This window comes from Mauremys mutica, chromosome 6, assembly GCF_020497125.1.
Source record: "Mauremys mutica isolate MM-2020 ecotype Southern chromosome 6, ASM2049712v1, whole genome shotgun sequence".
NCBI lineage: Eukaryota > Metazoa > Chordata > Testudines > Geoemydidae > Mauremys > Mauremys mutica.
The window spans coordinates 131,844,041-131,986,371 of NC_059077.1; the positions used below are offsets into that span (position 1 = coordinate 131,844,041).

Consider the following 142,331-nt stretch of genomic DNA (forward strand, 5'->3'; position numbering starts at 1 on the left):
TGGCAGAAAGGTAAATGCTGAGATAGAGCAGCAGACCTGCGCTCCACCGGATGGCCTGATGCGCGGGTGGGAGGGAGCTCGCCTGCCACCCGTCCCCGACCACCAGGCCAGAGCTCTTGACCCAGTTGACCCGGGCGGAGGAGGCCACCGAGAACAGGGTTTGGCAAGCCTCCACGCGCGCCAAGTCGCCCGGGTCCTGGACCACGAGGAGCACATCGTCGGCGTATGCCGAGGCTAGCCTCTGTAGCGGGGTGGACCCCCTCTCCTGCCCTGAAGGGTTAAAAACAGCCCTGGGAAGGGGCTGTGGCTGGAGAAAGCAGCTTTTAGGCTGGGCGGATTGGGGGAAGTGGCTGCAGCTGGGGCCATGCCCCAAACAGAGTAGCTGGCCCCATAAAGGCAGAGAAGCCAGGGGCAGACATGAGTCTCTCGCTGCATTCAGAGAGAGAAGGGCCTGGCTCCAGGGAGCTAGAGACAGGGTACCTGAGTGAAGCAGGGCTGGGGAAAGGCAGAGGCGCTGGGGAGCTCTAGCCTGGAAAGCCCCAGGCTGCGGCCTAGCAGAAGGCCAAGGGGTACTGGGGGTTGCAGAGGGTAGGCAGAGGCAGCAGGTCCAAACCCTCCTTGCCAGTGATGAGTGGCTGATCCTGCAGTCGGCCCCAGGACGCAGGGGGCTAGATGATGACTGGCAGTAGCCTTATTCTGAGGAAGGTGAGGATAGTGGGTGGGGGTTCCCTGGGGAGAGGAGACCCTAAGACTGAGGGGTTACTACCAAGGGGCAGCACCCCAGGTAAAAGGGCACCGGGTCCTGGGAGGGACATGGGGCCAGAGGACAGGCGGATCACCGGCCTGCAGAGGGCGCCCAGGATGCTGGAATGAGCTAATTCCCAGAAGTCACCAGCAGGAGGTGCTGCAGGGGTGAGTCTGCACATCTGCAGCCTCCCCTGAGGAGGGGGCTCCACCGGCCACCCAGGCCCATTTCTGACCGTGGGTGCGACTAGTCTGGGGCTGACCCAGCCAGGAGCGTGGCTGGGGGGGAGCGAGGGGAGTGGCCATTCCCGAGCACATTATCCAAAAGTGGTGCCTTGGGCGCTGACTCATGGGTGCTCTGGAGCTGGAGCACCCACAGAGAAAACGTGGTGTAGCTCCCAGGCCCAGCTCACCTCCGCTCTGCCTCCTCCCCGAATGCTCCACCCCGATTCTCCCCCGCTCCTGCGAATCAGCTGTTTGCGTGGGAAGCCTGGAAGGGCTGAGAAGCAAGCAGCGCCTTCACGCTCAGGCCCAGGGAGGTGGAGACAGAGCAGAGGTGAGCTGGGGCAGGGGGGCCACTCATGCTGCAGCAGGTAATGGGGGGGGACCACCCCCCGCCCCAGCTCACCTACACCTCCCTGGGCCTGAGCGCGGAGCCGCTGCTTGCTTCTCTGCCCTCTCAGGCTTCCCGCATGAACAGCTGATTCGCAGGAAGCATGGGGCTGCGAGCTCGGCCTGACCCCGTGCTCCAGGCGCTGTGTGGCAACCATGTGGCCCGGCTCCAGTGGAGCCTCACAGCTGTAGCATCTCCAGGCAGCGCAGTAGGGGGTGCAGAGGGTGTTGGATAGAGAGCAGGGGAGTTTGGGGGGTGGATAGAGGTTGGGGCAGTCAGAGGGCAGGGAACGGGGGGGTTGAATGGAGGCAGGGGTCCCGGGGGAGCAGTCAAGAAGGAGGGGGGGGTTGGATGGGGCAGTGGGAGGCACTCAGGGGCAGGGGTTCCAGGGGCGGTCAGGGGATAGGGAGAAGGGGTGGTTGGATGGGGCAGGGATCCTGGGGGGCCATCAGGAATGAGAGGAAAGGTTGGATGGGGTGGCAGGGGGCAGTCAAGGGACAGGGAAGGGGGATGGATGGGGCAGGGGTCCTGGGGGGGGGCAGGCCACAACACCCTTGTGGGGTGAGGAGGGAACTGGTTAAGATTTTGGCAGCTCATCACTGGTCAGAGCTGGGGGTGGCTGTTAGGAGTTGGGGGAGGGGGGTGGAGATGTTCCCCATGTACTAAGCAGAGAAGTGAACTGCACATTGTACCCTGGTCAATAGAAAGCGCTTTAAACATGCTTATAGATTAATCAGTAATAAGTTACCAGGACCACTTGGTGTTCCCCCCCAATATTTTTTAAGGAACTCAAATGTGAAATTCAATTCAGTGTTACTAATGGTGGTACGTCATCTATCCCTGAAACAAGCCTCTGTTCCACATGATTGGAAGGTAGCTAATGTAACGCTGATTTCTAAAAAAGGTTTACTGGCCAGGATCACTTCTGGCACTTAACTTCAGCACTGGGCAAGTTGTACCATTAAGTGGATACATAATTAGTTAAACAACTGAAAACAAAGAGTAACTATTAATGGAACAGGAGTACTTGTGGCACCTTAAAGACTAACAAATTTATTTTAGCATGAGCTTTCGTGAGCTGCAGCTCACTTCTTCGGATGCATAGAATGGAACACACAGACAGGGGATATTTATACATACAGAGAACATGAAAAGGTGGAAGTATGCATACCAACAGGCAGAGTCTAATCAATTGAGATGAGCAATCATCAGCAGGAGGAAAAAAAACTTTTTGAAGTGATAATTAAGATACCCATAGAAGGTGTGAGGAGAACTTAACATAGGGAAATAGATTCAATTAGTGTAATGACCCAACCATTCCCAGTCTCTGTTTCGGCCAGAGTTAATTGTATCTAATTTGCATATTAATTCAAGTTCAGCAGTTTCTCTTTGGAGTCTGTTTTTGAAGTTTTTTTGTTGCAAAATTGCCACCTTCAAGTCTGTCACTGAGTGGTTAGAGAGGTTGAAGTGTTCTCCCACTGGTTTTTGAATGTTATGATTCCTGATGTCAGATTTGTGTCCATTTATTCTTTTGCGTAGAGACTGTCCGGTTTGGCCAATGTACATGGCAGAGGGGCATTGCTGGCACATGATGGCATATATCACATTGGTAGATGTGCAGGTGTACGAGCTCCTGATGGCGTGTCTGATGTGATTAGGTCCTATGATGGTGTCACTTGAATGGATATGTGGACAGAGCTGGCATCGGGCTTTGTTGCAAGGATAGGTTCCTGGGTTAGTGTTTATGTTGTATGGTGTGCGGTTGCTGGAATAATGTCGGATTGGAGGTGTAAGGAGATGCCTGGACTTGACATGACTCACAGCCATTTCCTGTATGGACTTAGCATACCCTGAAGACACCTTGTATGCTCAACCACCTAAGTTGGAAACAAACTATAGGAGAATTTGGCATTGGCTTAGATCAGGGGTCTCAAACACACGGCCCACGGGCTATTTCCTGTGGCCCCCACCATAGGTGCCAACTGCACCGGCAGCCAAGCTCCCCTCACTCCCTGACCCCCCAAGCGCGCCGTGTCCCCACTCCTCTGCCTACCTCCCAGTGCTTCCCACCGTCAAATAGCTGTTTGGCAGAATTTAGGACTATCCAGGGGGGAAGGGGCGAGGATGCGGCGCGCTCAGGGGAGGAGGTGGAGGAGAGGCGGGGCCAGGGCCAGGATTTGGGAAAGGGGTTGCAATAGGGGCAGGGAGGGGGGTGGAGTTGGGGCGTGGACTTTGGGGAATGGGGGTGGGGAAGGGGTGGGAAGAGGCGGGCCAGGGGCAGGGCCTCATGGAAGGGGTGGAGTGGGGACAAGGACGGGTGCAGAGAAGGGGGCTTTAACCAAAGTAATTCTAAAAGTAACTGTGTGTTTTGTCGTTTGCATGAGGTGCATCTCTGAGTGTTTGTGTTTTATTAAAACCCCTCTTTGCATTACAGGTGTTAAAAAGTTAATACATTGACTTTTAATAGCACACGATGTTACTCTTCATGTTTTTCATTTTTGACTATACTTTTGTATCGTTGTATGAAAAGGTTTCAGTGATACAGCCCTCGGGCCAATGTACTAGTCCTCATGTGGTGCGCGTGGTGATTTGAGTCTGAGATCCCTGATTTAGACAGAGAGAGAAGTATTAGCTGCAGCGTTACTAACAGGGATAGATACAGTAAAATCACAGATTCACTGGAATGGAAAGGATTATGACAAGCTAACCTTGAGTGTCTGCAAGTTTCTTACTGGGAGCCTGTGTGAGCTTTTGTTAAAGGTTGCTTTTGCTGCTGAGTAGAAATTATAAGGTTTTCCTGTTGCTAGAGAAATTGTTTTAGCCCATTAGGGGTTATGATTGGTTAGATGTAGGGCATAGTGTGAAGGTATTATAAGAAGAACTCTCATTTTAACTATATAATGAGGGTTAGAAAACAAGCTCATTGGAACTTAACTCAGGGATACAGCTCAAGACCAGAACTGCTAGGGTTTTTAACCCTTGCATGACCAGACTGTGGAGAAGCCAGAGCCCCAGGTGACACAACACTGACTGGCCATTAGGAGATGTCTGTCTGCTTTATTGGGAGTGGTGAATGTTAGATGTTTGGTGTGTGCATTCTACTAATCGTTGATTGCTAATAAATACATCACACTCCATATGCTTATGAATGTGAATATAACATAACTGGAATATGCCTTATGCAAAAGGTCTCTTGTAATGTATCATTGAAAAAGTTAAATGTGCTGAATTTGATTTTCCTGTTTGTATGCATATATCATTCTTATATCTAAAGTTAGAAATATAAGATACAAACTTGTATCACTGATGTAAACATATTAAGTGGAAGCCATTAAGGGTGCTCCAGAAACAATGAGTTGTGAATGGCCCTGTTTACCTGCAAGCCTTCCTGTGTACTGTGGGCTAACCCAGGAAGAATGGAGGCTGGGGTCTTAGAGACATGTGACCCTGTCACCTGATACTGAAATTCCTCTTGAAGTTGGTACCTTTCCAGAGGGGGGTGGGATTTCAAACAAAGGTTTCCCACTTTAGGGAAGTTCTATATAAAGTGGGGGAAGCAAACAATAAGAATCTTAAACTGGCTTAAGAGATGGCCTCCCCCCCCCCCCCACATAAAGATACCTGCAAGCACCTGGAAACAAAAGGACTGTAACCACAGAGGTGTGTGAGAACAGGCTGGACTCAGGTCACAGAAAGGATCTGACAGGATGATTTTATCTGAAGTAACAACTTGGGTGAGAAGTTAACATTTGTAACTGATTTCTTAGTATCATCAGCTTAGCCTTGCGTGTTTTGTTTTATTTTGCTTTGTGACTTACTTTGTTCTGTCTGTTATTACTTGAAACCACTTAAATCCTACTTTTTATACTTAATAAAATCACTTTTGTTTAATAATAAGCTCAGAGTAAGTAATTGGTACCTGGGGAGCTGTGCATCTCTCTCTACTGGTGATATAGAGCGCAGACATTTTATGAATTTACCCTGTATAAGCTTCATACAGAGTAAAATGGATTTATTTGGGGTTCAAGCTTCCAGAAAGGTTGCACTGGGCGCTGGGAAAGTCCCGGTAACTGAGAAGCCCCTGGGCTGAGTGAATCTCAGGTTCTGTGAACTGCAGAGGGGTATGGCCCAATCTCTGGAGCTGACTGGACCGTCTGGCTCAGCACGACAGGAGTGGAGGGGCACCTGTTCCGGCTGGAGGGTTGTTCTCAGTGGTACCCCAGTGCATCGAGTGACAGTCTCCAAGGGGGTCTCTGTGACTGAACCCGTCACAAATCCATGTACATGGTTAAGAATGTCCACTGTGTGATAAAGGCTCTTCCACTGGAAAAAGGTCCTGTTAACCGCTAGAGGGTCATTGCACCCAGAGGGGGAGGAGAGAGCTCTAAATTATGAGGGCAAAAGAGGAGGTCTTAACAGGGCCACTGGTGGGGGGGGGGGGGGGAGCAAGATGGCCGAGGCCCTGGGCCCCGCAGGGTCCCTGTGAGCCCTGGACGAGAATCCCTTCCCTGGCAAGAGCACATGGGGGAAACTAAGGCACACACAGTATACATATGCAACGTTAGAAAAATGCTCCACTTCAGGTTGCCTAGAGAGGCTGTGGAATCCCCGTCATTGGAGGCTTTTAAGAACAGGTTGGACAAACACCTGTCAGGGATGGTCTAGGTTTACTTGGTGCTGCCCGAGATCACGGGCGGGACTTGATGACCTCTTGAGGTCCCTTCTAGCCCAGCATTTCTATGGCTCTGTGAATGGTGAAAAACCTGTTTACTCACCCGGCGGTGGTCCGGGTCTTTGGCCGCTCCGGGTCTTCGACGGCATTTCGGCAGCGGGTCCTTCAGTGCTGCCGAAGACGCGGAGCGAGTGAAGGACCTGCTGCCGCCACTGCAGGCTCCCCTGCTTTGCCCCAGGCCCCCTGAATACTCTGGGTGGCCCTGGGTCTTAAGTAGGGTTCCACAGGGATCTGTTCTGGGTCCTGTGTTTAACATCTTTATTAACGACCTGGTTGTAGGTATAGAAAGCATACTTATCAATGCTGCAGATGACACAAGTTGCTGGGGGTTGGGGGTGGGAGGAGGTAGCCAATACTTTGGAAGATAGACCTACAATTCAGAAGGATCTTGATAAACTGGAGAACTGTGCAACAGACAACAAAATGAAATTCAATAAAGACAAATGTGAGGTGCGCCGCATAGGGAAGAAAAACCAAATGCATAAATACAGAATGAGGAAAACTGGCTTGGCAGCAGCACTGCTGACAAGGATCTGGGAGTTGTGGTGGGTGTGTATTTGTTATTGGAAAGGCTTGAATCATAAAAGATAGAGTGTTCAGGTGTACTAAATGTTTCTTTCAAACTCTGATACTTATGGTAAATAAACCACAAAAGGCTGAAAAAGTTTTGAATATGTTTATCTACTATATGCAGATATGCCTACAATAATTGTATTTGATAAAACTCATACAAAACTTTAAAAATACTTTCAGGCAACAGTTTTATGCTAATATTTGCATGTATTTGACATTTTTCTAAATACTTTCTCAAAGTTTCAGATAAATTACATCTTTCTTAGAGGTTATTTTAGGCTGTACAAGGATTTGGTTTTATTTTTCATTTAATGCACTAAAATATAAACAATATAGGCCCTGGGTATATTTCACAGCAGTGTATGTGTTCATTGAACAGGGGCACTTGTGGTGTGAAAAATGTTTCTCTTGATTCTGGACCGTGACTATATCTGGACCAAGAAATTTGGACCTTGACAAAAAATAATTAACTACCCCTGCATTAAGGGCTGCTATGAAGAGGATGGTGATCAATTGTTCTCCAATTGCACTGATAGTAGGAGAAGGGGGAATTTAGGTTAGACATTAGGAAAAACTTTCTAGCTATAAGGACAGTTCACTGTGGAACAGGTTGTCACAGACTCTCAGGCCAGTGCTCTCTTGGCTCCATATGGTCCCTGGAAGGAACCGCCCTTTAGAGTACTGACCCTACGTAAGGTCACACTCTTTGCTCGGGGTTTAAGCTGTAGGCTTCTCCTCCACCTCCCAGTACTGCACATCTAAGCCTCCAGCAGGCCTGCCTCGCTCTAGCCTGCAGTGATTCTCAGCCAGTGCAACACAGAAGTGTTTATTGTACGTCTGGAGCACAGCACAAGACGTTCTCAGGGGCGTCCATCTGGGTCTGTCCCCGTCCAGGTGGGCTCAGGCCGCTCTTTGTTCCCAGCCCAGAAGTGACTCCTCCTTTCTGCGGCCCACCCTGTGTCACCTCCAAGGCCCCACCTCCATCCTTTGTCTTCTTTCCTAGGCAAAGACTCTCTCTTCAGCTCTTTGTTCTCTCTGCTGCCCAAAACTGGCTGGCTCCAAGTTGGGATGGGCCTTTGGGTCATCAGTCGCTAAGTTACAAAGTGTTCAGGCCACGGTCTGGGGTTCAGGCTGCTGGACTGGGTCACACCTCGTTCCCTGCAACAATAGACGCCCCCTCCCACCTTGGCTAGACATGCAGCACATGGGGAAAACTAAGGCATACACAGTATATATATGCAATGTTAGAAAAATGCTCCACTTCAGGTTGCCTAGAGAGGCTGTGGAATCCCCATCACTGGAGGCTTTTAAGAACAGGTTGGACAAACACCTGTCAGGGATGGTCTAGGTTTACTTGGTGCTGCCCGAGATCATGGGCGGGACTTGATGACCTCTTGAGGTCCCTTCTAGCCCACCATTTCTATGGCTCTGTGAATGGTGAAAAGGACAGAGGCACTTATAAACTAATTGCAGACACTTATTCCTGTCCAACAGATGTCCTCAGCTGATGATGGCAACAGCGCTACCAGCTGTGAGTATACAAGGGCATTTACCATCTTATAATCATGAAATTCTACAGAAAAAAAATACATCCCCCACCATATAAACACAAGCAGTTACTGCTCACATATCTAGCATATGGTACAGGGTGTGCAAACAGCACAGCACAGAGCACTGAGTGCACACACTAAAGATAGCAAATATTAAACTCTTACTAAAGGGGTTTTTATCCATTAAATTTTTGGAAATTATTTTCTGCAAATAAAACATGATTACAGAAAACTATTACATCTGCAAAGTAAAAAGTGGTCCAGTGAGCAGAGAGATGAGCCTAGAAATCCCACGCAGGACGCTCCAAGTGCCAGGCAAAAGCTAGGGAGAGGTTGGTTGGTTCTTCTAGGGAGACAGAGCAGAGCTCATCAATCTTCCTCTCTGGGATCCCCTCAGGTTGTGGCACAGACTCCAACAGGCTCTGTTAAGCTGCAGAAATTAAACACAGGCAATGTTTATTAAGGGGAACCTGTCATAATGTTTTGCAATGACAGTGCACACTGCTGTGGTACGGTCACCCGAGTGGCTGCAGTGTTCAGTGGACAAAATCTCTAACCCTGCTGACAAAGTTTTCACCCAAGTCTGTTCCTGGAGCCTAAGGCCTGGTCTACACTACGATTTTAGCAGCGTTACCTCAATTTAACTCTGCACCCGTCCACACGATGAAGCCCTTTTTTTCGACTTAAACGGCTCTTAAAATCGATTTCTTTACTCTACCCCCGACAAGGGGATTAGCGCTGAAATCGGCCTTGCCGGGTCGAATTTGGGGTAGTGTGGACGCAATTCGATGGTATTGACCTCTGGGAGCTATCCCAGAGTGCTCCATTGTGACCGCTCTGGACAGCGCTCTCAACTCAGATGCACTGGCCAGGTAGACAGGAAAAGTCCCGCAAACTTTTGATTTTCATTTCCTGTTTGGCCAGCGTGGCAAGCTCATCAGCAGAGGTGACCATGGAGTCCCAGAATTGCAAAAGAGCTCCAGCATGGACCAAACGGGAGGTATGGGATCTGATCGCTGTATGGGGAGATGAATCCGTGCTAGCTGAACTCCGTTCCAGTAAACGAAATGCCAAAACATTTGAAAACATCTCCAAGGGCATGAAGGACAGAGGCTATAAGAGGGACTCGCATCAGTGCCACATGAAAATTAAGGAGCTCAGGCAAGCCTACCAAAAAAACAGAGGCAAACGGCCGCTCTGGGTCAAAGCCCCAAACATGCCACTTCTATGATGAGCTGCATGCCATTCTAGGGGGTGCAGCTACCAGTACCCCAACCCTGTGCTTTGACTCCGTCAATGGAGTAGGACACAACATGGAAGCGGGTTTTGGGGACGAGGAAGATGAGGAGGAGGAGGTTGAAGATAGCTCACAGCAAGGAAGTGGAAAAACTGGTTTCCCCAACAGCCAGGATCTGTTTCTCACCCTGGGCTTGGAGCCAGTAACCCCTAAACCCACCCAAGGCGGGCTCCCGGACCCTGAAGGCAGAGAAGGGACCTCTTATGAGTGTACCTTTGTAAATATTAGACATGGTTTAAAAGCAAGCATGTTTAATGATTAATTTGCCCTGGCATTCGCAGCCAGTACAGCTACTGGAAAAGTCTGTTAACGTGTCTGGGGATGAAGTGGAAATCCTCCAGGGACATCTCCATAAAGCTCTCCTGGATGTACTTCCAAATTCTTTGCAAAAGGTTTCTAGGGAGGGCAGCCTTATTCTGTCCTACCACTTTACCACGCCAGGACAGTAGCATGTAGTCGAGAATCATTGCAGAACAAAGTATTGCAGCATATGGTCCCAGTGTTTGCTGGCATTCAAACAACATCTGTTCTTTATCTCTCTGTGTTATCCTCAGGAGAGTGATATCGTTCATGTTGAAATAGGGTGGTTTTATTAAGCGGACATTCAGAGGTGCCTGTTCCTGCTCGGCTGTTTGTCTGTGGCTGAACAGAAATGTTCCCCGCCGTTAGGATGAATTCAAACTGGAACAGGTTCAGAGACGGGCTACTAGGATGATTCGAAGAATGGAAAACCTGTCTTATGAAAGGAGACTCAAAGAGCTTGGCTTGTTTAGCCTAACCAAAAGAAGGTTGAGGGGGGATATGATGGCTCTTTATAAATATATCAGAGGGATTAATATCAGGGAGGGAGAGGAATTATTTAAGCTTAGTACCAATGTGGACACAAGAACAAATGGATTTAAACTGGACACTAGGAAGTTTAGACTTGAAATTAGATGAAGGTTTCTAACCATTAGAGGAATGAAGTTCTGGAACAGCCTTCCAAGGGGAGTAGTGGGGGCAAAAGACATATCTGGCTTTAAGACTAAGCTTGATAAGTATATAGAGGGGATGGTATGATGGGATAGCCTAATTTTGGCAATTAATTTAGCAATTGATCTTTGATTATCAACAGGTAAATATGCCCAGTGGTCGGTCTGTGATGGGATGTTAGATGGGATGGGATCTGAGTTACTACAGAGAATTCTTTCCTGGGTGCTGGCTGGTGAGTCTTGCCCACATGCTCAGGGTTTAACTGATTGCCATATTTGGGATCGGGAAGGAATTTTCCTCCAGGGCAGATTGGCAGAGGCCCTGGAGGTTTTTCGCCTTCCTCTGCAGCATGGGGCCCGGGTCACTTGCTGGAGGATTCTCTGCAGCTTGAGATCTTCAAACCGCAATTTGGGGACTTCAATAGCTCAGACACAGGTTAGGGGTTTGTTACAGGAGTGGGTGGGAGAGATTCTGTGGCCTGCATTGTGCAGGAGGTCAGACTAGATGATCATAATGGTCCCTTCTGACCTTAAAGTCTATGAGTCAGCCCCGCAGTGGGGCAAGGAGGTGAAGCCATCATCCCAGAGAATTGAGGGGGGGAAGGGGAGGGTTAGTTGGGTTTGTGCTGCACGTTAACCCGGAAACCACAGCCCCTCCTTTTAAACTGCCAACCCATGTTAAACGGCCAACCCAACGGCTGCTTGGTATGGGAAATGAGGACGCTGCTCTTTGAAACCATTCCCACATGTTATGAAGGTTAAAGAAGCCAAAAGACTGTGGCTTACCATGGCTGCCTGCAAGCCGAATTCTGTTGCCTGGCCCTGCATGAGTGATCTCTCACACCAAACCAGCAGACCCTTCCTCAATAAGAGGCAAAATGCGACCTTGTAATGAAAGCACACATGCTATGTAATGTTAACAGCAAGGTTTACCGTGAAAGAATGTACCCATTGTTCTATAAAATGTGTCTTTTTAACTACCACGCTCCCTTTTTTTCCCTCCACCAGCTGTAAATGTTTCTCCTTCCCAGAGGCTAGCGAAGATTAGAAGGCAAAAAAAAACCACACTCGGGATGAAATGTTCTCTGAGCTCATGCTGTCCTCCCACACTGATAGAGCACAGCAGAATGCATGGAGGCAGACAATGTCAGAGTGCAGGAAAGCACAATATGAACACAAGGAGAGGTGGCGGGCTGAAGAGAGTAAGTGGTGGGTTGAAGATGATTGGTGGCATCAGCTTGCTAACAGAAGGCAGGAGTCAATGCTCAGGCTGCTGGAAGATCAAACTCATATGCTCCAGCGTATGGTTGAGCTGCAGGAAAGGCAGCAGGAGCACAGACCGCCGCTACAACCCCTGTGTAACCAACAGCCCTTCTCCCCAAGTTCCATAGCCTCCTCACCCAGATGCCCAAGAACGCGGTGGGGGGGCCTCCGGCCACCCAGCCACTCCACCCCAGAGGATTGCCCAAGCAACAGAAGGCTGGCATTCAATAAGTTTTAAAGTTTTTAAGTTTTAAAGTGCAGCGTGGCCTTGTCCTTCCTTCCTCCTCCCCCACCCCTCCCAGGCTACCTTGGCAGTTATCCCCCTATTTGTGTGATGAATTAATAAAGAATGCAAGAATGTGAAGCAACAATGACTTTATTGCCTCTGCAAGCGCTGATGGAAGGGAGGAGGGGAGGGTGGTTAGCTTACAGGGAAGTAGAGTGAACCCGGGGGGGGGGGGTTTCCATCAAGGAGAAAAACAGAACTTTCACAGTGTAGCCTGGCCAGTCTGAAACTGGTTTTCGAAGCTTCTCTAATGCGCACCGTAACCTCCTGTACTCTTCTACCACGCTGGTGTCTGGCTGTGCGTAATCAGCGGCCAGGCGATTTGCCTCAGCCTCCCACCCTGCCATAAACGTCTCCCCCTTACTCTCACAGATATTGTGGAGCACACAGCAAGCAGTAATAACAATGGGAATATTGGTTTGGCAGAGGTCTATCCAAGTCAGTAAACTGCGCCAGCGAGCTTTTAAATGTCCAAATGCACATTCTACTACCATTCTGCACTTGCTCAGCCTATAGTTGAACAGCTCCTGACTACTGTCCAGGCTGCCTGTGTATGGCTTCATGAGCCATGGCATTAAGGGGTAGGCTGGGTCCCCAAGGATAACTATACGCATTTCAACATCCCCAATGGTTATTTTCTGGTCTGGGAAAAAGTCCCTCCCTGCAGCTTTTGAAACAGACCAGAGTTCCTGAAGATGCGAGCGTCATGTACCTTTCCCGGCCATCCCACGTTGATGTTGGTGAAACATCCCTTGTGATCCACCAGGGCTTGCAGCACCATTGAAAAGTACCCTTTCGATGTATGTACTCGCTGGCTTGGTGCTCCGGTCCCAAGATAGGGATATGGGTACCGTCTATCGCCCCACCACAGTAAGGGAATCCCATTGCAGCAAAGCCATCCACTATGACCTGCGCATTTCCCAGAGTCATTACCCTTGATAGCAGCAGCTCTTTGATTGCGTTGGCTACCTGGATCACAGCAGCCCCCTCAGTAGATTTGCCCACTCCAAACTGATGCCCAACTGACCAGTAACTGTCTGGCGTTGCAAGCTTCCAGAGGGCTGTCGCCACTCGCTTCTGAACTATGAAGGCTGCTCTCATCTTGGTAGTCTGGCGCTTCAGGGCAGGGGAAAGCAAGTCACAAAGTTCCGTGAAAGTGCCCTTACGCATGCGAAAGTTTCACAGCCACTGTGAATCGTCCCACACCTGCAACACTATGCGGTACCACCAGTCTGTGCTTGTTTCCTGGGCCCAGAATCGGCATTCCACAGCATGAACCTGCCCCATTAATACCATGATGTGCACATTGCCGGGGCCCGTACTTTGTGAGAAGTCTATGTCCATGTCCTCATCACTCTCGTCACCGCGCTGCTGTCGCCTCCTCACCTGGTTTTGCTTTTGCAGGTTCTGGTTCTGCATATACTGCAGGATATTTACAGTGCGTGGTGTTTACAGTGCTTATAACTGCCGCAGTGATCTGAGCGGGCTCCATGTTCCCAGTGCTATGGTGTCTGCGCTGAAAAAAGGCGTGAAACGATTGTCTGATGTTGCGCTGACGGAGGGAGGGGCAACCGACGACATGGCTTACACGGAATTAAAATCAACAAAGGGGGTGGCTTTGCATCAAGAAGAAACACAAACAACTGTCACACAGAATGGCCCCTTCAAGGATTGAACTCAAAACGCTGGGTTTAGCAGGCCGTTTATTTCATGGAGGGAGGGAGGAGCAAATGAATACAAATCAAATTTGGTCTATTTCTTGTTCTGATGCACTCCATCTATCTTATACATCTTAGGCTGGCATCAGACGATGCAGTACAACTGCTAGCCATCATCATCTCCTGGGTGCTTGCCAGAAGACGGTGCAGTATGACTGCTGGCAGAACTGAGTCTCCAGGAGACAAAACTTAAAAAGAGAATGACCTGGCTGAGTCACTCCCATGTCTGCCCAGGAGCCCCTGACCGACCTCACCAAGGTCGGCTAAAAGAGCACCCAGGAGTACGACGACGATGGCTACCAGTCGTAATGCACCTTCTGCTGCCAAAAGGCAATGAGCTGCTGCTGTGTAGCAATGCAGTCCCAGTTCTGTCAGCACCCAGGAGACATACAGTGACGGTGAGCTGAGCGGGCTCCATGCTTGCCGTGGTATGGCGTCTGCACAGGTAACCCAGGAAAAAAGGCGCGAAACAATTGTCTGCTGTTGCTTTCACGGAAGGAGGGAGAGGGGGGCCTGATGACATGTACCCAGAACCACCCGTGACACTGTTTTTGCCCCAAGAGGCATTGGGATCTCAACCCAGAATTCCAATGGGCAGTGGAGACTGCGGGAACTGTGGGATAGCTACCCGCAGTGCAACGCTCCGGAAGTCGATGCTAGCCTCGGTACTGTGGACACAGTCCGCCGACTTAATACACTTAGAACATTTTGTGTGGGGACACACACAATCGACTGTATAAAAATTATTGCTAAAAAACTGACTTCTATAAATTTGACCAAATTTCGTAGTGTAGACATACCCTAAAATGCTGGGCTCAATCCCTTCTGCTTCCTCCATACAGTTTCACTGGAGACTGTTCTCTGAAGCAACTGGATTTATCATTACAAACCTCAACCAATGCTGTCTCAGCAGCCACAGAGAAATCCCTCTCACTAGAGTCTTTCACACCTAAATTAATCTCAGAGAAAACAAGGGGGATTTGGCTGCAAACCTGTTCCTGCCCCCCCAGTGTGAATAAAAGGGAAATAAGGGATCCAGAACATCCCTGTTCTGCTCCTTGGGGCTGGTTTGCTAGAGGGGATGGTCCAGTGAGACTCAGGGTCCAATGACTTGGACGAGGTGTCTCTCTCCAGAGGCCAGAGTCAGAGCAGTGAACCCCTAGGCTAGAGCCCCCCCTCACTTACCCTTGGCAGCCACGTCAGAGCCACTAGATCCCTGGTCATTTGCTGTGCAGAGGAGGAGGAGAAGAGAGAGTATATTAGCATCTCTCACAAGGCAGGTTTCAGCGTAGTTGGCAGATACGGGGACTCTTAGCCCAAGGGAACAGTCATCACCTTACTCTTCCCTAGCAGTGAGATGGTTGGTGCACAGATCAGACTACAGTGCAGCTGCCCTGGATTTCCATTATTCACATGCTAAAAACGTTACCATTGTAGGGGGTCAGCACTGCTTTGTGCTTCTCACGCCTCTTCAGAATGGGAGCACCGAATACTCAACATTCAACGGCTAGCAAAGTAGGAGATGCTGGGCTAAGGATAGATAAGAATGGCCGTACTGAGTCAGACAGAAGGTCCATCTAGCTCTGTACCCTGTCTTCTGACAATGGCCAGTGCCAGGTGGCTCAGAGGGAATGAACAGAACAGGTAATCATCAAACTATCCCTGCCCATCCTGGCTAATAGCCATTGATTGACCTTTCCTCCATGAATTTATCTTGTTCTTTTTTTAACCGTTATAGTCATTGCCTTCACAACATCCTCTAGCAAGGAGTTCCACAGATACCCCTGCTAAACAACCTCAACTCTGCCCCCTTCAGTCTGTGCCCAGAGGGGTCCTTCAAGCACACCATAGACGTCACCCTCACCCTGAGTGCCCTCTAAGCTGTGTGGTCACTCAGCCACCCAGGAGTGAATCAAATGCCGCACATTTAACTAGCAGAGCCGCGTATGGTGGCATGTGTTCAGGTGTCCCTCCCCCAGCTGCTCTGCAGTCACATTGCTCCTTCCCTTTGTCTTGGGGCCCCTGGCCAGCTGCTCCAGGGACCCTCCTCCTGGCTGTGCAGAGCGGGGAGGAGGGGGTGGCGCTGATGTCAGGGTTTCTCCCTCCCATATGCCCCATCTCTGCAGTGCAGGGGTGAGGGGAACAGAGCCCAGGAGCTGGAGAGCTCAGCTGCTACGGTCTGAGCCTTCTGGTGTGAGTGCCTTAAAGAGACAGCGCACGGTCTCATAGACTTCCCCAGCAGCCAGCACATATGCACATGATCTCTCTCTGTCTCTCTCTCACACACACACACACACACGCCTGGCTTTATCATGAGGTGAACTGAGGCAGCCACCTAAGCTGCCAGACTGGGGGAGGGGAAGGGGGCGCCACGAGGACCCAGAGTGTAGAAAATTGTGTCTGCTGCTGGTCATATGTATTCTCTCTGCGCGAGATGCACAGAGATGGTGGAGTGCTGTGCTGGAGGAAGGAGGGCACAAGAGACATAACAGGCAGGCAGGAGAAAAGGTGAGAGGGAATGACAGAAAGCAGCAGGAGCTGCAGGGAGAGAGAGGAGGAGGCGCCTCTTATGTACCTCTCTAGCACCCCCAGGAGCCTGGACTGATTCACACCAGCTTGTCAGGGAACTTCCGGTTTCCTGCTGCTTCCCTGAACCCACTTGAGGAGAACAGACAGTCAACTGAAGTAGTAGGAGCCAGTTAGGCCCTTAAGATGCTGATATCTTCCCTCACTCAGGCCCTGCTACCAGCCTGCTTATTTGTCCCCTTCAAGTGAGTGTTGAGAGCCACTCTAGCTGGCACAGAACAGCAGTCATGAGTGAAAGAAGAAAACGCCCCTCTGGAGCAGCATTCAGAAAAAGAAAGAAAGCAAAGGAAGCTTTTCTATCTAAGCAGGAAGGAGCTCTCCTGAGATACACAGACACAAATGTTCACGCTGAGCCTTCCGGCCCCAATGAGGATGTGAGTGGTGAGGAGATGCCTGATCTTCCAGTTAGTCAGAGTGCAGGTGACCTGGCAGCTACTGCAGCATCCATATCGCCATCTCAAATGGATGTAACCAAGCACATTCCTGAAGAAACGTGCAGATCAGAGAAGAGTGTGGTGGAGGCGCAAGAAACAGCTGCTGCTGAGTTTAGTTCCTTAAGTCTAGATGAGCCAGGACTGTGGACCCACTTGAGCAGTAGTTTGAAGGACTTCCTTGTACTGTATGGGCCACAGCAAGTGAAACTTCATGTTTCCCAAAGACAATGAAAACAGAAGTTTCCATCCTGGCATGAAATCCCCAATGGTGACAAAGTGGAGAGGCCATGGCTTAGGTACTCAAAACCCCAGAATGCTGCATACTGTTTTTGTAGCAAACTCTTCCAGTCTAATGTCCCAGACACACTGGGTTCTACAGGAACAAAGGACTGGAAAAATCTGGCTAGAAATCTGGCATGCCATGAGAAGGCAGCAAATCACCAGAGAGCATTGCATAGGAGGAAAGAGCTTGAGATGAGACTAAGGTTAAAGCCACCATAGATGATCAGCATGAAGAGAAGATTGCATCAGAGTCTCTTTACTGGCAAAATGTTCCTAAAAGACTCATTGCCATTGTGAGAATGCTTGCTACCCAAAACCTAGCACTGCGTGGCACTTCAGATCAGCTGCATGTGCCAAACAATAGAAACTTCCTTAAAACTGCGGAGCTGATGACGGAGTTTGATGCTGTACTCCAGGAGCATCTAAGAAGAGTCACCACCCACGAAATGTACGCACACCACGACCTTGGAAAAACAATTCAAAATGAGATCATACAGTTACTGGCAACAAAAGTCAAACAGAAGATTGTGGCAGATCTGAAGTCAGCAAGATATTACTCTATTATTCTGGACTGCACACCTGACATCAGCCATATGGAAAAAATGACTTTAATGGTGCATTTTGTAACAACAACAGAACCTAGTGAAAATGTCCCTGCAATGGTGACTGTCAGAGAGCATTTTCTAGAATGTATTGACATTGATGATACTACAGGAGCTAGTATGATAAATGTGCTTCTTAAAAAGCTGGAAGATACAGGAATTGCGATAGCTGACATGAGAGGTCAGGGCTATGATAATGGTGCCAACATGAGAGGAAAGACCAGAGGAGTGCAGACACGGATCCGAGAGTTAAACCCTCCGGCTTTATTTGTCCCATGCAGGTCTCATTCAATGAACTTGGTGGTCAGTGATGCAGCATAAACTTCTAGTGAGGCTGCTGAATTTTTTAATGTAATTCAAAGCATCCATGTATTTTTCTCTGCATCAACTCATCAATGGCAAATTTTGAAGCAACATCTGGGAACATCCTTTCTGACACTGAAACCACTGAGTGCCACACGATGGGAAAGTCGAGCGTAGGCGATAAAGCCTATCAAACACCAAACTGGGAAGATAGATGATGCCATAGTTGCCATTATGGAGGATAATGCTATGACAGGAACTGTTCATGGGAGAACAGTGGCAGAGGGAAATGGAATCACCAGAAACATACATAACTTCAAATTTCTGTGTGGCTTAGTGTTGTGGCATGACGTACCGTTTGAAATAAATGTTGTAAGCAAGAAACTTCAAGGTGTTGCCCTTGATATATCTGGAGCAATGGAACAACTGGACAAAGCAAAGTCATACCTACAGTCTTAACAGTCAGATGAGGGATTTCAAAACATTCTGAAGAGTGCACAGTAGCTGGCAGAGGAACTTCACACTGAAGCTATTTTCCCACCCATTCAAGAATACAAGAGTCACCGAAGAAGACATTTTGATTACGAGGCACGGAATAAGCCCATAAGAGACCCCAAACAACAATTCAAAGTTGAATTCTTTAACCAGATGCTAGATTGTGCAATACAGTCAGTTGAAGAACGTTTTATGCAGCTCAAGGACCACAGCAGTATATTTGGGATATTGTATGATATTCCAAAACTCCTCACTATACCTGAAGAAGACCTACACTAGCAATGCAGGGCACTAGAGACACATGATGACATGCACAATATTGATCCGAGTGATTTAGGTGATGAACTGAAAGCCCTTTCAAGATACATTTCAGTAGGATCAACTCCAAAGGCTGTTCTGGAATATATGTGCACAAATAAGATGACCACCCTCTTTCCAAATGCTTTTCTTGCTCTGCGCATATTTCTAACCCTTCCTGTAACAGTTGCCAGTGGAGAACGCAGCTTCTCCAAGCTGAAGTTAATAAAAACACATCTACGCTCCACAATGACACAGGAGAGGCTGGTTGGCCTTGCAACCATCTCAATAGAGCATGAGGTGACTCAGACTGTGAACCTGCAGGAAGCAGTTCAAATCTTTGCAACCAAGGAGGCATGGAAAGCACCACTTTGATTATTCAAACAGCTAAAAATGCCAGTGTTTACTATGCAGACAAGAAAAGTTACATTTGCTGTTCAGGCGTGTGAAAGTTACGTGTTACTTAAAAATTCTGAACAAGGCATTTTAAGTTGTTAGTTCTCCTTTATTGGGGTGGGTAGCAGAGCAGTACCATGAGAGGAGTAAAACAGGAAGAAGGCAGAATTGAGACCTTTCAAAGTTTTGGCCCAAGTGAGGGGGCATCATTTGAACTCCCTGCCTGTTGTGGGGCTGGCCCTGCACACACACACACACACACACACACACACACACACACACTTTCGCTCTCTCTCACGCACTTTATTTTTCACACTCACCTCCAACACATACTTGTGTTGTTCTTGTTGTTATTTCTTGGTACTTCCTGCAATGCACAGATATTCTCTGTAATTTTATTCTTTCCAAGTGCTGCTATTTTAGTCTTTTGACTGGTTTGTGCAGTTAAAAAAATATTTCTCTTATGCTTAAGTTTAATTCTTTGAGTAGTGAGTTCTAAGATGCCTAACCTGTCCTGGCTGGAGTAATTATCCCTATGGTAACTTAAAAAAAAAAAATTAAATCTAGGTTTTGTGTGTCTACTGGTGGGGCGCATCCTCAAATTACCTTGATATCGGCGCACATAGCAAAATTCTTTCCACACAGGGATTGAAAAAGTTAGAGGGAACAGTCCCCCTGCCAATCAAGATCAGTTAAATTCTTGCCTTAATCAACGGTGCTGCACAGAGCAGTGTGGACGGTATGAAGAGGAATGCTGATCTGGGGTGGTGCTGGGCACACAGACAAGGGCAAGTTTGGTTTGGCCTGGTGCTGTTCTACTTCCTGTTCCTATTCCCAGACCTACTGGGGCAGAGTTCGAGTTGCGTGGGAAGCATCACAATTGGGACCCTACCAAATTCACGATCCATTTTGGTCAATTTCACAGTCATAAGATTTAAAAAACTGTAAATTTCATTATTCAGATACTAAAATCTGATATTTCATGGTATTGTAACCCAAGTTCCCTCTAAGCTGCGCAGCAGACTATAAAGGGCCGCGCAGCAGGGGGCTGGAGAGGACAGAGGCAGGTGGTGGGGTGGAACTGGGGAGGGGAGTAAGTTGGGGGCATACAGCGATGCTGTGGGCCCCTCTCCCAGCCCTGGAGCTCCCATGCTGCTGGTGGGGAGAGGGGGCCCCCTCCCCCAGAGCTCGCTGCTGCCAGCAAGGAGAGGACTGCGGGGAGTCCTCTGGTCCCAACCCCAGGGCAGACGGCCTGTACCCCAAATCCCTCATCCCCAGACCCACACCAGAGCCCGCAGCCCCTGTACCCCCAGCCACTGGGTATCATTTTATAAAATTGCTGTACACAAAAATCCCAATATTGAAAATTAATTCCCTGAACCTGCAAACACTTGAACAGATACATAACTTTACTCACAGAAACAGTCCCGTTGTTTAAAGTTAAGTAAGCATTTGCAGCATCAGGGACTCAGTGTATTTTTATTAAGAACTTGTCATGTAGTGGCATAAAAAAGACGGTTACTCACCGTTATAACTGTTGTTCTTAGAGATGTGTTGCTCATATCCATTCCAGTTAGGTGTGCGCGCGCCGCGTGCACGCTCGTCGGAAGATTTTTACCCTAGCAACACTCAGTGGGTTGGCTGGGCGCCCCCTGGAGTGGCGCCACCATGGCCCCTGATATATACCCCAGCCGACCCACCCACTCCTCAGTTCCTTCTTGCCGGCTACTCCGACAGTGGGGAAGGAGGGTGGGTTTGGAATGGATATGAGCAACACATCTCGAAGAACAACAGTTACAACGGTGAGTAACCGTCTTTTCTTCTTCGAGTGATTGCTCATATCCATTCCAGTTAGGTGATTCCCAAGCCTTACCTAGGCGGTGGGGTCGGAGAAAGACATGGCGGAATGCAAAACCGCCGAGCCAAAGGCCGTGTCATCTCTAGACTGTTGGACGAGAGCATAGTGCGAAGCAAACACGTGGACCGATGACCAGGTCGCTGCATGGCATATCTCCTGGATCGGTATGTGCACCAGGAACGCAGCTGAGGAAGCCTGAGCCCTGGTAGAATGGGCAGTGAGATGGCCCGCGGGGACATGGGCCAAGTCATAGCATGTACGTATGCACGCCGTTAGCCAAGAGGAGATCCTCTGTGCTGAGACGGGGAGGCCTTTCATACGGTCCGCCACTGCCACAAAAAGCTGGGGGGATTTACGGAAGGGCCTTGTACGGTCAATATAAAATGCAAGCGCCCTGTGAACATCTAAGGAGTGTAACCACTGCTCCCGCGGGGAGGAATGAGGTTTAGGGAAGAAAACTGGGAGGAAGATGTCCTGATTCGTATGAAAGGCCGAAACCACCTTAGGGAGAAAAGCGGGATGTGGCCGCAACTGAACTTTGTCCTTATGAAAGACAGCGTAAGGGGTGTCTACAGTGAGTGCTCTAAGTTCGGAGACCCGCCTGGCCAAAGTAATGGCCACCAGAAAAACGTCTTCCATGATAGGTACAGCAGAGAGCAGGTTGCCAGCGGCTCGAAGGGGGGATCCATAAAAGCTTGTTTAACACGAGGTTGAGGTCCCAGGTGGGGGCAGGACGACGAACTTGAGGGTAGAGGCGTTCCAGCCCCTTCCTAAACCTGGCGACCACCGGGTGAGAGAACACAGAGTGACCAGCCTCTCCAGGATGGAAAGCAGATATGGCCGCCAAGTGAACTTTCAGGGAGGATACGGCAAGGCCCTGCTGCTTAAGCTGCCAGATGTAGTCCAGAATGACTGGAATGGGGGCCCCTGCGCCGCGGAGAGGCCGAAGGGAAGGACCGCAAATTGGAAATGCCCATGGTCCGCTACAAAGCGGAGGTATCTCCTGTGTGGAGGAAATATGGCTATATGAAAGTAAGCGCCCTTCATGTCGAGGGCAGCATACCAGTCTCCGGGATCCAAGGACGGGATAATGGTCCCTAGGGAGACCATCCGGAATTTTAACTTTATCAGGAATTGTTGAGGCCGCGTAGGTCTAGGATAGGCCTGAGACCCCCTTTCGACTCGGGGATCAGGAAGTAACGGGAGTAAAACCCTTTGCCCCATTCCTCCCTGGGCACCTCCTCTATCGCTCCGATGGTGAGAAGCGTCTGGACCTCTTGCAAGAGGATTTGCTCGTGAGAGGGGTCCCTGAAGAGGGACTGGGAGGGAGGGCAGTAAGGCGGGGTTGAAGCAAATTGGAGGTGATATCCTTGCTTCACGGTGTGCAGGACCCAGATGTCCGAAGTCAGGTGGGACCACGCCGGGAAAAAATAAGAGGCGGTCGGAGAAGGGAGGTGAAGGATCCCGAATGGAAAGTGGCATGCTGTCCTCGGGCGCGCCTTCAAAAGGACGACTTCGGGCCCGGCTGCGGTTTGGAGGAGCCGCGGTTTTGACTGGTTTGAGGACCTGAATAGCGCCTGCGGCCGCCACGCCCTCAGCGTCTGCCGAAATCTTGTCTCTGTCTAGGACAGAGTACGGACGGAAGGGCTGGGGGCGGTAAGTGCGCCGCTGGGTCACAGGGGTATGCATGCCCAGGTTCCGCATAGTGACCCTATTGTCCTTCAAATTCTGGAGTCTGGTGTCAGTCTTCTCCGAGAATAAGCCCTTGCCCTCGAAGGGCAAGTCCTGAATGGTATATTGAAGCTCAGGCGGAAGGCTGGAAGCCTGCAGCCAGGAGATGCGCCTCATGGCGATACCGGACGCCAAGGTTCTGGCTGCAGAGTCCGCCGCGTCTAGGGAGGCCTGCAGGGAGGTCCTGGCCACCTTTTTCCCTCCCTCGAGGAAGGCCTTGAACTCCTGGCGGGAGTCTGGGGGAAGCAACTCCCGGAATTTGCTCATCTCCGCCCAGGTGTTATAATTGTAACGACTCAGCAGAGCTTGCTGATTCGCTACTCTTAGCTGCAAGGCACCCGCCGAATACACCTTGCGGCCCAGAAGGTCCATCCTTCTGGCTTCTTTGGATTTTGGAACAGGGGCCTGCTGTCCATGGCGCTCCTTTTCATTGACGGACTGAACCACCAGGGAAGAAGGAGGAGGAGGCATATACAGGTACTTGTACCCCCGGGATGGTACCATATATTTACACTCGACTCCCTTCGCCGTCGGCGGAATGGAGGCCGGCGAATGCCACAATGTGTCTGCCTTGGCCTGAACAGTTTTAATAAAGGGCAGAGCCATCTGTAAGGATGCTGACGACAGGATCCTTGACCTCTGGGACCTCCTCCACTTGCAGATTTATATTCAGGGTGATTCTCCTGAGGAGGTCCTGGTGCGCCATAAGGTCTATAGGAGGCGGGCTCGAGGACGACGCGCCTGCCACTGCCTCATCCGGTGAGGAAGAGGACGAGACGCCGGGGGCAAGGGTATCGTGCACCTGCTCGTGGTCCTGCCGAGGTTCCTGCTTGAGGTGCACCGGTGAGGTGGACACTGGAGCCAACTGGTCGTCAGTGCCAGCTGATGGAGGACGACTAACTGTGGCCTCTGGGGCCCGGTGCTCTGAAGAGGCGGCACGTGAGGGAACCAAAGGGGCACTTCGGGCTTGATGGTAAGCCCATGGTGTCCAAAAGGGCCACTGCTGATCACCCTGCGCTTGGGGGTGGGCTTCCTGAAACAGGCCCTCCGGCACATCCGCATCCTGGTCCTGAGAGTAGTAACTTCCCGCTTGGGACGAAACCGATGGATGCCTGGAAGGCCATGGAGGAGCCGAGAGACCTTGGGCCGACGTCCCCACCGATCTGGTGCTTTTACGCACAGGGGACCAGTGCCGCGAAGAACTTCGGTGCCGAGATCGAGACCGGGACCTGCTATGCCGCACTCCACTGTTCCAATGACCGACACGGGCGGTAAGAAGGAACTGAGGAGTGGGTGGGTCGGCTGGGGTATATATCCGGGGCCATGGTGGCGCCACTCCAGGGGGCGCCCAGCCGACCCACTGAGTGTTGCTAGGGTAAAAGTCTTCCGACGAACGTGCACGCGGCGCGCGCACACCTAACTGGAATGGATATGAGCAATCACTCAAAGAAGAATCTGTCACTTCAACAGTGAAACAATTTTGTTTTAACAATAAAAAAAAGTTATTTAAACTCTCAGTAATTTACAGTAGCAATTTTTTTTATATAGGCCAAAGTTTTCAAAAAGTGGAGCCCGAAGTTAGGCTCTTCAGCCTGCCTTTAGCCATCTAAGGGAGGGATTTTCAAGAATGCTTAGGGCAAAAGTCCCATTGACTTCAAACTGCAAAACTTGATGGTTGAAGCATTTCAGCTCTTTACTTGTGGAAGTACAGTATCCTGGATGGTGATGCTGGGCGCAAATCATCTAACTCTTACACATCACTTGTCACTAGTAGATCTCAAAGCTCTTTACAAAGATTTCCAAAGGAGGAGCAGAGCACAGGCTACTTGCTTTTCAATTCTGTGTCTGTACAGTCTCATAATAGGGGATATTAATGAGGCCTTGGGCTTGTCTTTTTCAGCACAGATGAGCATTTTAAGTCTGAAACTTCTTAGTAGAAAAAAATCTACATAAAATCTGAAATTTTATTAACAATTGGGAAACTAAAAAAAACCAAACAAGTAGAAAACATCCACTCTGACAATTTGAGACCATAAAACGGAAGAGAAGAACTAGCAATATGTAAATAAGAAATTTGATTGAAATTTTCAAAAAAACCCTAAATTTAAATGTCATAATTTAAATAAAAATTTTAAAGTTGTGATTTTTATCCACTCTAAGAAGAGGAGCTCCCAAAGGGCGCTGATGAAAATGTGGGCAGGTACAAGAAACACCAAAACAAAACCAAGACCTGTTGTTTGAAAACACAAGGCAAAGGAGACAGCGACAACACTCAAGGCAACCGAATTAAGAGGAGAAAATTACTTGTCTTTCGTTGAAAGCAACCTGAGCAGAGAGAGTAGGTGAAAGACAGACTGCAAGGGATAGAGAAGAGTTGGGAAAGGCCAACTGGTCCCAATACAACAGTCTCTTTGATCCTATATAAAACGTATAAATTTTCAATTCAGGTAGGTAGCGGGGTGGTTATCCGCTCCAGCCCTGACAGGGTTAAAACCAGCCCTGGGAGAGGGCTGGCAGAACAGCTCAGGCTGAGTGGGAAGCAGGCTCAGCTGGGGCCACGCCCCAATTAGGGCCCAGCTGGCCCTATAAAGGCTTGAGCCAGGAGCTCAAGCAAACAGTCTCTCTCTGGCTGTAGAGGGAGATGGGCCTGGCTGCAGGGAGCTAGAGACAGGGTACCTGAGTGGAGCAGGGCTGGGGAAAGGCAGAGGAGCTGGGGAGCCCCAGGCTGCAGCCTAGCAGAGGGCTAACAGGTACTGGGGGTTGCAGAGGGCAGCCCAGGGGTAGGCCAAGGCAGCAGGTCCAAACCCTCCTTGCCAGTGATGAGTGGCTGATCCTGCAGCCTGCCCCAGGACGTGGGGCTAGACAATGACTGGCAGTAGCCTTAAACTGAGGCAAGGTGGGGATAGTGGGTTGGGGGTTCCCTGAGGAGGGGAGACCCTAAGACTGAAGGGTTACTGCCAGGGGGCAGCACCCCAGATAACAGAGCACTGGGTATGGGAGGGAGACAGGGTACCTGAGTGAAGCAGGGCTGGGAAAAGGCAGAGGAGCAGGGGAGCTCCAGCCTGGAAAGCCCCAGGCTGCGGCCTAGCATAAGGCTAATAGATACCCACTATCCCCATCTTGCCTCAGTTTAAGGAAGAAAAGGCAATAATAGAACATGTGAATGTGGGAACAGGGCTAAATAACTTTTTTGTTTCAGTTTTCATCAAAACGTTTCAAAGCGAGGGGGAGATGTGATAGCAGTTTTCAAGTACGTAAAAGGTTGTTACAAGGAGGAGGGGAAACATTTTTTTTCCATCAACCTGCAAGGACAGGACAAGAAGCGATGGGCTTAAACTGCAGCAAGTGAGGCTTAGGTTGGACATAAGATTAAAAAATCCTGTCAGGGTGGTTAAGCACTGAAATAAATTGCCTAGAGAGGTTGTGGAATCTCCCTCTAGTCAGGGATGGTCTAGATAATACCTAGTCCTGCCCTGAGTGCAGGGAACTGGACTGGGTGTCCTCTCGAGGTCCCGTCCAGTCCTACGATTCTATGGTACTAGAGCAATAGTTGGAGATTTCCCTAAAACCCTCAGTGCAGACAAGGCCTATGAGTGGGAGCAAGGATCAACTGTCAGAGCCTCTAGGTTAAAATCAACAAGGAAATACTGATGGCTGTTCAGAGGTGGCCACTTGAAAAGAGGCGATGGGTTTGTTGTCACTTACCCTGAGCTACAGCGTAGCCGTCTCCCTTTCTCCCTGCAGAGAAAAGGCAAATGTCAGTGAATGCAGCTCCCAAGGCAGGAACCGACTGCAATCGGTGTCTGCAGCTCAGAAACAGGGCCCCTGGCCCAGCACGGCCCCCTGACGCTCAGTAATGGACTCAAGGTCCCAGGTGCTCATGATCAGCAGGAGAGAAAGACACAAAGAGACAAGAGTTTCTAAAGATCTCAGCCCACTGGCTGCTGAGCTCTTTGGAAAACCTAACCCCATATAAACCGTAACCCACACCCAGTTTCTGGGTCTGGCCCTCCAGCAGCTCCCATTGGGTGTCATTAGCTCAGTCCCGCAGTGGGGCAGTTACACTGTACTGACACTGGCGCCTGTACTGCTGCTGTCCTTAGGGGTGTTTGCAGGGCCCACCAAGTCCAGGGAATCCCCCCATCCCAGGCTCTTTACCTGGGCGTTTCTTTTTCCAGACGACTACTCCGATTATAACACCAACCAGGACAACTGCAGTGATAACTCCAGCCACAACGGGAATCAGACTGTTATTTGGTTCTAAAATGGAATGGAGAGAATGATCAATGGGGAAAAATCCCCACTAAAACCCTCTTTCATCTCATTGCAGGGATCAGTCAGTCAGCTCCCCAGATAAGGGCTGAGTCCTGCAACCCGCCACCTCTTCCAATGCAGCTACCATGCATTGCACCCCACCATGGAAAGTCCTGGACAGTAGACCCACCCTCTACCAGTTCAATTCATAATAAATATTTAGCACTTAAAATAGAGGACTTTTACAGCATTAATCAATCTTCATAAACCTAACTATGGGAGAGCAGGGATGTCAGTATCGTCCCTAAATGGGAAAGGGGGGAGACTTGCTGAAGATCACACAGTGAGTCAGTGCAAGAGCCAGGAATAGACTCCAGGAATCCTGACTTCCAGCCCCTCCTTCTCTAACCCACCAGGACCCCACTCCCCTTCCAGAGACAGAACCCAGGAGCCCTGGCTCCCAGACCTCCTGCTCTAACCTACGAGACCCCACTCCCCTTCTAGAGCCAGGGATAGAAACCAGGAGATCTGGCTCCCAGCCCCCTTACTCTAACCCATTAGCCCCCACTTAACTCCGAGAGCCAAGGACAGAACCCAGGAGTCCTGGCTCCCAGCCCCTAACCCCCCCTTGACCATGATGACTTTCATGACTAACGGAGCACAGTCCCATTGTGGGAGTCTGGTGACAAACTGGAAACTGACCTCAAAGCTCTGGATTTCCCTGCCATGAATGGAGTTACAGACACAATGCGTGTTTTTTGAGGGGGGCAGGAAGTGAAGAGGGGACGATAGAGATATTTTAATACTGTTCTTGGCTTATATACACCTGTTAAACCCCAAGTTCTGTATACACTTTCAGTTTCACTAATCAACTTTGCCTGTTTTCTGAAAGATCTACATAATAATACAGCAAAAAGAAAAAATTTTCTAAGAGAATAAGGAAATGTGGTTTATGACACAAAAATTGGCAGGGGACGTGGTAGCAGGATTATGATGTGAAACCATCTGCTGACTAGATTTCCAGTGCAGGCTGCCCTTTTAGAAATGGTTTGCACTTCCAACTGCTGCATTTTTCCACATCTGAATTAACCAAGCAAAAAGATGCCTGGAAGGCAGCTCCATGTGTAATAAATTCTTCCCCAACTTTCAAGTACTAGGGGCATAGGAGACTCTCCCCGCTGATGAAGGGCTCTAATCTGCCTCCTCGCTCTATTCCAAGGCCACACCCTCTCTTCCAGCATCACTGCACACAGAAACAAGCTGCTCCCAAAATTAAACATCTCTCTGGCCACATGGACAAGAATGAAGGACCCATAGAGCCATGTTTCTGAGAACCTGCTGGATCATAGGACTGGAAGGGACCGCGAGAGGTCATCTAGTCCCGTCCTCTGCACTCATGGCAGGACCACGAGTGCATGAAGTTGAGACCAGGGGCTGCAAGCTGAAGCCAGACCAATTCTGTCTAGAAATAAGAGGCAGATTTGAGCTTCCCCTGGGATGTGGTAAATTCTCCATCCCTTGGAGACTTTACATCTGGAATGGGCATCTCCTTCTGAAGGATCAGATCTAGTTCGCCCCCACATGACCAGACTGGATGCTGGGGTCCCTGGTGAGATTCCCCCCTGCCCTGGGCTATGCAGGAGCTCAGATCAGATGATTAGAATGGTCCCTTCAGGCCTTAATGTCTCACTGTTAATCTTCTCCCTTCAGAGACACTGTATTGCTGAGATGTATCCAACAGCCCCAGAGGCAGCAAACTGGAGAGCAAGGCATGAGCCCCAGGCACTGTGGGTCCCAAGTCTAGCACTAGAACTTGACTGCAGAGGGACAGGGCCAAAGGGGACAGGGCCTCACAGGCCCTGAGGAAATTCCAGCTTCAGCCTATACATCGAAATGAGAATTTTTCAGGGGTTGAGAGTAATGGATTCCCCCTCTCCCACTAGGAACACAGACACACACACAAACTCCTTACCCCAGGGGACAGAGAGTGGCTCTAACAGGCTTTCATGCTCCACGTGACATGAATAATGGGCTTTGATCGTGGGATCAATCTCCATTGTCACCCAGGTCTGGTAGGTCCCGTCCCCACTGGGTAGGATGCCTTCAGAGTAGGTCACCTGCTGTCTGCTCTCCCCATCTCTCAGCCAGGTCACGGTGATGTCCCGGGGGTAGAACCCACTGACCTTACAGGAGAGGGTGCTGAGGCCGTCATGAGATGACCTGTCACTCACTCTAGCTGTTGGGCACACTGGGAAAAAGAAGAAACTGAAGTTAGCTGTTTTCAAGCTCTAATCCAGGCAGTCTTTGCTGGAGCTTTGCAGCATGAAATTCTGAGACCCCAGCAGTGGGAGAGGATGAGAGTCGATGAGACGGAATCCCTCTGATGAGGATTTTCCACCATGCTAGAGGATTTCTATGCCAAATCCACAGTATTAGCATCCCTGACCATATTCTATTAATCATAGAATATAAGGGTTGGAAGGGACCTCAGGAGGTCATCTAGTCCAACCCCCTGCTCAAAGCAGGACCAATTCCCAACTAAATTATCCCAGCCAGGGCTTTGTCAAGCCTGACCTTAAAAACTTCTAAGAAGGAGATTCCACCATCTCCCTAGGTAACCCATTCCAGTGCTTCATCACCTTCCTAGTGAAAAAGTTTTTCCTAATATCCAACCTAAACCTCCCCCTCTGCAACTTGAGACCATTACTCCTTGTTCTGTCATCTGCTACCACTGAGAACAGTCTAGATCCATCCTCTTTGGAACCCCCTTTCAGGTAGTTGAAAGCAGCTATCAAATCCCCCCTCATTCTTCTCTTCTGCAGACTAAACAATCCCAGTTCCCTCAGCCTCTCCTCATAAGTCATGTGCTCCAGCCCCCTAAGCATTTTTGTTGCCCTCTGCTGGACTTTCCAATTTTTCCACATCCTTCTTGTAGTGTGGGGCCCAAAACTGGACACAGTGCTCCAAATGAGGCCTCACCAGTGCTGAGTAGAGGGGAATGATCACATCCCTCGATCTGCTGGCAATGCCCCTACTTATACAGCCCCAAATGCCGTTAGTCTTCTTGGCAACAAGGGCACACTGCTGACTCATATCCAGCTTCTCGTCCACTGTAACCCCTAGGTCCTTTTTTGCAGAACTGCTTCCTAGCCATTCGGTCCCTAGTCTGTAACAGTGAATGGGATTCTTCCATCCTAGGTGCAGGACTCTGCACTTGTCCTTGCTGAACCTCATCAGGTTTCTTTTGGCCCAATCCTCTAATTTGTCTAGGTCCCTCTGTATCCTATCCCTACCCTCCAGCGTATCTATCACTCCTCCCAGTTTAGTGTCATCTGCAGACTTGCTAAGGGTGCAGTCCACACCATCCTCCAGATCATTAATGAAGATATTGAACAAAACCGGCCCCAGGACCAACCCTTGGGGCACTCCGCTTGAAACTGGCTGCCAGCTAGACATGGAACCATTGATCACTACCCGTTGAGCCCGACAATCTAGCCAGCTTTCTATCCACCTCATAGTCCATTCATCCAGCCAATACTTCTTTAACTTGCTGGCAAGAATACTGTGGGAGACCATATCAAAAGCTTTGCTAAAGTCAAGGAATAAACACATCCACTGCTTTCCCCTCATCCACAGACCCAGTTATCTCCTCATAGAAGGCAATTAGGTTAGTCAGGCATGACTTGCCCTTGGTGAATCCATGCTGACTGTTCCTGATCACTTTCCTCTCCTCTAAATGCTTCAGAATTAATTCCTTGAGGACCTGCTCCATGATTTTTCCAGGGACTGAGGTGAGGCTTACTGGCCTGTAGTTCCCCAGATCCTCCTCCTTCCCTTTTTAAAAGATGGGCACTACATTAGTTTTTTTCCAGTCATCCGGGACCTCCCCCGATCGCCATGAGTTTTCAAAGATAATGGCCAATGGCTCTGCAATCACATCCACCAACTCCTTTAGCACCCTTGGATGCAGTGCATCCGGCCCCATGGACTTGTGCTCGTCCAGTTTTTCTAAATAGTCCCGAACCACTTCTTTCTCCACAGAGGGCTGCTCACCTCCTCCCCATACTGTGCTGCACAGAGCAGCCATCTGGGAGCTGACCTTCTTTGTGAAGACCGGCAAAAAAAGCATTGAGTACATTAGCTTTTTCCATGTCCTCTGTCACTAGTTTGCCTCCCTCATTCAGCAAAGAATCTTGTGGCATCTTATAGACTAACAGATGTTTTGCAGCATGAGCTTTCGTGGGTGAATACCCACTTCATCGGATGCAAGTCATCCGACAAAGTGGGTATTCACCCACGAAAGCTCATGCTGCAAAACATCTGTTAGTCTATAAGGTGCCACAGGATTCTTTGCTGCTTTTACAGATCCAGACTAACACGGCTACCCCTCTGATACTTGACTTCCTCATTCAGTAAGGGGTCCACACTTTACTTGACTTTCTTCTTGTTGCTAACATACCTGAAGAAACCCTTCTTGTTACTCTTAACATCTCTTGCTAGCTGCAACTCCAAGTGTGATTGGCCTTCCTGATTTCACTGCTGCATTCCTGAGCAATATTTTTATATTCCTCCCTGGTCATTTGTCCAATCTTCCACTTCTTTTAAGCTTCTTTTTTTGCGTTTAAGATCAGCAAGGATTTCACTGTTAAGCCAAGCTGGTCGCCTGCCATATTTACTATTCTTTCTACACATCGGGATGTTTTTTTCCTGCAACCTCAATAAGGATTCTTTAAAATACAGCCAGCTCTCCTGGACTCCTTTCCCCCTCATGTTATTCTCGCAGGGGATCCTGCCCATCAGTTCCCTGAGGGAGTCAAAGTCTGCTTTTCTGAAGTCCAGGGTCCGTATTCTGCTGCTCTCCTTTCTTCCTTGTGTCAGGATCCTGAACTCGACCATCTCATGGTCACTGCCTCCCAGGTTCCCATCTACTTTTGCTTCCCCTACTAATTCTTCCCAGTTTGTGAGCAGGTTTAGAAGAGCTCTGCCCCTAGTTGGTTCCTCCAGCACTTGCACCAGGAAATTGTCCCCTACCCTTTCCAAAAGCTTCCTGGATTGTCTGTGCACCGCTGTATTGCTCTCCCAGCAGATATCAGGGTGATTAAAGTCTCCCATGAGAACCAGGGCCTGCGATCTAGTAACTTCTGTTAGTTGCTGGAAGAAAGCCTCGTCCACCTCATCCCCCTGGTCTGGTGGTCTGTAGCAGACTCCCACCACGACATTACCCTTGTTGTTCATACTTCTAAATTTAATCCAGAGACTCTCAGGTTTTTCTGCAGTTTCATACTGGAGCTCTGAGCAGTCATACTGCTCTCTTACATACAACGCAACTCCCCCACCTTTTCTGCCCTGCCTGTCCTTCCTGAACAGTTTATATCCATCCATGACAGCACTCCAGTCTCTGCACCAAGTCTCTGTTATTCCAATCACATCATAGTTCCTTGACTGTGCCAGGACTTCCAGTTCTCCCTGCTTGTTCCCCAGGCTTCTTGCATTTGTGTCTAGGCACTGAAGATAAAGCGGGACAATCAGCGAGTTCTCAGTCTGAGACAGGAGTCCTCCCCTCTTGCACTCTCCTGCTCGTGCTTCCTCCCGGTATCCCACTTCCCCACTTACCTCGGGGCTTTGGTCTCCTTCCCCCGGTGAACCTAACCAGAAGCCTTTGCTCCCAGCCACAGACACAAGTACCTTGAAAGGCTTCACTAAGCTCCAGATACAGGTGTCAATAATATGCTAGGTTTGTGCCCATCTCCTCTCAGTCCCTGGATATGAAAAAGGGAATAATCTTGCCCTGGCCAGGGAGCAAAAAATGGACTTGTAGGGCAGTTTGGCTGGGGCTCATCCCCTTCCGGGGCGGCGGGGAGCCAGACGGCCTCACTACTTTGGGCAGGTGTGTCGGGGAATTAGCTTGGCTGTGCGGGAAACTGTCAGCAGCTCCAGCCCTCTGGCAGGGGCTGAGCAAACAGTTCAATAGTAGCAGGCCCAGGCCCTGGGTCAGGGCGGGGCAACAAGCAGTCAGTAGCTCCGGCCCTCAGGCAGGGGCTGAGCAAACAGGCTGAACAGCAAACCCCAGGCTCCTGGCTCTGAGCAGCCAGGGAGAGGGGGAGACTGACACCCACGGGTGGGTGGCAGGGGGGACCCAGGCCCACCCACTCCACTGCGTCCCAGCCCGGGGCCCTAGCAACGTCAGAAGACCAGCTGCTGTGTCAGAGGGTATCTTAACCGCAACACACTGACATTGGCTCTGGCAGTGTTGCAGCCAGACTCAGGTCAGCTTACCCCGGGCTACTTCCAGACTCCCCCTTGTCTGGACGGCGTCCTCCACGGGGTCACACACCATGGGCTCCTCGGGGTAGCTGGCGAGCGGTTGGTTTGGCAGCTCCTCGGGGTAACTGGCACACGGGAGGCCTGGCAGTTCCTCAGGGTAATGGGTGAGTGGCAGGCTTGTTAGTGTCTCTGGGCTCGGGCTAGCATCAGGCATTGGCTGGTCTGGCCAGTCCTTGGTTCAGCCGCCAATCGCCGTGCTCTCTCCACTGGGAGCTACATCACAGGCGTCTGGTCTCTCCAGTGGCTGAGCTTCAAGTGAGCTCTGGGCTTTTATACTTCCTCTCCTGCGCCTTGACCTCTGAGGGGCGGGCGCAGGGTTTGCTGGCTCCGCCCACTTTGATGTCCAGGGAGGCTCGTTCCCCTCTGGGGTGGTGGGGAGCCAGACTGCTTGCTACACACTCTCCCCCCTTAAGTCTGGCTCCCACTAGTCGGGGCCAGATCCTTCCATACCCCCCCAGACGGGACAGGAAGTCGGCATTAGCGTGGTCCTTGCCTGCCCTATAGCGAACCATAAAGGCATAGGGCTGGAGCGCTAGGTACCAATGCTGTATTCTCATATTATTGTCTTTCATTTTGTTCAGCCACTGAAGTGGGACGTGATCGGTGACTAAGGTGAATGGGGCTTCAATAAGTTAGTAACATAGGGCGTCATAAGCCCATTTCACTGCAAGGGCCTCCTTCTCCACCACCGCGTAGTTCTTCTCCCACGGGAACAATTTCCAGCTGATATATAAGACTGGATGGTCTTCCCCATCTATTTCTTGAGACAGGACGGCGCCCAGTCCTACCTCCGAGGCATCCATCTGGAGGATGACGTCTTGGTTGAAATTTGGGCTGTAGGGAACCGGTTCATGGCAGAGACTCTTTCTGAGTTCCTGAAAGGCGTCCTCCCATTTCTGGGTCCAAACCACACGTCGAGGGCTGTCCTTGGTTAAAAGGCTGGTCAAAGGGGTGGCGATCGATGCAAAATGAGGAATGAAACGCTGATAATAGCCGGCAAGGCCTAAGAACTGTCGCACCTGATGCTTTGTGGTGGGAGGTTGGCAGGCCACCAGGGCCTGGACTTTTCCCACGAGGGGCTTCACTTGTCCATTCCCTATAGTGTAGCCCAGATAAGTACTCTTTTGCCAGCCAATGCGGCATTTTTTTGGGTGGGCTGTCAACCTGGCAGCCCGCAGGGATCTCAGGACTGCAGCTACCCGTACCAAATGATCCTCCCAGTGGCGGCTGTAGATGACCACATCGTCCAGGTAGGAGGCCGCATAGTCTCGATGGGGTTGGAGGACATGGTCCATCAGCCGCTGAAACATGGCTGGGGCCCCATGGAGGCCAAAGGGCATCCAGATGAATTGGTACAGACCTGTTTGGAAGGCAAATGCCATCTTCTCTCTCGAAGCGGGGTCAAGGGGGATTTGCCAGTAGCCCTTGCTGAGGTCAAGTGTGGTGAGGAAACGAGCCAAGCACCTCATCTACACGTGGCATAGGATATGCATCAAATTTGGAAATGGTGCCGACGCGTCAGAAGTCAATTGGGCTTGGATACTAGCACTATCGGACTACGCCATTCACTCTGTGAGGGTTCAATTACGCCTAGCTCTAGCATGGCTTGTACCTCTTCCTTGACAATCTGTGGCAAGGGCCTGGTCGCTTCTCGGATCACTACCCCAGGTTCTGTCTGAATGGTATGATAAACCAGGGTCGTGTAACCCGGCTGGCCAGTGAAGTTTCGCAGGAACGCCTGCAGGAGGCACCGGGCTTGCTTGCGTTGTTCGTTCATGAGGGTCTCCGCGAGCTGGGGCCACTTGGGGCAGGGTCTTGGGTCAGGGCGGCATGGGGGCGCAGTTCTGGCTCTGGCGGGTAAGGGTTAATTAGGGATGGTAAATAGAGGTGCACAACTGCTTGATCCCCAGGAGCCTAGTCACCTGCTGCAGCAGTTGGGAAGTAAAGTTGGTGCCCTGGTCAGTGAGAATCTCCCGCAATGGTTCGGGCGGTGATGCTCCGCAGCCGTACCGCCTCCGGGAAATGGGTAGCAGAACCTACTAGGACCAACACATACTGAAATCCTGCGGTGCTTTTCGGGAGGGGCCCCACCAGGTCCATGGCCACGTGATTGAAGGGCATTTCAACTATGGGCATGGGGACCAACGGGGCCTTGGGTGTCCGGGGGGGTGCGGCTAGCGGGCACTCTGGGCAGGAGTTACAATAGTTCCTGACTTCCTGATGCACACCAGGCCAGAAGAAGCGTGTCAGTATCCGGACTAGAGTCTTCTCTTGGCCCAAGTGCCTGGCAGCAGGGATGTCGTGGGCGAGTTTCATTACTGCCCGCCGGTGACTTCGAGGCACGAGTAGTTGACTCTGGGGTTCTCCAGTGCGTAGGTCCCATTCTATCTGATAGAGCCGATCCTGTCGCAGTTCGAAATGTGGCCGCTGCCTCGGCCGGTGCGGGTCAATTATGGCCCCATCAACCGTGGCTAGTTGCTTGTAAGCGTCACTGAGGGTGGGATCTGCCCTTTGGTCACGACAAAAGTCAGTGCGAAGCAGGGGTTCAGTGGCAGCTTCTGGAATGGAGTCCTCAGGCTCTTCTTCCTGACCGTTGGGGGCTGGTGCCTCCTCCCGCTCAGACTGGGTCTCAGGGAGACTCCCTTCCAGTACTGGGGTAGTTTCAGGCCTCTCATCGGCATTGGAGCGGAGGACTTCTGGGAAGTCTGGCCAGTCCCACCCCAGGATCACCAGGTAGGTGAGCCGAGGAGCCAGGCCAACCATCGATCACGTGACCCCCCATCTACAGTCAGTTGGGCTTGGGCACTGGGGTAGGGTTGTACGTCGCTGTGAATGTATTGTAGACGGATCATCCTCAATCGTGGGTCAGCCTGGAGGCCTAGGCTTTGGCGAACCAGCGTCTGGCTGCAGCCTGAGTCAATTAGGGCCAAAGTTGGCCAATCCCCGACAACCACTGGCACCGTAATCTTGGCAGCCTGTGGGCATTGGGTGCGGGCTTCTCCCATGCAGACCTGGCCGAAGCTGCAATCCATCTCGGTGCAGTCTTGCTGTAAATGGCCATATTTCCCACAGGAAAAACAGGGCCTGATATCTGAGCGCCCAGGCCAGGACAGTGTTCCCGCCTGGCCCCTGGGAGGGCTTCAGTTGGTCCCTCGGGCATCTGGTCGAGGTGCCAGGCCTTGTCGAACCGGGACCTCAGCAGGTTGGGGTCGGGGCTCCAGGCCCCATGATGGATTTTGTGGTTTACTCCGGATGGCCCCCCTTTTCTCTGGGTTAGGGCGCTCCGGTGCTGGTGGGGCGGGTCAAGTGATTGGTCTCACTGGTGCTTCTGCAGCGAGGAAATCCTCCATCAATGTGATGGCAGCCGTTAAGGTCATAGGCCGATGGGAGCGGACCCAGGCCCTCCCTCGCGATGGGAGTGTATGGACAAATTGCTCCAGAATAATTTGTTCAATGAGCTCATCCGGGGTTTGCCTTTCGGGTTGTAGCCACCACTTGCAGGCTTCCCTCAACTCTTGGGCTACCATCCGGGGTCGGGCCCCCGTAGGGTAGACCAAGCTCCGGAACCGCTGTCAGAAGGTCTCCAGGCTAACATTCAGGGCATCTAAGATTGCCGCCTTTACCTGGGTGTAGTCCCAAGCCGTGTCCATGGACGGCCCCCATATATGGTTTGGGCCGTCCCGGTCAGATATGGGGCCAAAATAGTAGCCCACTGGTCTTGGGCCCAGCCTGCGAGTAACGCCATTCTCTCAAAAGTTACTGGAAAAGCTTCTGGGTTGTCATTGGAGCCCATCTTTGTCAACCGGATGGGAGGGGCCAGGCTGGGGGGCCCAGTGGCACCCGCAGGCTGGGGCTCCGCAGGACAGGGCAGCAAGGTCGCCAACTGCTGCAGGCATTGCTGCTGGTGGTCCCAGTTCTGGCATTCCAGCTCCAAAATCAGCTGCTTCCGTTGGGTCCTGAGCTGCTGGAGCTGGGTGGCCTGCTGCTGCTGTCTTTTGGCTAAGAAGTTTATAAGCTTGTCCATATCCATGGTCGCTCGGGCACGCTCCACCGCAGATCCCTTCTCACAAGGATCGGGGTGGGGGGGGGGATCGTTGCCCGCATTCTCCACCACGTATAGGGCAGCCGGGGAGAGGGAGAGACGGCTACCCGTGACGCACTGACATTGGCTCTGGCAGTGTTGCAGCCGGATTCGGGTCGGCTGCCCCCGGATACTTCCAGACTCCCCCTCTAGAGGTGCCTGGTCTGGACGGCGTCCTCCATGGGGTCACACATCATGGGTTCCTCGGGGTAGCTGGCGAGCGGTTGGTTTGGCAGCTCCTCGGGGTAACTGGCACACGGGAGGCCTGGCAGTTCCTCAGGGTAATGGGTGAGTGGCAGGCTTGGTAGCGACTCTGGGCTCGGGCTAGCATCAGGCATTGGCTAGTCTGGCCAGTCCTCGGTTCGGCTGCCAATCGCAGTGGTCTCCCCACTGGGAGCTAGGCCACTGGCGTCTGGTCTCTCCAGTGGCTGAGCTTCAAGTGAGCTCTGGGCTTTTATACTTCCTGTCCTGAGCCTTGATCTCCGAGGGGCGGGCCCAGGGTTTGCTGGCTCCGCCCACTTTGATGTCCAGGCAGGCTCGTCCCCCTCCGGGGCGGCGGGGAGCCAGACCACCTCACTACAGGACAGGATAAACTGACCAGTTAGAGATGGAAAGGGCCCATTTAACAAAAAGTGACACACACTGCTAAACTGCCCCTCAAACTAGCTAATATTAATTGGCTAATTTCTCATAGGTTGTTACCAAAACTATTTACCCCAATATTATGGATTTCAAAAGGAATTATGTTGAAAAATCCGTTTCCCAGCCCCTTGGTACTGAACTATACATTACATGTACGGCTTTTTCTTCTTGGCATTTGTAAAGAGGGCCAAGGACAGGATAATGTTCTGCTGAGGTTTGTGAGAGAAATAAGCAACTAGTACAATTGTTGCAAAAAACTGGGTACAAATTTCAAGTAACCTTGAACAACAAGCGCAAACTGTTTGGGAAGGGAAAGATTAGGGTGTGTAATGATGCTAACTAATCTGGGAAATTTGTGTCCATGGTAACAGACAAGGTACATACAGGGGTAATAGCGAGTTAACATTTTGAAGCAGACTGTCCTCCTGAGTCGGAGTATTAAAGCATTTAACCTCTTCCCTTCTATGTTTATGCTGATTAATCTTTAACTAAAAAGCTTTGGTAATAAATTGGAGTGTGATTATCTGAGGTCTTATTGATAAAAGAATCAAGTAATAAGTAAGGGGGTGTTACAGCAAAGATAGGTCTTGAGGAGGGAAAACTTTGAGGACACAGGTAACATTCTTCCAGGTTAGTATGGGGAGGGGAATTCCACATGTAGGGGATGGCATGGAAGAAAGCACATAGATGACTGTGGGAGAAGTTTGGACAAAGAGGCAACAAGGACAAAGCTACCGTCATTGGTGGGACACAGGGGCTGGGGTTAATAACAAATATGATGGTGCAGACAGTGAATGAGGAAGAATTACATGGTGTTTGAAGCTGGTATCCTTAGAAGTGGTGGCACTTCCATAATTAAACAAAGTGCTCTAAAATGCACATGCACAGACAGATTGCCTTGATAACTACTGTGTCTCTACACTGAGCTGCTTTTAATATTTTCAATTTCTTATCTTTTTTTCCCAGCAGAGCTGGTGGGGGGCGGGGGGGGAGAAGAGGGGTTGTTTCCCCACCCATCCCTGGTGCAAGGTTAGCTGAACGGCCCCCTACCTGCCTGCTTCATTTTGGAACTGCGGCTAAGGAATGGAAATGTAATTTGTAGTGACCTTCTGGGTGGGGCTTGTCCCCCTGCCTTACCTTTCCTCTGGAGAGTCTCCTTCCCATACTCTAGAGAACGTCTTAGCCAGGGGATACATCTCTCCTCCAAGTAGCGTTTCCACTGCTGGTTGTCAAATACTTCAGCATCCCATCTCCTCTTGGTGATCTGAGCCCCAATATCTGCTGCTCCTAAAGTCATGGTCTCCATATCGAAGGTAAGAAAGTCTCGCCCGTCATAGGAATCCTGGTAAAACCCCCAAGTGGTGTTGTCTTCCCGGAGATCACAGCCGTATTTCATCTGGATAATGTGAAACCCTGAAACACAGCGGAGGGTCAGCAGCAGCAGCTCTCTGAAAATCTCACAAACACCCCACTGCAGGTAGCCCAGTGGTGGTTCTCCTTGCTACTGGACCCTCATTCCCCTGAGAAATGGGGTTCCCACTTATGCTGTTGGGTCCTGCACCCTCCCAGCTCCTTTCAGGAGGGAACCAAAACCACAGGGGGCACCCTCTCCAACTGTTGGGTCTTTGTACACTAAAGACCCCCCACTGCAGAGAGCTCACAACCTTCAAGGAGTGCCTCATTGCTGCTTGGTGGCAGGACCCCAAAGGGAGTACTCCAGATATTGCAGGGGTCTGTCCCCTCCAGCTCTCTTCTGCTCTCTGAGGATCCCCCCAATTCTGGTCGTTAGGGTCATTCCGGAGAAGAGAGAGCATTCAGGGTGCCTATACCCCACTCTCTCCTGCATTGTATTAATTTTTCAGGGTCCTAAGGGTCACTTGGTCCCTGTAGCAGGGTGGTGACCCGCTCCAGCCCTGGAAGGGTTAAAGCCAGCCCTGGGAGAGGGCTGAGGCTGTGAAGGAAAGCCTGGGCTGACTGGGGAAGGCAGCCACAGCTGGGGCCAGGGCTGGCTCCTGGGTTTTTGCCGCCCCAAGGAGCAAAGAAAAAAAAAAAGCCATGATCACAATCGGCACCTGCTCCACTGCGCCACTTTCTTCTTCGGCAGCAATTCAGCGGAGGGTCCTTCCCTCCGAGAGGGACCGAGGGACCCGCCCCCGAGGAGCCCAACGTGCCGCCCCTTCCCCTTGGCCGCCCCAAGCACCTGGTGCCGGCCCTGGCTGGGGCCACGCCCCAATCAGGCCCAGCTGGTCCCTATAAGAGGCTGTGAGCCAGGAGCCCAACAGTCTCTCTGCCTGTAGAGAGAGAAGGGCCTGGCTGCAGGGAGCCAAGCAGGGTACTGGGGGTGGAGCAGGGCTGGGGGAAGGCTAGAGGAGCCAGGGAGCTCCAGCCTGGAAAACCCCCAGCCTGCGGGCCTAGCAGAGGGCCTAAGGCAAGTACTGAGGTTGCAAAGGGGCAGCCCAGCAATAGGCAGAGGCAGCAGGTCCAGACCCAACCTTGCCTGTGATGAGTGGCTGACACTGCAGTCTGCCCCAGGGTGCGGGGCGTGCTGGTGCCTGGCAGTAGCCTACAACTGAGGCAAGGTGGGGGAAGTGGGTGGGGGGTCCCCTGAGCAGGGAGACCTGGAGAAACAGTGGGGGTACTGCCAGGGGGCAGCACCCAGTGACAGGGTCACCCAGGGTCCGAGAGGGACATGGGGGACAGCAGCAAAGCGAGACACCAGCCGGCAGAGGGTGCTCTGGAGGCTGGAAGCTAATTCTCCTAGATGACCAGCAGGGGGCGCTGCCGGGTGAGTCTGTGCCTGGTTACAGGCCCCCACCTCCTCCATTCACATCACCCCCATGTCCCTGTCGGGAGGGGGTACAGGTCTGTCCCCACACTAACCTCTGCTCTGGTTTAATGACCTCACAGGATCCCCAGGGTCACTCTGTTTCCCTGCCCCATCTCCCCGTGCCCACAACTCAATCTAGGAATGGCAAAGAACCAACTTCGGATGCTTGGCCTCTTTTTCACATGGCCACTGTCTCAAGGTGATTCCCTGTAAGGATCAGACCATTGACGGCCCTTAGTTCAGCTGGATGCCATTTTCCTACAGCCAGGCTAATCTTTACAGCAACGGCCCCCATCTCGCACACAACCAAGAGCAGACTCAGTTAATACAGCCACCCCTGGGCTGAGAGGAGGCAGGGAGGGAAACTGGGGGTGGGGGAACAGCGGGATGTGGGGATGGGGACAGGAAGGAGAGTTTAGGGGACAGGGAGGGAGGCTGTGGTGAACAGAGAACATTGTGGGGATCATGAGGAAGACAAATGTGGGGAACGGATCAGACCCCTAGCTTGGCAAACGGGGCAGAATGTGGGGCACAAAAATAATCTACACAGGGTCCCAAATATGTTCACTCCTCCCCCTCCCTGCATTAGATACATCGAGGTAAATGCCTAGATTTTCAGCAATCACTAGTGATTTTGGGTGCCCAACTGAGAGCTTTTCAAGGGGCCTGATCAAAAAGTGGGAGCACCTGGCCTCTGCATATCAGATACCCAAATATCACTAATCACTTCATAGAATCATAGAACTTAAGATCAGAAGGGACCATTATGATCATCTAGTCTGACCTCCCACAAGATGCAGGCCACAAAAGCTGACCCACCCACTCCTGAAATAATTCTCTCCCTTGACTCTGCTGTTGAAGTCCCCAAATCCTGATTTAAAGACTTCAAGTAGCAGATAATCCTCCAGCAAGCGACCCCTGCCCCATGCTGCAGAGGAAGGCGAAAAACCTCCAGAGTCACTGCCAATCTACCCTGGAGGAAAATTCCTTCCCGACCCCAAATATGGCGATCAGCTGAACCCCGAGCATGTGGGCAAGACTCTCCAGCCAGACACTCAGGAAAAAGACTAACAATATCCCAACATTGACCCTCGGTACTAATGGGAAAATGTAGGCCAAAGGATTAAAATACAATTTGGTATCACAGCCATAGGACAGAGCCAAGCCCATTAAGCTGTGTCCCTGAACAATGCCACAGGTGTGGACAAAAACCAGTGACTAAGCTTCCTGTAATGGTGGTTTTTAGAGACGTGTTGCACACGTCCATTCCACACTAGGTGTGCATGCCCCGCACACAGTCGCCAGAAAGTTTTCCCTCAGTGATACCCCTCAGGCCAGCTCTAGCGCCCTCTAGTGCAGCACTCTTATGTCATGGTGCAAGGGGACTGGTTGACCCTGCACCTTCTCACTTCTTGCCAGCAACTCCAACAGAGGGGTAGGACGTTGGCTTGTGGAATGGACGTGTGCAACACATCTTAAGGAACAGTTACAGAAAGGTTAGTGACCATTTTTTCTTCTTCAGATGCTTGCACGTATCCATTCCACATTCGGTGACTCCCAAGCAGTACCGTAAGAGGTGGGCTCCGAGTTCATGGACACGTGGATTACAACACTGCCCAACCAAACCCAGTGCATGTCTAGCTTGCTGGTTGATGGCGTAGTTGGAAGAAAAAGAATGTCTGATGCCCAGGTCGCCTCTCTGCAAATGTCCTGGATCAGGCCTGGGCCATGAACACCAGTGAGGAAGCTTGTGCTCTCACAGAATGGCCCGTCAGGAAGGCAGGTGATGGGACACCTGCCTGCTCGTACCACGTGTGAATGCACAATGTGATCCAGGATGAAATTCTCTGAGCCGAAATGGGTAGGGCTTTCATCCTGTCAGCTACTGCCACAAAGAGCTGTGTGAATTTACAGATCAACTTTCTCTATAGTCCTTTCTACATAGAACAAAAGACCCCCCCACCCAGCAGTTTTTCCCAATTTGAGAGGGTACAGCTTCCTTATTGGTTCCCCTGGTCAGGTGCCAACTCTTTTTAAGTTTACCTCTTAACCCTTTACAGGTAAGGCAATTCGGGTACAGCTGCTAAGGAGGATTCTACAGCTAACTGAATAGTTGGGGAGTTACACAAGGGTGCTACCCACCCTCGTTTACACAGATGGGTTCCCAGATTTGGGGGTAGAGCCTTTCAAAGCCTTTGAGAAAGTGAATGGACATTTCATGTGAAAAAACGGATCGACCACCCAGCATGGGGTAGAATGCGGAGATCACGGCTGTGTGTGCCTTAACAGATGAAATCGCTAGACCTGGCTGTTTCCAGACTGTTCTGGAGTATCTGCTTCTGGAGTATCTGAGAGATGACTCAGTGGGTGAGAGGCAGGGGTGCTGGAACAAGGGGACCAAGGGGCCGTGGCCCTGCCACTTTAACAGCAGGTGAGAGCAGGGGGGAGGGGAGGAGCCTCAGGAGAAGAGGTGGGGGGGGCGTGTCAGGGGAAGAGGTGGAGTCACAGTTTCCGGCGTGAAAGTAGAATGAATTATATTGTAAAAATAAGAATGGGTTAAAGAAATGCTGTATGTTCCTTTAAGCAGAAATAAGAAATGTTGAAATATAGTTGTCAGGAAGAGAAACGTTAAGGTACAAAACAATGGGTCCACTTAAGCTAATAGCGGGACATTAACAGAAGATCGGTAATAGTTAGTAAGGAAATAAGATATGCATGTCTAGCCCAGGGAAACTTATCAGATTCTGCTTCCTTTTGTTATCTTGTTAAGTTCGTGCCCTTCTAGCTGTATAAATAAGAGTTTGTGTCTTGCATGGTGCTCACATTATCTGGGTGTATTAGCAGAGCGCTTTGCTAATAAAACAGAGTGGTCTGACAAATTGTGAGTCCTGAGTCTGACTTAGACACAGCACCGGTGGCCCCTCCACTTACAGGGAGGTTCTGGCACCCCGGTGAGAGGCCCTGCTGGGGAGACCAAATGGAGAAACGCTTCCACTTGGCGAGGTAAGTAGCTCTGGTAGATGGTTTCCTACTGCCTAGCAAGACATATACTAAAATTGGAACAATAGAGAAGATTAGCATGTCCCCTGCGCAAGGATGACATGCAAATTCGTGAAGACCTACCAGACCTGCTCCGAACAGGCCAGTTCTACAGGTTTAACCATGAGGCAGATGGAGCATTTGGCCGTGATCTTGTGAGATCAGGTCTGGAAGGGGAGGAAGCGGCACTGGAGTCGCTACTGACAGGTCTAGAAATAACCCAAACTAGTGCTGACGTGGCCAGGCTGAGGCTATGAGAATAACCTTCACCCTTGACCTTCAGCAAGACCTTGTGCACTAAAGGAATGTTGGGGCAGGGGGGGGCAGAAGAGGTGGGAGGTGCAGAACAGGTGCTTTCTCCAACGGAGTAAGAAGGCATCCGGGAGCGAGCCCAGGTTGCAGTCACACAGACAGCAGAACTGCTGACATTTCCTGTTCTGTCTGGTTGTGAACAGGTCTACGAGAGGGGTACCCCACCACTGGAAAATGGTCCTTGCTATGTCATAGGGACCATTCGCAGTGAGAATAGCTGATCTGCCAGCTCGTTCTGGGCTCCCGAAAGGTGAGAAGCTTCAAGGCGGATCAAGTGCTTTATGCAGAGTTCCCACAAGCAAATGGCCTCCTGACATGGGGGGGAGAAGAGCGGGCCGCTCTCTGCCTGCTGATGTAAAACATGGCTGCCATGTTGTCTGTAAGAACTTGCAGCAAAGAGTCCTGTGGCACCTTATAGACTAACAGATGTTTTGCAGCATGAGCTTTCGTGGGTGAATACCCACTTCTTTGGATGCAAGTAAGAACTTGCACCATCTTGCTTGCGATGTGGGGTAAGAACACCTGTGTGCTAGGTGGACCGCCCTGACCTCTGTTTATCTGTAGCAAGAGTTCCTGCTGAGACCACTGACCTTGTGCCCTGAGGGAAGGATAGCTCAGTGGTTTGAGAATTGGCCTGCTAAACCCAGGGTTGTGAGTTCAATCCTTGAGGAGGCCACTTAGGGATGTGGGGCAAAAACTGGTCCTGCTAGTGAAGGCAGGGGGCTGGACTCGATGACCCTTCCAGTTCTAGGAGATTGGCATATCTCCAATTATTACCTTATTACCTGAGCTGCCCGAGATGGGCCCCCAACTGAGCTTGGATGCATCCAAGATTAGGGATACCGAGGGTTGCGGCCTGACAAAGGAACATCCAAGCCTACCAACCAGGGATCTGTCAGAGCACCAAATTCATATGATGGCTGTTTGGCTGGTACATTGAGGCCAGCCAAGCCCAAAGGGGTCTGAGGTGCAACCCCACATACTGCACCATGTATATGCATGAGGCCATGTGACCCAACAGCCTGAGTGGGTCTTGACCTGCGACGACACTGACTGGAATTGGGCTTCTGGGAGGAAGGCCCTGGCCTGGGTAGAATTGAGCACCGCTCCAATAAAATGTATCCTCTGAGCTGGGAGGAGTGTTGATTTCTGGTCGTTTTTCAGCAGGCCCAGTGCTTGAAATGTTGCTTGTACAAGGTGACGCTGGCTTTTACCTGGGACTTGGACTGGCCCTTGGCCAGCCAGTCACTGAGGTACGGATACACCTGCACCCTTCACCTTCTCAGGAAGGCTGCCACTATTACCAGGCATTCCATAAAGACCCATTTGGCTGCTGACAGGCTGAACAGTAGGACGGTAAACTGGTAATGAGCCAGGTTCACAATGATCCTGAGAAAGCTTCTGTGGCCTTGAAAAATAGAGATGTGGAAATAAGCATCTTTCAAATTGAGGGTGGCGTCCCCGTCCCCTGGATCCAGGGAAAGAATGATGGAGACAATGCACAACTTCAGCCTTTGAGGTGCTGCAGGTCTAGAATGGGTCAGAGACCCCCTTTGGCACTCAGGATTAAGGAATTGTGATGTTGCACTCCATATGCTTTATGGAAATATGCTTATGAATATGATGTAACTGGAATATGTTTCATGCGAAAGGTCTCTTGTATGATGTAATCAGAAAGCTTGTAATCTACTGAGGGTGTTCATCCTATTTGTTTGCATGTATTATTTCTATGTCTGGAATTGGGGAAATAAGATAAACTTGTATCACTGTTGTAGTCACACCAGGTGAGGGCCATCAATGGGGCATTAGGAACTTGATGGCTCCCACTGATTAGGACAATTGATGGTAAGTGGTTTATTTACCTGAAAGCCTTCCGGGGCAGGGGGGCAGCAACCCCGGAGGAATGGAGACCAGAGGTCTCAGAGACATGTGACCATGTCACCTGGTAGTGAAATCCATCTTAAATCTGGTCCTTTTCCATTTAGCAGAAGGGGTGGGGACCCAGAGAGACACAAGATTCCCGCCTTGTGCCAAAGTTATAAAAGGGGGTGCCAGTCATGAGAAAACCCCTGCTTATCACCTGAGATGTTCGCTGGCTCTAACAAAGACTGTAGCAGGGGAAAGGATTGGGCCAGAACTAGGAAAGAGTCCAGTCTGTGAAGTAAACTTATTGGAACATCTTTGAGGGTGAAATATTTCCTGTAATCAGTTTCTTAATGTATTAGGCTTAGACTTGCATGTTTTGTTTCATTTTGCTCTGTGACTTACTTTGTTCTGTTTCTTATTACTTGAAATCACTTAAATCCTACGTTTTATACTTCATAAAACCACTTTTGTTTATTAATAAACCCAGAGTAAGTGATTAATACCTGTGGGAGCAAACAGCTGTACATATCTCTCTATCTGTGCTATAGAGGGTGGACACTTTAGGAATTTACCCTGTATAAGCTTTATACAAAGTAAAACAGATTTATTTGGAGTTTCGATCCCACTGGGAACTGAGTGTCTGGGTGCTGAAGACAGGTAACCTGCGGAGCAGTTTTCAGCTAAAGCCTGCAGCTTTTGGAGCATGGCCCAGACTCTGGGTCTGTGTAAACAGTTTAGCATGTCTGGCTCAACCAGACAGGGTTCTGGAATTCCCAAGCTGGCAGGGAAAACCTGCTCAGGGATGATTTCAGCATATCAGTGACAGTCCCAAGGGGATCTCTGTGACCAAACCCGTCACAGGAATAATGAGAGTGAAACCCTTTCCCTCTTAAGTTCTGAGGCACCTCCCCCACAGCCCCTACCCAGAGAAGGGCTTGCACCTCCTGGGCTAAACGTTGCTCATGAGAAGGGTCCCTGAAGAGGGACGGGGATGGGAGGTAGGAGGGAGGCATGGAAACAAACTGACGCGTATAACCCTTCTCCACCGCACTCAGCACCCAATGGCCTGTTGGCTGGAGCTGTAGTCCACTGGTAGAATACATTTTCCTACCAAAATGGTCTTGCTTTTTTGAGTCTTTTGACTTGGGGGTTTCCCCTTACAAACCCGGCCTTTCCCTCTCATTGGCTGCCAAGGGCACCAAGGAGCCGGGAGACGGATGGGAACATACGTACTCCTCCCTTTGGTGGAGACATAGTATTTCCTATCTGCCTTCCTCGACGTGGGGGGCAGTGAGGAAGGGGTCTGCCCAGGGTTTTAACTGGACCCATGATGGCCTCATTGAGAGGCAGAGCTGCCTTCGATGGGGCCACTGCAACCCAGATGTTGACCAGGCTGTTGGAAGACTTTTTAACTACCTCCACTTCCAGCCCCAAGTTCGAGACCACCTTCTTCCATAACTCCTGGTGATCCTGTCGCTCCAGGTTCTGAGAGTTGGTACCTGGCTCAATATCGTAGTCGGGATCAGCTGCTGCTCGGTGTGACAGAGGAATCCTTCTCTCAGACACCACTGAGTAGGAGCACCTAGATGGGGGGCCAGGCAGCGGAGAACCCCAGGGGTTCCAAAAAGGCCATTACATCTGCATGGGTCATTGCCCACTAGGCCAGGCGATCGGAGGAACCCCAACCCCAGGATCCACCATTGCATAGGGCTGATTGCATAGGGTATTGGTACCAGTCCCTCGGCTGGGTGCAAGATTCAAACTCCAACTTGGATGATGAGTCTTCTTGTGGGGACGTGGGGTGTGTGGTACCCGTCGGCTCCAAGGGACGGTGCTGAGGATCCAGGGAGCAAGGGGCCTGGTACCAAACAGGAACTTGGGGCATCATGCTCCCTTCTGCTTGTCTGCACTACTGGCACCAACTGTTGTTCTGCTGGCAACACTGGTACCAAACATGCCAGCAAGTCCCTGGGCACAACAAACACCTCCAGGATGGAACCTCAACCCTGCTGGTGCCTCGCTGCCCCTCTGGTGCCGGCGGCTGGTTGGGTACTGGACTCAACAGAGCCTGTGAACAGGGCGGAGTCAATGGTATTGCCTGCAGAGCAGGGGCAGAGGAGTAGCCAGACACAGGTTGCACTCCCCTGCATGAACTGGTGGCAGAGCTGACAGCGATCCGCAATACAAGTCTCATCCAAGCACTCTAGACAGCTAGAGTGCAGGTCGCTCAAAGGCATGGGCTGGCCGCAGGAGGCACCAGGTTTGAAGCCCGGAGACCGAGGCATGCCCAGTCCCAGGAGTGGAGGAAACTCTGCTACGAGAGTCCAACTAACTATTTATTCCGATCAACTAAAGTCAAAGAGAGAGAAAACAACTTTGGGGAAAAGGGATGGAGTAACGAGAGAACCACTGAGACTCTGGAGAGGTGCTGGGTGGCTGGTCACAGAACACGCAGAGATCCCAAGCCAGGCACCCGAGAGGAGTGAGGTGAGTCAGGCCTCCCCACCCACCCCTCTTCTCTTCTGTGCTGCACTCCACAGGGATGAGCGAGGTGGGGGCACCGATGGGGTCCCAGAGGGACCAGACCCCAAATTCCCCCATGTGCGTGTTGGGGGCAGACGCAGCTAGCGAGGGGAACACTGTTGGTGGCCAAAGTGCAGGACTCAGGACAGTCTCCGGCGAGCTGGCAGCCCCAGGACTGTGAGGAGGGGGTGAATGGTGGGAGGAGGGCAGGAGGGGGCAGCAGGGACAGAACAGCAGCTCCCCAGCGCAGGCTTAGGGGCCGGGGAGCAGAGCCCCTCTCTCAGCACTGGGCAGGCCGGTGCCCATGTGAGCAGGTCAGGCTGGACAGCCTCAGCAGCAGGGGACCAATGGGTGAGACTAGTCAGGAGAGGGTTAAACTAGCTACAGAGGGGTTGTGCTAGGGGGGCAGACACTTGGCAACCCCCTGCCCTGTCACTTAGTCCTGGGGCAGGGCCGCCAGGAACCCAGGTGTCCAGGGCAGGATGGGAATTAGTTCTCACTGCTGCTGTCACAGTGCTGGGAGCCAGGAGGGATTGGGGGGCTGTTACAAGAAGGGGCTGGGGATACCCCTGGGTGAGGACCAACGTGACAGGCCAGTACCACTGACACGGGGAAATCAGGGATTGTCACTCGCCAGTCCCCTGTCAGGAAGGGCAGAGCAATTACATCAGAGAGACCCTCACCTGCCAGGGACAGTTCAGCAGTGCCAGGCACTGAACGCTTACGGATCATCACCGAGCTAAGTGAGACAGCACAATTGGGGGCCTGGCCAGGTGGCTACAGCCCTGCACACTGGGGACCGAGCAGAAAGAACAGCTCTTTACACATCTATTGATAGTGTGCGGGGGAACCTGCCTGACCCCGGGGGCTCCAACCAGGGGACACGTGCTGGGGTTTGTGCTGCCAGGAGTAAGGAAGCCCGGGAGTCTCTGCACATTAGAGGGGCTGATTCTCTCACTAACTCTCCAGCCCCAGTTGATGTCAAACCCTTGCTCTGTGGAGTAAAGAGGAATCTGACCTTAGATAAATTCACTCGGGAAATAAGACAACGCGAACAATGAAGGAGGCTCACTGGTGAGCAGCTTCTCCCCAGGCTGGAGTGAATGCAGCACTGCCCACTTTTGTGACTTTACTGTGCGTCTCATTATGCTCTGGGAGGGGGAGGGATAGCTCAATCGTTTGTGCATTAGCCTACTAAACCCAGAGTTGTGAGTTCAATCCTTCAGGGGGCCACTTAGGGATCAGGACAAAATCAGTACTTGATCCTGCTAGTGAAGGCAGGGGGCTGGACTCAATGACCTTTCAGGGTCCCTTCCAGTTCAAAATTTTTTTGGGGTGCTTTTATTAAATCCCCAGTTCCTGGATTTATGGGATTAGAGGAGAGTCTCAGCTCTCTTTTCTTACAGCAGTAACTTCTAGTCCTTCTAGGAGCAGGGAAAACCCTGGTAATGTGTCCCCTAAAGGCTCAAACCAGAGGGCAAATAAAAATAAACTCCAATATTATTCCCAAAATACTCACAACATTAAAGCAAACTCAGGATTTTGGGGCCCGACTCATGTCTGAACACTTGGGGCTGTCGATATTGGGATTCCCCATCACTCAGTGTCTGGGAATTGAGACAAGACATCTCAGAGCCCTGTTCTAGCTATAGGGTCCGACAGTGTCACTGTCGTAGCCGGGAAGAACAAACCCCTCCGTGCAGGAATCACTGGGTGTGATCCTCTGGCCTCAGTGACCAGGAGGTCGGACTAGCCGGGTCTGATAGTGACTTCTGGCTTTCGCACCTCTGCCACTCTGTCCAGGAAATTACGACACACAAGGGGTGGGGGGGTCCCCCAAAGGGCAGCAGAGGAAGCTCCAAGTGGGACTGGTAACAAATCTGGGGTGTTTGGGGAGGGGACAGTATGAGAGTCCCACTTTGGAGGGTGTCAAAAAATGTCTTTGTCACATGGACCCTCCATCCTGCAGCCCCTCCCCCCACCCCCCGCACGTGTCCCTCTGTCCCCCATGTTCACACTGACTCCAGCGAAAAAATGCCTGAGGGCTGTCCCCTCCCGCCATCCCCAACATGCATCCTGGTGTCCCTTCACCCTGTTTACATCAACCACGTGTCTCCCCCCTCAATGTCCCTGCATCCCTAGGTTAGGTCGTGTCCTTCACTCACCCTCACTCTGGTTGTAGAGCTGACCCAGGGTGTTCAAACTCGCTTTGAACCATTTCTGGTGGCGCTGTGCCCACCAGGTCCTCTCCTCCCAGAACTCCGGGCCCTCGTTCTGCGCCATCCACACTGGGCGAGGCTCTGCCTTCTGCATCCCGCTGGTGTAGACGTAGATGACTTGATCGTCCACGTACACAACACGGCTGTACCAGGGCAGCCCCGGGCCGGGCTCTGACACCACCGTGTCCAATACGCGCCTGGAGTGCAGGCCTGGGGGGGAGAGGGGAGATTCAGACCCAACCAGACCATGTCAGGGAGCCCCTGGCAATACACAAGAGGTGGTGCTGGCCCTCAGGAGCGCTCCTGTGGGAGGGAGACCTGGGAAAGGGCTCACAGAACGGCCTGACCAGGGAGAAAGAGATGGTGGGGTAGAAGGAGAAAGGGAGGCAGGGCTGGAGGGGGAGTGAGGAGGGGAAGGGGTGGGGAGGTACAGAGGGGCTGGAGCATGTGTGAGGAGTAGGGGAGCATATGGGGAGAGTGTACTGGGGGTACAGGGGAGTGTGAGGAAGGAAAGAGGGCCCCGGAGGAGGGGCAGAGCGGGAGTGCGGTGTGGGGAAAAGGAAAGGGGGTGTTATGGGAGAGGGTGGGGCAGGAGGACCGGGGGACAGGAGATGCAGGAGCTGAAGCTGGGGAAGTCAAGGTGGGCAGAGGGATGTGTCCAAGCTACAGGTGGGAGCCAGGACACTGGCTGTGCACACATTTTACTATAATTTATTCAGAACATAAGAACGGCCAGACTGGGTCAGGCCAAAGGTCCATCTAGCCCAGTATCCTGTCTTCTGACAGTAGCCAATGCCAGGTGCCCCAGAGGGAATGAATAGAACAGGGAATCATCAAGTGATCCATCCCCTGTCGCTCATTCCCAGCTTCTGGCAAACAGAGGCTAGGGACACCATCCCTGCCCATCCTGGCTAATAGCCATTGATGGACTTATCCTCCATGAACTTAACTAGTTCTTTTCTGAATCATGTTATAGTCTTGACCTTCACAACATCTTCTGGCAAGGAGTTCCACTGGTTGACTCTGCGTTGTGTGAAGAAATACTTCCTTTTGTTTGTTTTAGACCTGCTGACTATTAATTTCCTTGGGTGACCCCTAGTTCTTGTGTTATGTGAAGGGGTAAATAACACTTGGGTATTCACTTTCTCCAGACCACTCATGATGAAGACTATGATTTTGTTATGGATATTTTTAGTACAAGTCCTGGACAGGTCACAGGCAACAAAGAAAAGCTCACGGAAGACGATGACCTATCCAGACTTTTACTAAAAATATCCATGGCAAAATTGGGAGCTCAGCTGCGTGACACACACACCACCTGCAGGGACTAGGCAACTGCAGGCCACTCAGAGCTCCGGGGTCCCCCTACCGCCCACAGCAACTGGGAGCGGTTGCTTCCTCCACAGCCCATGGAGCCCGCCTGCCGTTCCCAGCTGCTACAGGTGGCAGGGGGACCCCACAGCTTCTGGTGGCCACGGGCTGAAGTCATGGAGTTTGCTGGAAGTCACAGATCCCGTGACTTCCGTGAACTCTGTGAAAAAAACATAGCCTTAGTCTTGATTTTATAGACTTTCATCATATCCTCCTTAGTCGTCTCTTTTCCAAGCTAAAAAGTTCCAGTCTTATTACTCTCTTCTCATGTAGCAGCCATTCCATATCCCTAATCATTTTTGTTGCCCTTTTCTGTACCTTTTCCAATTCCAATATATCTTTTTTCAGATGGGATAACTACATCTGCATGCAGTATTCAAGATGTGGGTGTACCATGGATTTATATAGAGGAAATATGATATTTTCTGTCTTATCAATCCCTTTCCTAATGATTTCCAACATTCTGTTTGCTTGTTTGATGGCCACTGCACACTGAAAAAAATAGGAGTCCTGTGGCACCTTGAAGACTAATGCATTTATTTGAGCATAAGCTTTCGTGTCTGCATCTGATGAAGTGGGTTCCAGCCCACGAAAGCTTATGCCCAAATAAACAGCTCCCCTGGAGCCTTCCCTCACCTCAGTAACGTGACACGCAGCATTTGCAGGATTGGGGCCTTGTTCCCTAGTTCCTAATGGCCAGTTACAGACCAGAGACCCCCGTGCTGGGCGCTGGACACACACAATAGGCACAGCCCTGCCCTGGCTTATGTATGAGCTGAAGAACAGATGGATCTAACGGGGGCAGAGCTCTCCCCTTTTCTTCCCCTCAGCTCCACCAGCTCCCGAACGCCCTGCGTCCCTCCTGCCAGCACCAGCCACTGTCCATTTCACTCCCCTTCAGTCACAATCTCACGGCCTGATCCGGTGAGCAGGGCTGCTGATGCTGCTTCTCCCTGGCTAACTAAAGAGTCAGTAAAAGCAACAAAGAATCCTGTGGCACCTTATAGACTAACCCACGAAAGCTCATGCTGCAAAACGCCTGTTAGTCTATAAGGTGCCACAGGATTCTTTGTTGCTTTTACAGATCCAGACTAACACGGCTACCCCTCTGATACTAAAGAGTCAGTGGAGCAGAGGGCCTGGACCCGGGGTCTCCACCTCCCGGGTGAAGGCTCCAACCACCCGGCTACAGAGCCGTTCTCACGCCCCTGCTCTCTGGCCCAGTTCTAGTTCTCCCCAGTGGAACAGCTCCCACAGGAGTGATGCAGGGGGCCCCACAGCAGAGTGCTCCACAGCTCAGGGACTAGGACACCCTGGGAGGTGGCAGAGCCCTGCTCAAAATCCAGTCTCCCCCGCAGGCCCAGAGGAAGGAACATAGATCCCAAGGGGCCTGTTACTGCACAAAGGTGCCAAGTGAGTTCAGGCACCTACAGGGCTCAGCAGCAGCTGGGGGGAAGGGGGCTCTGTGAACCCCAGGGGGCCTGATACTGGGATTTAGGCACACCCCTTTACGGCTCTAGCCCTTGGACACTGCAGTCACAGGAGCAACAGGGACACTGTGGATCAGAGTCTGATCCTGCTCCTGTCTCTGGCTCCCTCTGACACTGCCCAGCAGCGACCTCTGCTCCCCATCTCCTCACCCTCCCCTCTGCACTCACCCAGCAGCCCTGGGTCAGCTCCCCCATACTTAAAATGGCCATGCACTGGACTTGGGTTCACCAAGCCCTGCCCTCTGAGCTCTCCGGTGCAGATTTCCCCACTCTGACCATCAGCTGGTTTTTCTCAGCATCACCCACCAATCACCTCTCCCCATGATTTGTAATGAGTGTGCCTCAGTTTCCCCTATGAGCTGCATGCTTAGAGAGGTAGGGGAAAGGTTGTTTACTCTGCAGAGATCCAGGTGTGACTGACACCTGGCTGTCTGGGCCCCGGGCCCCATGCCAGTGGGGACTGCCCGGACATTTGGAACCTAGCAACTAGTGAGACCCATCCTCTGCAGGAAGCGGGTTGTGACCAGCTGGGAAACAAAGGGCTGAGGAGGAGGCCAGGTGACAGTGTTTGCCAAGAACAAAGGACGGGGCGGGCGGGGGCCCTTGGGGTTAAGTGTGGGCTTTTGGAAGGAGGAGAAGCATCTGGACTGGGACTAGAGAGAGAGCTCTGGGTTCTGGACTGACCCAGGTCTTCGCTGTAACTTTCCATTCTCTACGTTAACTAAAGATTTTCTACACTGTGTTCCAGACACCCAGCAAACCCTCCTGTTTGTACAGCACTGGCTGAGAGTCACCCCCGAGTCCGGAAGTCGGGAGCACATTGTCCCCTTTGGGGGTGCAGGTCTCCCCAGGTGTCTGGTTCTGGTGGAGTCACTGAGGGGAGCTCATGGCAGGAAGCGGGGTGCTGAAGGCTCTGAAGTTCTGTCCCAGGAGGAGGTGGAGCCAAGCGGCTCACTCCAATGGGAGAGTGTGTGACCCTAAGGGGGTTAGAGCACCAGTCGGTCAGGTGGATTCCTGACAATGAAACGTGACCTTCTCCCTCCCACCCCCACCCCCGCTTTCCCTTCCCTTCCTTCAATTCCCACCTCCCTCTCCTTCACAGATGCCGACATTTCTCATCTGCTCTTCTCCTAAACATTCCACTCACCCCACCCCATCTCCTGATCTCCCTCACACCCACTCTCCTCCCTCCCTCCCTCTTCTCTTTAACCTCTCACTCTGCTCCGGCTCTTTGCCCTCACAACACAAACACATTTTAGCGTCTTCCATCAGAAAGACCTTTGATTCTATTTGCCTCCCCAGCTCCCGCCCCTTCTCCCTTTCATCTCTCAGCTCATTGAATGTGCCTCTGCAATTGCTGCCTGGAGTTCCTGTCCTCCGGTTCCATCCTAGACCCTCCCCATCCCAGCTTCCACGCCTTGCGCTCCACAGACATTGCTCCTGCCAAAGGCTGTAATGCCTTTTCCTAGCTAGCACTCAGACTCAGCGCTCCACTCTCCTTGGTTTGCCAGCCGCCTCTGGCACCATTCACTACTCTTCTTAAATTCTTGTCCTCCTTGGCTTAACTCTGTCCCCTCTAACCTCTCTAATCACTCCTTCACCATGTCCATCAGAGGATCTTCCTCATCCCCCCTCCAGCCCTCTGTGGGGTTCTGTCCCCACCAGGACTCTGTCCCCTTCTCTTCTCCCTCTACACCTTATCTCTGGGCAAAGTCATCTGCAAACACAAATTCAACTACCATCTCCACGCTGATGACTCACAGATCCACCTATCCACTCCAAACTTGTCTCTTTCTGCTCAAACTACAGTCTTGGCCTGTCTCTCTGACGGCTCCTTGTGGTTGTCTCGTCATAAGCTCAAGCTCCATGTGGTTAAAACAGAGTTCCCAATCTTCCCCCCAAGACCTCCCTGCTACCTCCTTTGTCAGTCACTGTGGACAATGCCACCATCCTGCCTGTCACTTAGGTCCATAACCTGGGTATCATCTTTGACTCGGATCTCTCTCTAGGTCCTCACATCCAGGTTATGTCTAAGTCTTGCCAACTCTTTCTGCAGAACCTCTCTAAGATGTGGCCTTTCCTGTCCACCCCCACAGCTAAAACTCTGCTCCAGGCTCTCGTGTCTCGACTGCTGCAACATCCTGTTCTCTGGCCTTGACAAACACAGGCTCATCCTGCTTAGATCCATTCAGAAGATGCTGAAAAGATCATTTCCTAGCCCGTTGATCGGACCATGTCACCTCTCTTTGCCTCCCTCCACTGGCTCCTCCATCTCCACTGCATCAAATATAAACTGCCTGATTTCAGCTGTGAGGCCCTTCACAGCCTAACCCCATCTGACCCATCATCTCTCATTTGCTACCAAAATGTCGACTCCCACCTCCAATCTGCACATGATTCCAGCCTCCATCACCCACTTTTTACATTTGCAAAAAAGCCCCTTTTTGTCCCATGCTGCCCCTCACGCCTGGGAGGAGCTCCTGGTAAATGGCTGCAAAACAACCTCATCCTCCAAAACCCTCCTCAATGCCCTTCTTTGCCAGGGTGCCTAAAAACTTAGATAACCATTAGGCCATTGGTGCTCTGAGACGACAGCCTGTCACGCTGGCCTGTGCTGTCTCCTTATAATCCCCATCCATCTATATCCATCTGTTGTCGCCTGTCTTATACTCCGATGGGACCATATTTTGTTTTGTACCTGTACAGCACCTGGCACTCAGGGGTCCAGGACCAGGACTGAGGCGCCTGGCTGCTGCCATAAAACAATAATAAATAACAATGACGACGATAGCAGGGCAGGTAGGTTTACTTTTTTAAATTGGCTTGCTCTTCCCATGAGACATCCCTGTCTTGTTGGCCCTGTTTTTCATGAAAGACTCTATGGCCAGTTGGAGAACTTGAGAGGTGGACGTGTAACCCGAGAAAATGAGAGGGGAAGGAATTATTATTTCATGTCATAGTAGCACATGCTAGCTTTAATCACGCTGGGGCTCCATTGTACTGGGTGTTGTACAAACAGAGCAAGTGACAGTCCCTGCCCCGAACCAATTACACTCATTGTAATTGCCAATTTTGGTTGGATGTATTCCTGGATGTTTCGTCACATGACAATCTTTAATTCCTGGGGACTCCAGGACAATCCTGGAAGGTTGGCAACCCTACGCTGATGCCACCTCTACCTAGTTTTTGTTCTGCTTTGAACTATTTAAGTTTTCTTGTTTGTTTCTTTTTACCAAAATAGTTAAATAACCCCCCTAGTGCGAGTGCAGTTCTCTCGGTACAGCCGTGCTTTACCCCAGTGTAGCTTATTGCTGTGAATGTAGGGGAACAATCTGTAGGAGTATAACCAGGGCTTAAATTCAGCAGGAGCTGTCCAAAGCGGAGCACAGGTAAATATTTTCAGACCTTGACTCCAGCCTGATGCTGTTGAATGGAGGGACAGAGAGGGGAACTGTGAGGCATTCCAGGAAATACTCGATGGCAATTTAAGCCTTGAGTATAACTGTGTCCACACTAAGGCTATGTCTGCACTGCACTTTAGTTGGTAAATTTTTTGACACACAGGGTGTAAAAAAAACACCCTGACCAACAAAAGTGTTACCAATGAAAAGTGCCGGTGCGGACAGCGCTTTGTCAACAACCTTCACCCCACGTTGAGGGTGGTTTTATTTTGTCAGCGAGAGTCTCTTTCCTGCCGACAAAGAGCGGCTACACTGAGTGCCTTGTAGCTGTCAGGTGAGCAGTGGAGACGTAGCCCAAGTGGTGATTTAGGCTAAGTCTACACTAGACAGTTCAAAGTGCTGCTGCAGGAGCACTCCCACGACCGTGCTTTGACCTGACAGTGTGGGTACCCGCGAGCACGGGGGAGAGAGCTCTCCCAGAGCTCCTGGTAAACCAGATCGACGAGGGGAGTAGCTCCAAGTGCTGGGAGCCTGGCTACACTGGCGCTTTACCCGGCGGGGGGAGGGAGTAAAAAAAAGGCCATTTCACAGGAGCTGGGGAAATTAGCAGGCCCCGGCCGCACTATGGCCGCGTGCGCTGCCCTCCCCGCGGCCCCGGGCACATGCGGCGCATCCTGCCACCCTGCCGGGAAGGAGCCATGCCTGGAGCGCAGCCGAGCAGGAGAGGCACCGGGCTCCGGACCCCGTCAGCGGTGGGGGAGAGCGGCTCGGGGCCGCGCGAGCGGGCCATGTAAAGTTTATCGGCACAGGGGGTACCCCGGCCGGCTCCTCACCCCTGTAGGGGGGTAGCATCCCCGCCCCGTGCCAGCATGTTTTGCCGGCCACCGCAGGCCAGGTAAGAAGCCGAGTTCCCCACTCCCCCACTCGTCCTGGCTCCTCAGCTGAACGGCATTCCTCCTCACTCCCAGGCTTGCAGCTGTAATGGCAGCGCAAGCCTGGAAGGAGGGGGTGGTGGTGCGGCTTCCAGTTCTTGGAGCTGTTGGTGAGTACGAGCTCCGGCACCAGGTGGGCAAGGGGGGCTGGCAAAGGGACTGCTCCCCCCAGGAGGTAGACGGGGGGCTCAGCTGCAGAGCCAGGACGAGGGGGGGTCGGGAACTCGGCTCTTTACCTGGCCTGCGGCGGCCGGCGAGACATGGAGGCACGGGGCGGGGACGCTACCCCCCTACAGAGGCGAGGAGCCGGCCGGGGTCCCCCCCAAGCCGATAAACTTTACATGGCCCGCTCGCGTGACCCTGAGCCGCTCTCCCCCGCCGCTGCTGGGGTCTGGAGCCCCAGAGCGCCCCCGTCTCCCTCCAGGCTTGCGCTGCCATTACAGCGGAACCAGGGGAACCCCACCCACTATCCCCATGTCACCTCAGTCATGGCTACTGCCAGTCACCGTCTAGCCCTCGCACCCTGGGGCGGACTGCAGTCTATCAGCCAATCATCACAGGGGACAAAGGGTTTGGACTGGCTGCCTTTACCCACCCTCAGGCTGCCCCCCTGCAACTCCAATACCTGTGTGGGCCTACGACCAGGCCCTGCAGCCTGGGGAGTTGCTGGCCTAGGGCTTCCCACCCCCTAAGGCCTTTCCTCAGCCCTGCATCTCTCTAGGTCCCTCGGGTGAGCTCCCCAGCAGCCAGGCCTGTCTCTCCCTCCAGTCAGAGTGAGACTGCTCAGCTTCCGGCTGCCCTGGCCTCCTTCTAAGGCCCAGTTGCTTTGTTTGGGGCATGGCCCCAGCTGCAGCTACTTCCGCCAATCAGCCAGGGCTTTGCTCCCTTCCTCAGCCCCAGCCCTCTGCAGGGCTTTTCCAACTCCTTCCAGGCTGGAGTGGGTGTTCACCCCGCTTCAGTGAGCTTGGCCCTGAAATCAGTTGGGTTTCAGGTCCTGTAGATCCTCCCCTTAGACTGGGGGGGGGGGGGAATCCTTTAGCAATGGGCAGGCTTCTGCCCGCCCACTTCCCAGAACCCAATAGGTACAGTGAGCTTGGCCCAGATCTTCTCTGATCATCATCAATGTCCTTCTCTGCCGGGGCGGCTCCAGGCCCCAGCACGCCAAGTGCGTGGTTGGGGCGGCAAGCTGCGGGGGGCGCTCTGCTGGCGCCACGAGGGCGGCAGGCAGGCTGCCTCCAGCGGTTTGCCTGCGGAGGGTCCGCTGGTCCCGCGGCTTCGGCAGACCCTCCGCAGGCAAACCGCCGGAGGCAGCCTGCCTGCCGTGCCTGGGGCGGCAAAATCCCTAGAGCTGCCCCTGTTCTCTGCCCATGCATACACACTCCTGCAGGCCCCAGGCCAAAGCTCTGCACCACTAGAGTTACACCCTGACATGGGGGCCTCCTGTCTCATTGCTGCAGGGACGCACACCCCCTCCCACTTCTCTGCTTTCATTCCTGGCCCCTGACTCAACCCCGCAGGACCAGGCTGCACTGGGCCTAACCCTGATTACCTCAAACCAAGCCTGTTACTGAGGTGATGTGAGGGCAACAATGTGCCTGAGACCACTTCACACAAACCCCCCAGGCCAACCCACAGCCTCACGCAGCTGGATAAGGGCTGCTGAGCTCCCTGGGGCCTGAGCTGCTGCTGCAGGGAGAACTCTGGGCCAAGATTGGGGCCATGGAAGATTCAAGTCCATGCTAGGAAATGCAGGATGTGCCTGTGCCTGCCCCTCCCCACCTTACTGGCACCTGAAGCTCTTTATCCGGCAGTCACAGGAGATCCCAACAGCACAAACACAGCAGTTGTTCCAGGCTCTGCAACGGGAGCTCGCACCCAAACTGAGACCTGATTAATGCAAAGATCCTGGGGCTCTAACCTCTCCCCTTGCCCTGGATGCACTGCCAGAGACTGGACACATCCCCTCCCTAAGCTGACACCTCGAATTAGACTTGCCTCCATTACAGACACGTCCCATCACTGACCGTGGGGTCACTGGACTGGTGCTGACAGAGCCCAGCTGTATGTAGCCAAGGACAAGCCACACTCAGGAGTTCAGGCACTGGGGTGAAACCCAGCGTGAAAAACCTTCTGGGAGCCATTAAAGGTCAGAGATCCAAGAACCCTTTTCCCTTCAGTTAACCCTGGTCTATGGTGGTGGTGGGGGGAGGGTAATTTACTCCCTCTCACTAACCTTCAGCAAAACAGGAATCCTGTCTGAAAGCCCCACACTGCCCTGAGGCGCTGGGAATGAAACAGCCTGGGAAGCACTTGGAATAGCAAGTGTGAAAAATCAGGATGGTGGTGGGGGGTAACAGGACCCTATATAAGAAAAAGCCCCAAATATCAGGACTATCCCTATAAAATCAGGACATCTGGTCACCCTAGCCTGGAACCAGGGATTTCCCCACAGCCTGAGCACCTCACGGGGCTGCGAGGGGCTTGTCAGCGTGTGCAGCACCCATAGGTGCTGGTCCTAACAGTGCCGCACCCCCTGGGTGGGGGCGGTTGGCATTAGATTAAGGGGCTACAGTTCAGGTCAGTGGCGCTCAGCCCCCCCCCCCATACACACATTGTCCCAGCAACGTCCCTGACAGCACCTGGCACAGGGGGGCCGGGACCCCCCCCAGTCACTATAGCAACGTCGCTGTTCCCTGTCAGTGACCGCTCAGTGCTTGGGGGGGGGGGAGCGCGGGGTGGTTATCCCGACGCCTCTGAACGCAGAGCCCAGAACTGCCCCCCCCGACACCCAGCTCCCCCCTCCCCGCACCCCCCGGCCCAGCTGCCCCCCCCCGGCACCCATCTCCCCCCTCCCCGCACCCCCCGGCCCAGCTGCCCCCCCCCCGACACCCAGCTCCCCCCTCCCTGCACCCCCCCCGGCCCGGCTCCCCCCCCGACACCCAGCTCCCCCCCCCCCGCACCCCCCGGCCCGCATGCCCCCCCCCCCGGCACCCAGCTCCCCCCTCCCCGCACCCCCCGGCCCGGCTGCCCCCCCAGCACCCAGCTCCCCCCCCGCACCCCTCGGCCCGGCTGCCCCCCCGGCACCCAGCTCCCCCCTCCCCGCACCCCCCGGCCCAGCTCCCCCCCGACACCCAGCTCCCCCCTCCCCGCACCCCCCGGCCCAGCTCCCCCCCCGGCACCCAGCTCCCCCCACGTCCTGCCCCCCCGGCCCGGGGTCTCCCCCCGATACTCACGGGAGTGGCCCCCCCGCAGGGCTACAGCCCCCAGCAGCAGCAGCAGCAGGCGCAGCGCCAGGCCCAGCGCCGCCCCGCAGCGCGGCAGGACTCGGCCTATGGACCCGCTCTCGGCCGCTCCCGGCCCGGGCCCGGGAACCTCGCTGCGCTGCCGGCGCCCGAGTCCCCGCTACCGGCCGCGGAACCTCTGCGCTGCGGGGATTGGCTGAGCGGGGAACAGCCCACCAATAGCGACGCACGGACCCGCCCGCGTCACCGGTCGCTGGGCAGAACCGGCCGGGCGGGAGGGGGCGAAGGGGAAGCGAAAGTCTGAGGGGATTTGGCGCCGCGGAGAACTTGGCCCCGGGGCTGTGATGAGCAGAGCAGCGATTAGCGAATGTAGCCCCGCCCTTGCTAGAGGGGCCTCTGAGCTTAATTGGGAGAGTCCCAGGTGGGGAGACCCTGCGCTGCTGCGATCTAGCCCAGAGACTACAACTCCCATGGTGCCCCGGGGGGGCGTGCGGAGGCGGGGCGTGGGCTCTGCTTTGGGGCGTGGAGCTCTGTCCTGCCAGGAGCTGCTGCTAGGGTGACCAGATGTCCTGATTTTATAGGGACAGTCCCGATATTTGGGGCTTTGTCTAATATAGGCACCTATTACCCCCCACCCCCCCCGCCATGTCCCAATTTTTCACACTTCCCATCTGGTCAGGCCAGCTGCTGCTAGGAAGCTGCTGGCGCCTGCTGGGGCTTTGCGCTGCAGGGAGCCTCAAGGGCTGTTGGTGGCTTCACTGGAGTCAGAGCAGAGACGGTTGCTGTGCTTGGAGCCTGCAGGGGAGGAAGGGTGAGTAACCCCCCTTCTGCTTTGGGAAAGTGCTGGCAAGGGAAGGGGCACAGCAGAGCCTGGGTCTGGGAGGGATGCGTTAGCCTTGGGCGTGGGGGGGGGAGGGGGATCCAGCAGCCAAATGGAGGGAAACACATCCCTCCATTGAACCGGGACCCAGAGCTGCTGACATTTGGTGGGGCCAAACCCTGTTGGCAGAGGGGTGTGCAGCTTGCTGCCTTGGCTGGACGGATACACAGAACCTGCAGGGTGCTGGCTCCAGCTGCAGCTCTCCAAGCGCTCCCATGCAAGTGCCTAGAACTCTGAACCCCAGAGGAGTGTGCGCGCCGGGGTGGGGTAAATGGGGGCAGTGTCAATGCCAGTTATACATTTCATTTATTGCTGTAGCCTGTATTTGTGAATTGATTTTATTCAACTGTCTCCTGTGGATTTAAATTAGTGGTGACATTTAATCTTAGTCTGTTATTCTGTTTCTTTAAATTGTTAAGTAAAGGTGTGTTAAATCTAATTTAAGTACATTGGATGTATATGATTTATAATTGGTATTTTTAAGTTAGACCAGTGCCACAGATTATTGTTAGAATAGGTTTATTCCTGGAGTGTACGCCATTGTGTGTGTACCGGGGCCCAGCCAGGTGGAGGTATCAGCAATTTTAAATTCCTTTAGGAGTAAAGGGCCTGCAGCAGAGAGGTGGAGACAGGAGTCCCACCATGGGCGGTGGGTGAAGGCTTGGGTTGGGGAAGCAAGCCTTAGATCCGCCCCTTCCACCCAGGTCCCCGCCCCTTCCATGCCCAACAGACTCCAGAGGCCAGCCCCCATTGTGGCCGCTGGCCCCTGCCTTGTGCCCCCAGTCCCCTCCCTTTGGCTGCCGCCCACCCCGGTCAAAGCTAGCGCATCCCCCGCAACAACGCACAGCTCCATCTCTCCCCCCGGCCCCAGAATAGCTGGGCAGCCCCAGATCCTCCCCCAGCCGTGCTCCAGCCCCCGGAGCAAGCTGGAGTGGCCACTCGGCCCCGCTCTGGCCGCTGGACAGCTGCATGGCCCTGTTCCAGGAAGGCTGGGGAGGGGGAGCTGTGGCGTAGCTGGAGAGGGCTGGGGGGAAGCTGGCTGGGGTTGCCTGGCACTCTGGGGAGGTGAGCTGGGGCCATGCAGCTATCCGGCACTGGGGGGAGATGCTAGCCTTAGACAGGTGCCAGTGGCCATAATGGGGCAGGGGGACTGGGGGCGCAGGACAGAGGTCAGTAGCCGCAATTGGGGCTGCGCTCCAGTTGGGGCAGAAGTGGCGGGGCCTTGGGTGGAAGAAGTGGGGCTGGGGCCAGGCCAGCTGTTCACCCACTGCCCATGCCCAGCACCCCGACACCATTATCTCATCTACTCTGAGCTCCTGCTGAACGCAGGCCTGAGAACTTCCAGCGATGCCTGTATGGAGCTCAGTAACTTGTCTGTCATGCAAGGATTTCCAAGCACTTTATGAATTTAATGAATTAGGCCATAGGCTCCAAATTCCACTGTGTCCGGTGGGTGCTCGACCCCACCCCTGCACCACCCTCACCCCTCCCTCATTCCATCCCTTCCCCAAAGTCCCCACTCTCTTCCTGCCCCCATTCCACCCCCTTCCCCCAAGTCCCCGCCCCTGCCCTGCCTCTTCTCTGCCTCCTCTCTGGAGCGCGCCATGTCCCCGCTCCTCCCCCCTCCCTCCTGGAAAGTCCTAAGTGCCACCAAACAGCTGTTTGGCAGCGGGAAGTGCTGGAACGTAGGTGGAGGAGTGGAGACACAGCGCACTCGGGGGGGGGGGGGGAGGGGATCTTGGCTGCCGATGGGTGCAGAGCACCCACTAATTTTTCCCCGTGGGTACTCCAGCCCAGAGCATCCATGGAGTCGGCACCTATGAATTAGGCCCCCCCAAGCCCCGTTTGTGGGGAGTGATAACATGTAACCCCCACGGAACTGACCTAGCCATGGGCACAGTTTGTGGGGACAGGGAGGCATTACGCCCCAAAAGGGAGGTGAGGTGTGGGGGGGGCACAAGGACCCACATGCCACTGCCCCCTCCCCATTTCTGCAAGCACGGTGGGGGGGGGCTCTGTCCTCACACTGCACCACCACCCCCACACCTCTGCAACTGGTCCTAGTGCCTGTTTTTATTGCCCTGCAGTGTGCTAGGTGCCCTGCATGGTCACATCCTTTCCCTATACAATGGGGAGGGGAGAAGGGGGTAGGGTGAAGCGGGGGGAAGGGGCTGTGGGGAAGGAAGGGGGATGGGATAGGGCAGGGGGAAGAGAAGGGGAAATGGGGGGACATGAGGAGAGGAAGGGGGCTTAGGGTTACTGTATTTCAGGTTCCCAAAAAGAGGAGATGGAGGGGGAGCAGGAGGAGGAGGATGGGGAAGTGTGTGTGTGTGGGGGGGGGAGGCACAGTTGGGAGTTCTGGAGGGTACAGAGGAGCGGGGGGTACAGTTGGGGTGTAGTTGGGTAACTGGAAGGGGGCCTGTGGTGAAGGTGGAGGGTACAGTTGGGGACCTGGAGGGGAGCTGGGGGTACAGTTGGGGTGTAGTTGGGGAACTGGAGGGGGACCTGGGGTGAAGATGGAGGGTACAGTTGGGGAACTGCAGGTGGAGGTGGGGGGAGGGGGAGCAGGGGGTACAGTTGGGAGCACTGAGGCAGTACCTGCGGCTGGGGGGTAGTGTTTCTCCCTGTCATGGTGGCAGGGCAGCTGGCACAAACCCAGGACCTGGTGCCAGTCCCTCAGTCAGTCCCTTCCCATGTGCCGGCTGGGAGCCGGGGCCTGGCTGGGCGGGATCTGGCAGCTGTGGCTGCAAGGGAACAACGGACCAATCACCAGTGGAGGAAGGGGAGGAGCCAATCGGGAAGCAGATCATTCGCGGCTCTTTCTGAGCGGCAGCGTCTGCGCTACAAAACCCCAGGACGTTGCCTGTTGTTTGAAAACCCGTCCGGATGGAGAAAACCCGTCCGGCTCACAGGAGAGGCACTGTCTGGGGAAATAGCACGTAGGGTAACCCTGGCCAGCTCCCGGGCTGAGGTTGCCACAGCAGACAGCTGCAGCAGCTGGGGCTCCCCTGTTAAGCCAGCCCATTTCCCCCAGCACCGGCAGCCCAGGTACCTCTCTGGGCGGGCGGAAAGAGCCAGTGAGCCAAGGGAACTGGCTTCGGTGCGCACGGCCCCTGTTAATAGAGCCTTCAAACTACAGCCATGCCTAGGCCCCAGGGCTCTGTGTGCGAGGGGGGGCTCACAGCTCTGGCAGGAGGGGGGCCGAGGGCAGGCTCAGAGTCACTGGGTAACCTGCGGGGGAGGGAGGAGAGACACTGTGTAGCATGTCAGGGGCCCCGTCGGCGTGGGGGAGGGTGGCAGGTGCCTGCTCGGAGGAGGGGGCAGAGTCAAATGATTGACAAAGGACAGCCCAGGAAGAAGAACTAACCTGACCCATAGGGAGTGAGGTGCCTCTCGCCTGAGAAGCCATTTTGGAGGGGTCTGTGGCTGGCCACAGCAAGGGCAGGGTTGGCTGTGGGGGCTGGTGAGGCCCAGGCCGGAATTCAGGATCCCTCTTAGAACAGCAACACCCATCAGCCTGGCCCTTTCCCCCTCCAGGGTGATGCCCAGTTTAGAGTTTTGTTGCAAAAATTCCCCATCCAGCCCGGCTGAGTTAGCCCCCCGCCCCCCAGCTGAGATCAGTCACCACGTGGCCCCATTGCTCTGGCTGCTGGGGCAGGGTTGCTGCCAGCTGGAAGAGTGTCTGAATGCTGGAGTGGGAGACGAACGTTGGGCATTTAGTAGAGTTATTGTAACCTGCACCCAGAGCCCTGCACCCCTTTGGGTGAGGGGAAATCCTAGGGGCAGAAGCAGCCTGACTCCTGCGTGAAGAGGATCCCAGCCAGCAGCAATCCTCAGCCCCTCTGCAGTGACTGAGGCATCCAGAGCCATCTCTAAACCTACTGTGTCACCATCCTTTATCCTTTAGTTAGCTAGTCAGGGAGAGTGTTTGTTTGGGAGACCCCCCTGCTCCCTGAACTGTGTCCTCAAGCCAGGGGGTCAGGGGGTTGCGGATTTTATTACCTGCTGCTGCCTATAAATCTGTACAGGGACTTACCACCCTATCCCAAGTGTGAGTCACTTGGGCAGCACTGAGCCCAGTCAGCCATCTTGCTAACAGCTGAACAGATGATATCATGGTCACAGGTCATCAAGGGCCCCTACAAAGTACGTGTGCCAACAGGACCCGCATTTTATATTTGCTTTATCAGGTCAGGTGCCTGAGGAAATTCATCTGTATTATCAGCATGGGCACCGATGACCCTTAGAATAGTGTTTTAACCGGTTACATTATATTTACCTCCAGTTTAATATAATTACTGTGTTGAAGTGTGTGTGTGTGTGTGTGTCTTATTTCTTGGGAGCCTCCAAATATCTGGCAGGTAAGTGGGGGTTACACTGGTGTTAGAATTTCCCTCCTAAGCTGCCCTGATGATCCTGCCAGGAAGGGGCACGGGGTGTGGAGGCACCGCCAAATAAATTCATATGGGAAGAAAATAAGGAAGTTAGAGCTGGAGGCAGGACCCAGAAGAACCCAGGCCTGTCCATCAAAGCCTGTAAGGAGATTACCTCCTTTCGGGCTAGCCTGGTGGGTGGGTGGGGCACGGAGATGCTGTGGAATGTGAGACACTTTACTATATTGTCGATACCAGTATTATAAAATTGCGATGAATTGTGCTAGATATGCCATGTGAGGTATCTGTGAAAATGTTAAGATTTGCCACGTATGATGATCTTATTTATATGTTTGTAGTGTGAGTTAGAGACATGTTGAGTATATCTGTGTTTCCAAACTTGTGCTGTGTTTCTGGGTGACACCCCCCCACAGAATGGCATCAGCACAGTCTGGCCTGTTCAGTGGCCCATTGAGGATCATCAGCTGTACAATGAACCCACTGAAAGACCAGAGGCTACACCTTATGACTCAGCAGGACTTGTATGGGCATATCTATGCACAGAGGACTCTAAAGCTTTGTCTACACTCCCTAGCTTTTAGCGACATGGCCCTGTCACTAAAATGTTGGCACTGTGAACTTTTTTTGTTGGCATTTTTGCAGACATAAAATTTCCACCCCCTACGAACGGGGTTCGCATTGTTTGACAGGAGTGGGCTCCTGCTGATAATGTGGCGTTCACACTGCTGCTTGCCACAACAAAACTTTAGTCTTTCACGGGGAGGGGAGGGTTTAAGCACCTGTGAACAACAAAAGTTTTGTCATTCATTTGACAGTGTAGACAAGCCCTAAGACTTTTCCATGTCCATGTGCTGTAAGTTTGTGTTTGGGACACAGGAAGTACAAGCCACCTGGAAAAGAAATAGAAAGAGCAGCTGCATCATCTCCATTTTGTTGTCATTCCTGCTCCTTGTCTCTGGAGTGACTTTTCTACAAGCTGAAGCTCTGAACAAAGGACTGAATGACCCATCCAAGCTGTGGATGTTCCAGAGGGACTTTCAAGCCAGCAAACTCACCACTACTGCTAAGAACTTAATATATGGACCTTGAAGTTTCATAGAATCATAGAATCTCAGGGTTGGAAGGGATCTCAGCAGGTATCTAGTCCAACCCCCTGCTCAAAGCAGGACCAAACCCAACTAAATCATCCCAGCCAGGGCTTTGTCAAGCCTGACCTTAAAAACCTCTAAGGAAGGAGATTCCACTACCTCCCTAGGTAACCCATTCCAGTGCCTCACCACCCTACTAGTGAAAAAGTTTTTCCTAATGTCCAACCTAAACCTCCCCCTCTGCAACTTGAGACCATTACTCCTTGTTCTGTCATCTTCTACCACTGAGAACAGTCTAGATCCATCCTCTTTGGAACCCCCTTTCAGGTAGTTGAAAGCAGCTATCAAATCCCCGCTCATTGGTCTCTTCTGCAGACTAAACAATCCCAGTTCCCTCAGCCTCTCCTCATAAGTCATGTGCTCCAGCCCCCTAATCATTTTTGTTGCCCTCCGCTGGACTCTCTCCAATTTATCCACATCCTTCTTGTAGTGTGGGGCCCAAAACTGGACACAGTACTCCAAATAAGGCTTCACCAGTGCTGAATAGAGGGGAATGATCACATCCCTCGATCTGCTGGAAATGCCCCTACTTATACAACCCAAAATGCCATTAGCCTTCTTGGCAACAAGGGCACACTGTTGACTCATATTCGGCTTTTCGTCCACTGTAACCCCTAGGTCCTTTTCTGCAGAACTGCTGCCCAGCCATTCGGTCCCTAGTCTGTAACAGTGCATGGGATTATTCCGTCCTAAGTGCAGGACTCTGCACTTGTCCTTGTTGAACCTCATCAGATTTCTTTTGGCCCAATCCTCTAATTTGTCTAGGTCCCTCTGTATCCTATCCCTACCCTCCAGCGTATCAACCACTCCTCCCAGTTTAGTGTCATCTGCAAACTTGCTAAGGGTGCAGTCCACACCATCCTCCAGATCGTTAATGAAGATATTGAACAAAACCGGCCCCAGCACCGACCCTTGGGGCACTCCACTTGATACCGGCTGCCAACTAGACATGGAACCATTGATCACTACCCGTTGAGCCCAACCATCTAGCCAGTTTTCTATCCACCTTACCGTCCATTCATCCAGCCCAGACTTCTTTAACTTGCTGGCAAGAATACTGTGGGAGACTGTATCAAAAGCTTTGCTAAAGTCCAGAAATAGCACATCCACTGCTTTCCCCTCATCCACAGAGCCGGTTATGTCATCATAGAAGGCAATTAGGTTAGTCAGGCATGACTTGCCCTTGGTGAATCCATGCTGACTGTTCCTGATCACTTTCCCCTCCTTTAAGTGGTTCAGGATTGATTCCTTGAGGACCTGTTCCATGATTTTTCCAGGGACTGAGGTGAGACTGACTGGCCTGTAGTTCCCTGGATCTTCCTTCTTCCCTTTTTTAAAGATGGGCACTGCATTCGCTTTTTTCCAGTCGTCCAGGACCTCCCCCGATCGCCATGATTTTTCAAAGATAATGGCCAATGGCTCTGCAATCTCATCGGCCAACTCCTTTAGCACCCTCGGATGCAGCGCACCCGGCCCCATGGACTTGTGCTCGTCCAGCTTTCCTAAATAGTCCCGAACTACTTCTTTCTCCACAGAGAGCTGGTCACCTCCTCCCCATACAGTGCTGCAGAGTGCAGCTGTCTGGGAGCTGACCTTGTCTGTGAAGACAGAGGCAAAAAAAGCATTGAGTACACTAGCTTTCTCCACATCCTCCGTCACTAGGTTCCCTCCCACATTCAGCAAGGGGCCCACACTTTCCTTGACTTTCTTCTTGTTGCTAACATACCTAAAGAAACCCTTCTTGTTACTCCCAACATCTCCGGCTAGCTGCAACTCCAAGTGTGATTTGGCCTTCCTGATTTCACACCTGCATGCCTGAGCAATACTTTTATACTCCTCCCTGGTTATTTGTCCAATCTTCCACTTCTTGTAAGCTGTTTTTTTGTGTTTAAGACGAGCAAGGATTTCACTGTTAAGCCAAGCTGGTCGCCTGCCATATTTTCTTTTCTTCCTACACAGCGGGATGGTTTGTTCCCTGCAACCTCAATAAGGTTTCTTTAAAATACAGCCAGCTTTCCTCGACTCCTTTCCCCGTCATGTTATTCTCCCAGGGGACCTTGCCTATCGGTTCCCTGAGGGAGTCAAAGTCTGCTTTTCTGAAGTCCAGGGTCTCTGTTCTACTGCTTTCCTTTTTTTCCTTGTGTCAGGATCCTGAACTCGACCATCTCATGGTCACTGCCTCCCAGGTTCCCATCCACTATTGCTTCCTCTACTATTTCTTCCCTGTTCGTGAGCAGCAGGTCAAGAAGAGCTTTTCCCCTAGTTGGTTCCTCTAGCACTTGCACCAGGAAATTGTCCCCTATATTTTCCAGAAACTTCCTGGATTGTCTGTGCACCGCTGTATTGCTCTCCCAGCAGATATCAGGGTGATTAAAGTCACCCATGAGAACCAGGGCCTGTGATCTAGCAACTTCTGTTAGTTGCTGGAAGAAAGCCTCGTCCACCTCATCCCCCTGGTCTGGTGGTCTGTAGCAGACTCCCACCACGACATTACCCTTGTTGTTCATACTTCTAAATTTAATCCAGAGACTCTCAGGTTTTTCTGCAGTTTCATAGTGGAGCTCTGAGCAGTCATACTGCTCTCTTACATACAACACAACTCACCCACCTTTTCTGCCCTGCCTGTCCTTCCTGAACAGTTTATATCCATCCATGACAGTACTCCAGTCATGTGACTTATCCCACCAAGTCTCTGTTATTCCAATCACATCATAATTCCCTGACTGTGCCAGGACTTCTAGTTCTCCCTGCTTGTTCCCCAGGCTTCTTGCATTTGTGTATAGGCACTGAAGATAACACGCTGATTGTCCCGCTTTCTCAGTCTGAGACAGGAGTCCTCCCCTCTTGCAGTCTCCTGCTTGTGCTTCCTCCCGGTATCCCACTTCCCCACTTACCTCGGGGCTTTGGTCTCCTTCCCCCGGTGAACCTAGTTTAAAGCCCTCCTCACTAGGTTAGCCAGCCTGCTTGCAAAGATGCTCTTCCCTCTCTTCGTGAGGTGGAGCCTGTCTCTGCCTAGCAATCCTTCTTCTTGGAAGACCATCCCATGGTCAAAGAATCCAAACCCTTCTCTCCGACACCATCTGCGTAGCCATTCGTTGATTTCCACAATTCGACGGTCTCTACCCTGGCCTTTTCCTGCAACAGGGAGGATAGACGAGAACACCACTTGCGCCTCAAACTCCTTTATCCTTCTTCCCAGAGCCACGTAGTCTGCAGTGATGCGCTCAAGGTCATTCTTGGCAGTATCATTGGTGCCCACGTGGAGAAGCAGGAAGGGGTAGTGATCTGAGGGCTTGATGAGTCTCGGCAGTCTCTCCATCACATCGTGAATCCTAGCCCCTGGCAAGCAGCACACCTCTCGGTTTTCCCGGTCAGGGCGGCAGATAGATGACTCAGTCCCCCTGAGGAGAAAGTCCCCGACCACCACCACCCTCCTCCTCCTCCTCTTGGGAGTGGTGGTCGTGGAACCCCCATCGCTAGGACGGCGCATCTCATGCCTTCCAATCAGTGGAGTCTCCTTCTGCTCTGTTCCCTCAGGTGCATCATCCACTCCACTCTCTGCACTAGTACCTGTGGAGAGAACATGAAAACGGTTGCTCACCTGTATCTGTGTTTCTGGTACATGGACGTTTCTGGTACTCTTGCCTCTTCTGGAAGTCACATGCTGCCAGTTATCCTCACTGGCCTTCTGTCCCCGCTGTGTAGCCTGCTCTGAGTCTTCAGAACATTGTGCCCACTGGAGCTGATCCTGACGTCTATCCAGGAAATCCTCATTTTCTTTTATGGAACGCAGGGTTGATATCCGTTTCTCCAGACCTTGAATCTTCTCTTCCAAGATGGAGATCAGCTTGCACATTGTACAGACAAAGTCGCTTCTATCCTGTGGAAGGAAGACGAACATGGCGCATCCTGTGCAGGTCACAACGGCGGATTGCTCAGCATCCATGGTCTCTGCCTTCTAAGAGCTCTCTCCAGGCAAACTCCTTCTGTTTGCCTCTCTGCTGTTCGCTGCTCAGCTGGTTCGCAGCTGACTGCCTTTTTATAACAGTCAGGCCCAGCTGGAACAAAGCACTCCCAAATCAAACTGGTCAAACAAGCAATCAAACAATCAAGCACACAGTCAAACTGCCAAACTGCCCCCCCAACAGACACTCAGATACTCACCAGCGCAGTCCCCCTACTGCAGCACTTAGCGTACCTCTGCTCAGAGGGATCCCAGGCAAACTCCTTCTGTTTGCCTCTCTGCTGTTCTGTATGTATCTGAGTGTTTTATCATTTAACTCTCTTCTTTCTTTTTTCCTTACAATAAACCTTTAGTTTTAGACATTAAAGGATTGCCTGGCAGCATGGCATTTTAGGTAAGATCCAACCTAATATTGACCTGGCACTGTGTCTGACCCTCAGCAGGGCGGTCTTTAGGATTTATGGTGTCCTAGGCGGGATTATTAAACTGATGCCCCTGTGCCTGACTTGCTCTTAGCAACACAAACATATGCTTACAGTATTGGAAAACTTGCCACATGCACATTATTAAAAACAGTTTAACTTAATTAAGCACACTGTAATGCTGATGGACTAGCACTAAAGAAGTAGCACTATAGAAAAAATTTTGATTTGACAGAATGGTGCAAATATATTTTTTTAAATTTGTCGACATTTTATTGGAAATTTATATGAAGAGGTATTGAAATAAGGATTTGTTTTTAATTAAAAGCAATCTTTCTGGCTTTTTTGGCTGCAAAATCAGTGATAATGTCATCGTATGACAAAGACAAAGTGATGTCTTGTTCAATTGCAAGAATAGCAAGACCAGTCAAGCATTCCTGACTCATTGTAGAATGGAGATGGTTTTTATGAGCTTTAGTTTTCAGAAACTCCGTTCTCCTCATGCTGCTATTACAGGAATTGTCAGTAGAATACGAGTGACAATGTACACATTAGGATATATGTCAACATAGGATTAGGGGTTAGGAGTTAGGGTCAGGGGTTAGGGTTTAGGATTAGGGTAGGGTTTAGGGTAAAGGTAGGGTTAGGGATAGGGTGAGGGGTTGGGATTAGAGTTTGGGGTCAGGGTGTTAGGGTTAGGTTAGGGTGAGGGTAGGGGTTAGTGTTAGGGTTAGGGTCGGGGTTGGGTTTAGGGATTAGGGTGATGGTAGGGGTTAGGGTGAGGGTTAGGGTTGTTGGGTCGGGTTTAGGGTGACGGTAGGGATTAGGGTGAGGGTTTGGGTTGTTGGGTTAGGGTCAGGGTTAGGGTTGTTGGGTCAGGGGTAGGGGTTAGGGTCAGGTCTAGGGTTAGGGTTTAGGTTTGGGGTCAGGGGTTAGGGTTGGGGGTTAAGGGTTAGGGTTACGGTTAGGGTTAGGGGGTTAGGGTTTAGAGTTAGGGTTAGGTTGGGGTTAGGGTTGGGGTGAGGGTGAGGTTTAGGGTGGGGGTTAGGGTTAAGGGGTAGGGGTTGGGGTGAGGGTGGGGGATAGGGGTGGGGGTGAGGGTCAGGGGTTAGGTTTAGGGTAGGGGTTAGGGGTCGGGGTGAGGGTTAGGGGTTAGGGTGGGGGTTGGGTTAGGGGTGGGGTTAGGGGTTAGGGTTAGGGGGAAGGGGGGGTGGGGTGAGGGTCTAGGGTCAGGGTTTGGGGTAAGGGTTAGGGTGAGAGTAGGGGATAGGGGTTAGGGTGAGGGTCTAGGGTCAGGGGTTAGGGGTAAGGGTTTAGGGATTAGGGTGACGTTAGCGGTTAGGGTGAGGGTTAGGGTTGTTGGGTTGGGGTTAGGGTTGTTGGGTTAGGGTTTAGGGTTTAGGGTTAAGGTAGGGTTAGGGATAGGATGAGGGTTTCGGGTTAGGGTGTTAGGGTGTTAGGGTGAGGGTAGAGGTTAGGGTTGGTTAGGGTCAGGGTTAGGGTTTCGGGTGATGGTAGGGGTGAGGGTTAGGGTTTGGATTGTTGGGTCGGGGTTAGGGTTGTTGGGTTAGGGTTAGGGTTTAGGGTTAGGGTCAGGTCTAGGGTTAGGGTTTAGGTTTGGTGTATGGGGTTAGGGTTGGGGGGTTTGGGTTTGGTTGGGGTTAGGGTTGGGGTCAGGGTGAGGGTGAGGTTTAGGGTGGGGGTTAGAGTTAAGGGGAAGGGTGGGGTGAGGGTCGGGGTGAGGGTAGGGGTTAGGGGTCGGGGTGAGGGTTAGGGGGTTAGGGGTGGGGTTGGGGATTAGGGTTAGGGGGAAGGGGGAAGGGAGGGGTGGGGGTAGGGGATAAGGGTGAGGGTCTACGGTCAGGGTTCAGGGTAGGGGTTAGGGTGAGGGTCTAGGGTCAGGGGTTAGGGGTTAGGGTTGGGGTCATGGGTTAGGGTTGGGGGGCTTGGGGTTAGGGGTTTAGAGTTTAGGGTTATGGTTGGGGTTGAGGTTTAGGGTTAGGGTAGGATTAGGGTTGGTTTAGGGCTAGGGTTAGGCTTAGGGGTAGGGTTTAGGGCTAGGGTTAGGTCAGGGGTTGGGGTTGGGGGTAGGGTTTAGGGTGAGGGTGGGGTTTAGGGTTAGGTGTTTAGGGGTTGGGGTTAGGGTGGGGGATAGGGGTGAGGGTGGGGGATAGGGTCTAGGGTCAGGTTTAGGGTTCAGGGGTTAGGGTTTAGGGTGAGGGTAGGGGTGAGCCTTAGGGGTGAGGGTGGGGGTTAGGGGTTTAGGGTTAGAGGTTTATGGTTGGGGAGGGGTTGGGGTTAGGGGTGAGGGTGGGGGTGGGGGATAGGGTCAGGGTTAGGGGTTAGGGTTCTGGGGTTAGGGGTTAGGGTTAGGGGTTATGTTTGGGGTCAGGGGTTGGGGTTAGGGGTTTAGAGTTTAGGGTTATGGTTAGGGTTTAGGGTTGGGACTGAGGTTTAGGGTTAGGGTAGGATTAGGGTTGGTTTAGGGTTTAGGGTTAGGCTTAGGGGTAGGGTTTAGGGGTAGGGTTAGGTCAGGGGTTGGGGGTAGGCTTTAGGGTGAGGGTGGGGTTTAGGGGGTAGGGGTGGGGGTTAGGGTGAGGGTGGGGGATAGGGGTGAGAGTCGGGGATAGGGTCTAGGTTTAGGGTTAGGGTTCGAGGGTTAGGGGTTAGGTTTAGGGTGAGGGTAGGGGATAGGGGTTGGGGTTAGGGGTTAGAGTGAAGGTAGGGGATGGGGTGAGGGTCTAGGGTCAGGGGTTGGGGTAGGGTTTAGGTTAGGGTAAGGGTTAGGGTTTAGGTGTAGGGTTAGGGTTAGGTCGGGTTAGGGGTTAGGGGTGAGGGTTAGGGTTGGGTTAGGGGTCAGGGGTAGGGTCAGGGTGAGGGTTGGGTTAGGGGTTGGGGTGAGGGTCAGGGTCAGGATAAGAGTTGTTTTAAGGTGAGGGTGAGGGGTAGGGTGAGTGTGAGGGTTAGGTCAGGGTCACGGGTAGGGGTAGGGTGAGGGTTGGAGTTGAGGCTGAGGGTGAGGTTAGGGTTAGGTTAGGGTTAGGGTCGGGGCAGGGTGAGTGTGAGGGGAAGTGTTAGGTTTGGGTTAGGTTAGGGGTAGGGTCAAAGTAGGGTTAGGCTTAGGGTCAGGGTCAGAGTTAGGTTAGGGGTAGGGTCAGGGGTGGGGGTTGGGGTCGGGGTCAGGGTGAGGGTGAGCGTTGGCTTAGGTTAGGGTAAGGGTTAGGGTGAGGGTTTGTGGTTAGGGTGAGGGTTGGGTTAGGGTTGGGATAGGGGTAGGGATTGGGGTAGCGGTAGGGCTTGGGGTTGGGGTTAGGGTTAGTTTAGGTTAGGGTTGGGGTTGGGGTCGGTTTAGGGTGACGGGTTGCGGTTAGGGGTTTAGGGGGTTAGGGTTAGTGAGTGTGAGGGTTGGGGTGAGGGGTAGGGTTAGGGTCAGGGTCTGGGTGAGGGGTAGGGTCAGGGATAGGGTTTAGGGATAGGGTGAGGGTTAGGGTAGGGGTTGGGGTTGTGGTTAGGGTCAGGGGCCAGGGTTAGGGGTTGGGGTTGGGGTTAGGGTGAGGGTCGGTGTCAGGGTCAGGGCTAGGTTGGGGTGGGGTTAGGATTAGGGTCAGGTTTAGGGTTAGGGGTTGGGGATTGGGGATGGGGTTAGGGGTAGGGTTAGGGTTAGGGTCAGGGTGAGGAGTAGGGTCAGGGTTAGGGTTTAGGGATACGGTGAGGGTGAGGTGTAGGGGTAGGGGAGGGTTAGGGTTGGGAATTAGGGTTGGCGTTAGGGTTAGGGTTAGGGTTTCTATGGGTAGGGCACTTGGAGCTACGGTTAGGGTTAGGTACGGTGTAGGAAGAAAAGTAAATATGGCAGGCGACCAGCTTGGCTTAACAGTGAAATCCTTGCTCGTCTTAAACACGAAAGAACAGCTTACAAGAAGTGGAAGATTGGACAAATAACCAGGGAGGAGTATAAAAGTATTGTTCAGGCATGCAGGTGTGAAATCAGGAAGGCCAAATCACACTTGGAGTTGCAGCTAGCCGGAGATGTTAGGAGTAACAAGAAGGGTTTCTTTAGGTATGTTAGCAACAGGAAGAAAGTCAAGGAAAGTGTGGGCCCCTTGCTGAATGAGGGAGGGAACCTAGTGACAGAGGATGTGGAGAAAGCTAGTGTACTCAATGCTTTTTTTGCCTCTGTCTTCACAGACAAGGTCAGCTCCCAGACAGCTGCACTCTGCAGCACGGTATGGGGAGGAGGTGACCAGCTCTCTGTGGAGAAAGAAGTAGTTCGGGGCTATTTAGGAAAGCTGGACGAGCACAAGTCCATGGGGCCGGATGCGCTGCATCCGAGGGTGCTAAAGGAGTTGGCCGATGAGATTGCAGAGCCATTGGCCATTATCTTTGAAAAATCATGGCGATCGGGGGAGGTCCCGGATGACTGGAAAAAAGCTAATGTAGTGCCCATCTTTAAAAAAGGGAAGAAGGAAGATCCAGGGAACTACAGGCCAGTCAGTCTCACCTCAGTCCCTGGAAAAATCATGGAACAGGTCCTCAAGGAATCAATCCTGAACCACTTAAAGGAGGGGAAAGTGATCAGGAACAGTCAGCATGGATTCACCAAGGGCAAGTCATGCCTGACTAACCTAATTGCCTTCTATGACGAGATAACCGGCTCTGTGGATGAGGGGAAAGGAGTGGATGTGCTATTTCTGGATTTTAGCAAAGCTTTTGATACAGTCTCCCACAGTATTCTTGCCAGCGAGTTAAAGAAGTCTGGGCTGGATGAATGGACGGTAAGGTGGATAGAAAACTGGCTAGATGGTCGGGCTCAACGGGTAGTGATCAATGGTTCCATGTCTAGTTGGCAGCCGGTATCAAGTGGAGTGCCCCAAGGGTCGGTGCTGGGGCCGGTTTTGTTCAATATCTTCATTAACGATCTGGAGGATGGTGTGGACTGCACCCTTAGCAAGTTTGTAGATGACACTAAACTGGGAGGAGTGATTGATACGCTGGAGGGTAGGGATAGGATACAGAGGGACCTAGACAAATTAGAGGGTTGGGCCAAAAGAAATATGATGAGGTTCAACAAGGACAAGTGCAGAGTCCTGCACTTAGGACGGAAGAATCCCATGCACTGCTACAGACTAGGGACCGAATGGCTGGGTAGCAGTTCTGCAGAAAAGGACCTAGGGGATGATTTAGTTGGGTTTGGTCCTGCTTTGAGCAGGGGGTTGGACTAGATGACTTCCTGAGGTCCCTTCCAACCCTGAGATTCTATGATTCTATGATTCCTATGGGTAAGGCACTTGGTGCCAGGGTTAGGGTTCCTAAGGGTATGGATTCCCACCCTAGGGTTAGGGTTCCTATGGGTAGTGCACTTGGAGCTAGGGTTAGGGTTTCTATGGGTAGGGCACTTGGAACTTCCTTTAGGGTTCCTATGCGTAGGGCTTCCCGCCCTAGGTTTAGGATTCCTATGGCTAGGGGTCAGGGGTAGGGGAAGGGTCAGGGTGGGGATTAGGGTTAGGGTCAGGTTAGAGTTAGGTTGGGTTAGGGATAGGGTTGGGGTTAGGGTTTTAGGGTTAGGATGGGGGTTAGGGTTAGGTTAGGGGTAGGGTCATTGTCAGGGTGACGAGTAGGGGTAGGGTCATTGTCAGGGTGACGGGTAGGGGTAGGGTTAGACTCAGGGTCTGGGTTACGGATAGGGTCGGGGTGAGATGAGGGTTAGGGTTAGCGGTAGGGGTAGGGTGAGGGTTAAGGTTGGGGGTAGGGGTGGGGTCGGGGTGAGCGGTTGGGGTCGGGGTGAGATGACGGTTAGGGTTAGCGGTAGGGGTAGGGTGAGGGTTAGGGTTCCTATGGGTAGGGCTTCCCGCCATAGGGTTAGGATTCCTGTGGGTACGGCACTTGGAGCTAGGGTTAGGGTTCCTATCGGTAGGGCTTCCCTCCCTAGGTTTAGGGTTCCTATGGGTAGGGCTTCCCGCCATAGGGTTAGGATTCCTGTGGGTACGGCACTTGGAGCTAGGGTTAGGGTTCCTATCGGTAGGGCTTCCTGCCCTAGTGTTAAGGTTCCTATGGGTCGGGCATTTGGAGCTAGGGTTAGGGTTCCCATGGGTAGGGATTCCCGCCCTAGCGTTAGGGTTCCTATGGATAGGGCACTTGTAGCTAGGGTCAGGGTTCCTATGGGTAGGGCACTTGCAGCTAGGTTTAGGGTTCCTATGGGTAGGGCTTCCTGCCCTAGTTTTAGGGTTCCTATGTGTAGGGTTTCCCACCCTAGGGTTAGGGTTCCTATGGGTAGGCCACTTGGAACCAGGGTTAGGGTTCCTATGGGTAGGGCTTCCCGCCTTGGGGTTAGGGTTCCTATGGGTAGGGCTTCCCTCCCACGGGTTAGGGTACCTATGTTTAGGGCACTTGGAGCTAGGGTTAATATTCCCATGGGTATGGCACTTGGAGCTAGGGTTAGGGTCCCTATATGTAGGGCTTCCCGCCTAAGGGTTAAGGTTCCTATGGGTAGGGCATTTGGAGCTAGGGTTAGGGTTCCCAAGGGTAGGGCTTCCACCCTATGGTTAGGGTTTCTATGGGTAGGGCATTTGGAGCTAGGGTTAGGGTTCCCATTGGTGGGTCTTCCCGCCCTAGGGCTAGGATTCTTATGGGTAGGGCACCTGGAGCTAGGGTTAGGGTTCTTATGGGTAGGGCACTTGCAACTAGCTTCAGGGTTCCAATGGGTAGGGCTTCCCGCCCTAGGGTTAGCATTCCTATGGGTAGGACATTTGGAACTAGGGTTAGGATTCCCTTGGGTAGGGCTTTCCGCCCTAGGGTTAGCGTTCTTATGGGTAGGGCACTTGGAGCTAGGGTTAGGGTTCCTATGGGTAGTTCTCCCCACCCTAGTGTTAGGGTTCCTATCGGTAGGGTACTTGGAGCTAGGGTTATGGTTCTGATGGGTAGGGCTTGCCGCCGTAGGATTAGAGTTCCTATGGGTAGGACACTTGGAAAAAGGGTTAGGGTTCCTATGGGTAGGGCACTTAGAGCTAGGGTTAGGGTTACTATACGTAGGGCTTCCCGCCCTAAGGTTAGGTTTCCTATGAGTAGGGTACTTGGAGCTAGGGTTAGGGTTACTATAGGTAGGGCTTCCCGCCCTATGGTTAGGCTTCCTATGGGTACGGCTTCCCGCCCTAGGGTTAAGGTTCCTATTCATAGGGCTTCCCACCCTAGGGTTACCGTACCTATGGGTAGGGTACTTGGAGCTAGGATTAGGGTTCCTATGGGTAGGGCTTCCCGCCCTACATTAGCATTCCCAGGGTAGGGCTTCCCACCCTAGAGTTGGCGTCTAGTGTTAGGGTACCTATTGGTAGGGTTAGTGTTTCTATGGGTAGGGCTTCCCTACCTAGGGTTAGGGTTCCTATGTGAAGGCCGCTTGGATCTAGTGTTAGGGTACCTATGGGTAGGGCACTTGGAGCTAGGGTTTGGTTTCCTATGGGTAGTACCCTTGAAGTAGGGTTTGGGTTCGTATGCGTAGGCCTTCTTGTCCTAGAGTTAGGTAGTTCTCTTGAAGCTAGGGTTAGAGTTCCAATGGGTTAGGCTTCCCTCCCCAAAGTTAGCGTTCCTATGAGAAGGGCACTTAGAATAAGGGTTAGGGTTCCTATGTGTAGGGCACTTGGAGCTAGGTTTAGGGGTACTATGATTAGGGCACTTAGAATGAGTGTTAGGGTTGCTATGGGTAGGGCTTCCCACCCTAAGGTTAGGGTTCCTATGGGTACGGCTTCCCGCCCTAGGGTTAGGCTTCCTATGGTGAGGCCTTCTCTCCGTAGGGTTAGGTTTCATATGGGTAGGGCAGTTGGAGATACTGTTAGTGTTCCTATGGTGAGGGTACTTGGATCTATGGTTAGGGTTCCTATGGCTAAGGCACTTGGTGCCAGGGTCAGGGTTCCTATGGGTATGGCTTCCCACCCCAGGGTTAGGGTTCCTATGGGTAGTGCACTTGGAGCTAGGGTTAGGGTTCCTATGGGTAGGGCTCCTGGAGCTTCCTTTAGGGTTCCTATGTGTAGGGCTTCCCGCCCTAGGTTTAGGATTCCTATGGGTAGGGCACTTGGAGCCAGGGTTAGGGTTCCTATGGGTAGGTCTTCCCACACTAGAGTTAGGGTTCCTATGAGTATGGCTTCCCGACCTAGGGTTAGGGTTCCCATGGGTAGGGCACTTGGAGCTAGGGTTAGGGTTCCCATGGGTAGGGCACTTGGAGCTAGGGTTAGGGTTCCCATGGGTAGTGCATTTGGAGCTAGGGTTAGGGTTCCTATGGGTAGGGCTTTCCGCCCTTGGGTAAGGGTTCCTATGAGTAGGGCTTCCTGCAATAGGGTTAGGGTTCCTATGGGTAGGGCTTCCCACACTAGGGTTAGGGTTCCTATGGTAGGGCACTTGGAGCTAGGTTTAGGGTTCCTATCATTAGATCTTCCCGCCCTAGGGTTAGGGTTCCTATGGGCAGGGCTTCCCTTGCTAGGGTTAGGGTTCCTATGGGTAGGGCTTCCCTCCCTAGGGCTATGTATCCTATGGGTAGGGCACTCGGAGCTTGGGTTAGAGTTCCTATGGGTAGGTCTTCCTTCCCTAGGGTTAGGGTTCCTATTGGTGGGGCTTCCCTCCCTAGTAATAGGGTTCCTATGGGAAGGTAACTTGCAACTGGGGTTAGTGTTCCTATATGTAGGGCTTGTCCCCCTAGTGTTAGGGTTCCTATGGGTAGGGCTTCCCGTCCTAGGGTTCGGGTTCCTATGGGTAGGGCACTTGCAGCTGTGGTTACGGTTCCTATGGGTAGGCCTTCCCGCCCTAGAGATAGGGTTCCTATGGGTAGGGCACTTGTAGCTAGGGTTAAGGTTCCTATGTGTAGGTCTTCCCGCCGTAGGATTAGGGTTTGTATGGATAGGGGACTTGGAGCTAGGGTTAGGGTTCCTATTGGTAGGGCACTTGGAGCTAGGGTAAGGGTTCCTATGGGTATGCCTTCCCGCGGTAGGGTTAGCGTTCCTATAAGAAGCTTGGGTTAGAGTTCCTATGGGTAGGGCTTCTCGTCCTAGGCTTATTGATCCTATAGGGTTCCTATGTGTAGGGCTTCTCGCCGTAGGGTTAGGGTTCCTATGGGTATGGCACTTGGAGCAAGGGTTAGGGTTCCTATGGGTAGGGCACTTGGAGCTAGGGTTAAGGTTCCTATGGGTATGGCTTCCAGCCCTAGGGTTAGGGTTCCTATGGGTAGGGCTCTTGGAGCTAGATTAGGGTTCCTATGGGTGGGTCTTCCTGCCCTAGGGTTAGGGTTCCTATGGGTAGGGCACTTGCAGCTAGGGTTAAGGTTACTATAGGTAGGGCTTCCCGCCCTAGGGTTAGGATTCCTATGGGTAATGCATTTGCAGCTTGGTTTAGGGTTCCTATGGGTAGGGCTTCCCGCCCGAGGGTTAGGGTTCCTATGGGTAGGGCATTTCGAACTAGGGTTAGGGTTCCCATGGGTAGGGCTTCCCGCCCTAGGGTTAGGGTTCTTATGGTTAGGGCACTTGGAGATAGGTTTAGGGTTCCTATGGGTAGGGCATTTCGAACTAGGGTTAGGGTTCCCATGGGTAGGGCTTCCCTTCCTAATATTAGGGTTCCTGTGGGTATGGCTTCCCGCTCTATGGTTAGGGTTTCTATGGGTAGGGCACTTGAAACTAAGGTTAGAGTTCCTTTGTGTAGGGCTTCCCGACCTAAGGTTAGGGTTCCTATGGGTAGGGCACTTGGAACAAGGGTTAGTGTTCCTATGGGTAGGGCACTTGGAGCTAGGGTTACGGTTGCTATGGGTAGGGCACTTGTAGCTAGGGTTAGGATTACTACAGGTAGGGCTTCCCACCCTAGGGTTAGGCTTCCTATAGGTACGGCTTCCAAATGAGGCCTCACCAGTGCTGAATAGAGGGGAATGATCACATCCCTCGATCTGCTGGAAATGCCCCTACTTATACAACCCAAAATGCTTGGCAACAAGGGCACACTGTTGACTCATATTCAGCTTTTCGTCCACCGTAACCCCTAGGTCCTTTTCTGCAGAACTGCTGCCCAGCCATTCGGTCCCTAGTCTGTAACAGTGCATGGGATTCTTCCGTCCTAAGTGCAGGACTCTGCACTTGTCCTTGTTGAACCTCATCAGATTTCTTTTGGCCCAATCCTCTAATTTGTCTAGGTCCCTCTGTATCCTATCCCTACCCTCCAGCATATCAACCACTCCTCCCAGTTTAGTGTCATCTGCAAACTTGCTAAGGGTGCAGTCCACACCACCCTCCAGATCGTTAATGAAGATATTGAATAAAACCGGCCCCAGCACCGACCCTTGGGGCACTCCACTTGATACCGGCTGCCAACTAGACATGGAACCATTGATCACTACCTGTTGAGCCCGACCATCTAGCCAGTTTTCTATCCACCTTCTATCTGTCCTTGAAGCTAGGTTTAGGGTTCCTATGGGTAGGGTACTTGCAGCTAGGGTTAGAGTTCCTGTGGGTAGGGCTTCCCGCCCTAAAGTTAGGGTTACTATAGGCAGGGCTTCCCGCCCTAAGGTTAGGGTTCCTATGGTGAGGGCTTCCCTCCGTAGGGTTAGGTTTCATATGGGTAGGGCAGTTGGAGCTACTGTTAGGGTTCCTATGGTGAGGGTACTTGGATCTATGGTTAGGCTTCCTATGGGTAGGGCTTCCCACCCTAGGCTTAGGGTTTCTATGGGTAGGGCACTTGGAGCTACGGTTAGGGTTCCTATGGGTAAGGCACTTGGTGCCAGGGTCAGGGTTCCTATGGGTATGGCTTCCCACCCTAGGGTTAGGGTTCCTATGGGTAGTGCACTTGGAGCTAGGGTTAGGGTGCCTATGGGTAGGGCACTTGGAGCTTCCTTTAGGGTTCCTATGGGTAGGGCTTCCCACCCTAGGTTTAGGATTCTTATGGCTAGGGCTTCCCACCCTAGGGTTAGGGTTCCTATGGGTGGGGCTTCCCTCCCTAGTAATAGGGTTCCTATGGGAAGGTAACTTGCAACTGGGATTAGGGTTCCTATATGTAGGGCTTGCCCCCCTAGGGTTAGGGTTCCTATGGGTAGGGCTTCCCGCCCTAGGGTTCGGGTTCCTATGGGTAGGGCACTTGCAGCTATGGTTACGGTTCCTATGGGTAGGCCTTTCCACCCTAGAGATAGGGTTCCTATGGGTAGGGCACTTGTAGCTAGGGTTAAGGTTCTTATGTGTAGGTCTTCCCGCCGTAGGATTAGGGTTTGTATGGATAGGGGACTTGAAGCTAGGGTTAGAGTTCCTATGGGTAGGGCACTTGGAGCTAGGGTTTGGGTTCCTATGTGTCGGGCTTCCCTTCCTAGGGTTAGGGTTCGTATGTGTAGGGCTTCCCTCCCTAGGGTTAGGGTTCCTTTCGGTAGGGCACTTGGAGCTAGGGTAAGAGTTCCTGTGGGTAGGGCTTCCCTCCTGGAGTTACGTTTCCTATGGGTAGGACACTTTAAGATGGATTAGCGTTCCTATGCATAGGGCACCTGGAGCTAGGGTAAGGGTTCCTATGGTAGGGTTAGCGTTCCTATAAGAAGGGCACTTGAAGCTTGGGTTAGAGTTCCTATGGGTAGGGCTTCCCGCCCTAGGCTTATTGATCCTATGAGTAGAGCACTTAGAGCTTGTTTCTATGAGAAGCGTATTTGGAGCTAGGATTAGGGTTCCTAGGTGTAGGGATTCTCGCCGTAGGGTTAGGGTTCCTATGGGTATGGCACTTGGAGCAAGGGTCAGGGTTCCTATGGGTAGGGCACTTGGAGCTAGGGTTAAGGTTCCTACGGGTAGGGCACTTGGAGCTAGGGTTATGGTTACTATAGGTAGGGCTTCCTGCCCTAGGGTTAGGATTCCTATGGGTAGGGCATTTGCAGCTTGGTTTAGGGTTCCTCTGGGTAGGGCTTCCCGCCCGAGGGGTAGGGTTCCTATGGGTAGGGCATTTCGAACAAGAGTTAGGGTTCTTATGGGTAGGGCACTTGGAGATAGGGTTAGGGTTCCTGTGGATATGGCTTCCCGCTCTATGGTTAGGGTTTCTATGGGTAGGGCACTTGGAACAAGGGTTAGTGTTCCTATGGGTAGGGCACTTGGAGCTAGGGTTAGGGTTCCTACGGGTAGGGCTTCCCGCCCTTCGTTAGGGTTCCTATGGGTAGGGCACTTGAAACAGGGGTTAGTGTTCCTATGGGTAGGGCACTTGGAGCTAGGGTTACGGTTACTATGGGTAGGGCACTTGGAGCTAGGGTCACGGTTCCTATGGGTAGGGCACTTGGAGCTAGGGTTAGTGTTCCTATGGGTAGGGCACTTGGAGCTAGGGTTACGGTTACTATGGGTAGGGCACTTGGAGCTAGGGTTACGGTTACTATGGGTAGGGCACTGGGAGCTAGGGTTACGGTTCCTATGGGTAGGGCTTCACACAGTAGGGTTAGTGTTTCTATGGGTAGGGCTTCCCGACCTAGGGTTAGGGTTCCTATGTTTAGGCCGCTTGGATCTAGTGTTAGGGTACCTATGGGTAGGGCACTTGGAGCTAGGGTTAGGGTTCCTATGGGTAGGGCTTCCCGCCCTACGTTAGGGTTCCCAGGGTAGGGCTTCCCACCCTAGAGTTAGGGTTCCTATGGGTAGGGCACTTGAAGGTAGGGTAAGGGTTCCTATGGGTCGGGCTTCCCGACCTAGGGTTAGGATTCCTATGGGTGGGACACTTGGTGGTAGGGTTAGGGTTACTATTAGTATGGCTTCCTACCCTAGGTTTAGGGTTCCTATGGGTAGTGCACTTTGAACTAGGGTTAGGGTTCCTATGGGTAGGGTTTTCCGCCCTTGGGTTAGGGTTCCTATGGGTAGAGCACTTTGAGCTGGGGTTAGGGTTCCTATGGGTAGGGCACTTGGAGTTAGGGTTAGGGTTCCTATGAGTAGGGCTTCCCGCCCTAGGGTTAGGGTTTCTATGGGTAGGGCTTCAAGTCCTAGGGTTATGGTTCCTATGGGTAGGGATCTTGCAGCTAGGGTTAGGGTTTCTATAGGTAGGGCTTCCCGCCCTAGGTGTAGGATTCCTATGGGTAGGGCACTTGGAGCTAGGGTTAGGGTTCCTATGTGTAGGGCTTCCCGCCCTAGGGTTAGGGTTCCTATGGGCAGGGCACCTGGATCTAGGGTTAGGGATCCTATGGGTAGGGCTTCCCTCCCTAGGGTTAGGGATCCTATGGGTAGGGCTACCCTCCCTAGGATTAGAGTTCCTATGGAAGGGAACGTGGAGCTGGGGTTAGGGTTCCTATAGGTAGGGCTACCCGCCCTAGGGTTAGAGTTCCTATGGGTAGTGCCCTTGAAGCTAGGTTTAGGGTTCCTATGGATCGGGCTTCCCGCCATAGGGTTAGGGGTCTTATGGGTAGGGCTTTCCACCCTAGAGTTCGGGTTCCTATGGGTAGGGGACTTGGAGCTAGGGTTTGGGTTCCTATGAGTAGGACTTCCCGCCCTAGGGTTAGGGTTCCTATGGGTAGGGCTTCCCGCCCTAGAGTTAGGGTTCCTATGGTTAGGGCACTTGGAGCTAGGGTTACGGTTACTATGGGTAGGGCACTTGGAGCTAGGGTCACGGTTCCTATGGGTAGGGCACTTGGAGCTAGGGTTAGTGTTCCTATGGGTAGGGCACTTGGAGCTAGGGTTACGGTTACTATGGGTAGGGCACTTGGAGCTAGGGTCACGGTTCCTATGGGTAGGGCACTTGGAGCTAGGGTTAGTGTTCCTATGGGTAGGGCACTTGGAGCTAGGGTTACGGTTACTATGGGTAGGGCACTTGGAGCTAGGGTCACGGTTCCTATGGGTAGGGCACTTGGAGCTAGGGTTAGTGTTCCTATGGGTAGGGCACTTGGAGCTAGGGTTACGGTTACTATGGGTAGGGCACTTGGAGCTAGGGTTACGGTTACTATGGGTAGGGCACTGGGAGCTAGGGTTACGGTTCCTATGGGTAGGGCTTCACACAGTAGGGTTAGTGTTTCTATGGGTAGGGCTTCCCGACCTAGGGTTAGGGTTCCTATGTTTAGGCCGCTTGGATCTAGTGTTAGGGTACCTATGGGTAGGGCACTTGGAGCTAGGGTTAGGGTTCCTATGGGTAGGGCTTCCCGCCCTACGTTAGGGTTCCCAGGGTAGGGCTTCCCACCCTAGAGTTAGGGTTCCTATGGGTAGGGCACTTGAAGGTAGGGTAAGGGTTCCTATGGGTCGGGCTTCCCGACCTAGGGTTAGGATTCCTATGGGTGGGACACTTGGTGGTAGGGTTAGGGTTACTATTAGTATGGCTTCCTACCCTAGGTTTAGGGTTCCTATGGGTAGTGCACTTTGAACTAGGGTTAGGGTTCCTATGGGTAGGGTTTTCCGCCCTTGGGTTAGGGTTCCTATGGGTAGAGCACTTTGAGCTGGGGTTAGGGTTCCTATGGGTAGGGCACTTGGAGTTAGGGTTAGGGTTCCTATGAGTAGGGCTTCCCGCCCTAGGGTTAGGGTTTCTATGGGTAGGGCTTCAAGTCCTAGGGTTATGGTTCCTATGGGTAGGGATCTTGCAGCTAGGGTTAGGGTTTCTATAGGTAGGGCTTCCCGCCCTAGGTGTAGGATTCCTATGGGTAGGGCACTTGGAGCTAGGGTTAGGGTTCCTATGTGTAGGGCTTCCCGCCCTAGGGTTAGGGTTCCTATGGGCAGGGCACCTGGATCTAGGGTTAGGGATCCTATGGGTAGGGCTTCCCTCCCTAGGGTTAGGGATCCTATGGGTAGGGCTACCCTCCCTAGGATTAGAGTTCCTATGGAAGGGAACGTGGAGCTGGGGTTAGGGTTCCTATAGGTAGGGCTACCCGCCCTAGGGTTAGAGTTCCTATGGGTAGTGCCCTTGAAGCTAGGTTTAGGGTTCCTATGGATCGGGCTTCCCGCCATAGGGTTAGGGGTCTTATGGGTAGGGCTTTCCACCCTAGAGTTCGGGTTCCTATGGGTAGGGGACTTGGAGCTAGGGTTTGGGTTCCTATGAGTAGGACTTCCCGCCCTAGGGTTAGGGTTCCTATGGGTAGGGCTTCCCGCCCTAGAGTTAGGGTTCCTATGGTTAGGGCACTTGGAGCTAAGTCTAGGGTTCCTATGGGTAGGGTACTTGCAGCTAGGGTTAGGGTTCCTATGGGTAGGGCACTTGGAGCTAGGGTTTGGTTTCCTATGGGTAGGACGCTTGAAGTAGGGTTTGAGTTCCTATGCGTAGGCCTTCTTGTCCTAGAGTTAGGGTTCCTAAAGGTAGTTCTCTTGAAGCTAGGGTTAGAGTTCCAATGGGTTAGGCTTCCCTCCCCAAAGTTAGCGTTCCTATGAGAAGGGCACTTAGAATAAGGGTTAGGGTTCCTATGTGTAGGGCACTAGGTGCTCGGGTTATTGTTACTGTGAGTAGGGCACATGGAGCTAGGTTTAGGGGTACTATGAGTAGGGCACTTAGAATGAGTGTTAGGGTTCCTATGGGTACGGCTTACCGCCCTAGGGTTAGGCTTCCTATGGTGAGGGCTTCCCTCCGTAGGGTTAGGTTTTATATGGGTAGGGCAGTTGGAGCTACTGTTAGTGTTCCTATGGTGAGGGTACTTGGATCTATGGTTAGGCTTCCTATGGGTAGGGCTTCCCGCCCTAGGCTTAGAGTTTCTATGGGTAGGGCACTTGGAGCTACGGTTAGAGTTCCTATGGGTAGGGCACTTGGAGCTAGGGTTGGGGTTCCTATGTGTCGGGCTTCCCTTCCTAGGGTTAGGGTTCGTATGTGTAGGGCTTCCCTCCCTAGGGTTAGAATTCCTATTGGTAGGGCACTTGGAGCCAGGGTTAGGGTTCCTATGGGTAGGGCTTCCCACGCTAGGGTTAGGTTTCCTATGGGTAGGGCACTTGGAGCTAGTGTTACAGTTCCTATGGGTACGGATTCCTGCCTTAGGATTAGGGTTCCTGTGGGTAGGGCCGTTGGAGCTAGGGTTAGGGTTCCTATGGGTAGGGCACTTGTAGCTAGGGTTAAGGTTCCTATGTGTAGGTCTTCCCGCCGTAGGATTAGGGTTTCTGTGGATAGGGGACTTGAAGCTAGGGTTAGAGTTCCTATGGGTAGGGCACTTGGAGCTAGGGTTGGGGTTCCTATGTGTCGGGCTTCCCTTCCTAGGGTTAGGGTTCGTATGTGTAGGGCTTCCCTCCCTAGGGTTAGAATTCCTATTGGTAGGGCACTTGGAGCCAGGGTTAGGGTTCCTATGGGTAGGGCTTCCCACGCTAGGGTTAGGTTTCCTATGGGTAGGGCACTTGGAGCTAGTGTTACAGTTCCTATGGGTACGGATTCCTGCCTTAGGATTAGGGTTCCTGTGGGTAGGGCCGTTGGAGCTAGGGTTAGGGTTCCTATCATTAGATCTTCCTGCCCTAGGGTTAGGGTTCCTATGGGTAGGGCTTCCCTTGCTAGGGTTAGGGTTCCTATGGGTAGGGCACTCGGAGCTTGGGTTAGAGTTCCTATGGGTAGGTCTTCCCTCCCTAGGGTTAGGGTTCCTATGGGTAGGGCTTCCCTCCCTATTAATAGGGTTCCTATTGGAAGGTAACTTGCAACTGGGGTTAGGGTTCCTATATGTAGGGCTTGCCCCCCTAGGGTTAAGGTTCCTATAGGTAGGGTTTCCCGTCCTAGGGTTCGGGTTCCTATGGGTAGGGCACTTGTAGCTAGGGTTAAGGTTCCTATGTGTAGGTCTTCCCGCCGTAGGATTAGGGTTTCTGTGGATAGGGGACTTGAAGCTAGGGTTAGAGTTCCTATGGGTAGGGCACTTGGAGCTAGGGTTGGGGTTCCTATGTGTCGGGCTTCCCTTCCTAGGGTTAGGGTTCGTATGTGTAGGGCTTCCCTCCCTAGGGTTAGAATTCCTATGGGTAGGGCACTTGGAGCTAGGGTTAGGGTTCCTATGGGTAGGGCACTTGGAGCTAGGGTAAGAGTTCCTGTGGGTAGGGCTTCCCTCCTGGAGTTACGTTTCCTATGGGTAGGACACTTTAAGATGGATTAGCGTTCCTATGCATAGGGCACCTGGAGCTAGGGTAAGGGTTCCTATGGGTATGCCTTCCCGCGGTAGGGTTAGCGTTCCTATAAGAAGGGCACTTGAAGCTTGGGTTAGAGTTCCTATGGGTAGGGCTTCCCGCCCTAGGCTTATTGTTCCTATGAGTAGAGCACTTAGAGCTTGTTTCTATGAGAAGGGTATTTGGATTTAGGGTTAGGGTTCCTACGTGTAGGGCTTCTCGCCGTAGGGTTAGGGTTCCTATGGGTAGGGCACCTGGAGCTAGGGTTAGGGTTAGAAAGTCAGACCAGAGTGGTTTCTTTTGGCCTTGGAATTTATGAATCTGTGACTCGCTGCGGGTGTTTGAAATTTGTCCTTTTGGGCTTCCCTCTTCCTCCTTTCCTCTTTTCTCATTTTCTCTTTCCTCTTATTCCATTTCTTCCTGCTGATCTTCTTCCTGGGATCATGTAATGAAAGTCTGCATTATCATGGAAATGCACAAGAGGACTGAATTAAGGGTGCCCAGGGCAACACTTATTTGGACATTTGCTAACAAGAGAACGTAAAATTTCGTAACCTTTTAATCGTTTTTGAAAATCTTGACTTTGTATTTTTTTATGGTTTATTTTATTGATGAAAGCAAACTTAAGTAACATTAAATGAAGGGTTTTTTTGGTTTGTTAATTTCCTAATTTTTTTTAATATATAATAGTTTTTTCTTTGTATGTACTGTTTAAACAATGAAGCTCTTGCTCATCTGTTGTTTTCAGTATATATTTTATTGCCATTCTTATCTTTGTGAAGGTCCCTTTTTCACCACTTAATCCTGTGTTTATCAGAGAATTGAAAGTAATTAAATTAAACTGTATTAAAACAAAACTCATTTTATGCAACTTCAGTTTCAGTGAAAGTTCTAAGCTATTACCCTGAATGTGCAAGGAGCAGATAAGCAATATACAAGAAAAAGAGCTGGAATTTTTCATCTTATTTTCACCTAGTCCTTACTAAGGAAAGTAGCAAACAATTGCCCTTTGTAAAGAAACACTACCCCGTACTACAGTAGAAACCCAAATGAGCACAGCAGGAGGCTATCCTGGCTATCCACATCTGGCCCTGTTTCATTACAAGCTTCCTTTCTGTAATGATGTTCTGGTAATAAGGGGGCAATCAGTTGTCAAAGGTAGCTCTTGCCATGGTAGCCAAGTTGCTAGTCATTCTCCCCAAGTATGTGTTGGAAAATCATAGTGCTAATGAAGCCTTTTTATATTAGGCCTGAGTGAACCAAAGTTATGCTATGCTTGCCCAAACCGTGTTGGAAAGCTTACAGAACTTATTAGCCTGAAGGCCGTGTATCTACCTAAGTCAGCTATTTCACTTATCAGTTTTGTTTGGCTCCCCAAGTATATGTTGGCTCCCCAAGTGTATGCAGCTGCGTTCACATGTATGCATCCAAAGTATCTAGTACAAAGGGTCAACGGATGTATCTTGTGTCCCCTTCAGAATGACAAATGTATCCTCAACAGATGTATCTTGTAGCCCCCACAAAATGATATATGTATCCTGCGTACCCAATTATCCCCTAACAGATACATGTACAGGTTCTACAGGTCAACCAAATGACGTAGACGAACGTAGGCTAAGTTGTTTGTTACTGATTATAAAAGGGGACCGTCCGGGCTTGTGGGGTGTGTCTCTCTCGGGCACTAGCCGGGACGAGAACACCCGCTCAGCTGATCGATCAATAAAGCCAACGGTACTCGTCTTCCTGGTCTTCCGTGCCTCCTTGGTGTAATTAGGTAAGCTCCAGGGGGAAACGAGCCCTTTTGGCTAACAAATGGCGACCACGAAGGGACTTCTCTCCCTGTTGGGGGCGCTGACCGGCGGCCGAGGACGGCTCAGGAGAGTGGCCACCTTGAGCTATTGGTTTGCTCAAGCTCCGGGTCGCCGCAATCGGCCGGGACGGCTACGCCCCCTCCAACGAGAACTCCAGCCGACACGGAAGCAAGACAGTACCAGAAGAGGGGAGTCCACCTGCCGGACGCGGCCACTCTGGGCGCGGTAAGTGCGTTTACCTCCTGGGTTTGAGGATTAACGCCCCCGAAGAGTGAGGGTTGGGACCTTGGGCCCCTAATGGTAAAGGAACCCACAAATAGGAAGGTGTGTGTGAGTAGAAAATGGGTAAGGGACAGTCTAAACATTCCACCTCACCCCCTAAGGGTACCCCAGCATATTATATGTACGTACATTATGGTTCTAAAACCTGCAGGTATTTAGAGAATTGGAATCTTTATACGCGTGAAGATCCATCTAAACAATGCCCATTAAAAGGTACCTTTAATCTAGATAAGATCATATATCTCAGAGGAGCTTTTAATCACCAAAGAAAAGCCTCTGACACAGTGTGAGCAATTTGTCTAGAAACGGGTTAATTTAAAACTCAGCTTCGCCCAGAGATAAAAAGAGAAAGTTGTTTTATGCTCAAGGTCAAGAATCAGTACAGACTATGTTAGGTACTCGTCAAAAAAAAAAAAAAAAAAAAAAAGGATCGGGCCCAGGCGGGCAGGCAACAGACAGAGAGCTTGGAGAACAGGTTGGAAACTTTTGAGGGTCTCGTGGAAGGAAGAAGTAAGTGAGTATAAGCATGGGGATTTCAAATACTCAGGAGGATATTTGGAATGGCGATTTGAATTGGTAAGTGGCTGTTGAAAGACAAAGCAAGTGATATAAGGAAAGAGCAAGTGATTTGAAGGAGAGTGAAGAACTTTGTAAAAATGCTAAAGAGAAAAGTTCTTGGTGTTTTTTTAAATGTTTGTAAATGTTTTTTAAATGTTTGTAAATAAATTCAGGCAAAGAAATTATTAGATTGCAATCATTTGGCTATAAACAATTTCGTTGAATTAGCTAAAGAATGTATACAGTGCTATGTAATTGAAAATTTATTAGGCTCTAAGGCACTATAAGTGGTGATGTTTTCTTTCAGTGTTTAAAAGCAGGAGTCAAAAGTAAAAAGCAAGCCAGAAAGCATCTGTATTGATGCAAATTATCTAACTGATAAGGTAGAGGCCACTGAAATCTGGGCTGTCTATGAAACACATACAAGAAAATATGGGGTAATTCCCCTGTTTTGCCTGAAATCAACAAGGGTATTTGTATATTTTAAGCAATAATTGACTGCCCAGAAGGGGTAGACCTTTGTTTTTGTCTTTCAGATAATCAAAGAAAACTAATGCCAGCTAAACAGCATTCAACGTACCATGATTTACTGGCAGAGTAAAAATTAAGTTTTGTGTTCTATGTTCTGTCTTGTGGTGTTTGTCTTGTGGCCAAATTGTTGTGATTAATATTTTCATGGGATGGTCTGGTTTGAAATAAAGCAGAAGGCTTGAATTGAAATGCAGATATTTGTTTTGTTCAACTTAAAATACAAAGTGTTTGGATACATCAGAAAAATGTGATATACTAAAGTCTTATGTATTTTCTTAAGTAAAAGAAAAAAACTGCATTGGCCAAATTGCATACTAACAGTCTTTGGAAGCAAGGACATAAAAAGTTAACCCACTCCCCATATTGTACATGGGATCCTTCTGGCTACCTCAGATTTCTAGCCAGAGGGCTGGGGATGGTGGGAAGCTATTGGACTAGAGGTTGTATTGAATCAACTCATCAAAGTGGGTGTGCTTGTCCTGGCTTGTTGTTCCAAAGCTCTGTAATAAGGTTATTTTAGTAGAAGGGTATATGTGGCATACATTAAATAATAAGACTAATGTACTGTATAACAGCAATGTGTATGTGTTCATTGTTAACAAAAGGCGTATAAGTAAAAAGTAAAAGTTTCCTTTGTAGGTTAAAAAAGGAAGCCAAAAAGGGGAAAAGGAAAAAGAACGAGTTAACTGAGAAAAACTTTAATTAGCAAGCTCAGTCCAAAAAAAAAATAAAAAAAAAATACACTGACTTCGTTCAAGGACACTTGGCTAACAACCAGAAAAGGGGGGCTTGAATATGCCCAACCAGCTGTAAAATCTGCAAAGACACTAATGCAATGTGTTAGGTTTCCTTTTTACACAGGTAAAGACGCACTACCCGAAGACCCTAGCAGCCCTGCCACTCCATGGAACCTGGAGACCGGATCAATGTACAGGTTCACCAACGAAAGACTGCTTTGGCTCCATGCTGGAAAGGCCCTTATTGAATCCTGCTGACTACCAACACCGCTGTGAAGTGCCAAAGACTGACTGCCTGAACCCTGGATTCTCACTGCAAAAAGACCCCTCTACATCAGGAGAATTCTCCTACTGATAATTAGCCTATTCTTTCTTCTAGTTCAACTGTGCTTCTGGACAGCAGGGAAAAAGGACAAGGTGACGTGCTAGCTAACCTCTCCCTTGTCCACTGACAGACCAACTGTGCCTTTGAACTTTTCTAGAAGAAACACTCACTTCACTGACACTGCCAAAGTCCAGGAATTCCTGACCAGAAAGGACATTGAGAACTGACCCTGGTGAAGAATCAAAGAATTATACACTGGCAGGAACAAACTTGTGGGACCCCTGCTTGGGAATGTGGTATTAATTGAATGTTGGGGTTTATTCTACAGGCTGCGCCCTGTGTTTTGGATAAATCCTTTAGTATGTCTTGCCCTCCCTCATTGGATTTTAAATGGTATTGTCTTTATCCAGTTTTCAGATCACTTTTACATACCCAGATTGCTCACAAGGGGCTGCCATTAGATTAGCACAACAAAGAGCCTGGGTTATTTCCTATAGAAGGAAAGGGAATTGACCAGATCCCTGTGGGCTGGGGCCAATAGTGTTGCAGTCATCTGAATTATTTTTCAAAGCCGAGAATATGCTAAGAAATTGTGCCAACTAGAAAAGGCCACTAGCCTTATTTTTGAAGCTCAGCTATCTTAAGTATAGGCTGGAGTTGGTGAGTTACATGTCATTTCCACCCTTAGTTCTATGACCCAGAAGTTACCAACAGAGATGGTATTGAATATCACTGAGGCTGGGCAGGCATTGCAGTGGGATCTAGTATGTTTCGAAATCCAGGATTTCCTGAATGACCAGCTGATGGCCATTTGGAGTAATCTTGAGCACCAGACTTGGCCCACTGCCCTTACAGACACATCTGAAGTACCATCTGATCTGTGGTCATGGAAACATATTTGGACACTTTCTGGATGAAAGTGTGTACATTTACAGTGCTCCTTCCAAGCATATGGACCGGTTAGGGTGGGTGTGGCTCCCACATACCGAATCCTGCCGGGTCCATGGGGAGGATGCATATGGGACTCAATTATTCACCGAGACATCTGGGAAATTAAACCACTGGGTATACCTACCTGAGTTATAGTCAGTGCCCCAATCCCTTAGTTGTTAAATGAACAAGGTTCCACTCTTTTGTCCATGCATTCATTCCTGGGTTGGGGATGACTAAGCTTAAAAGAGCAGTTGTAAATATTTCTGCAGAGCTTCATTGCTTTTTGGCCTCAAAGTGTGAGAAAACTCAGCCAAAAGGTTTGGTGAGTATTCTCAAAGGGGGGAGTTGTTGGAAAATCATAGTGCTAATGAAGCCTTTTTGTATTAGGCCTGAGTGAACCAAAGTTATGCTATGCTTGCCCAAACCGTGTTGGAAAGCTTACAGAACTTATTAGACTGAAGGCCGTGTATCTACCTAAGTCAGCTATTTCGCTTATCAGTTTTGTTTGGCTCCCCAAGTATATGTTGGCTCCCCAAGTGTATGCAGCTGCGTTCACATGTATGCATCCAAAGTATCTAGTACAAAGGGTCAACGGATGTATCTTGTGTCCCCTTCAGAATGACAAATGTATCCTCAACAGATGTATCTTGTAGCCCCCACAAAATGATATATGTATCCTGCGTACCCAATTATCCCCTAACAGATACATGTACAGGTTCTACAGGTCAACCAAATGACGTAGACGAACGTAGGCTAAGTTGTTTGTTACTGATTATAAAAGGGGACCGTCCGGGCTTGTGGGGTGTGTCTCTCTCGGGCACTAGCCGGGACGAGAACACCCGCTCAGCTGATCGATCAATAAAGCCAACGGTACTCGTCTTCCTGGTCTTCCGTGCCTCCTTGGTGTAATTAGGTAAGCTCCAGGGGGAAACGAGCCCTTTTGGCTAACATATGCAAATGAACTGGAGGGACAGGGTGCTGAGTGGTGGATCATCTCTGATGTTACAATGCTACTGCTCAGCCAGCACCAGGTGGCAGCAAATGTGCAGTGTCTATGAGTGGAGGAGGGGAACAGGGTTTCCCAGGGCTCCTGTTTCCCCAAATTTCCTAAAGAAGACAAACACCTAACTACATAGAATACACATTAATGATGATTCCACACACATGATAATTAGTCACTGAAATTTGATTCAAGTCCCGCATGGCTTTTTTAGAAACAAGGGTTCCAAAAAAGGAGAGACCTTGTAAAACAGAAAATGTTGATGCTCTGGTGTATTTGCAGTTGTGTTAAAATTGAATAGTGTGACTTTCTGTACGTGCTTGCATGCTAGGCAGCTCAGTAAGGCAGAACAAAATTGGGACTTAGTAGCAGTCAATCAGAATGTACCCAGTGAGTTGTGCCTCTCTGTTATAGGCAGTAGCCTATGTTCTCTCCCTCTGATTTTTGGGTTCTTACGTACTGTTGTTCTGGTCTTAATAAACAAATTGACAAGATATTGCAAACTTTCAGCAAGAGTATTTTATGTTTTCTCTAACTTGTCTGCTTGTGTGCCACAAAACATAAAAGCCACAGTCTAAAAAAAAAAAAAAAAATCTGACGCCAAAAGTCCTTCTGAAAGAAAAAAAAAAAAAGAAAGTTTTTCCAGCAGAACATTTATTTCAGCTGGGAAAAGTTGATTCCTTGTAATTGAGACATTCCCTGGGAACACATCCATCTCAATGAGATGTTGTTTGGTGGGCTTCTCTGTTATATCCTTGGGGGCAGCCAGTTTAGGAAGAAATCACTTGAGGCCAGACAGCAGACAGCTAACAAAACTACCATTTTATTTACAGACACAGAGCTCACCCAACCGGCCGAAACCGGCTGGGCTATCCCCTAATAATCTAACACAGTTGCCATAGGAACAAAAACCATGACAACCAAATACGCAACAGGGAGATCTTGGGGTGCAACTCAAACATCGAGCCGGGCTGGCCAGGGGCAGACATCAGGCCTGCCAGGGAAAGGTGGGTGTGGCAGTGACTTCACAAAGGCCTTTGGCAGGAATTCAGCCTATTGGGCAAAGACGATGAGGCGGATGTGACCTCACAGAGCTCCCTTGACAACAGCCGGGCAGGACAGGGATGGGGCAGGGGGAAGCTCGGAGACCCCTGTAGCCTTGCTGCAGCAAGCCTCCATCTTTGCTGTCTCTCTGTGAGGACCAAGGGGATTGGTGGGGAGGAGATACTTTGTGAGTTTTTTTCATTTCTGTGTTTAGATTTTGTCGAAAGAAGTCATCACCTGTGTAGAAAGTAAGACAAAATATAGGCTCTGTGTACAAGATAGAGGATTCTCTCCTGGGAAGCAGCAACTCTGAAAAAGACTTGGGGTCATGGGGGATAATCAGCTCCCCATGAGTTCCCAGTCGCCAAAGGGGCAAATGTGACTCTTGGAGCCATACATAGGAGAATATCAAGTAGAATTAGAGAGGTTCCATATTTGTGTACTGAGCACTGGTGCAACCACTCCTGGAAAATTGTGCCCACTTCTGGTGTCCAAACCTCCCAACTCCTGATCAGACACAGGAGTAGTTGACCCAGATCACTGAGGTGAGCAAATCCGCCAAGAAGCGCAGGACCCACCAAGGTAGAAGAGGAACTTTGTCACAACTACTAATCTATTAGAGTTCTTTGAAGGGATCAACAAACATGTGGACAAGGGGGATCCGGTGGACATAGTGTACTTAGATTTCCAGAAAGCCTTTGACAAGGTCCCTCACCAAAGGCTCTTACGTAAATTAAGCTGTCATGGGATAAAAGGGAAGGTCCTTTCATGGATTGAGAACTGGTTAAAGGACAAGGAACAAAGGGTAGGAATTAATGGTAAATTCTCAGAATGGAGAGGGGTAACTAGTGGTGTTCCCCAAGGGTCGGTCCTAGGACCAATCCTATTCAATTTATTCATAAATGATCTGGAGAAAGGGATGAACAGTGAGGTGGCAAAGTTTGCAGATGATACATAGAATCATAGAATTCAAGATCAGAAGGGACCATTATGATCATCTAGTCTGACCTCCTGCAAGATGCAGGCCACATAAGCCGATCCACCCACTCCTGAACTAATTCTCTCCCTTGACTCTGCTGTTGAATGCTCCAAATCATGATTTAAAGACTTCAAGTAGCAGATAATTCACCAGCAAGCGACCCCTGCCCCATGCTTCGGAGGAAGGCGAAAAACCTCCAGGGCCACTGCCAATCTACCCTGGAGGAAAATTCCTTCCCGACCCCAAATATGGCGATCAGCTGAACCCCGAGCATGTGGGCAAGACTCTCCAGCCAGACCCTCTGGAAAAGGCTAAAAATATCCCAACATTGACCCTTTGTACTAATTACCAGTGTGGCACGTTATTGACCTATTGACTAAACCCGTTATCCTATCATACCATCCCCTCCATAAACTTATCCAGCTTAATCTTAAAGTCATGGAGGTCCTTTGCCCCCACTGTTTCCCTCGGTAGGCTGTTCCAGAATTGCACTCCTCTGATGGTTAGAAACCTTCGTCTAATTTCAAGCCTAAATTTCCTGACTGACAATTTATATCAGTTTGTCCTCGTGTCCACATTAGCACTGAGCTGAAATAATTCCTCTCCTTCCCTGGTATTTATCCCTCTGATATATTTAAAGAGTGCAATCATATCTCCTCTTATCCTTCTTTTGGTTAAGGAAAACAAACCGAGCTCCTCAAGTCTCCTTTCATACGACAGGCTTTCCATTCCTCGGATCATTCTAGTGGCCCTTCTTTGTACCCGTTCCAGTTTGAATTCATCCTTCTTAAACATGGGAGACCAAAACTGCACACAATACTCCAAATGAGGTCTCACCAACGCCTTATATAACGGGACTAGCACCTCCTTATCTCTACTAGAAATACCTCGCCTAATGCATCCCAAGACCGCATTAGCTTTACTAAACTGTTCAAAATAGTTAAGACCAAAGCAGACTGTGAAGAACTTCAAAAAGATCTCACAAAACTAAGTGATTGGGCAACAAAATGGCAAATGAAATTTAATGTGGATAAATGTAAAGTAATGCACATTGGAAAAAATAACCCCAACTATACATACAACATGATGGGGGCTAATTTAGCTACAATGAGTCAGGAAAAAGATCTTGGAGTCATCGTGGATAGTTCTCAGAAGATGTCCACACAGTGTGCAGAGGCGGTCAAGAAAGCAAACAGGATGTTAGGAATCATTAAAAAGGGGATAGAGAATAAGACTGAGAATATATTATTGCCCTTATATAAATCCATGGTACGCCCACATCTCGAATACTGTGTACAGATGTGGTCTCCTCACCTCAAAAAAGATATTCTAGCACTAGAAAAGGTTCAGAAAAGGGCAACTAAAATGATTAGGGGTTTAGAGAGGGTCCCATATGAGGAAAGATTAAAGAGGCTAGGACTCTTCAGCTTGGAAAAGAGAAGACTAAGGGGGGATATGATAGAGGTATATAAAATCATGAGTGATGTTGAGAAAGTGGATAAGGAAAAGTTATTTACTTATTCCCATAATACAAGAACTAGGGGTCACCAAATGAAATTAATAGGCAGCAGGTTTAAAACAAATAAAAGGAAGTTCTTCTTCACGCAGCGCACAGTCAACTTGTGGAACTCCTTACCTGAGGAGGTTGTGAGGGCTAGGACTATAACAATGTTTAAAAGGGGACTGGATAAATTCATGGTGGCTAAGTCCATAAATGGCTATTAGTCAGGATGGGTAAGAATGGTGTCCCTAGCCTCTGTTCGTCAGAGGATGGAGATGGATGGCAGGAGAGAGATCACTTGATCATTGCCTGTTAGGTTCACTCCCTCTGGGGCACCTGGTATTGGCCACTGTCGGTAGACAGATACTGGGCTAGATGGACCTTTGGTCTGCCCCGGTACGGCCGTTCTTACGTTCTTATGTTCTTATGAAATTTGATTCAAGTCCCGCATGGCTTTTTTAGAAACAAGGGTTCCAAAAAAGGAGAGACCTTGTAAAGCAGAAAATGTTGATGCTCTGGTGTATTTGCAGTTGTGTTAAAATTGAATACTGTGACTTTACGTCTTGGGCAGGGTTTCTGTACGTGCTTGCATGCTAGGCAGATCAGTAAGGCAGAACAAACTTGGGACTTAGCTGCAGTCAATCAGCAGGTACCCAGTGAGTTGTGCCTCTCTGTTATAGGCAGTAGTCTATGTTCTCTCCCTCTGATTTTTGGGTTCTTATGTGCTGTTGTTCTGATCTTAATAAACAAATTGACAAGATATTGCCAACTTTCAGCAAGAGTATTTTATGTTTTCTCTAACTTGTCTGCTTGTGTGCCACAAAACATAAAAGCCACAGTCTAAAAAAAAAAAAATCTGAAGCCAAAAGTCCTTTCGAAAGAAAAAAAAAGTAAGTTTTCCAGCAGAACATTTATTTCAGCTGGGAAATGTTGATTCCTTGTAATTGAGACATTCCCTGGGAAGACATCCATCTCAATGAGATGTTGTTTGGTGGGCTTCCCGACCAAAATGGAAGAGTGGGAGAGTTCAAAGGTTGTTGTAGGAGAGTCACAGCATTGCCGCCCTCACTGCCATCCTGCCTTCAGACCTGGGCTTGGAGGGAAGCAGCCACCAACCTTTCTGAAACTACAAGACATTCCCAAATGTGGAGGTGGCTCCAGCTGTAGCCACAGGGGTCAGAAGCCCTGAGCCTGGGCACCCAGAGATGTGGCTGAAGCAGAAGCTGCCATGGCCAAAGCCCTGAGCCCAATGACAGGCTGATGCAGTGCACTTGCTTCTGCACTGCCTCTGGAGGTGCATCTGATATCCCCACGGAGAGCAGCCATACAGGGGAAGTCCTGTCCCAAATCCAGAAGACAAACAGCTAGGGGGCTCCCAGCAGGACAGGGAGATCGGATTTCATGGGGCAGGGCTAATTCGATCTAGCCAAGAAGGCACAACAAGAACCAATGGCTGTCAGCTGAAGCCCTAGAAATTCAAATGAAATGTAAGGCACAAATTTTTTACAGTGAGAGACACTAGCCACTGGAACAAATTACCAGGGGAAAGGTGGATTCTCTGTTTCCAGCTGTCCTCACATCACAACTTGTTGTCTTTCTGGAAGGTGCCTTTTAGTGAATTACTACAAGCGATTGGGCTTAATATGGTGCTAAGTGTGTGAAATTTCATAGCCTGAGAAATAGAGGCCGGATTAGGCCATCAAATTGTTTCACAACTGACACCTCTATGGAAAACTCATTGTGGGGTGAGGAACAGACTCTGTTGTTTTACTGGGTAGCCTGCTTGCTCCCCAGAATCAATAATGACCAAGTGGGGAGATCTTGGGGTGCAACTGAAACATCCATCCGGGCTGGCCAGGGGCAGACATCAGGCCTGCAAGGGAAAGGGGAGTGTGGCAGTGACTTCACAAAGGCCTTTGGCAGGAATTCAGCCTATTGGGCAAAGACGATGAGGCGGATGTGACCTCACAGAGCTCCCTTGACAACAGCCAGGCAGGACAGGGATGGGGCAGGGGGAAGCTCGGAGACCCCTGTAGCCTTGCTGCAGCAAGCCTCCATCTTTGCTGTCTCTCTGTGAGGACCAAGAGGATTGGTGGGGAGGAGATACTTTGTGAGTTTTTTTCATTTCTGTGTTTAGATTTTGTCGAAAGAAGTCATCACCTGTGTAGAAAGTAAGACAAAATATAGGCTCTGTGTACAAGATAGAGGATTCTATCCTGGGAAGCAGCAACTCTGAAAAAGATTGGGGTCATGGGGGATAATCAGCTCCCCATGAGTTCCCAGTGGCCAAAGGGGCAAATGTGACTCTTGGAGCCATACAAAGAGCAGAATCTCAAGTAGAAATAGAGAGGTTCCATATTTGTGTACTGAGCACTGGTGCAACCACTCCTGGAAAATTGTGTCCTCTTCTGGTGTCCACAGTTTGAGACAGATGCTGATACATTGGACAGGGTTCACAGAAGAGCCACATGAATGATGAAAGGATTAGAAAACAGAGCTCCTTGTGCTGACAGAGTACAGGAGCTCAGTCAAAGAGAAGGTTAAGCGGTGAGCCTAAGGGAAGAAATATTTACTAATGAGCTCTTCACTTTAGCAGATAAAGGTTAAGAGCAGACAATGGCTGAAAGTTGAAGCCTAGACCAATTCACACTAGAAATAAAGCGAGCATTTTTAACATCAGGGTTTGGAGCCATTCACCGAGGGTTGTGCTGGATCCTCCACAACTGGCCTTTTTTAAAAAAATCAAGATTGTGTGATTTTTCTAAAAAATCCGCTCTAATTCCTATGGGAATTATTTTCAGGGAAATTCAATGGCCGATGTTAAACAGAAAGTCAGACCAGAATGGTTCCTTTTGGCCTTGGAATTTATGAATCTGTGACTCGCTGCGGGTGTTTGAAATTTGTCCCTTTGGGCTTCCCTCTTCCTCCTCTCCTCTTGTCTCGTCTTCTCTTTTCTCTTATTCCATTTCTTCCTGCTGATCTTCTTCCTGGGATCATGTAATGAAAGTCTGCATCATCATGGAAATGCACAAGAGGACTGAATTAAGGGTGCCCAGGGCATCACTTATTTCGACATTTGCTAAGAAGAGAACGTAAAATTTCATAACCTTTTAATCGTTTTTGAAAATCTTGACTTTGTATTTCCTAATTATTTTATGGTTTATTTTATTGATGAAAGCAAACTTATGTAACATTAAATGAAGGGTTTTTTGGTTTGTTAATTTCCGAATTTTTTTTAATATATAATAGTTTTTTCTTTCTATGTACTGTTTAAACAATGAAGCTCTTACTCATCTGTTGTTTTCAGTATATATTTTATTGCCATTCTTATCTTTGTGAAGGTCCCTTTTTCACCACTTAATCCTGTGTTTATCAGAGAATTGAAAGTAATTAAATTAAACTGTATTAAAACAAAACTCATTTTATGCATCTTCAGTTTCAGTGAAAGTTCTAAGCTATAACCCTGAATGTGCAAGGAGCAGAGAAACAATATCCAAGAAAAAGAGCTGGAATTTTTCATCTTACTTTCACCTGGTCCTTACTAAGGAAAGTAGCAAACAATTGCCCTTTGTAAAGAAACACTGCACCGTACTACAGTAGAAACCCAAATGAGCACAGCAGGAGGCTATCCCGGCTATCCACATCTGGCCCTGTTTCATTACAAGCTTCCTTTCTGTAATGATGTTCTGGTAATAAGGGGGCAATCAGTCATCAAAGGTAGCTCTTGCCATGGTAACCAGGTTGCTAGTCATTCTCTCCAAGTATGCAAATGAACTGGAGGGACGGGTGCTGAGTGGTGGATCCTCTCTGATGTCACAATGCTACTGCTCAGCCAGCACCAGATGGCAGCAAATGTGCAGTGTGTATGAGGGGAGGAGGGAAACAGGGTTTCCCAGGGCTCCTGTTTCCCCAAATTTCCTAAAGAAGACAACAACCTAACTACATAGAACACGCATTAATGATGATTCCACACACATGATAATTAGTCACTGAAATTTGATTCAAGTCCCGCATGGCTTTTTTAGAAACAAGGGTTCCAAAAAAGGCGAGACCTTGTAAAACAGAAAATGTTGATGCTCTGGTGTATTTGCAGTTGTGTTAAAATTGAATAGTGTGACTTTCTGTACGTGCTTGCATGCTAGGCAGCTCAGTAAGGCAGAACAAACTTGGGACTTAGCACCAGTCAGTCAGCAGGTACCCAGTGAGTTGTGCCTCTCTGTTATAGGCAGTAGCCTATGTTCTCTCCCTCTGATTTTTGGGTTCTTATGTACTGTTGTTCTGGTCTTAATAAACTAATTGACAAGATATTGCAAACTCTCCCTGGGCAGAGGGAAGCTGCTGCAGCTCCCAGGGTTTGCAGGGAGTGGGAGGGGTGGGGTGGGCAGCGACATGTGGGGAGTCGGCGGGGGGGGGGGGGGGGAGTTGGAAGGGGGTTGAAGAGAGGCAGGGGGCTCTGAGGCAGAGGGCACTGGGGAGTGACCAGGGATGTGGGAAGGGGCAAGAATTGGGGAACAGGGATATGGGAGGGGGCAGGAATTGGGGAACATTGATGCAGGGGCAGGAGGGGGCAGGAACTGGGGAACAGGGATGCCGGAGGGGGCAGGAGGGGGGTGACCAGGGTTGTGGAAGGGGGTAGGAGGGGGAAGGGGGATATGGGAGGGGGTAGAACGGGGAAGTACTGGGTTTACTGGTTTGTTAACTGGTTCACCAGACCTTGCCAGTTAACCCCGCCGGCCAACCAGCCCCCCTGGGCCGGAGGAGCCCCGGCCGAAGGGAGCTGGGGGGGGCAGCCCCACGCCGGTGGGCAGGCAGGATCCCGGACAGAGCCGCGCCGGAGTGGCTCCAGCCCTGTCTGCTTTAAAAATGTTGAATCTTTATTTTAACTGGTAACAACCCCCCACCCACCCACACTTTTTTTGGTTCAGTTCTGGTTCACGCGGTAACACAAATGCAGGGGTGAGATTCGGTTCTGGTTTATGTACGAAATCCCAGGTTGAACTGGGGCTCCGGTTCCGCTATGGGTCCAGAGGGGAAATGAGATCAGCATCGGCCTGACGGTCCCTGGGGGCTGCGGGGGCAGCGCAGGGAGGCTCGGTCGTTAGCTGCCCCCAGCAGAGGCTCTGGGCATTGCTCAGGCCGAGGAGTCAGTGTCCGTCTCTCTCTGAGCTCAGGATCCTGGAGCCCTGGAGCTCGCTGGGCTTCCTGGGGCAGATGCTGCTGCCTCTGCTGGGATCTGGGGGCCTGGGCTGAGCAGGTGCTGCTGCCGAGTGGGGTCTGCGCTGGGACAGACCATCACTGTGATCCCAGAGCAGCTGTGCCCAGCCAAGGGGGGACTTTCTCCTGGCTCTGGAACTATCCCCCTGGGGCAGCCCTGGGCTGTGCTGGCATCAGCTCCTGAGCCAGAGGCTGCAGGTGATGAGAGAGATCCGGGGAAAGTGCTGGGGCCAGGCTGGAAAGTGACTCTGCAGCAATGGCTCCTGCTCTGCCCCTGAGTGTCTGCGCGGCGCAGAGCTGCTGCCCCAGCGCCCCCAGGCTCCCCCCCCCCCGTTAGCAGGGGCTGTAGCTACTGGGGAGGAAACGCCCGCGGGAATGCAGGACAGTGAGCGGCTCCTCATGCAGGAGGGGGAGGGGAGAGCCTGGAAGGGGCAGCTGGAGCAATCAGTGGGGAGGGAGGGGCCGGGCACCCAGCCTTGCCCTGCAGCCCCCCCCCGGGCAGACTGACTTGCCTGGGAGAGGGGAGGGGCAGGAGAGGAAAAGCCAGGTCCTGCCTCTGCCTGGTGCCCAAACTGCTGGGGAAATGTGCTGCTGGGGGGGACAGTGTCGGGGGATCCCCCAAAGTGGCTCCTTTGGTTCTGCTCTTGTCTGGCGTTTGGCTCAGAAACTCTGTTCCTGGGAGAGTGTAACAGCGTCTGGCGGGTTTAGTCCCGGTGGGAGAGGTCGGGTCTGTGCTGTAATAGCGTCACTGAGGCTTCTCCCAGCATGGCAGAGTCTAGAGTGTCTGTCTGCAGGGACAGAGCCTGGGGGGTCGGGGTGTGAAATGGACTAACACTAATTCAGAAACCTCCCAAATTTCCCTTCTCACCCTGACAGGCTGCAGAATAACGACCCCGTTTTTCTCCAGAGCGTCCCATCTTCCCAGGGGCCGGGCCAGGGAAATGGCTGTGGTGGATCCAGCTCAGGTAGGGGATTTGGGGGAGCTGCTGGGGAGGGTTGTTGTTGAGGGGGAGGGTCAGGAAACACTCAGGGTGAGGGGGTGGGGGGGGCAGAGACTGATAAACCTGCTGGGACATGCCCAGCCTAGGGCCTGGCTTATGAACAGACCCATTGGGAGTGTGTGAACATTCCCTCATTTCTGAAGCTGGAAACACCCCCTGGGCGGGGCTGGGAAACCAGAGCAGAGCACTGGAGCCTGATCCCCCCGGGCAGAGACTGCGATGAAATACAAAGGGGAGGGGCTGGGATTCCTGTCCCTGTTCCCTGCCTCCCACCTCAGCCTGTGCCTAGCAGGTGGGTGGGAAATGGGAAGACCCTGCCCTCCTCCGCCTGCTGGGAGGGACAAGGAGCTCTCCCCTTCTCTCTGTTCCCTGCAGCCTCCTGGCCACTCTGGGCAGGGTGGGGTGGGATTCTGCTCCTCTGGCCCTCCCAGACCCGTCCTATTGTGCTGCTTCCCCCATGAATGGTGGGGCTGTGGCTGGGGCAGCAGGCACTGCGTGGGGGGCACCTGTTATTTCAGGGGCCGGTGAGCTTCGAGGAGGTGGCTGTGTATTTCCCCACGGGGCAGGGGGCTCTGCTGGACCCCGCTCAGAGAGCCCTCTACAGGGACGTCCTGCAGGAGAACTATGGGACTGTGACCTGGCTGGGTAAGGGTTCCTGTCCCCTCAGCTATGTGAAGCCACGGGGGTCTGCATTTCTGCAGCGGGTCAGTGACATTAGAGGGGAATGGGTCGCATAGTCCGCAGCGCCAGTGTGAGAGAGGCGTTCACGTCCAACCCCCTCCAGTGGGATAGGGAGTCATGGACCTAACGGACATGCTAATTCATCCCCGTCCCTCCAGCTGTCACAGGGGCAGGAGCAGCGTCTTAGCCCCTCTGCATTAATTCTCACTCACACACAGCATCTCTGCGCACCTCCCTTCCTGGGACTGGCTCCAGGTGTGGGGAGAGCTCTGGGGGTTCAGACACAGGCAGGGGTTTAACACCAGAGCTGTGTGTGCCTCAGCAAGTCCCCCAGAGCCCACACACCCTGAACACTCCCAGTAACACTGTGAGAACTTCCCGTTCCCTCCAGACATCGGCCTGTCCCACGGGGACTCAGTGACCACGTTCCCATCTGCTCACATCCCACAACTCCCCAGCAAACCCTAAACTCAAGACGCACCCTTTGTGACAAATACTGCCCCAGTCCTCAGTGCACTGTGCTCATACCTGATTTCACCCCCTGAGCAGGACTCCCCATTCCCAAACCTGCCCCGATTGCCCAGCTGGAAGCAGGGGAAGAGCCGTGGGTCCTGGCTCCAGCGTTTTTGCTGCCCCAAGCGATAGGGAAAAAATAAGCTGCGATCAGCGGCACTTCAGCGGCAGCTCTACCACCACTGCTTCATTCTTCTGCGGCAATTTGGCGGCAGGTCTTTCCTTCCGAGAGGGACTGAGGGACCCACCGCCGAATTGCCACCAAAGCCCCACACGCGCCACCCCTTTCCGTTGGCCGCCCCAAGCACCTGCTTGCTGTGCTGATGCCTGGAGCTGGCCCTGCGTCCTGGATCTCCAGGCCTCCAAGGAAATTAACATCCCAAAGAGGCACCTGCACAGGTGAGGAGTCAGTGACACTGACACAGAAACTATCTGGCAAGTGAAGGAAAAATCTGAAAATCCCCCAAATGTGCTATAAGCCCCCTTCAGTGATTGCGTTGTGTTTTCCCTCTTTGCTACTCCCTTTGTGTCCTTTCTACCCTCCCAGGCACTGACTCCTGCCTGGATTCCCTCTCTCTCCCCCAGCAGGTGACGAGACAATGAGTGAGAACGAGGAGGGGAATCCACAGCAGGAAGGCCCTGAGGAAGTGGAACTGCAGGGGAGGTTTCTGAGAAGAACTGAAGGGAACTTTTCCCAGTGCTGGGAACAGAGAAATGCCTGGAGTCATCGGCACAGGTCAGAGAGGAAGCTGGAAAACAGCCCATGGAAGAAAGTGGATGAATCCATTGAATGTGGGAGAGGAGGCAATGGTGCCCAGGAAACCACAGCCCAGCAGACAAATCATAAAGAAAAGAAACCCTAGAAATGCTCGGAGTGTGGGAAAAGTTTCAGTCGGCAGTCTGGCCTTTTTAAAGCATGGGAGAATCCACACAGGAGAGAGACCTTATGAATGTGTAAATTATAGGAAAACCTTCAGTCAGCTCTCAGGCCTTATTTGCCACAGGAGAATCCACACAGGCGAGAGGCCATATATTGTGGGGAAAAGTTTCAGTGCACCATCAGCCCTTTCAGTCAGCGCTCAAGCCTTCTTAAGCATAAGAGAATCCACACGGGAGAGAAACTCTTTAAATGTTTGGACTGTGGGAAAAGTTTCAGTGAGAGCAAGCCTTATTTAGCATGGGGGAATCCACACAGGAGAGCCACCCTATCAATGCTTTGAGTGTGGGGAAAGCTTCAGTCAGCACTCAGGCCTTATTTGCCACAGGAGAATCCACACGGGAAAGAAACTCTCTAAATACTTGGACTGTGGGAACAGTTTCAGTCAGCGCTCAAGCCTCATTAAGCATGGGAGAATCCACACAAGAGAGAAACCCCATGAATGCTTGTGTGAGCAGAGTCAGGATGAGCTCTACCCTGACATCTGGTGGTGAATTATGGCGAGTGTGGAAAAGAATTTCAGGGGCTGATCATGTTTGCATAGGCACACCCACCCTGCCTAGCATGAGCCCACGGCAGCCCAAAATGGTCACGTTGACAGCTGTGGGATCCCCAATTTCTCTGTTATTGGTGCAGGAGGAATAAAGTGTTGTTACTCTGAGTATGTGAATGAGGGACTATGAAACTGTTTTATGACAGAAGGTCTCACCTTCATCTAAGTACCACTCACTAGACAAGGGACATGGGTTCCAAAACCCAGGAAATTGATGGAGGTAGGGGACAAGCATGTGTACCTGGTGGGATGGGGCCTCTTTAAGAGTCTAGAGCACCAATTGCACACCTCTCTCTCTCTCTCTCTCTCTCCACTGTTGAATAGTAGAGCTGGGTTTGATTCTGTTAAGAATCTAGCTAGAGACTGCTGAGCTGACTTCACTTTGGGCCAATTATGCACCAGCACTGGGGCTCCCCTACTAGAAGCTGAAATCACTAAATGAGCTAAACTTGCTGAGCTGAGCTCACTGGGTGCTGTGTTAACTAGTGGGGGAGCCTGAAGATATATTGCAAAGTTGCAGAATGATTGGAGCAGCCCATGGAACAGCAAGCGAGCGGAGGGGAGTGGTTTGCGGGGACGGTTGGAGCGGCTCACGGGTCAGCTGGAGAAACAGAGCGGCTGGTGGAGTGGAGCTGTTTGTGGTGAAGGCTGCAGCAGAACCCCATGGAGAGGCAGGGCAGTCAGCCTTGGACCACGTAAGGCGCCTCTTAACACCCTGTATGCCCCCCCATCTCCACCCAGGCTGGGGGGGGGGCGGTAAAACTCTGCTGATAAACTTTTGAACTCTGGGGCGGTACTGACCAGAGACAGAGACGTTTGGGTTGTTGGACTTTGGGGTGATTGGACTTAAGACCCTGAGGGGAAAAGGGGAACAGGACACTGCCAAAACTTACTTGGTGGGTCTTTTGCTCATGGTTTATGTTATGAATCCTCTTTGTGGTGTTTCCCCAACATGATGCCACATTGTTTCCCTCCTTTATTAAAAGGATTTTGCTACACTCAGACTCTGTGCTTGCGAGAGGGGAAGTATTGCCTCCTAGAGGCGCCCGGGGGGTGTAGTATGTAATTGTCCCAGGTCACTGGATGGGGGCTCGAGTTGGTTTTTGTATTGCATTATTGAAACGGCACTGCTGGATACTGAACCCGGCTCTTGTTGCTGCCAACTCAGAGGGGCAGAAGGGTTACGCTCCAAGCTCGTAACTTCATAAACATCAAAGTTTCATTTGAAGATCAAACCTTGCTTCACACCAGACAGTCCACACAAGAGAGAACCTTCAATAAATGCAGGAAAAGATTCAATCTGAGCTCACACATTATTCCCCATCACATAATTCAGAGGAGGAGGAGCTTGAATGTGAGGGAAGCTTCATTTGGTGCTCATATGGCATCAAGCATCAGCAGAGCACACAGGGAAGAGCCTCTCAGATGTCCTTAGCGTGGAAAATGCTTCCCTTGGAGCTAACACCACACTGGACACCAGAGACTCCTCCACACAGGAGGGAAATTCTCTCAGTGCCCTGACTAGGGCTGGCCATAGTAAAACATCCATTTCCTAATCCCCACATGCAGCAGGCACATTTGGTTCCCAGATATCCAGTTGTCCATGTCTGGGAGCAGGTTCCACCAGCAGCTGACCAGGAGCTGATCAGTGACTCTCTGGTTTTGCCTGGTCTCAGCAAAGGCCAGGCAGAGGAGAAGTCCTGGTCAGCCCCTCCTCCCTGCCACAGCCCTGGCTGCTGAACTGCTGGGTCTTCCTGCCAACCTGCTGGGGGAAGGGAGAAAGAACCTGCTTTTGATACTACACCCCAGATTCGTCGTCATGATGATGCATTTAGTACAAGATGGGTTGTGTAAGGTATCATTGGTAAAGTTCTGATTTGCTGAATATGAGAATCCTGTTTGTATGCATGTATCAGTTTGGTAGCTGAAGTTATGAATATTGACTCTGTATCTTAATTTCAAATGTGGTTACACCTGGTGACAACCACTAGGAAAGATGCTTCCAGTGTAGACAGCTGGTTGGGAAGGGCCAGCAGGGGAGACAATAGGCCTTAGGAGAATCTTATCCCTGACCTGGTGAGCCTGCTGGAGAATGCTCCAGGCAGCCTCTGAGCCATGGGCTCGGCAAGGTGGGCAAGGGCTTGTGACCGGACCACATGACACTGAGCTCCATTTTGGGTACCCGTGTTTCTCCACAAACTGGGCTGGGAACCAAGTTTGGAAGAACGAGTTTCGGCCGCATGGAACAGCTCTCTAAGGCAGGGAGTGACATCATCGGTTGTTCGTTGCTCTCCCGTTGCTGAACACCTGAGAGAAGCTCCGAAAGAAAATGACTTGGCGTGGGGGTGGGGAGCCCAAGCTGGAAAGCAAGTGCAGCTTGTGCCTTCAGCATCTGCAAGCCTGTGTGGGTCATCAGTCAGGGTGAGCACTTGCTAAATCAGACCCAATCTTCCTAGTCTTTTAGGCTTTGTTTGCAGTTTTGTTTATTTACTAGGTAATCTGCTTGGATCTGTTTGATATCACTTCACTTCTGGTTTCTGTAGTTAGTAATCTTGGTTCATGTTTTAATGTGAACCCGTGTGCTTTGGGGCCTTTAGCTGTGCTGTCTCAATTCCCATCGCAGCCAGTAGTAGCTGAAATTATCTAGGATCCTGGTTAGAGGGTTGGATCCAGGTGCAGATGCAGCAGCTCCACTGGTTAGGGGAGCGGCCAGAGCAGAGAGAGAACCCCAGAGTGGGGACACCCTAGCCCCTGTTCTAAGTGACCACAACGAGATTGGCGGTCGAACCACCAGACACCCTGGGCCCAGCCTTACCAGGGTTACGAGGACTTTGCCACACACAGAGTAGAAGGAGAGTCCTCGAGGTCAGGGAGGCCTCTGCGTAAAGGGAGTGGGAGTGAGGACTCACATCCTAGCTGGCCCATTCCACTGGGGGTGTGTATAAGCCAGAAAAATGAGCCACAATATTGGGACCATGCTCCCCTTTACACTTGGACCCTTTGCTTCTCCCTCTCTCTCCTCTGCTGTCTCTGCTCCCCTTGGCTTTCCCAGCACCTGGCCCCACAGTGCTTGTGGTCAGCTGGAGACGGGGCTTCCTGGGCCTGCTCCTCTCTCCTGAGTCCAAAGGACTTGGCAGTTGAGGGGTCAAGTCCCTCCATGGTTGTGCTGGCTTAGTTTTCCCTTTGTGCAGAAATTCCTGCTTTCTTCAGGACTGGAGCCTCTTCTTGGCCTCTCAGGCCCATGCTCAGGCCCATGCTCTGGTTTCAGCTAGAGCCCCGGGATGGAACTGGGGTGTAGGGTGTCCCAAAGGCTAGAGCGTGAGCCTTAGTGGCTTCCAGACCAGCCTTTGCCATTCCTGACGTGCCAGAGAAATGGGCGCATGCCCAGGCTAGCGTGCAGAGCAGTTTCCCTCTCCCAAGTGTGCGCCTGTGCCTCCGCTTGAGGGGGCTTGCTAAATGCCACCTTTGGAGCCTGTGTGTTTCTCTGCTTCTCGCCAGCTGGGGAAAAGCCCCTTGGGGTAAAATCTCCTGCCCCACTGCCACAATGAGCAACCTTGGAGCGGGAACGGTAAGAGGCCCCAGCCGCGGGGCAGGCCCTGCTTTCCTACCGTCTTCTGCTGTTGGCCACAGAGCATCAGCAGCTGCCCCCCATGCTGGTCTGCGGGTGCCTTTCAGTGGGTGTCTGGTGTGCCAGGGAGCAGGCTGGCTGGTGTCTTTGTGGCTGTCTGCAGCCCACACGCGGGCATGGTCCTCCCCTCCTCTTGCCCCACCCTCGGTCGCTCTGTGGCTTTTAAGCTTCCCTTGGCGCTGTCAGCACCAGCTGCCTCTGCTCGAGGGGCCCAGAGGAGGAAGTTGTGCTGGGCTCCAGCCTGGGGCTCTTCCTCCCTCCTGCCTGTCCCTGGCTATCAAGCCTGGGCCTGGCCCTCCTTTCGTTACGCGCCCTGTGGGCAAGAGCCAAAGCGCGGCAGCAAGTGCAAGGGCCAAACCCGTGGGCATCTGGTGAAGCTGCGAGAATTGCAGCCCTCAGGTCACCCCACAGGACGGCAGCATCTCTAGCCAGGGTGTGACGGAGCGATTCTGGCGGGACCCAACTGAGGTGCCAAATCAGGACCAATTGCTCAAACAGGGCAGTCACAGCCCTAGGCTGGGGTTTTTCCACCTCTAAGGCAAACCAAACCAGCCGGACAAAAAGGACATCGGTCTCACCCCACTGGCTAACCACAAGTCACCCGAGCAATTTCCTTAGACACTCCAGTTTCCCAGTATCACCACCAGTGCACTCGTCCTGGGGATGAATGGTTATGAAAACCAACACCCCAAAAAAAGAAAAAGGTTCCCTCAATCCCAAAGGACCAAGCCCCAGACCCAGGTCAATATACACATCAGATCTTACCCACAAATCACGCTGTTGCCAATCCTTTAGAATCTAAAATCTAAAGGTTTATTTACAAAGGGAAAAAGATAGAGATGAGAGGTAGAATTGGTTAAATGGAATCAATTACATTCAGTAATGGCAAAGTTCTTAGTTCAGGCTTGTAGCAGTGATGGCATAAACTGCAGGTTCAAATCAAGTCTCTGGAGTACATCCCCCGCTGGGATGGTCCTCAGTCCTTTGTGCAGAGCTTCAGCTTGTAGCAAAGTCCCTCCAGAGGTAAGAAGCAGGATTGAAGACCAGATGGAGATGAGGCATCAGCCTTATATAGGCTTTTCCAGGTGTAAGAATCTCTTTGTCCCCACTGTGGAAAATTACAGCAAAATGGAGTCTGGAGTCACATGGGCCAGTCCCTGCATACTTTGCTGAGTCACAAGGCGTGTCTGCCTTCTCTCCATGGGTCAATTGTGTAGCTGATGGTCCTTAATGGGCCATCAAGCAGGCTAAGCAGAGCTAACACCAACTTGTCTCGGATATCACCCAGAAGCACATCACCAACTTGAAATACAGACAGTATAGAGCCAATATACATAACTTCAACTAAAAATGACACATGCACACAGACAGCATAATCATAACCAGCCACCCATAACCTGGTCTTAGACAGCTTATATGACCCCCTTTACCTAAGATTTGGTGCCACTACAGGACCTTGGTTGCAACCCATGTTCTATATGGTCCCAATTTATATCAATAACGTCACACAGGGTGTCAAGTTCTAGGGCCCGGCCCATTGCGGCCATTGCGTCAAGCCGGCCAGACCGAGGCCTGGCTCCAGTGGGAGCAACTCACCGGCAGGAGGGGAAAGAGTTGCTCTTGCACAACTCCAGAGAAAGAAGCAGAGATTCCAGGGCTTGGCCACAAGCCAACAGGGCACCAGATGGTCCCACCGAGAGTTGAACTGAGCAGGTAGGAGTCAGACTCCTGCATGAGCCCATCACACCATGGGAGGGTGGGGAGGAGCTGTGAGCCCGGCGGGTGTGTCCGGTGCAGGGCATTTGGAGTCTGGGGGCTGCTGCACAAACCAGCTGCCGGGGGGGCCGGTGGGTGCCTGGGCTGTTGCTGCCCCCAGCCGGGTCTGTATGGGGAGAGATCTGCATTAGCCCCCTTTGTGCCCAGCTCTGCGGGGCGGGGAGGGTTCGGACTCTTTGCGGTGGCTGGAGCCAGCCCCTGAGCCGGAGCCTGCCGGTGAGGGGAGAGACCTGGGGGAAAGGGCTGGGGCTGAGCAGGAAAGTGAGTTTGGCGCTTCAGCTCTCACAGCCCTAGGGAAGCACCTGCCCTCAGCTCTGGGCCAGATCTGCCGCTGGGGCCAAAGCAGAGGGTTCTTTTGGGTCAGTTCTTGGGTAACCTGCATTGAGCTGTGCGCTCATTGCTTACAATCCCTTCAAGCCTCTTTGCGTAGTTAATCAATGTGTGTTCTATTTCCCCCTAAAGCCCTGTGTTTTGCTAGATGTGCTTGGGGCACCTGCTCAGGACCAGAGACTGGTGCATGATCCTCTCCACTTGGAGGGAGGAGCAGACTGGGGAATAAACTGATCCCGTCAGGCTTTTGGCCAGGGCAAGACGCTGCAGCACCGGGGACCTAGGCTGGGGAGCTGGGGAGAAGCTTCCTAGTCCCTGCAGCTGGGTGTGTCCCTGCCTGTGCAAAGGTTTGTGTGAGTGCAGGGCCGGGAGCGAGCTGCATCTTCTCCCAGCAGCTGTGTGAGAGGGAGCCCAGGCTGGGGAGACAGAGGGCTCAGCGGTACCCCAGCTCCAAGTTGCACCCCTGGGGGCCTTTAAACATTAGGAACCATCAGAGTTAAGGTGACGTGTACAAACTTTGTGCAGTGCATTTGTGCATGCGTGTTATGATACAGACTCCCAAGCGTGGCCTTGGGGTGAATTCCCTGCCCCCGACAGCATCAATTTCCTCCAGACCACCAAGGGAAGTGGTGCTTTCTCTATCCATCCCTTGATGGGATTTTGATTTGCTCAATTCAAATATGACAATTAAAACAACTGATTGGCTTCTGTTTCTAAGATATTTAAGTTTTTTACATTTTATGTCTATGTATATTGTGTAGATAGCAGAGTTAATCATCAATTTTAAACTTAGGTCTTTTTGTGTGTTTATGGTTGCTTTACATGATAATATTTCACCTCTCCTGTTTATGTAACAATTTAAAAATCAGCAAAAGGGTTATCTAGCTTAAATGTATTATGAAACAAAAGGCAAAAAACTATTCTGTACATAGTTTAGTCCTATTCAGTGTCTACTCGGCGCTTCTTGGCTTGTCTCTTGTATTCATTAAATGGAGCATCTCTTGTCACCGTCCAGCAATAGTCTGCCAGCATTGATGGGCTCCATTTGCCCTGATAGCGGTTCTCCATTGTTGCAATGTCCTGGTGAAATCGCTCGCCATGCTCGTCGCTCACTGCTCCGCAGTTGGGTGGATAAAAAATCTAGATGAGAGTGCAAAAAATGTCTCTTTAGTGACATGTTGCAACCAAGGCTTTTGTAAGCCTTGTGGAGGTTTTCCACCAACAACCTGTAGTTGTCTGCCTTGTTGTTTCCGAGAAAATGTATTGCCACTAAGTGGAAGGCTTTCCATGCCGTCTTTTCCTTGCCACGCAGTGCATGGTCAAATGCATCATCTCGAAGAAGTTCATGAATCTGAGGACCAATAAAAGCAACAAAGAATCCTGTGGCACCTTATAGACTAACAGACGTTTTGCAGCATGAGCTTTTGTGGGTGAATACCCACTTCTTCGGATGCAAGGATGCATCCGAAGAAGTGGGTATCAGACGTTTTGCAGCATGAGCTTTCGTGGGTGAATACCCACTTCTTCGGATGCAAGGATGCATCCAAAGAAGTGGGTATTCACCCACGAAAGCTCATGCTGCAAAACGTCTGTTAGTCTATAAGGTGCCACAGGATTCTTTGTTGCTTTTACAGATCCAGACTAACACGGCTACCCCTCTGATACTAGGACCAATAAAGACACCTTCCTTTATCTTAGCTTCACTTAACCTTGGGAATTTTCCACAGAGCTGCTTGTGTTTTGTCAATGGCCTTGACAAAGTTCTTCATCAGCCCCAGCTTGATGTGTAAGGGTGGTAACAAAATCTTCTTTGATTCAACAAGTGGTGGATGCTGAACACTTTCCATCCCAGGCTCCAATGACTGTCGGAGTGGCCAACCTTTCTTGATGTAGTGGGAATCTGTTGCACGACTATCCCATTCGCAGAGAAAACAGCAGTACTTTGTGTATCCAGTCTGCAGACCAAGCAAGAGAGCAACAACCTTCAAATCGCCACAATGCTGCCACTGATGTTGGTCATAGTTTATGCACCTCAAAAGTTGTTTCATGTTGTCATAGGTTTCCTTCATATGGACTGCATGACCAAGTGGAATTGATGGCAAAACATTACCATTATGCAGTAAAACAGCTTTAAGGCTCGTCTTCGATGAATCAATGAACAGTCTCCACTCATGTGGATTGTGAACGATGTTGAGGGCTGCCATCACACCATCGATGTTGTTGCACGCTACAAGATGGCCTTCCATGAAGAAGATGGGACGGTCACGGAGCATGGAAACCCTAACGTCACCTGCCAGGAGATTCCACTGCTGTAGTGCAGAGCCCAACAGCTCTGCCTTACTCTTGGGTAGTTCCGAATCCCTGACAAGGTCATTCCATTCACCTTGTGTTTTGAGGTGTGGTTCAGAGGAGGAGGATGGGAGAAAATGTGGGTCCTGTGACATTGATGGTTGAGGACCAGAAGTTTCGTCCTCTTCCTCTTCCTCGTCTGACTCAAGTGAGAATGATTGTGGTGCATCAGGAAGCGTCAGTCCTTCTCCATGGGGTACTGGACGTATAGCTGATGGAATGTTTGGATAATGCAGCGTCCACTTTTTTTTCTTTGTCACACCTTTCCCAACTGGAGGCACCATGTAGAAGTAACATTTGCTGGTATGATCTGTTGGCTCTCTCCACATCATTGGCACTGCAAAAGGCATAGATTTCCTTTGCTGTTCAACCACTGGCGAAGATTTGTTGCACAAGTGTTGCAGCATATGTGTGGAGCCCACCTCTTGTCCTGATCTCCAATTTTGCAGCCAAAAGAAAAGTGATAGGCTTTCTTAACCATAGTGGTTCTACTGCACTTTGGTGATGCAAAAGTCACTTCACCACAAACATAGCAGAAGTTATCTGCACTGTTCACACAAGTATGAGGCATCTCTGCTCACTTTGGCTAAAGAGAAATGGGTCCCTTTGCAAAATCAAACACTGACAAATAGAGCACGACACTGTATGATTTCTAGAGCTGATCTAGGGCAATTGGTTCAGCTTCATTATGATTGCATCATCCATGACTTCTAGGAATAACATGATGCAATTCATATCATGTATGAGGCAATACCAGCTTCAGATTGCATCCTTCATTGTTTTGACTAAAAAGCAAGTACTGTCCAAACCCATTCATAGATTTATTCATAGATCCAGTCAAAGATGGATTTTAGTCATTACTGGTTAAATTGAGATCCCGTCCCTTTATAACTCACTTCTCCGCCATTCCCAAGTCAAGGGTCATAAATACTGACCCAATAGCATATCTTGAAAACTAGAGCCAATCAAGAATTTTAAGCATCATTTTCATTCTGAGTGACCCAGAATTAGTAAAGTTGGACTCCATTTATTTCAGAAGCATTTTGGCTGTAGAGCAATGTAACAAGCCTCTCCTAGCTGCCTCCTGGTGGGGGGAGGCTGGGGAGCTGTGGGGACCTGTTTGAGAGGGTCACTAGTAGCAGCGTAGCACAGGAGGTGTCCTATCGGGTTGAGTCATTGCAGATGATGATGTAGTGCAGCAGACCCCCGTTTTGCCAACCTTGCATTAGGCAGCTTTCGATATTAACTGAACCACCAGTGCCCACAGGTGCAGCAGCCAGCGATTTGTCCTGTGGCCGCTAGGTGGCGCTGCAGCCTGGAACTTTCCTGTTCCCCTGGGTATGGGAAGGTTTGAGAAGGTGACCTGGCCCCACCCGGCCCCGGTTAGTTGCCGTCAGTGGGGTCTGCTGTGTAAGGGCTGAAAGAGTCAATTTTACTGGCATTTTATGATCTTTCAGTCATGAAGGGGAGCAACTGCTTAACCTGACTGAAGTATCTTATCTCGTTTCCAAATTAAAGTGTCTCCTCTTTGTGTGCGAAGAGACAGTTTAAGGGGACGCCACAAACGGGAGATGCTTTTGGTTTGGAAAACGAACTATTTTTGCAAAGATTTTTCATCCAAATTGATTAAGGATTAATGGGGTCAAATGACATGCTGTGCCCTGTGGCTTTAAGGCATTGGAGAACTGCTGAAGAGGTTAAAGGCCGCAGAGCTGGGCGTGGGGCCTCCAAAGTTATTGTGCTCTGGTGAGACTGAGCAGTTGTGGGGATTGTGCGAGCTGTGGTGTTTACAGGCACATAGAAAATGTAATGAAACTCCATTTTTAAAACCACCCATGTCTGGGAATGGAAGAGAAGCTCTTTGAAATAAGTGTCCCCTTCATACTCTTCAAGATCCCTGGCTCCAACACTCAGCTGCCTCAGGGAACTCAGTGGTGGTGCATTTGATGGAGGATCAAGAGGTTTCTGGTTCAAGTCCAGCTGCTCTCTTACATGTCCTCTTTTTTAATTGATCTATATTTTCATATCCATGTCCTGTATGTTCAGGAGTTCCGCTGAACGGGGACGTGAAATGAATTTCATCATTCAACATTTGCCTGTTAAAATGTACAAACACTGAGCAAAGCTGTCCATCAGCTGAAATCCATTCCGGTCCTCTGAGGCGCTAGTTTGTTTTCATTCTTGAAACAAAGATAGACTACGACTGTAGATTTGCAGGTCCTTGTTCTCCACGAGCGATGCCGTGCAGAAGAAGAACCAGTGGCTATCAAGTGGACACTAGGGAGTTTAGACTTGCCTTCCAAGGGGAGTATTGAGGACAAAAGACATATCTGGCTTCAAGACTAAGCCTAATACGTTTATGGAGGGGATAGGCTAATTTTGGCAATTAATCTGGCAATTGATCTTTGATGATCAGCAGGTAAGTATGCCCAGTGGTCTGGATGGGATGTTAGATGGGTGGGGATGTGAGTTCCTGCAGAGAATTCTCTCGTGGGTGCTGGCTGGTGAGTCTTGCCCACATGCTCAGGGTTTAAGTGATCAGCATCTTTGGGGTCGGGAAGGAATTTTCCTCCAGGGCAGATTGGCAGAGACCCTGGAGGTTTCTCGCCTTCCTCTGCAGCATGGGGCACTGGTCACTTGCTGGAGGATTCTCTGCAGCTTGAGGTCTTCAAAGCACAATTTGAGGAGTTCAGTAAGTCAGACATAGGTTAGGGGTTTGATCTAGAAGTGGATGGGTGAGATTGTGTGGCCTGCATTGTGAAGGAGGTGGGACTAGATGATCATTATGGTCCCTTCTGGCCTTCGAGTCTATGAGTCTATGAGCCCATGAGACCATGGGAGGGTGGGGAGGAGCTGTGAGGCCGGCGGGTGTGTGCGGTGCAGGGCATTTGGAGTGTGGGGGCTGCTGGGGGGCCGGTGGGTGCCTGGGCTGCTGCTGCTGCTGCCCCAGCCGGGTCTGTATGGGGGAGAGATCTGCATTAGCCCCCTTTGTGCCCAGCTCTGGGGGGCAGGGAGGGTTCGGACTGTTTGCGGTGGCTGGAGTCAGCCGCTGAGCCGGAGCCTGCCGGCAAGGGGAGAGACCTGGGGGAAAGAGCTGCGGCTGAGCAGGAAAGTGAGTCTGGAGCTTCAGCTCTCACCGCCCCAGATCTGCCGCTGAGGCCAAAGCAGAGGGTTCTTTTGGTTCAGTTCTTGGGTAACCTGCATTGAGCTGTGCGCTCATTGCTTACAATCCCTTCAAGCCTATCTTTGCGTAGTTAATCAATGTGTGTTCTATTTCCCCCTAAAGCCCTGTGTTTTGCTAGATGTGCTTGGGGCACCTGCTCAGGACCAGAGACTGGTGCATGATCCTCTCCACTTGGAGGGAGGAGCAGACTGGGTAATAAACTGATACCATCAGGCTTTTGGCCAGGGCAAGACGCTGCAGCACCGGGGACCTAGGCTGGGGAGCTGGGGAGAAGCTTCCTAGTCCCTGCAGCTGGGTGTGTCCCTGCCTGTGTAAAGGTTTGTGTGAGTGCAGGGCCGGGAGCGAGCTGCATCTTCTCCCAGCAGCTGTGTGAGAGGGAGCCCAGGCTGGCGAGACAGAGGGCTCAGCGGTACCCCAGCTCCAAGATGCACCCCTTGGGGGGTGTTGTGAGCACACTGCAGTCAGGAAGGGGTGGAGTTGGCCAAAGGGGAAGGTTGAATCTTTAGCAAAGAATTCCTTTCTCCTTTGTGTTAGCTAAGCGTTGCTGTTAAATGTCAGTAGACGAATGCAGCATTTGAAACAATCTGACTCTAACCCCACTGCCATCTCTGTTGCTGTAGTTCTCACACCCTCTGCTCTTGTCATGTCACCACAAAACATGGTGTCTTATTCCCATAGCGTCCTGTAGCTTAGACAGGACTTAAGTTTATAAGGGAAAAACTGAAGCATAACATCCCAAACCCCTCATTCCCAGCCCCAACCCAGAGCCCGCATCCCTAGCCGGAGCCCTCACACCCCTGCACCCCAACCCTTTACTCCAGCTCTCAGCCTCTCATCCCCAACCCCACCCCACACACTGCACCCCCAGACAGAGCCCTTTCACCCCACCCTCTGCCCTACCTCAGACCCCTCCACACTCCTAACACTTCAGCCTCACCCTGCCACACACCATCCATCTGCAGAATGAAGTTTGGAATGAGCACCAATAGACAGGTGAGGTGTCACACCTCACCTCCGTATTAGTGCACTCAGCAAAATTCATTCCGCACACGGACATAGCAAAATAGAGGAAACACTGCTCCTGACTTTCAACCTCTCTCTCAGATCTTGAATTTCATACGTTGACTCATCAGAAGAAAGTGCTCTCAAGTGAGCTACAGACCAACAGTGGTTCATAGTAATTATTCAGCAAGTATTTTAGAAGACCTAGAACATTAGAGGAAATCATCACCTGCTAAGAGACAATTAATGGAGAGAAGCAACAAGATTAATCCCGTACATTGGATCGGTTGTGACTTCTTTGCCTGATTTGAAAAAAGACCAAAAGGACCTGAGTCTCCTCGCTCACGATAGCCCCCTGCTCGGCCAATCACCACTGAGACTCTGAGGGGAGGGAGGCTGAGGTGTCTCACCAGATGTCCCAAAGGACGGCCCAGGTCACCATCACAGGGGATCACTCTCAGATCCAGCCCCACCTCTTGGTGAGGACCTCTGCAATGAGAGCAATACCCCTCCCCTGCCGCACTCGACACACATCCCTCCTCTGTAGAGGGAGGGAAGCTGGGAAAAGGGAAAAAAGAAGCAGGAGAAGAGGGGAAAGGAGGGAGGAAAGAGGAAAAGAGAAACGAAAAAGGACAAACCCCAATGTCCCCAGGGATTCCAACCATCAAAACCTAGGGAGGAAATCAAATTCTGCCACCTGAAGCCAGTGTTTCCTGGGCCTAGAATGCTGCCTGCGCCAGGTGGATCAGACTGAACAGGTTCCAAACCTCTCTGAGCCTCTTACCTTCTCAAAGGGAAGTTTCTTTTCAGCACAATCCATGGTAGGAAAGGAGAAAACTCCAGTGTTTCCTCCTCATGTTCACATCCATGAATCTGAATTCTCTCTCAGCCCTCGAGGAGAGACCTCCCGAAGGAGACTTGCGGAGCAAAGCCGGGGGCTCTCAGAGACAGACCTGGCCCTGCACCTCTGTCCTGCCCGGCTGATGTCGGGGTCTCTCTCTCTCTGAGGTCACCCCCTCCCCACCACCTTTGCCCAATAGGCCGCGGTCCTGCAAAAGGCCTTTGTGATGTCACTGCCACACCCACCCCTCCCCTCAAAGCTGATGTCCTGCCCCTGGCCAGACTCGTTGGGTCTTTGAGTTGTTTCCCCTGGATCTGGGGTTGCCAACTTTCTGACCCAACAAAACTGAACACCCTCATCCCGCCCCTTCGCAGAGGTCCCGGCCCGCTCAATCCATCTCCCTCCGTCGCTCGCTCTCCCCCACACTCACTCACTCGCTCCTTTTCACCGGGCTGAGGAGGGCTGGGGAGGGGCCCTTTTCAACTGGGTGTTGTTGGGACAGACCTGGGAAGGAGGCTGCCTGCCAAACACCTTTAAGAGGAGCCGTCCCTCCCTGTCAGAAAATCATCTCCCTCCTTCACTTCAGTGATGGCTTCAATTGTTCCTTATCCTGGCAGAGCCGGAGGATTGAAAGCAGCAACATCAAACCCCTGTGCAGCTAGCAGGAATGGACACACACACTCCCTTGTATCTCAACAGATATTTAGTTTTACTCTTGGTAAACTACAAGGCTAAAGGGACGGGCGGTGGCACCACATCTAAGGAATGAAACACAACACAATCATCATCCTTATGCCCATCGGTGCCTCTTGATTCTTCCTTTGTCTCTCTCTGACCACCGTCGCCCTCTGTCGGTTCACTGAGAGTGCCACACTCACTGCTTCCGACACACAAAGACTCACACACACATCTTGCATGCAAAACCTCACCAAGGAGTCAGATGCACCTGCTGGTTCCCTGCACCCCTGTTCTACAGAATCCAATCCCAGGGAAAGCTTGTCGGGCCCACAGCTGGTGGGGAGTCCTGGGCTGGAGGATTTAACCTACAGTGACGGCACTCGCAGGAAAGATGCTGAACGAGTGCAAGTTAAACATTGGGAGCTCCGCTTCCAGTCCCCTCACAGCTCAGTCCATCTCTCCAGGAAAGGGGCACATCTGAATTCGCAGCTGGGTCAGTCTAGCTGCGTAGTTCTTGTTTACACCCAGTCAGCTCTGAGGCTTGTTTCGCACCCTGGGTTTGAGGAGACCGTCAGAACCGACTCTCTGCAATAGCAAAAGCAGGAGGCCGTGTTATTGCTCCTGCCCCAGCACAGACAGACAACGAGGGAAATGGTCTGTGTTGGAGGGTGGGGCTCCCTGCCCTTGGCTAAAGACCAGCACCTCCCTTTGCCCTTTGTCACTCGTGAAGCTTTTCTTTCAGCAGCGAGCCCTAGAGCTCAGTTGCTGGAGCGCTGCGTTTGTCACTGACGCTCGGGGAGCTCCAACATCACTGGGCTCTTCTACCAGCAAGTCCAACGAAAGGACTGATTTCCTCATGTAGCCTGCTCCGGGACCGTCAAAAGGATCTTGTCCCATTCTTCTTCATGGAAGGCCATCTTGTAGCCTGCAACAACATCCATGGTGTGATGGCAGCCCTCAACATCGTTCACAGTCCACATGAGTGGAGACTGTTCGTTGATTCATCGAAGACGAGTCTTAAAGCTGTTTTACTGCATAACGGCAATGTTTTGCCATCAATTCCACTTGGTCATGCAGTCTATATGAAGGAAACCTAGGACAACATGAAACAACAACATGAAACCTCTCTGAGGCTCTTCTCTGCTCCACAGGGACGTCTGTCTTCTCACTCAATTAGCAGTGGGAAAGGGGAAAACCCCAAGGAGGCTCCTCCTCGCGCTCACAGGCGTGACCCTGTATTCTCTCTCACTCCTCAAGGGGAGACCTTGAGAAGGAGACTCCCTGCAGCAAAGCCAGTTCCCCCACCCTGCAGCCTCTTTACCTGCCTCTGCTCATAGACTCTCTGTGAGGTCACCGCTTCCCAACCTCCTTTGACCAATCAGCCCAGCTCCTGTAAAAGGCTAGTGTGATGTCACCGCCCTGGACAGCCCCTTTGCATCTTTGAGCTGCTCCTGCTGTGTCACCCCCACACCCCCACTCACTCAGTGTTACTTCTGGACACCAAGCAGGCGACACATGAAAACATCAGAGGCTGCTCAATGGGCCATACTTAGTTTTGCAGAGATTTGTAGACGTTAAGGCAAGAAGAGACCTTTGGATCATAGAATCATAGGACTGGAAGGACCCCAAGAGGTCATCGAGTCCAGTCGCCTGCACTCAAGGCAAGACTAAGTATTATATAGATCATCTCTGACAGGGCTTTGTCTAACCTGCTCTTAAAAATCTCCAAGGATGGAGATTCAACAACCTCCCTAGGCAATTTATTCCACTGCTTAACCACCCTGACTCTTAGCAAGTTTTTCCTAATGTCTAACCTAAACCTCCCTTGCTGTAATTTAAGCCTCTTGATTCTTGTCCTATCATGAGAGGTTAAGGAGAATAATTTTTCTCCCACCTCCTTGTAACCACCTTTTAGGTACTTGAAAACTGTAATGTCCCCTCTCAGTCTTCTCTTCTCCAGACTTAACAAATCCAATTCTTTCAATCTTCCCTCATAGGTCATGTTTTCTAGACTTTCATCATTCTTGTTGCTCTTCTCTGGACTTTCTCCAATTTCTCTGCATCTTTCCAAAAATGCAATGCCCAGAACTGTACACAAGAATCCAGTGGAGGCCTAATCAGCACGGACCTAGGCTGGGGAGACCTAAAGAAGGAGACTCTCCGCAGCAAATTCCCGGGGGTCTCGGAGATGGCCCCAGCCCTGCAGCCTGTCCTACCTGGCTGTTGTCATGGACGCTCTGTGAGGTCACCGCCTCCCAACGTCCTTTCACCAATCAGCTGAGGTGCTGCACAAGGCCCTTGTGATGTCACCACCTCACCCACCCCTGCCCTGCAAGGTAATGTCCTGCCCCTGGCCAGCCCCTTGGCATGTTTCAGCTGCTCTCCCTGTGACACCCCCACGCACTCAGGGTTAGTGCTGGGGATCAAGCAGGCAGCACATGGAAACCTCAGAGGCTCTCAATGTGCCACACTCAGTTTTGCTGAGATTTGGAGACTAAGGCCACAAAAGACACTTAGATCATCTCATCTGACCCCTCTGCACAGCCCAGGCCTCCTGTATGGCATTCTAGGAAGTTTTGGACCAAAGCAGACTCCACAAAGGCATCTCATCAAGGGATAGATGGAGAAAGCACCACTTCTCTTGGTGGTCTGGAGGAAATTGATGCTGTCGGGGGCAGGGAATTCACCCCAAGGCCACGCTTGGGAGTCTGTATCATAACACGCATGCACAACAGCACTGCACAAAGTTTGTACACGTCACCTTGAAAGCTGGCTGTATTTCAAAGAAACCTTATTGAGGTTGCAGGAACAAACCATCCCGATGTGTAGGAAGAAAAGAAAATATGGCAGGCGACCAGCTTGGCTTAACAGTGAAATCCTTGCTCGTCTTAAACACAAAAGAACAGCTTACAAGAAGTGGAAGACTGGACAAATAACCAGGGAGGAGTATAAAAGTATTGTTCAGGCATGCAGGTGTGAAATCAGGAAGGCCAAATCACACTTGGCATTGCAGCTAGCTGGAGATGTTAGGAGTAACAAGAAGGGTTTCTTTAGGTAAGTTAGCAACAGGAAGAAAGTCAAAGACAGTGTGGGCCCCTTGCTGAATGAGGGAGGGAACCTAGTGACAGAGGATGTGGAGAAAGCTAGTGTACTCAATGCTTTTTTTGCCTCTGTCTTCACAGACAAGGTCAGCTCCCAGACAGCTGCACTCTGCAGCACGGTATGGGGAGGAGGTGACCAGCTCTCTGTGGAGAAAGAAGTAGTTTGGGACTATTTAGAAAAGCTGGACGAGCACAAGTCCATGGGGCCGGATGCGCTGCATCCGAGGGTGCTAAAGGAGTTGGCCGATGAGATTGCAGAGCCATTGGCCATTATCTTTGAAAAATCATGGCGATCGGGGGAGGTCCCGGATGACTGGAAAAAAGCTAATGCAGTGCCCATCTTTAAAAAGGGGAAGAAGGAAGATCCAGGGAACTACAGGCCAGTCAGTCTCACCTCAGTCCCTGGAAAAATCATGGAACAGGTCCTCAAGGAATCAATCCTGAACCACTTAAAGGAGGGGAAAGTGATCAGGAACAGTCAGCATGGATTCACCAAGGGCAAATCATGCCTGACTAACCTAATTGCCTTCTATGACGAGATAACCGGCTCTGTGGATGAGGGGAAAGTAGTGGATGTGCTATTTCTGGATTTTAGCAAAGCTTTTGATACAGTCTCCCACAGTATTCTTGCCAGCAAGTTAAAGTAGTATGGGCTGGATGAATGGACGGTAAGGTGGATAGAAAACTGGCTAGATGGTCGGGCTCAACGGGTAGTGATCAATGGTTCCATGTCTAGTTGGCAGCCGGTATCAAGTGGAGTGCCCCAAGGGTCGGTGCTGGGGCCAGTTTTGTTCAATATCTTCATTAACGATCTGGAGGAAGGTGTGGACTGCACCCTTAGCAAGTTTGCAGATGACACTAAACTGGGAGGAGTGGTTGATACGCTGGAGGGTAGGGATAGGATACAGAGGGACCTAGACAAATTAGAGGATTGGGCCAAAAGAAATATGATGAGGTTCAACAAGGACAAGTGCAGAGTCCTGCACTTAGGACGGAAGAATCCCATGCACTGCTACAGACTAGGGACCGAATGGCTGGGCAGCAGTTCTGCAGAAAAGGACCTAGGGGTTACGGTGGACGAAAAGCTGAATATGAGTCAACAGTGTGCCCTTGTTGCCAAGAAGGCTAATGGCATTTTGGGTTGTATAAGTAGGGGCATTTCCAGCAGATCAAGGGATGTGATCATTCCCCTCTACTCAGCACTGGTGAGGCCTCATTTGGAGTACTGTGTCCAGTTTTGGGCCCCACACTACAAGAAGGATGTGGATAAATTGGAGAGAGTCCAGCGTAGGGCAACAAAAATGATTAGGGGGCTGGAGCACATGACTTATGAGGAGAGGCTGAGGGAACTGGGATTGTTTAGTCTGCAGAAGAGAAGAATGAGGGGGGATTTGATAGCTGCTTTCAACTACCTGAAAGGGGGTTCCAAAGAGGATGTATCTAGACTGTTCTCAGTGGTAGAAGATGACAGAACAAGGAGTAATGGTCTCAAGTTGCAGAGGGGGAGGTTTAGGTTGGATATTAGGAAAAACTTTTTCTCTAGTAGGGTGGTGAAGAACTGCAATCGGTTACCTAGGGAGGTAGTGGAATCTCCTTCCTTAGAGGTTTTTAAGGTCAGGCTTGACAAAGCCCTGGCTGGGATGATTTAGTTGGGTTTGGTCCTGCTTTGAGAAGGGGGTTAGACTAGATGACCTCCTGAGGTCCCTTCCAACCCTGAGATTCTATGATTCTATGATTGTGTTGTGTTTCATTCCTTAGATGTGGTGCCACCGCCCGTCCATTTAGCCTTGTAGTTTACCAAGAGTAAAACTAAATATCTGTTGAGATACAAGGGAGTGTGTGTGTCCATTCCTGCTAGCTGCACAGAGGTTTGATGTTGCTGCTTTCAATCCTCTGGCTCTGCCGGGATAAGGAACTCTTGAAGCCATCACTGAAGTGAAGGAGGGAGATGATTTTCTGACAGGGAGGGACGGCTCCTCTTAAAGGTATTTGGCAGGCAGCCTCCTTCCCAGGTCTGTCCCGACAACACCCAGGTGAAAAGGGACCCTCCCCAGTCCTCCTCAGCCCGATGAAAAGGAGCGAGTGAGTGAGTGTGGGGGAGAGCGAGCGACGGAGGGAGATGGATTGAGCGGGCCGGGACCTCTGCGAAGGGGCGGGATGAGGGTGTTCAGTTTTGTTGGGTCAGAAAGTTGGCAACCCCAGATCCAGGGGAAACAACTCAAAGACCCAACGAGTCTGGCCAGGGGCAGGACATCAGCTTTGAGGGGAGGGGTGGGTGTGGCAGTGACATCACAAAGGCCTTTTGCAGGACCGCGGCCTATTGGGCAAAGGTGGTGGGGAGGGGGTGACCTCAGAGAGAGAGAGAGACCCCGACATCAGCCGGGCAGGACAGAGGTGCAGGGCCAGGTCTGTCTCTGAGAGCCCGCGGCTTTGCTGCCGCAAGTCTCCTTCGGGAGGTCTCTCCTCGAGGACTGAGAGAGAATTCAGATTCATGGATGTGAGCATGAGGAGGAAACACTGGAGTTTTCTCCTTTCCTACCATGGATTGTGCTGAAAAGAAACTTCCCTTTGAGAAGGTAAGAGGCTCAGAGAGGTTTGGAACCTGTTCAGTCTGATCCACCTGGCGCAGGCAGCATTCTAGGCCCAGGAAACACTGGCTTCCGGTGGCAGAATTTGATTTCCTCCCTAGGTTTTGATGGTTGGAATCCCTGGGGACATTGGGGTTTGTCCTTTTTCGTTTCTCTTTTCCTCTTTCCTCCCTCCTTTCCCCTCTTCTCTTGCTTCTTTTTTCCCTTTTCCCAGCTTCCCTCACTGTACCGAGGAGAGATGTGTGTGGAGTGCGGCAGGGGAGGGGTATTGCTCTCATTGCAGAGGTCCTCACCAAGAGGTGGGGCTGGATCTGAGAGTGATCCCCTGTGATGGTGACCTGGGCCGTCCTTTGGGACATCTGGTGAGACCCCTCAGCCTCCCGCCCCTCAGAGTCTCAGTGGTGATTGGCCGAGCAGGGGGCTATCGTGAGCGAGGAGACTCAGGTCCTTTTGGTCTTTTTTCAAATCAGGCAAAGAAGTCACAACCAATCCAATGTACGGGATTAATCTTGCTGCTTCTCTCCATTAATTGTCTCTTAGCAGGTGATGATTTCCTCTAATGTTCTAGGTCTTCTAAAATACTTGCTGAATAATTACTATGAACCACTGTTGGTCTGTAGCTCACTTGAGAGCACTTTCTTCTGATGAGTCAATGTATGAAATTCAAGATCTGAGAGAGAGGTTGAAAGTCAGGAGCAGTGTTTCCTCTAATTTGCTATGTCCGTGTGCGGAATGAATTTTGCTGAGTGCACCAATACGGAGGTGAGGTGTGACACCTCACCTGTCTATTGGTGCTCATTCCAAACTTCATTCTGCAGATGGATGGTGTGTGGCAGGGTGAGGCTGAAGTGTTAGGAGTGTGGAGGGGTCTGAGGTAGGGCAGAGGGTGGGGTGAAAGGGCTCTGTCTGGGGGTGCAGTGTGTGCGGTGGGGTTGGGGATGAGAGGCTGAGAGCTGGAGTAAAGGGTTGGGATGCAGGGGTGTGAGGGCTCCGGCTAGGGATGCGGGCTCTGGGTTGGGGCTGGGAATGAGGGGTTTGGGATGTTATGCTTCAGTTTTTCCCTGTCTAAGCTACAGGACGCTCTGGGAATAAGACACCATGTTTTGTGGTGACATGACAAGAGGAGAGGGTGTGAGAACTACAGCAACAGAGATGGCAGTGGGGTTAGAGTCAGATTGTTTCAAATGCTGCATTCGTCTACTGACATTTAACAGCAACGCTTAGCTAACACAAAGGAGAAAGGAATTCTTTGCTAAAGATTCAACCTTCCCCTTTGGCCAACTCCACCCCTTCCCTGACTGGAGTGTGCTCACAACACCCCCCCATCCTACACACACACACACACAAGCCCACAGCTGGGCACCCAGCACAAAGCAAGGGAGGGGGTTGCTTGGCTTACACTGGGCTACAATTTTTCAGAAGTCGTCTGCTTCAGAGATCAAATGTGCTATTTAGAATGTATTTTGATTTGCTCAATTCAAAGATGACAATTAAAACAACTGATTGGCTTCTGTTTCTATGATATTTAAGTTTTTTACATTTTATGTCTATGTATATTGTGTAGATAGCAGAGTTTTAATCATCAATTTTAAACCTAGGTCTTTTTGTGTGTTTATGGTTGCTTTACATGATATTTCACCTCTCCTGTTTATGTAACAATTTAAAAATCAGCAAAAGGGTTATCTAGCTTAAATGTATTATGAAACAAAAGGTAAAAAACTATTCTGTACATAGTTTAGTCCTATTCAGTGTCTACTCGGCGCTTCTTGGCTTGATCTTGTATTCATTAAATGGAGCATCTCTTGTCACTGTCCAGCAATAGTCTGCCAGCATTGATGGGCTCCATTTGCCCTGATAGCGGTTCTCCATGGTTGCAATGTCCTGGTGAAATCGCTCGCCGTGCTCGTCACTCACTGCTCCGCAGTTGGGTGGAAAAAAAATCTAGATGAGAGTGCAAAAAATGTCTCTTTAGTGACATGTTGCAACCAAGGCTTTTGTAAGCCTTGTGGAGGTTTTCCACCAACAACTTGTAGTTGTTTGCCTTGTTGTTTCCGAGAAAATGTATTGCCACTAAGTGGAAGGCTTTCCATGCCGTCTTTTCCTTGCCACGCAGTGCATGGTCAAACTTCTTGACATCTACTTGACATCTACTGGCACTTTAAGAGAAACCACCAACAGGTAGCAAAGAACTGCATAAAATACAAGAGAGCCTCTCCTTGCAAAGCAAGGAGCTGCTGTCCACAGTGCAGCAGGGAGCATGAAAGCTAATGCAGGGAGCACAAGCTAGACCAAATGGAACAGGACATTAGCAGAGCGGGGAAGGGCCCTCTCTGCAGCAACAGCAGGAACCAGAGGCTTCCAGGAAGCTGGAATGGCTGCCCCTGAATGGAATGGTCCTACAGGAGAGGGGTGGGCAGCAAGCTTGCAGAGTGGGAGGATAACTCATTGTGGAACCCCAGCAAGCTCAGTGGGACTGCCTGGCGTAGGCGAGGGCAGGACTGGGCCCGGCCGTTGTGGAACAGACAGTGTGTCCAAACCCGCCAGGCTGGCCATGCAGAAGCCTCTCTCCTTCCAAGCCACTGCCAAATTCCCTGCCCGGGGGCAGCTCAGACAAAAGCCAGGGGCTCCGCCGTGAGTAAACCAGCCTCCTTTCTCCCACTTCCAGACCCCCTCATCAATACAATCCAGCTGGGCAAAAGGCGGCAGGAGGAAGAGCAGAGGGTGGAAGGTCTCTCCCACTAAGGGCAGGATCTGTATTGTCTAGGGAGCATTAAGAGGAGTTTAACAAGCTCCACGTACTCAGGAGGCATCTCATGTCCGGCCCAGCTGCCCTGCGTGTGCAGGGGTCTCTGCCAGCCACTGTTACTCCACATCTGTGATCCATGTGGCACCGCTGCTCGCGGTAATGCTGACTAGCGACGGCAAGATCTCCACCCAGCAGGAACAGGCTGCCGCCCTTGGAGCAATACATTAGAAGAGTTCTAATTTATTTCCCTTCAGTTGTGAGGCAACTGGCTGCTGCGATGCCCAGAGCACATCCAATATCCCATGTGTCCAGAGCGTCCGCTGTCCCTACCATGGGCTGCAAATCGGCACGCGGAGTCCGAGAGACTACAGCTCGTCAGCTGGGCTGTGCGCAAGGGGAGCCTGCGGCTGGAGATCCCCCTCCTCTCCAGGGCTCCCTTCAGCACTTGGCCCCAGGGGGCTTTTTGCTTCCTCAACCTTCTCCTTCTTGTTTTTCTTTTTCCTCTCTGCTGCCTTCTTGTTCTTGCCACCCTTTCTCTTTGCCTTCTCCCCCGCGGTCGCTACATCTCCCTTCTTGCTGGACCATTGCTCTGCCAGGCAGCTTGTGTCTTTCCCTTTCAGCACATGGTCCGCACAGAGAAACTGAGCCAGGTCTTCCTTCTGGTGATGCCTGTACCAGTCCACACACCATCCATCTGCAGAATGAAGTTTGGAATGAGCACCAATAGACAGGTGAGGTGTCACACCTCACCTCCGTATTGGTGCACTCAGCAAAATTCATTCTGCACACGGACATAGCAAATTAGAGGAAACACTGCTCCTGACTTTCAACCTCTCTCTCAGATCTTGAATTTCATACATTGACTCATCAGAAGAAAGTGCTCTCAAGTGAGCTACAGACCAACAGTGGTTCATAGTAATTATTCAGCAAGTATTTTAGAAGACCTAGAACATTAGAGGAAATCATCACCTGCTAAGAGACAATTAATGGAGAGAAGCAGCAAGATTAATCCCGTACATTGGATTGGTTGTGACTTCTTTGCCTGATTTGAAAAAAGACCAAAAGGACCTGAGTCTCCTCGCTCACGATAGCCCCCTGCTCGGCCAATCACCACTGAGACTCTGAGGGGCGGGAGGCTGAGGGGTCTCACCAGATGTCCCAAAGGACGGCCCAGGTCACCATCACAGGGGATCACTCTCAGATCCAGCCCCACCTCTTGGTGAGGACCTCTGCAATGAGAGCAATACCCCTCCCCTGCCGCACTCCACACACATCCCTCCTCGGTAGAATGAGGGAAGCTGGGAAAAGGGAAAAAAGAAGCAAGACAAGAGGGGAAAGGAGGGAGGAAAGAGGAAAAGAGAAACGAAAAAGGACAAACCCCAATGTCCCCAGGGATTCCAACCATCAAAACCTAGGGAGGAAATCAAATTCTGCCACCTGAAGCCAGTGTTTCCTGGGCCTAGAATGCTGCCTGCGCCAGGTGGATCAGACTGAACAGGTTCCAAACCTCTCTGAGCCTCTTACCTTCTCAAAGGGAAGTTTCTTTTCAGCACAATCCATGGTAGGAAAGGAGAAAACTCCAGTGTTTCCTCCTCATGCTCACATCCATGAATCTGAATTCTCTCTCAGTCCTCGAGGAGAGACCTCCCGAAGGAGACTTGCGGCAGCAAAGCCGCGGGCTCTCAGAGACAGACCTGGCCCTGCACCTCTGTCCTGCCCGGCTGATGTCGGGGTCTCTCTCTCTCTGAGGTCACCCCCTCCCCACCACCTTTGCCCAATAGGCCGAGTTCCTGCAAAAGGCCTTTGTGATGTCACTGCCACACCCACCCCTCCCCTCAAAGCTGATGTCCTGCCCCTGGCCAGACTCGTTGGGTCTTTGAGTTGTTTCCCCTGGATCTGGGGTTGCCAACTTTCTGACCCAACAAAACTGAACACCCTCATCCCGCCCCTTCGCAGAGGTCCCGGCCCGCTCAATCCATCTCCCTCCGTCGCTCGCTCTCCCCCACACTCACTCACTCGCTCCTTTTCATCGGGCTGAGGAGGGCTGGGGAGGGTCCCTTTTCAACTGGGTGTTGTCGGGACAGACCTGGGAAGGAGGCTGCCTGCCAAACACCTTTAAGAGGAGCTGTCCCTCCCTGTCAGAAAATCATCTCCGTCCTTCACTTCAGTGATGGCTTGAATTATTCCTTATCCCGGCAGAGCCGGAGGATTGAAAGCAGCAACATCAAACCCCTGTGCAGCTAGCAGGAATGGACACACACACTCCCTTGTATCTCAACAGATATTTAGTTTTACTCTTGGTAAACTACAAGGCTAAAGGGACGGGCGGTGGCACCACAGCTAAGGAATGAAACACAACACAATCATCATCCTTATGCCCATCGGTGCCTCTTGATTCTTCCTTTGTCTCTCTCTGACCACCGTCGCCCTCTGTCGGTTCACTGAGAGTGCCACACTCACTGCTTCCGACACACAAAGACTCACACACACACATCTTGCATGCAAAACCTCACCAAGGAGTCAGATGCACCTGCTGGTTCCCTGCAACCCTGTTCTACAGAATCCAATCCCAGGGAAAGCTTGTCGGGCCCACAGCTGGTGGGGAGTCCTGGGCTGGAGGATTTAACCTACAGTGATGGCACTCGCAGGAAAGATGCTGAACGAGTGCAAGTTAAACATTGGGAGCTCCGCTTCCAGTCCCCTCACAGCTCAGTCCATCTCTCCAGGAAAGGGGCACATCTGAATTCGCAGCTGGGTCAGTCTAGCTGCGTAGTTCTTGTTTACACCCAGTCAGCTCTGAGGCCTGTTTCGCACCCTGGGTTTGAGGAGACCGTCAGAACTGACTCTCTGCAATAGCAAAAGCAGGAGGCCATGTTATTGCTCCTGCCCCAGCACAGACAGACAACGAGGGAAATGGTCTGTGTTGGAGGGTGGGGCTCCCTGCCCTGGGCTAAAGACCAGCACCTCCCTTTTCCCTTTGTCACTCGTGAAGCTTTTCTTTCAGCAGCGACCCCTAGAGCTCAGTTGCTGGAGCGCTGCGTTTGTCACTGACGCTCGGGGAGCTCCAACATCACTGGGCTCTTCTACCAGCAAGTCCAACGAAAGGACTGATTTCCTCATGTAGCCTGCTCCGGGACCGTCAAAAGCATCTTGTCCCATTCTTCTTCATGGAAGGCCATCTTGTAGCCTGCAACAACATCCATGGTGTGATGGCAGCCCTCAACATCGTTCACAGTCCACATGAGTGGAGACTGTTCGTTGATTCATCGAAGACGAGTCTTAAAGCTGTTTTACTGCATAACGGCAATGTTTTGCCATCAATTCCACTTGGTCATGCAGTCCATATGAAGGAAACCTAGGACAACATGAAACAACAACATGAAACCTCTCTGAGGCTCTTCTCTGCTCCACAGGGACGTCTGTCTTCTCACTCAATTAGCAGTGGGAAAGGGGAAAACCCCAAGGAGGATCCTCCTCGCGCTCACAGGCGTGACCCTGTATTCTCTCTCACTCCTCAAGGGGAGACCTTGAGAAGGAGACTCCCTGCAGCAAAGCCAGTTCCCCCACCCTGCAGCCTCTTTACCTGCCCCTGCTCATAGACTCTCTGTGAGGTCACCGCTTCCCAACCTCCTTTGACCAATCAGCCCAGCTCCTGTAAAAGGCTAGTGTGATGTCACCGCCCTGGACAGCCCCTTTGCATCTTTGAGCTGCTCCTGCTGTGTCACCCCCACAACCCCACTCACTCAGTGTTACTTCTGGACACGAAGCAGGCGACACATGAAAACATCAGAGGCTGCTCAATGGGCCATACTTAGTTTTGCAGAGATTTGTAGACGTTAAGGCAAGAAGAGACCTTTGGATCATAGAATCATAGGACTGGAAGGACCCCAAGAGGTCATCGAGTCCAGTCGCCTGCACTCAAGGCAAGACTAAGTATTATATAGATCATCTCTGACAGGGCTTTGTCTAACCTGCTCTTAAAAATCTCCAAGGATGGAGATTCAACAACCTCCCTAGGCAATTTATTCCACTGCTTAACCACCCTGACTCTTAGCAAGTTTTTCCTAATGTCTAACCTAAACCTCCCTTGCTGTAATTTAAGCCTCTTGATTCTTGTCCTATCATGAGAGGTTAAGGAGAATAATTTTTCTCCCGCCTCCTTGTAACAACCTTTTAGGTACTTGAAAACTGTAATGTCCCCTCTCAGTCTTCTCTTCTCCAGACTTAACAAATCCAATTCTTTCAATCTTCCCTCATAGGTCATGTTTTCTAGACTTTCATCATTCTTGTTGCTCTTCTCTGGACTTTCTCCAATTTCTCTGCATCTTTCCAAAAATGCAATGCCCAGAACTGTACACAAGAATCCAGTGGAGGCCTAATCAGCACAGACCTAGGCTGGGGAGACCTACAGAAGGAGACTCTCCGCAGCAAATTCCCGGGGGTCTCTGAGATGGCCCCAGCCCTGCAGCCTGTCCTACCTGGCTGTTGTCATGGACGCTCTGTGAGGTCACCGCCTCCCAACGTCCTTTCACCAATCAGCTGAGGTGCTGCACAAAGCCCTTGTGATGTCACCGCCTCACCCACCCCTGCCCTGCAGGGCTAATGTCCTGTCCCTGGCCAGCCCCTTTCATGTTTCAGCTGCTCTCCCTGTGACACCCCCACGCACTCAGGGTTAGTGCTGGGGATCAAGCAGGCAGCACATGGAAACCTCAGAGGCTCTCAATGTGCCACACTCAGTTTTGCTGAGATTTGGAGACTAAGGCCACAAAAGACACTTAGATCATCTCATCTGACCCCTCTGCACAGCCCAGGCCTCCTGTATGGCATTCTAGCAAGTTTTGGACCAAAGCAGACTCCACAAAGGCACCTCATCAAGGGATGGATGGAGAAAGCACCACTTCCCTTGGTGGTCTGGAGGAAATTGATGCTGTCGGGGGCAGGGAATTCACCCCAAGGCCACGCTTGGGAGTCTGTATCATAACACGCATGCACAACAGCACTGCACAAAGTTTGTACACGTCACCTTAACTCTGATGGTTCCTAATGTTTAAAGGCCCCCAGGGGTGCAACTTGGAGCTGGGGTACCGCTGAGCCCTCTGTCTCCCCAGCCTGGGCTCCCTCTCACACAGCTGCTGGGAGAAGATGCAGCTCGCTCCCGGCCCTGCACTCACACAAACCTTTGCACAGGCAGGGACACACCCAGCTGCAGGGACTAGGAAGCTTCTCCCCAGCTCCCCAGCCTAGGTCCCCGGTGCTGCAGCGTCTTGCCCTGGCCAAAAGCCTGACGGGATCAGTTTATTACCCAGTCTGCTCCTCCCTCCAAGTGGAGAGGATCATGCACCAGTCTCTGGTCCTGAGCAGGTGCCCCAGCACATCTAGCAAAACACAGGGCTTTAGGGGGAAATAGAACATACATTGATTAACTACACAAAGATAGGCTTGAAGGGATTGTAAGCAATGAGCGCACAGCTCAATGCAGGTTACCCAAGAACTGAACCAAAAGAACCCTCTGCTTTGGCCTCAGCGGCAGATCTGGGGCGGTGAGAGCTGAAGCTCCAGACTCACTTTCCTGCTCAGCCGCAGCTCTTTCCCCCAGGTCTCTCCCCTTGCCGGCAGGCTCCAGCTCAGCGGCTGGCTCCAGCCACCGCAAAGAGTCCAAACCCTCCCTGCCCCCCAGAGCTGGGCACAAGGGGGGCTAATGCAGAATTCTCCCCCATACAGACCCGGCTGGGGCAGCAGCAGCAGCAGCCCAGGCACCCACCGGCCCCCCAGCAGCCCCCACACTCCAAATGCCCTGCACCGCACACACCCGCCGGCCTCACAGCTCCTCCCCACCCTCCCATGGTCTCATGGGCTCATAGACTCATAGACTCGAAGGCCAGAAGGGACCATAATGATCATCTAGTCCCACCTCCTTCACAATGCAGGCCACACAATCTCACCCATCCACTTCTAGATCAAACCCCTAACCTATGTCTGACTTACTGAACTCCTCAAATTGTGCTTTGAAGACCTCAAGCTGCAGAGAATCCTCCAGCAAGTGACCAGTGCCCCATGCTGCAGAGGAAGGCGATAAACCTCCAGGGCCTCTGCCAATCTGCCCTGGAGGAAAATTCCTTCCCGACCCCAAAGATGCTGATCACTTAAACCCTTAGCATGTGGGCAAGACTCACCAGCCAGCACCCACGAGAGAATTCTCTGCAGGAACTCACATCCCCACCCATCTAACATCCCATCCAGACCACTGGGCATACTTACCTGCTGAGAATCAAAGATCAATTGCCAGATTAATTGCCAAAATTAGCCTATCCCATCATACCATCCCCTCCATAAACGTATTAGGCTTAGTCTTGAAGCCAGATATGTCTTTTGTCCCCACTACTCCTCTTGGAAGGCAAGTCTAAACTTCCTAGTGTCCACTTGATAGCCACTGGTTCTTCTTCTTCTGCACGGCATCGCTCGTGGAGAACAAGGACCTGCAAATCTACAGTCGTAGTCTATCTTTGTTTCAAGAATGAAAACAAACTAGCGCCTCAGAGGACCGGAACGGATTTCAGCTGATGGACAGCTTTGCTCAGTGTTTGTACATTTTAACAGGAAAATGTTGAATGATGAAATTCATTTCCCGTCCCTGTTCAGCGGAACTCCTGAACATACAGGAGATGGATATGAAAATATAGATCAATTAAAAAAGAGGACATGTAAGAGAGCAGCTGGACTTGAACCAGAAACCTCTTGATCCTCCATCAAATGCACCACCACTGAGTTCCCTGTGGCAGCTGAGTGTTGGAGCCAGGGATCTTGAAGAGTATGAAGGGGACACTTATTTCAAAGAGCTTCTCTTCCATTCCCAGACATGGGTGGTTTTAAAAATGGAGTTTCATTACATTTTCTATGTGCCTGTAAACACCACAGCTCGCACAATCCCCACAACTGCTCAGTCTCACCAGAGCACAATAACTTTGGAGGCCCCACGCCCAGCTCTGCAGCCTTTAACCTCTTCAGCAGTTCTCCAATGCCTTAAAGCCACAGGGCACAGCATGTCATTTGACCCCATTAATCCTAAATCAATTTGGATGAAAAATCTTTGCAAAAATAGTTCGTTTTCCAAACCAAAAGCATCTCCCGTTTGTGGCGTCCCCTTAAACTGTCTCTTCGCACACAAAGAGGAGACACTTTAATTTAGAAACGAGAGAAGATGCTTCAGTCAGGTTAAGCAGTTGCTCCCCTTCATGACTGAAAGATCATAAAATGCCAGTCAAATTGACTCCTTCAGCCCTTACACAGCAGACCCCACTGACAGCAACTAACCGGGGCCGGGTGGGGCCAGGTCACCTTCTCAAACCTTCCCATACCCAGGGGAACGGGAAAGTGCCAGGCTGCAGCGCCACCTAGCGGCCACAGGACAAATCGCTGGCTGCTGCACCTGTGGGCACTGGTGGTTCAGTTAAGATCGAAAGCTGCCTAATGCAAGGTTGGCAAAACGGGGGTCTGCTGCACTACATCATCATCTGCAATGACTCAACCCGATAGGACACCTCCTGTGCTACGCTGCTACTAGTGACCCTCTCAAACAGGTCCCCACAGCTCCCCAGCCTCCCCCCACCAGGAGGCAGCTAGGAGAGGCTTGTTACATTGCTCTACAGCCAAAATGCTTCTGAAATAAATGGAGTCCAACTTTACTAATTCTGGGTCACTCAGAATGAAAATGATGCTTAAAATTCTTGATTGGCTCTAGTTTTCAAGATATGCTATTGGGTCAGTATTTATGACCCTTGACTTGGGAATGGCGGAGAAGTGAGTTATAAAGGGACGGGATCTCAATTTAACCAGTAATGACTAAAATCCATCTTTGACTGGATCTATGAATAAATCTATGAATGGGTTTGGACAGTACTTGCTTTTTAGGCAAAACAATGAAGGATGCAATCTGAAGCTGGTATTGCCTCATACATGATATGAATTGCATCATGTTATTCCTAGAAGTCATGGATGATGCAATCATAATGAAGCTGAACCAATTGCCCTATATCAGCTCTAGAAATCATACAGTGTCGTGCTCTCTTATTTGTCAGTGTTTGATTTTGCAAAGGGACCCATTTCTCTTTAGCCAAAGTGAGCAGAGATGCCTCATACTTGTGTGAACAGTGCAGATAACTTCTGCTATGTTTGTGGTGAAGTGACTTTTGCATCACCAAAGTGCAGTAGAACCACTATGGTTAAGAAAGCCTATCACTTTTCTTTTGGCTGCAAAATTGGAGATCAGGACAAGAGGTGGGCCCCACACATATGCTGCAACACTTGTGCAACAAATCTTCGCCAGTGGTTGAACAGCAAAGGAAATCTATGCCTTTTGCAGTGCCAATGATGTGGAGAGAGCCAACAGATCATACCAGCAAATGTTACTTCTACATGGTGCCTCCAGTTGGGAAAGGTGTGACAAAGAAGAAAAAGTGGACGCTGCATTATCCAAACATTCCATCAGCTATACGTCCAGTACCCCATGGAGAAGGACTGACGCTTCCTGATGCACCACAATCATTCTCACTTGAGTCAGACGAGGAAGAGGAAGAGGACGAAACTTCTGGTCCTGAACCATCAATGTCACAGGACCCACATTTTCTCCCATCCTCCTCCTCTGAACCACACCTCAAAACACAAGGTGAACGGAATGACCTTGTCAGGAATTCGGAACTACCCAAGAGTAAGGCAGAGCTGTTGGGCTCCGCACTACAGCAGTGGAATCTCCTGGCAGGTGACGTTAGGGTTTCCATGCTCCGTGACCGTCAAAAGGATCTTGTCCCATCTTCTTCATGGAAGGCCATCTTGTAGCGTGCAACAACATCGATGGTGTGATGGCAGCCCTCAACATCGTTCACAATCCACATGAGTGGAGACTGTTCATTGATTCATCGAAGACGAGCCTTAAAGCTGTTTTACTGCATAATGGCAATGTTTTGCCATCAATTCCACTTGGTCATGCAGTCCATATGAAGGAAACCTATGACAACATGAAACAACTTTTGAGGTGCATAAACTATGACCAACATCAGTGGCAGCTTTGTGGCGATTTGAAGGTTGTTGCTCTCTTGCTTGGTCTGCAGACTGGATACACAAAGTACTGCTGTTTTCTCTGCGAATGGGATAGTCGTGCAACAGATTCCCACTACATCAAGAAAGGTTGGCCACTCCGACAGTCATTGGAGCCTGGGAGGGAAAGTGTTCAGCATCCACCACTTGTTGAATCAAAGAAGATTTTGTTACCACCCTTACACATCAAGCTGGGGCTGATGAAGAACTTTGTCAAGGCCATTGACAAAACACAAGCAGCTCTGTGGAAAATTCCCAAGGTTAAGTGAAGCTAAGATAAAGGAAGGTGTCTTTAGTGGTCCTCAGATTCATGAACTTCTTCGAGATGATGCATTTGACCATGCACTGCGTGGCAAGGAAAAGACGGCATGGAAAGCCTTCCACTTAGTGGCAATACATTTTCTCGGAAACAACAAGGCAGACTACAGGTTGTTGGTGGAAAACCTCCACAAGGCTTACAAAAGCCTTGGTTGCAACATGTCACTAAAGAGACATTTTTTGCACTCTCATCTAGATTTTTTTTCCACCCAACTGCGGAGCAGTGAGCGACGAGCACGGCGAGCGATTTCACCAGGACAAAGCAACAATGGAGAACCGCTATCAGGGCAAATGGAGCCCATCAATGCTGGCAGACTATTGCTGGACAGTGACAAGAGATGCTCCATTTAATGAATACAAGATCAAGCCAAGAAGCGCCGAGTAGACACTGAATAGGACTAAACTATGTACAGAATAGTTTTTTGCCTTTTGATTCATAATACATTTAAGCTAGATAACCCTTTTGCTGATTTTTAAATTGTTACATAAACAGGAGAGGTGAAATATCATGTAAAGCAACCATAAACACACAAAAAGACCTAGGTTTAAAATTGATGATTAAAACTCTGCTATCTACACAATATACATAGACATAAAATGTAAAAAACTTAAATATCTTAGAAACAGAAGCCAATCAGTTGTTTTAATTGTCATCTTTGAATTGAGCAAATCAAAATACAGTCTAAATAGCACATTTGATCTCTGAAGCAGACGACTTCTGAAAAATTGTAGCCCAGTGTAAGCCAAGCAACCCCCTCCCTTGCTTTGTGCTGGGTGCCCAGCTGTGGGCTTGTGTGTGTGTGTGTGTGTGTAGGATGGGGGGGTGTTGTGAGCACACTCCAGTCAGGGAAGGGGTGGAGTTGGCCAAAGGGGAAGGTTGAATCTTTAGCAAAGAATTCCTTTCTCCTTTGTGTTAGCTAAGCGTTGCTGTTAAATGTCAGTAGATGAATGCAGCATTTGAAACAATCTGACTCTAACCCCACTGCCATCTCTGTTGCTGTAGTTCTCACACCCTCTCCTCTTGTCATGTCACCACAAAACATGGTGTCTTATTCCCAGAGCGTCCTGTAGGTTAGACAGGACTTAAGTTTATAAGGGAAAAACTGAAGCATAACATCCCAAATCCCTCATTCCCAGCCCCAACCCAGAGCCCGCATCCCTAGCCGGAGCCCTCACACCCCTGCACCCCAACCCTTTACTCCAGCTCTCAGCCTCTCATCTCCAACCCCACCCCACACACTGCACCCCCAGACAGAGCCCTTTCACCCCACCCTCTGCCCTACCTCAGACCCCTCCACACTCCTAACACTTCAGCCTCACCCTGCCACACACCATCCATCTGCAGAATGAAGTTTGGAATGAGCACCAATAGACAGGTGAGGTGTCCAAGAAGAATCCACCCCACCAAGTACCAACACTTGTCGCTACCTGCTCTCAACCCCACTGAGAATGTTTTGGGGTCATTCTGTGCCTGTATCAACCTAGGGAACTGGGAGAACTGCAATTGATAAGTGCTCCAGTGGCGCAATAGCTTAGGGGCATAGTACTTATAGAGCAGTGCTAAAAGGAGCTATGCTGAGGTTGTGAGTTCAAGCTTCACGTGGAGCACTGGTTTTCATTAGCCAAGTGGCTAATTTTTCAAATGAGGACACCAAAACTGGAGGCTATTCCAGTATCAGTCTCACAGATGCCGTGTTAGTGACATAATCTGTAACTGTATAGATCACCGTTGCGACCACTGTTCTATATTTGTTCTATACTTATATTTCATAAGTAATGGGACAAGCTCTTAAGCTTGGGCCATGACATCCCAGTGGTCATTCTGGGGTGAACATAACCAAGGACAGGTTGGGGAAGTCCTTCCACTGGGAGGGGATGGGCAAGGACGTTGCCAAGTATGTCCGGTCAAATGGCTAAAAAGTGTTCTTAAATGTCAAATATCTAGTTGTTTACATACTTAGTAGTATATAGAATCATAGAATCATAGAATCTCAGGGTTGGAAGGGACCTCAGGAGGTCATCTAGTCCAACCCCCTGCTCAAAGCAGGACCAAACCCAACTAAATCATCCCAGCCAAGGATTTGTCAAGCCTGACCTTAAAAACCTCTAAGGAAGGAGATTCCACCACCTCCCTAGGTAACCCATTCCAGTTCTTCATCACCCTACTAGTGAAAACGTTTTTCCTAATATCCAACCTAAACCTCCCCCTCTGCAACTTGATAGTGCATGTGTTTTGTTAATCTGTTTATTTTACAGTTCTAGGAGGAAATCACCACCAGTAGTTCCCACTGTTGGCGATTTGGGGGGCGGGTCATAAACAGATAGTTAAGGGTTAAGGTCTCTTTTACCTGTAAAGGGTTAACATGCAGAACCTGATGACCACCTGACCAGAGAACCAATCAGAGACAACATAATTTCAAATCTCTGTGGAGGGAAGCCTTTGTCTGTGTTCTTTGTTAGAGCTCTCTTTGGATCTAAGAGAGGTCAGTCATGTCTCCAAGTTCTCCTGGAGTAGTTACTACTATTTAATAGTGAGTATTAATTAGAAAGGCGGATTAGTCTATTGAGTTGCTTTCTATATTTGCAACTGTGCGTTTGCTAAAGGAAATTCTTTATTCCTGTTTGCTGATATTGCTTTTACTGAGAAAGAAAGGAGGGGGAATTCTCTCCAGAGATTGATAAGTTTAGACCCTGTATATTGTTCCAATTTGGTTACAGAGACAGTGACTTTTCTTTTTATTCTTTAATAAATTCTTTTCTATTAAGGACTTGGTTGATCTTTCTTTGGGTGGATTCTCAGGGAAAGAGGAGGGGGAGGTATCCCTCTGTAGTTAGATCCCGGCGTCTCTCCTAGGAAAAGGGAGGGGGGAGAAAGCAGGGGGGATGGTTTATTTCTCCTGGGTATAAGAACTCCATGGATTTGGGGCTCTTGGGATCCCCTAGGATTTTGGGGTAGGATTGTGTCCCAATCCACGTAACTGATTGGGTGGTGGCAGTTTTACCAGATCTAAACTAGGATTTTAGTTTAGAGGGAAACCAGTGCAGGTCCCCAC

At 51.1% G+C, this 142,331-nt stretch overlaps 1 protein-coding gene and 1 non-coding gene across 2 annotated transcripts; one reads left to right on the plus strand and one right to left on the minus strand.

The window, feature by feature from the left end:
* Positions 1-6,751: 6,751 nt before the first annotated feature.
* Positions 6,752-61,377, minus strand: LOC123372402 (class I histocompatibility antigen, F10 alpha chain-like). Its single transcript, XM_045020465.1, has 8 exons — positions 61,246-61,377; positions 50,765-51,028; positions 39,170-39,445; positions 28,958-29,233; positions 26,890-26,991; positions 26,437-26,469; positions 14,933-14,974; positions 6,752-8,642 (listed from the first exon to the last, which is right to left on the minus strand). The coding sequence occupies exons 2-8, from the start codon at positions 50,910-50,912 to the stop codon at positions 8,638-8,640; spliced, it is 882 nt and encodes a 293-aa protein (XP_044876400.1). The 5' UTR covers positions 50,913-51,028; positions 61,246-61,377; the 3' UTR covers positions 6,752-8,637.
* On the plus strand, positions 43,883-43,990 carry LOC123373449. The gene has a single exon (XR_006580732.1). It is a non-coding gene; the product is annotated as a U6 spliceosomal RNA (small nuclear RNA).
* Positions 61,378-142,331: the final 80,954 nt, after the last annotated feature.

Bases quoted from the DNA above. Each gene is read 5' to 3' on its own strand.
- LOC123372402 (XM_045020465.1), bottom strand. From the start codon at position 50,912: ATGCAGAAGGCAGAGCCTCGCCCAGTGTGGATGGCGCAGAACGAGGGC. The intron at 29,234-39,169 runs GTAAGGCAGGGG...TCTTTTTCCCAG, and splicing joins GGAGACTCTCCAGAGGAAAG to TGTGCCCAACAGCTAGAGTG. The intron at 14,975-26,436 runs GTAAGTGACAAC...TCCTCTGCACAG, and splicing joins CGGCTACGCTGTAGCTCAGG to CAAATGACCAGGGATCTAGT.